This window comes from Lagenorhynchus albirostris, chromosome 6, assembly GCF_949774975.1.
Source record: "Lagenorhynchus albirostris chromosome 6, mLagAlb1.1, whole genome shotgun sequence".
In the NCBI taxonomy this organism is placed as follows: Eukaryota; Metazoa; Chordata; class Mammalia; order Artiodactyla; family Delphinidae; genus Lagenorhynchus; species Lagenorhynchus albirostris.
This window is the reverse complement of record NC_083100.1, coordinates 43786627-43930805: the sequence shown is the minus strand read 5'-3', so window position 1 is coordinate 43930805 and position 144179 is coordinate 43786627. Positions and strand designations below refer to the sequence as shown.

Sequence of the window (144179 nt, the reverse complement as noted above, 5' to 3'; positions counted from 1 at the left end):
TCTAAGCTTAAGGACCTTGAGACCCATTATGTTATATATTTTTCATATCATCAAGTTGGGAAGCCATATGAGCAATGAAAAACGAATGGGATAACCTACGGCCACAAACTGAATGTTGTCTTCCACAGGTGGAAAGGACAGTGCTACTGGGGCCTTTCTTACATGGGGACCAATATCCATTCATTTCTGCCTCCCGTCTCTACAAGAAACAGCAGTGAAACGCAGAGCCAAGTGACCCAAAACCCCAGCTCTGAGGCGGAATACTCCCACCCGTTCTCAGCTGTCATTAGTACCAGTGAAAAGGAGACCATCAAGGCCGCACTGTCACGTGTGTGTGGAGAGCGCATATTCCGGGCAGCTGGGGCTGGTTACAAGAGCCTCTGTGTTGTCCTCGGCCTTGTGGACATTTACATCTTCTCAGAAGATACCACGTTCAAGTGGGACTCTTGTGCTGCCCACGCCATCCTCAGGGCCATGGGTGGGGGAATGGTGGACTTAAAAGAGTGCTTGGAAAGAAACCCCAACTCGGGGCTTGACTTGCCACAGTTGGTGTACCACGTGGGAAACAGAGGCGCTGCTGGAGTGGACCAGTGGGCCAACAAGGGAGGACTGATCGCTTACAGATCAAAGAAGCAGATGGAGACATTCCTGAGCCTCCTCCTCCGACACCTTGCGCCTGTGGATGCACATACATAGACGAGCTCCATCCTCAGGGACTCGAAACCCAGCTGTGAACCTAGTTTCCACCTCTCTGTCTTTTGAAGACAGCTTTGTCCTGTCGACAGTCAAAGTTCACCTTCCTCTTTTGAGGAGCATTTTTCCATTATGTGTTCGTAATGTTAATGTCAATAAATGACTGATATTCATGCCGCAGTTAAATGTGCGAGATTCTTAATAGTGGATTTTGTGCTATTAATGTTGCTTGAAACACTTCAATAAGATATTGAAGACAGGAAAAATTCCTGCTCAATTAGTAAACCTCTTCTAAACATCTAAGGGTTAAGTTAATGCCACTGAAGTATTAGGGAGAGCCAAGAGGGGGTTGAGCTTAGCTTTGTTTCCCTTCTGGAGGAAAACTCTGCAGCTTTAGCCTTTGGCAAAACATTTAGAACTGTGAATTTAGCCATGTTCTGTACTTTCAACAGTATTATGTTTCTTAGAAGAATTAAAGCCTGGAGCACTGTGGGCTCCTTCCTACTCACATACCCTCTCATACTCACACACACATTCTAATATTCTCTCTCAAATTCATAATCTCATGTGCCCTCTCATTCAAGTTCTCTCTAATCCTGTCTCTAATAATTCTCTCTAATACTCTCACATACACACTCCATTTCTGTTGGTAAGACAGAAGGGGATAGGGTAAAGAGGTTTCTTTCATTTTTGCATATTTACTGCACTTCAAAAACCAGAGGTAGAGTTAAATACAGTCCTTGGACTACTAGAATCCCATGTTGAAAGTCGTCTGAGGTGGGTGGGACCACTTTTCCCATCCTGTTTAGCAGCCCTGGTGAGGAGGTAGCGCCACCATCTGGACGGATTAAACTCTCACCTCTGACTTCTTTCGGCCTTGCGCCCTCTGGGGGCCAAAGGATATGTTCTGGAGCAGCCTGTTTTTCTACAATTACAAACAAATGAAAGTAAATCAAACTCTTTTTAATCGTATTTCATTGCACACAGCAGATTCAGTGACTTATTTAGTGACAGGGTTATAGTTTTTAAAGTCCGCATGTGCTTTGTGATTGTGGGTCCTCAAGCCGTTTATTCTTAACCACTAACAGTCTAATTTTAAAGGTTGATTTTTAAGTCAAAGTGAGTTCATTCTTCACAAAACACATTAAAAACCAAAACCCAGAAACTCGTCCTGCTGCATGATAGTCATCAGAATGGAGAAATAGAATATGGTTCAAGAAAAAGCATTTGTTGTCCACATAAACATTTTTAGAATGTAACTGATCAATAACATGCAGTGAAAAGTCATCTTCAATGTGATCTGAACAAGAAGTTTGTCAATTTATTGGGGGGAAAATTGGATAGAACAGAGAATCCAATATATTCTGTGAACATCTATTATACACATCCATTGTCAATCTTGGCCGGAAAGCTAAGGCCCTTCCTTAAGCATGTGTGTGCTGATTGGTCTGCACTGTTTTTCTTGCATAAACCACACCCATGGGAGTATGAGCTCTGTTTCTGATTTCTTTAGAGGAAGAATTTTTAAATATTTGCCATGTAATCTGAGAACATAATCGTTCTGGATTTAAATTTTTTCTCTCCATTTTTACAATTGCCTCATACTTGGTAAATTTTTAAGACTCGTCGTTATTTTCTGAAGTCTTCAATTCTCTGTTTTAAAACTCATTTTACATTGTATTTAATCTATTATTAAAAGTACAATCGGAATATACAGTTTTAGAAAGAAGCCAACCACTCCAAGTAAACATACACCTCAGTTGATGGGAATGGGAGTTGGGGATTGTGATGGAGGGGTGTTCCAGAGAGTAGCCTGTTGGTCATGAAGATCAAGTGTCTTGTGCATCAGCCAGTGTGTTTTGCAGGAGACTGGCAGAGAGGTGAATCTGCCAGGTCGCTTAGATGGAAGGTGATAAAAAGAGAGCTCCCCGTGCACATCAATAAGAGCAGCCTCTGGGAAGCCAAGTCAACGTTGGTTCCTCTCTTGCTCCTCCAATCCACATCCAATCATTAAGGAAGCCCTCTTGGCTCCACCTTTGAAATATATCCAATATTCAACCATTCCTCATCACTCTGCTACCCTTACCCTGTGTCAAGCCCTCTTTATGTCTCACCTGGATTATTGCAATAAACTAACTTGCCTCCATACCGTCTATTCATAACAGAGAAGCCAGAGTGATCCATTTCCAACATCTATCAGATCATGTCTCTGTTCAAAACCCTCCAATGTGTAAAGCAATTATACTCCAATAAAGATGTTAAAAAAAAAACCTCCAATAGTTTTTCTTTTTGTTAACATTTTTATTGGAGTAAAACTGCTTTACAACGGTGTGTTAGTTTCTGCTGTGTAACAAAGTGAACCAGCTATACATAAACATATATCCCCATATCTCCCCCCTCTTGCGTCTCCCTCCCACCCTCCCTATCCCACCCCTCTAGGTGGACACAAAGCACCAAGCTGATCTCCCTTTGCTTTGTGGCTGCTTCCCACTAGCTATCTATTTTACATTTGGTAGTGTATGTATGTCCATGACACTCTCTCACTTCATCCCAGCTTACCCTTACCCTTGCCCGTGTCCTCAGGTCCATTCTCTATGTCTGTGTCTTTATTCCTGTCCTGCCCCTAGGTTCTTCAGAAGCATTTTCTTTTTTTTTAGATTCCATATATACGTGTTAGCATATGGTGTTTGTTTTTCTCTTTCTGACTTACTTCACTGTGTATGACGGTCTCTAGGTCCATCCACCTCACTACAAATAACTCAATTTCATTTTTTATGGCTGAGTAATATTCCATTGTATATATGTGCCACATCTTCTTTACCAATTCATCTGTCGATGGACACTTAGGTTGCTTCTGTGTCCTAGCTATTGTAAATAGCGCTGCAGTGAACATTGTGGTACATGACTCTTTTTGAGTTATGGTTTTCTCAGGGTATATGACCAGTAGTGGGATTGCTGGGTCATATGGTAGCTCTATTTTTAGTTTTTAAAGGAACCTCCTCCAATGGTTTTTCAACTCTCTCAGGGTAAAAGCCAAAGTCCTTGCACAGCCTATGTGAGATAATAGAAAATATATATATATATAAATATATATATATATATATGGGTCTGGTGCAGAGCTCCTAAAGCCCTTGTAATCTCCTAAGTGATAAGAGCGCTAGGAGCATATTTTGTTCTAGTAGGTAGCCTCCTGGATGGCTCCTGGGTGGGGACGTCACCAGAAAGACCAAGCCGTAATCAGGAGCTTGGAATTTTCAGCCCTGATTCCCCCACCTCCCTGCCCCCAACTTTTCTAGAGAGGCTAGAGGGACTGGAAATGCAGTTAATAATTGATCATGCCTACGTGAGGAAGCCTCCATAAAATCCCAATAGTGGGAGGTTTGGAGAGCTTCCAGGTGGGTGAACACATCCACCCACTAGAAGGGTGATGCACCACAACTCCACAGGAACAGATCCTGAGCTCAGTACCCTCCCAGACCTTGCCCTATGTATCGCTTCATCTGGCTATTCTCTTGTATCCTTTATCATATCCTTTAATAAACTGGTAAACTATGATCTTCCCTGACTTCTGTGAGCCACTCTAGCAAATTAATCAAACCTGAAAAGGGGTGGTGGGAACCTCTGATTTATAGTCGATTGGTCAGAGCACTGGTGACAACCTGACGTGTGACTGACATCTGCAGCGGGGCAGCAGTCTTGTGGGGCTGAGCCACTAACTCAGGTAGACAGTGTCAGAATTGAGTTTCTAGGTCCTATCTATGTTACTAATTTACATTTTGTTTTCTTTCTCATATTTCCCATGTTATAACTGCTGATTTATTCCTTCTCTCGTGCAATCGTATAGTACTGTATCTTCACTGATTTAAAATCTGTTAAAAATAACATGACTATGGAAAAATTCTGATCCACCATTTTGTTTCAATAGTCCAAAGTGAACCACAAATGAAACTTGACACATACCTTACTGCCAAGGAAAGAGTAAGAATTGGTATTAGGGAAAGAGCATGGGTTTTGGATTAACACACCTGGGTTCAATGCCACCTACAATATGATCTTAAGTTAGGTACTAAGCCATGTAACCTCTTTGAATCCCAGTTTCTTCATCTGGTAAATGACTTATGTCATCTCTCAGGACTACTGTAAGAAGGAAATGAAATAGTGTGTGTAAAATATCTCTTACATAGTAGATGCTCAATGAAACATAGCTACTAATACTTTTATTATTCATGTATAACGTAGTCAACCTACACATTATTGGGGAACAAAACCATGACAAAATAAGTTAAAAGAGAGACTTCACTTTATTCAATCAGTCATTCAGACAATTTGTTAATAGGCTTAATTCTTCTACTGTAATATAATAACATAATATCATGTAACAGCTAACATATACTGGGCACGGTACTCCAAGGTACTCCAAGCGCTGTGTTAGACACTTACTTGCATTAATTTATTTAACGAGCAAAATTTGTGTATTCCCAGCTGCCATGGCATAACACTGTCTTTTCCTCCTGACTACATGTTTTGCTTGCATTTAAAAAATCTAAATTAATTAATAAAATAATTTTTCAAGATCTGCTTTTTAAAACATTTTCTACAGATTCCTTTTACCTGATACTCTGTACGCCAGCCACGTGCTTCCACTTACCGTCACCTCAGTCTCAATCCAACTGTTCCTAAGGATTGGCACCCATGTTGAGTAGGGTCCTAACGATCATTGTCTTTTAATGCCCTTTGTTTGTTGCCAATCTTTTGCCCTGGCTTCTGACCCCCTAGTTATAGGCTCCCTGCATGAGATTTTGATGTGCCAAGGGATAAGTATTCTATAAAGGGCTTTCTGCTATGTTATAATGATGGGAGTATAAAAAAACAGAACTTTGCACCTGTGTGTAAATTCCATAAGATAGCCCTTCTGTCTGGAAGAAGTGCAGCCAGGGTAACTTTGCAGTAATACTTTGTATCAGTAACATTAGGTTTAACCGTGAGTGGCAAAATGCCAAAATAACAATGGCTTAAATAAGATAAAAGCTGTTTGGTGTGCAGTCCAGAGCTGAAAGGAGGCTTGACCCCTAAGTCCCCAAGGAGTCACACTCCCTCCATCTCGCTGCTCCCCCAGCTCCAGACCACGGCCCTTCTTCTCAGGTCTAAGACGACAGGATCTGCATTTTAGGCAGCAAGATAGAGGAGAAGACGAAGAAGAAGGGAAGGGTAGGTGATTTTTCACATCATTGACTAGAACCTAGTCACATGACTACATGTATAGTTTCCATCTTGGGCAACCGTGTACGCAGCTGAAGAACAGGCATTTTATCACCCTGGAAGATGGGAAACAGGTATTAGAGGGTATCTAGCAATCTCTATCGCCCAGTCCAAATGAGCTGTCCAGGCTTCTGCCTTCATCCGACCTCTGATCACACATCTCTCGTTCTATTTACTAAGGTCTCATGACATTTATAGCCAGATTTTTCCAACCCTTAGCTACACTCACTTACCTACTTAGGATGTACTTATCCACTTCATCCTCCAAAGAATGAAAAGTGCCATAAATACATACATCCATCAAGATGATAAAGAAAGGGAACTTCCTGCCAGTAAAAGCACGGATGAAAATATAAGACAAACATAAACACAGTTACCTTGTCTTAAGACCTGTGAGAAATCTCTGGGATTCTTGATCCTGGCACTTTGCCTAGAAGCCTACTGCCCCCTCTTATCAGACCACACCTTCTGCCTCTGTTGAGTGCTCAGCACGCAGACAAGCTTTGTCAGGTCTCTGCTTTCAACTTTCAATATGTTGCTTAGCCATCCACTGAAAGAGTCTGCTCAGCCCAGTACACAGCAGCTGCTCGTAACCCCTCGTCCTGCATCCACAGCCCAGAGCATGTTACTGTCATCAGCCTTAAACACAGCTACCGGACAAAAACAGCCCTGCCCACTCCACACATTTGCACACATCTGCTGTTTTCCCAAAAGGGAGAGAAAGTAAACAAAATTTTCCAACAGTTTCCTTCTTGTCCCCCAGTTTTGTTTTTGTTCTTATTTTTTCTGTAAGTGCTAAATGCAAAGACAGAGTAGAAACAGTAAGTTATAACCTTTCACATCCATAGTTAACACTTTAATTGTACCTGGCTTGGTGCTTAGGCTGTAACACACGTTCATAAAGCAAGCCTAAAGAACTGTGAATGTCCCCTCCGTGGCAGGGGACTCAATTAAAGCCTGGTATGTATGCAAAAAGATCTTTGAAACTCGACCAGGGGAAGTAGCTGTTTTTAGCATTGACATCTTTCTTAAAATGTTTTATATTCTGACTCTGTACAAAATGCCTGCAATTCTAAATATGATCTTTCTTTTCTAAGCTGTATTTTCAATGCTCCTGATCCTGAAGGAGCCACAATCATGTAGGATTAAGAGCTTCCTCTCCTCACCTATTAAAAAGAAAAAGAGGAAAGAACCATTCTTAGGCTGGCTTCATGGGCTTGTGACTGCTGCAGGTGCGGAAGGCTTCTCACTCAGAAGGGCACCATGCTGGGTTCTGCTATTGCCATCTTGAAATTCTCAAAAATTTTATCTTTGAACTTGTAAGTTAAGTTGAAAGGAGAGTGAAGCACACGTGTGAACAGAGGTGCGATGTCCAACATGTATTCACCCTCTTTCCCTGCAGCACCATTCCATTCACATAGTGTTCACAGTGCCCGGTGAGCACAGAATTCCTGTGGACTCATGATGTGTGGGGGTTCAATGAGACTTAAAGCAAGCACAAGGTAAGTGTATTGCATTTATGACTAATTGGGAGGGGAGATGACAGCCCCCAAGAACCAGGATTTCCTTGGAATGCCAAAAGATGACAATGGCATTCTAAGAAACATAAAGGTCCAACGAAACCTATCATACCCTTTCTTATTTGTGTTTGTTTGGTTTTTTTCCTGTATAATTACAGCAAATCACATAGGCTGAAAATGATGGCATGGAAAGAAAGGGAAAGATAGGGCCACCCATAATTCCTTCTCTTCCTGTCCTTCCTTGCCAGACAGCTGAAGGTAGAGAGGATTGGCACGATGTGTGCATGTCGAGAAGTGAAATATATAAGTGTTAGCAATACCGTATGCTAACACTTATATATGGAATCTTAAAAAAAAAATTGTTCTGATGAACCTAGGAGCAGGATAGGAATAAAGACGCAGACGTAGAGAATGGACTTGAGGATACGGGGAGGGGGAAGGGTAAGCTGGGACGAAGTGAGAGAGTAGCATTGACATATATACACTGCCAAATGTAAAGTAGGTAGCTAGTGGGAAGCAGCTGCATAGCACAGGGAGATCAGCTCGGTGCTTTGCGACCACCTTGAGGGGTGGGATAGGGAGGGTGGGAGGGAGGCTTAAGAGGGAGGTGATATGAAGATATATGTATACACATAGCTGATTCACTTTGTTATACAGCAGAAATTAACACACCATTGTAAAGCAATTATACTCCAATAAGGATGTTAAAAAGAAAACACCTGTGACTAACCTGTAAGAAATCCTACACTTAAAATCCTGTTTGACTATTTCATAAACAGTTATTTTAATATTTCATTTATGTATCTAGAATTATAGGGGCAAAAAGGCATTCCACGTTCATTTTCCTTAGAACTGAAGGAGAGAATGTGTTTAGCAGAGAACCATGGCAAAAGTTGTAAACCATGGCGAACACTGTAAAGCAATTATACTCCAATAAAGATGTTGAAAAAAAAACCCAGTTGAGTTACTTTTGTGCACTCTTAACACTTTAATTGTACCTGGCTTGGTGCTTAGGCTGTAACTTCCACTCTTCTGGTAAGAATAAGATATATATCTGTGTACGAACTCTTCTGGTAAGAATAAGATATATATCTGTGTACGAACTATAAAAAATGAATTGTGTAATTTGGTGATTCCACATATGAGTTAAATACTCTTATACTTACACTGAAACCTGGCATTGTACAATATAAATATGAATGGTAAAATTCACAGTAATAATTTAAATTAAAATTTTTTCTTTACCCAGAATGACATTAAATAGCAAATAAACAATATTACAACAGGTCGAGAGAGAGAGATGGTAGAAGGAAGGAACCTCTTTTTACTTTAGTATCTATAATGGAAGCCTTTCTCCTGTTTTCTGTACAGGGAGCTATATATTTTCATCTTGCCCAGGTGCTACCAGCTATGTAGCCAGCCCTGAACTGGTCCCATTTCTACTCCTAACCTCACTGTCTTTCGTTCTCTCTGGATTTTTGTCATGTTTGCTGGTCAAGGTCAAACCCAGCCCACTGGTGAACTAGGTCTACCCCCATCTGGGAGTTGAAGGGTCTTTCCAGTTCTTTGGAAACTGAGGTGATAAGAGAACCAGAGTGTGTTTTACGTACATTTCTCACCTGCTACGTAAGCTGGCCTTTTATGCTATAACATTCTAAGCACATTTCAGCATCTTCGAACATTTGCTGTAAACTTCTCAACACTCTCCACCAGGTGGCTCTAGCAGATTTGCGTAGGCACGTAGGTAACAGTGAAGGAAAATTGTAGCAAAGTTCTTGTCTTTGCTAACCATTTCCAATGGGTCGCCTTTAAACTACATCATCATGTTTTAAATATGCCATTTTTCTTAGACAACTCATTCCTTTTACTGTGTTTTAAGTTATCTCCTCATTACATGCTTCTTAAAGAACTAGAAAATATGAAAAAGTAAAAAGAAGGAAAAAACAACGTCCAGACAAGACTACTGTTGACATCTTAGTCAACTTTCCTAGAGCTGTTTTCCTTCTGTGCATAAAAGAATGAAAACATGAGCCACAGAGTGGGAAAGATATTTGTAATATATATCAAGCAAAGGACCTGTATCCCAAGGACATAAAGGACTCCTATAAATCAGCAAGAAAAAGACAGAAAGCCCAATTAAAAAAATGGCCACAAGACCCTTTACAAAAGAGAGTACTTAAATGGCCAATAAGCATGTGAAAAATTGTAAACATAACTAATCATCAGGAAAATGCATTACAACACCATAGAGCCACTACACGCACCAGAATAACTAAAACTTAATAATCACTGTTAAGTATTAGTGAGAATTTGGAACAACTAAATCTCTTACATATACTCATTGGTGGGAGTATAATTTGTATGACTACTTTAGAAAATATTTGGCAATATTGAATAAAGCTAAACGTATACTTATTCTATGACCCTTTTCTAGGTATATACCCAACAGAACTGCATGCAAATATACATCAAAAGACATGTGCAAGAATATCTATATCAACAGTATTCATAATAGCCAAGACCTGAAAACTAAACAAATGTTCAACTACAGTAGAATGAGTAACTATTTTATGGTACAAAGAAATGGAATGAAACAACATGTATTACTCTCACATACATAATGTTGAATGAAAGAAGCAACACCCAAAAAGTATATACTATATGATAACATTTATATAATATTCAAAACCAAGCAGAACTCATGGAATGTGCCACCAAGCTGCCCCTTCAGGAATGGTCTTAGGAAGTGCCTCAGCTGAAGAGGGCTGCCTGGCCTGAGAGTATATCTCTGACTATTGGGCTGGGTATAAAGGCCCTCACCCCAATTTGGAAGAACACTGAAGAGCTATGCCAGCTTCAGAGCTCTCTGTAGAGTTAGCTGAAGACTTTGTTGAGATTGCAATTTAGCCCAACTTCTACCTCTGCCCAATCATGTTTCTTTCCCTCGCCTCCTTTTCCTCTCTACCCCCCCCACCCCTTTTCTTCTCTTCCCTCCCACAAGTATTGGTCCCAACTTATGGATATCTCAGAGTCTGCTTCCCTGGGAACCTAATCTTTGAAAAGAGCGTAATAGCTACCTTTGGGAATGTCCTGCATTAGCATAATCCTGCATAAACAGTCCAAACTTATGCTGTTCAAGGGTCAACTGTGACATACACTCTTGAAATATGCTGTAAATATATTTTGTTCTCTGTTGAGACTGACAGATTCTTAATATCATGGCCTGTTCTTTCTATGATCTGTATCATTCCATTTCAATAAGGACTTTACCAGAACTTTGAGTGCCTAGTAAATATTATTTGAATAATTGCTAAATTATTGATCTTTAATTACTTACATATCATCAATGATAAAAATAATAACCTGGTATTTAAGAATGTAAACATCATCCCTATTTTATTTTGGCAATATTAATTTACTAGAAACTCGACTTTGAATCTAGTTGAGTGAAGATAGATAGAATTATGGTTCTTTTTACATTCTCTGTGTGCTGTGTAATAACATTATAAAAAATAGGTTACATAGAAGAATATTGATATTACAAACAAATTTTCAACAATACCAACACACAGAAAAAGCACAGGGCTTTTGGCTTTAAAGGGAAACGTTTACTGCATACTATTTTAAAAGCAAGAAGAAGATGAAAACACTTGAGATGTATAGATTACATGCAATTACAAAAATTTTTAGCTAAAGAGGCCTTAAAGGTAACCAATTCTCAGTTAATTAATCTTATAAAAGAGACTCTCATATCTAGAAAGTTTCAGTAATCTACACACGGTGAGGGAACTCAGTGCCCTCAGGAGTCAGGGTCCCACAGTAAACAGTTGTGATGTTTATAATAATAAACAGAATTTGGTTTTAGATAATCAAAAATATTTTAATTGTTTCATACTTTTGAGATATATTTAAAAATACCATACAGCAAAAGTTTAAAATTCTATTTGTACAAGTTGCTGAGTACACAAATATTTGCTTTCTTGTTTGACTTAAATCTATAATTACAAATGTTGTTTTACCTACACAGCTCTCCTGAATTAAATGTCTATCATCATATAGAAAAATATCCAGTATAAAAAATATCCAGTATTTGCATTTTGTGTAAATCAACTCATTAGAAAATTCCCAGACAACAAAATGGTAAGATGGATCCTGCCATGGCTTCTGGAGGGCAGAACACTGAATGAAGTGGAAACCAAGGCATTACACTGAGTCAAGGGGAAATGATGACACTTTGGATACCACAGTGATAGCTACTCCAGAAAGGCGTAATGACCATAAATACATTTTAGTTGATTCCCAAGATAACACTTTAAAAAGGATACAGAAGAATTAGAAAATATTCAGAGGAAGTGACCAGGATAGTGAAGACTCTCTTGTCTGAATAGAGTCATTTTTTTCCGCATCCTACATTGCTGGTATTTTAAGTGGTATTTGGGAAATACTGAATTCTGTATATTAATTTTGTACCTTGTCATATTACATAAACCTATTGTTAATTCTAATAGTTCTTCAGTTTGATTCTCCCAAATTTTCCAGGTATACAATCAAATGGTATAAACATTATGATTTTATTTCTTCCTTTCTAACATGTGTAACCAACCTTTTATTTTCTTATTTCATTGATGAGAAGTTCTGGAAGGGTGCTTCAGCAAGCATGTGGAAGATGGGTGTAAGTGGGTGTACTTTTCCGGCTCCTTAACATGCATGGCTTATCCTTAGAAATGAGAGTTTATTATAAAAATAAACAGTAACTTTACATAGCAAGGGAGGGAAATTTACTAATTTGCTATACAATATCTTGCGTCCTTTGGTAGCATCCAATATGGGGCACTCCTACTAGGCAGAGTTTTAAGGCAAGAATACTCTGAGTTACTGACTGCCTTTCAGTCCAGTACTGCAGAGTTGTGTTTGGCTTATGAATAAGATGTGGTCCAGGAGGGAAGGGGTGATTTTACTCACTGACACAGAACATGAGCTGCAACCTCCGTGCCTCCCCAGCTTTGCTGAGTGGTAATTGACATACAATAAGAGGCACATATTTAAAGTGTATAATTTGATAAGTTTTTATAAACTACTCTTGAAACCATCACGACAATCAAGGTAATAAACATTATCCATCATACACCAAAATTTCCTTATACTCCTTTATAATTATCCCATCTCTCCTCTTCCTTCCCCAGCCACCTCCATTCCCACGCAGCCAGCCATCTGCTTTCAGTTCCTATGAATCTGTTTGCATTTTTAAGAGTTTTGTAAATGGAATTATACTGGACTCTTTTTTTGCAGGGGGGTGTCTGGCTTCTTTCACTCAAGATAATTATTTTTGATATTCATCCATGTGTGTTTATATATTCGTTAATGTATGTATTAGTAGTTTGTTTCTTTTAATTACTGAGTAGTATTGCATTGGATGCAAAAACCACAATTTGTTCATCCATTTACAAATCGATGGACATTTAGGTTGTTTCCAGTTCTTGGCTATTACAAATAAAGCTGCTGTGTATATTCATGTATAAGACTTTATGTGAACATGCACCTTAATTTCTCTTGGTGAAATACCTAGGAGTGGAATAGCTGGGGGTAAGTTTATGATTGACTTTTTAAAAAACTGCCAAATTATTTTCCAAAGTATTACAATGATTTTATAATTCCACCAGCTTTGTATGAGGTTCCAGTTGCTCCACATTCTCTACAACAGTTGGTATGCTCATTTTTGTTTTTGTTTGTTGTTGTTGTTACTTACTTATTTACCTACTCCACTACATGTGTACTGGTGTTTTTGATTTGCATTTCTCTAATGCAGGATTTTTCAACCTTATTACTAATGACATTTTGGACCAAATAATTCTTTATGTGTGGGGCTGTTCTGTTCTTTGTAGGAAGTTTATGTGCATCCCTGGCCTCTACTCACTACATGCCAGTGGTACTCTCCACCGCAGTTGTGGCAATCAAAAATGTCTCCAGATATTACCAAATGTTTCTGGGGTATAGGAGCAAAATTGCACCCAGTTGAAAACATTGCTATAATGACTAATGATACTGGCCATCTTTTCATGGGCTTATTTGCCATTGATACACTTTCTTTGGTAAAGTGTCTTTTGAAATCTTTTGTCCATTTTTTTAAAATAAATTTATTTATGTTATTTATTTATTATTTGGCTGAGTTGGATCTTCGTTGCTGAGCGCGGGCTTTCTCTAGTTGCGGCAAGCAGGGCTACTCTTCGTTGCGGTGTGTGGGCTTCTCATTGCAGTGGCTTCTCTTGTTGCGGAGTATGCGTTCTAGGCACGTGGGCTTCAGTAGTTGTGTCGTGTGGGCTCAGCAGTTGTGGTGTGTGGGCTCAGTAGTCGTGGTGCAGGGCTTAGTTGCTCCACGGCATGGGAGATATTCCCGGACCAGGGCTCAAACCTGTGTCCCCTGCATTGGCAGGCGGATTCTTAACCACTGAGCCACCAGGGAATTCCATTTTGTCCATTTTTAAATTGGGTTGTTTGTCTTGTTATTTTGGAAGGGTTCTTATATATTCTAGATACAAGTCATTTATTGGATATATGTTTGAAAATAATTTCTCTCATTCTATGCCTTGCCTTTACATTTGTATAGCATTGTGTTCTGAAGAGCAAAAGTTCCTAATTTTGATGAAGTCCAATTTATTGATTATTTTCTTTTATAGTTTGGATTTTTTATATTCTGTTTAAGAAAACTTGCCTAATTAAATGTAACTAAAGTTTTCTCCCATTTTCTTCTGGAAGTTTTATAGTTTTATCTATTATATTTAGGTCTATGACTAACTTTGAGTTAATTTTTGTGTGTGGTATGAGGTAAGGTCAAGGTTCACTTTTTATTTATTTAATAAATTTATTTATTTATTTATTTTTGGCTGCGTTGGGTCTTCGTTGCTGCACGTGGGCTTTCTCTAGTCGCGGCAAGTGGGGGCTGATCTTCCGTGTGGAGCAAGGGCTCTAGGCACGTGGGCTTCAGTAGTTGTGGCATGTGGGCTCATTAGTTGTGGCTCACGGCCTCTAGAACGCAGGCTCAGTAGTTGTGGCGCACAGGCTTAGTTGCTCCATGGCATGTGGGATCTTCCCAGACCAGGGTTCAAACCCGTGTCCCCTGCATTGGCAAGCAGATTCTCAACCACTGTGCCACCAGGGAAGCCCCAAGATTCACTTTTAAAATATGGAGATCCAGTTGTTCCAGCACTTACGTTGAAAAGATTATTCTTTCTCTACTGATTTGCCTTGGTAGCTTTGTTGAAAATCAGTTGTATAGGTGTGTGAGTTTATTTCTGGACTCTCCATTCTGTTCAGTTGGTCTCTATATCTGTCTTTATACCAATACCACAGTGTCTTGATTACCATAGGCTTATATAAGTGTTGCAATTGGATGGTGTACGTCCTTTTGTTCTTTTTCAACGTTGGTCTGCATGCTAGATCCTTTGCATTTCTATGTAAGTTTTAGAATCTGTTTGTCAATTCCTACAAAAAAGCCTCTGAGATTTTTTGACTGGGATTGTGTTTAATCTGTAGAATAGGGGAGAATTGACATTTTAACAATACTGAGCCTTGTAGTCCAGTATTATGGTGGATCACTTCCATTTATTTAGGCTTTCTTTATATCTCAGCAATGTTTTATAATTTTTTTTTTTTTCGGTACGCGGGCCTCTCATTGTTGTGGCCTCTCCCGTTGTGGAGCACAGGCTCCAGACGCGCAGGCTCAGCGGCCATGGCTCACGGGCCCAGCCGCTCCGCGGCATGTGGGATCTTCCCGGACCGGGGCACGAACCCGTGTCGCCTGCATTGGCAGGCGGACTCTCAACCACTGCGCCACCAGGGAAGCCCTGTTTTATAATTTTTAACAGGAGTTTTTTAACTAAAAGTTTTTAATAGGTCAAAAATAAGTATTTTATATTTTTGATGTCATGTAAATTGTAATGTCTTATAAATTTGAATTGCTTGCTATTCACTGCTTGTTCAGAGAAATACAATTGATTTTTAAATTGATTTCTGTATCCTGCAAACTTGATAGTTCACTTATTAGTTCTATTTTTTTCTAGCAGCTTTTATCATAAATTGTTTGGAATTTTCCACATAGACAACCATGTAATCTGTGAATAAAGGCAGTTTTACTTTTTTCCTTTTCCAATCTGGATGCTTTTTATTTATTTATTTATTTGCCTTACTGCATTAAATAGAACTTCTAGTACAATGTTGAATAGACATTGGATTTTGTCAAATATTTGTTCTGTAGCTATTGAGATAATCATGTTTCCTTTTTATTATGTTGGTATAATGAATTATATTGATTAAATTTTAAGTATTGAACCAACCTTACCTTTCTCACATAAATTCCAGTGGGTCATGGTGTACTACAGTTTTTAATATATTGCTGGGTTCAGTTTGCTAAAATTTCATTAAGAATTTTTGTACCAATGTTAGGGATATTAGTCTGTAGTTTTCTTTTCTTTTAATATCTTTGTCTGGTTTTGGGATCAGAGTAATGCTGGCCTCATAAATTGAGCTGGGAAGAGTTGCCTCCTCTTCAGTCTCTGGAAGTGTTTGTATAGAAGTGGTGTTATTAAATGTTTGGTAGAACTTACCAATGAAGACACCTAGGTCTAGAGTTTTCACTGTGGAAAAGTCTTAAACTACAAATTCAGCTTCTTTAATAGATACTTGGCTATTCATGTTGTCTATTTCTATTGAAGTAGCTTCCATAGTTTATGTTCAAAGGAATTTGTGCATTTCATCAAAGTTGACATATTATTAGCATATAATTATTCATAACATTTTCTTCTTATCCTTTTAATAGGATTGGTAGTTATTCTCTCTCTCTCTCTCTCTCTCTCTTTCCCTCCTTCCCTCCTGCCCTCTCTCTCTCTCTCTTTGTACTGGTAATTTGTATATTCTCTCTTTCTCTCTCTCTTTTTTGTTTCCGGCTGGGCCACCCGCCTTGTGGGGTCTTAGTTCCCCGACCAGGGATTGAACCCAGGCCACAGCAGTGAAAGCGCCAAGTCCTAACCACTGGACTGCCAGGGAACTCCTATATTCTCTCTTTATAACCTGCTCAATCTGGCTAGAAGTTTAACAATTTTCTTGATCTTTTCAAAGAACCAACCTTTAATTTTATTCATTTGGCAAAGGTTTTTAGATATGACATCAAAAATATAACCTATAAAATAAAAAAGTTGATAAGTTTGATTTTATGAAAATGAAACATCTTTGCCCTACAAAAACGCATTGTTAAGAGAATGAAAGATAAGTCATGAACCTGGAGTAACATTTGCAATCCACATATCTTGTAGGCAACTTGTATCCAGAATATATAAGGAACCCTCAAAAGCCAACACTAAGAATATAAACAACCCAGTAAAAATGGGCAAAGGATCTAAACAGACACTTTACCAAAGAAGAGATACATGTCAAATAAGCATATATAAAGATGCTAAATATTTTTAGTTATTAGGGAAAGGCAAATGAAAACCACAATGATCTACCACTGAATACAGTACCTTTAGAGGGGCTGAAATTAAAACACAGTAAATAGCAAGTGTTGACAAAGTGTTGCCATATATTGCTGGTGGGAATGCAAAATGTTATAGCTACATTGAAAACAGTTTGGCTGTTTCTTATAAAGTTAAACATACATTTACCATGTGCCCCAGCAATCCCATGGTATTTACACAAGTAAATTAAAAATTTTGCCACTCGAAACCTGTATACAAATGTTTATAGAAGCTTTATTAATAATAACCAATAACCGGAAATAACCCAAACACCTTTCAATCAGTGAATGGGTAAAAAATTATGCTATGTCCCTACAATGGAATATTGTTCAGCAATAAAAAGGAATGAACTATTGATTCATACAATGTCAGTGGACCTTACATAGATATTGCTAAGTGAAGGAAGTCAGATCTAAGAGGCTATATTTTTTATGATTCCATTTTTACGACATTCTGGAAAAGGAATACTATAGGCACAGATAACTGACAAGTAGTTGCCAGGAGTTGGGGATGGTGGGAGTTAACTACAAAGGGGCATAGCACAAGAGAATTTTTTAGGTGATAGAACAGGTCTTCATGTTACTGTGATGGTAGAAACATGACTATGAATTTTTTAAAACCCACAGAACAATATACGAAATCCAGTGTTTTTTATTGTATGCAAATTAAAAAGTCAGACAGGATATAGGAGGGGGACGCAAGATAAAATGCAGAGTTTTGGCAACTGACTCTAATTGCATTACAAATTACTGCATTACACATCAGTGACCACATTAAAGGGTTGGGTAAGAAAGGAGCTTGACCTAAGTAGCTTTGGAAAACAGTGTTTTCACTGGATAGAGTAAGGCTAAAAAATAAATTTCCAAAACACTGCAGTCTAGTTGGTGAATTTATTTCTCGTAGGGGCATTAGTGAGCAACTCTGAAACTACTTTAAGTTGTATACTGAGTTTGAACAAATAAGTAAATATATTGTAGACAATGCAAATCAGATTTCTCACTGGTAGAAAAAAGTTATAAATAAGTAAAGGGGGAATGCTAGAATGAATCCCATGATGCTGGATTGGAGTTGGAGGTATCAGTATGAATTCACATTTTATTTTTAAGTATATATACAGTTAGATAGGTACAGAAATATAGATATGTATGTTTATTTTATTTTATTATTTTATTTTTGGGGGCTGTGCCACTCAGCTTGTGGGATCCTAGTTTCCTGACCAGGGATTGAACCCCGGGCCCATGGCAGTGAAAGCACCAAGTCCTAACCACTGACTGCCAGGGAATTCCTTAGATATGTATGTTTAAATGGGTTAGTATACATACATACATTTCCTACTCTGTCCACTGATAGGAAGCAGTGATATCCTAATTATAATGAATGCAGTCACATGGTTTCTCAATACCATCATCCAATGAAAAGAACCAGAGCTCCTTGGAGAAGTTGATCCTAGTGTTGGGGCAGGCAATATATAAGATGCACCTGGAGCAACCTGTGACACCAAAGCTCCTAAGTAAATAAATAAATAAAACATGTCAAAGAGACACTGAAATTTTTTAAAATGTGGTATATACATACAATGAAATGTATTTTCATTGTATGTATGAATATTCATTGTATGAAATGAATATTGAAATGAAATGAAATGTTATTCAGCCTTAAAAAAATTCTGACACATGCTACAACATGGATGAACCTTGAAGACATCATGCTAAGTGAACTAAGCCAGACACAAAAGGACAAATACTGTATGATTCCACTTATACGAGGTATATAGAGTTGTTACATTCATGGAGAAAGTAGAATGATGGTTCCCAGGGGCTGCGGGGAGGGGAAAGATGGGAGTTATTGTTTAATGTGTACATAGTTTGGGAAGATAAAATTGTTCTAGAGGTGGATGGTGGTGCTGGTTGTACAAAAAGTGTGAACGTACTCAATGCTATGGAATTATACAATTAAAACAGCTAAAATCGTAAATTTTATATTTTTTACCACAATTAAAAAAATGAGTTTATGAAGCAACTAATGAGAGCATTGATTTTAGCAGATATGTTGGCAAAGTTCATGGCAAAATTATCCTGTTTATACATTTTAAATTCTGCTGAAATTAATAAATTATACACAAATTCCACCCTGAAAGAAAAAAAACACAGAAGTCAACCTGAAAGAACACTCAAAATATAGAACAAATATAGAACAATTTGAGAAAGAAAATAAATAATAATATTGATTTTTAAGTGAAAGAAAAGAATTAGTATCTGTGAGTCAATACTGATATAAATGAATGATCGAATAAGTAAATAAGTGGGGAAGAAGGGAGAACTTTTCTGTACAAAAGAATTCCAATTAATAAATGTAGAAGTGATAAGGAAAATAAAAAATCTCCATTAGAACATCACAGTAATAACAGCTGCTGGCAAGAACAACCAACGAATGCTAAAGTGAATGAATCAAGGTTTAAGGGAAAATGGCATATTTGCATAGCATAAAAGTGTCTCTTCCCAAATATTGTTGCTTATAAAGGGAAAGACAGTGACTTTACAGTGGAGAAACCTAGTAGACACCATCTTTCTCAGGGGATCAAGATTAACATCGCAGGTAATGGGATATATGATGTGTGTGCTTCCTGATATGATCTGAGAAGGGCACATAAACTCAGTGACATTCTTCCCCCAATATATGACCTCATTCTAACCGTGAGAAAGTATAAGTTAAACTATATTAAGAGTCATTCTACAAACTACCTGACCAGTATTAAGGGCATGAAAAACAGAGGAATTGTCACAGATTGGATGAGATAAAGGAGACATAACTGTTATATGGAATCCTGGATTAGATCCTGGAACAGAAAAAGGATGTTGGTAGAAAGCCTGGTGAGGTCCAAATAGGACGTGTATTGGGGTTTAGTTAGGGTATTGGCAGCAATGTCAATTTCTCCATTTTGATCATTGTACTCTAGTTACGTAGGATCTCTCCTCTATCTTTGCAACGTCTCTGTAAGTATTAAATTATTTCAAAATAAAAGACTAAAAGGAGACAGAGAGAAAAGACTGAAAATACCAAATGAAGGTAAGGAGATGAAATCATAAAACTGCCAGTAGGAGTATAAATTCTCGCAACCACCTTGAGGAACTGTTTGCTATTAACTAATTAGAGTGAGAACCTGCATATCCTATGATTTAGCAGTTACACTCCTATGTATATACCATAAATATTCGTATATATATGCATCAAAAAACAAGTACAAGAATGTTCATAATGGCATTATTTATAATTGCCAAAGAATGTAAATAATCCAAATGTCCATCAACAGAATGGAAAAAAATAATGTGGTATCTTTGTATATTGGAAATAAAATAGCTACACACAGCAATGTCGTTTTGAGCAAAATAAATCAAACACAAAAGATTACATGCTGAACCAGATCTTTTCAGTGCCTAAGATTTTTAGTTAGGCATGTTTAAAGTGGCATTGATTTTCCACAGTCATCAGAAATATTATTAATGAATAATATTATAGTTGTTTTGTCTGACTTCCTAGTGGAATATGGCAGGTACAAGAGGGAACAGTGAGGGAGAGGAGTTAGGCCTATTATTAACCATTGGTCAGTCAAGAATATAGCTCAGCAACAATGTTTAACTATTTTTATTAGAAGGGCTTTGAATATAATAAGTAGAATTGGCGTCAATTTAAAAAAAAACAGATCTTCATTTAAGACCTTAAAAAAAAAGATTACATGCTGTTTGATTCCGTTTATACAAAGTTGAAAAACTGGCAAAACTTATCTGTGGGGTTAGAAATTAGAATGATGGTTCCCTTTGGGGAGGAGGGAGAGGTAGTAATTTGTAAGGGTCACAAAGGGACCTTTTGGGGTGCTGGTAGTATTCAATTTCTTGCTATTAGTGGTGATTACACAAGTTTCAATCATATTTATTATAACTCATTGAATTTTACCCTTGTGACTTATGCACTTTTATGTACATATGTCATACTGTAAGAAAAAGTTTTGAAAATTAAAAAGTATATATATATATATATATATATATATATATATATATATATATAGGCCATGCTGCACAGCTTGCGGGATCTCAGTTCCCTGACCAGGGAGTGAAGCCGGGCCATGGCAGTGAAAGCCCGGAATCCTAACCACTAGGCCACCAGGGAACTCCCCAAAATAAGTGTATTTTAAAAAATCACATAACTGAGATCCATTTTAGGTACCTTGATTTGTATTGGATAGATGTGCAAGTCTGGAAACAGGAAGGTCATTATGGAGATTGTTGTGTTAGAGCCTTAGAGTACTGTGTGTAGAGATGGATAAGATGAAACGTATTAATGAAATACCAAGGAGATAAAGTTGGCAAGACTTAGCATTTGACTGAAGGTAGTTAAAGATTGGAACTTTATGCAATAGGCCAGAAATTATGAAAGTGATATTTTTGAAAACTTAACCTGTGTACCACTCATAGCATATGCTATCTTCTATTATAATTGATCTATTTATAGCCAGGTCTTTGCTAGTAAATCACAGGCCTCTTGATGGAAGGGACTGGATTTTATACTTCCTTTTATCTCCAGGAACTCTCTGCTCCACTACAGTAGATTTATTATCATTTAAATTATCATAATTAGAACACCAAAAAACAATGTATGATGTGTAACTGGATTGGAATGGACAAGAAAATATCTTAGAAAATACATGAAGGAAATTATATTAAAACATCTATTGTTAATTTTTAAAACTCTTATCAAATCATATACAAAAGGCTACTTTAGTAACCTAATGAAGAATTATCTATCTCAAAGCAATAGCCAGCCTCATACTCAGTGGTAAAGCATGAAAGACACTCATAGTAAAGAAGGTAGTAAGAGAAGGGGACAACTACTGATCATCATGAATATTTATCATTGTTTTGTCAGTGTAATAAAATTTTAAAAGTAGGTATAAATATTAGAAAGGAGACCACAGTATCATTATTTGTAGGTTGATATGATCATCCATCTCTGGAAAACTCAAGAGAATTAAGCAAAAAGATATCAGAGTAAAAGATTTCTGGACTTCCCTGGTGGCACAGTGGTTAAGAATCCGCCTGCCAATGCAAGGGACATGGGTTCGAGCCCTGGTCCGGGAAGATCCCTCATGCCGCAGAGCAGCTAAGCCCGTGCGCCACAACTACTGAAGCCTGTGCACCTAGAGCCTGTTCTGTGCGACGAAGAGTAGTCCCCGCTCTCCGCAACTAGAGAAAGCCCGCATGCAGCAACAAAGACCCAACACAACCAAAAATAAATAAATTTAAAAAAAAATTTCTGTAAGTTAACCTTCTTTCTTCCTATTTACACTTTAAGTCATTTTTTAAGTCCAGTATCAGTCCCACTTTCTCCATGAAGCCAGTGCCAAGGAAAGAAAGGGGATGGTAGGGGGAACTAAAGAGAACCAACCTCATTAATGTTGTCACCACTGAGTTTATCCACTTACTATCATCGATTTATTCAACAAATATTTATCACCTCTTCCTCCCTTCCATTTCCTCCCATGTGAGTAATCACTGTCAAGAGCTTGATGTTTATTCTTCTCCACCTTTCTCTATGCTCATTCAAGCATATTCCCACAGTCATTCTGTGACACAGTTACAATGGCCTGTCAGGGCTGCTAGCTGCATCTATTATCTGTTCTCTCCTTCTTTCATAATAATAGAATTTTTATCTGTGCACATGGCTACCAGTGAAAGACTATATTTGTCAGCCTTCCTTTCAGCTGGATGTGACCATGCAACCAAGTTCTGCCACTGGAATTGAAATATGTGTTAATATGTACAACTTATTAATCTGAACATCTGGTGATGTCTTAAAAGGAAGGAACATGCCTTCCCCTTTACTTTTTCTCTTTCCTAATGACTGGAATGTGAACACAATGGGAAGAGTTGGAGCAGCCATGCTGGACCTTGAGATGGAAGCTTTATGTTGAAAACGACAGAAAAATAAGATCAAAAGAACATAAATCCCCTGGTCCCCAACACCATTGAGACACCTATTTACCTAAACTTTTATATGAGGGAGAAACATTTATCTTGTTTAAACCACTGTATGTGGACTATTACATGCTAACTGATACAAATAATACAAAATAATACAAGTAATACAAATCTTGAATAAGACAAGTTGTTCCTTTTTTTTCAATTTAATTTTTATTTTATATTGGAGTATAGTTGATTTACAATGTTGTGTTACTTTCAGGTGTACATCAAAGTGATTCAGTTATACATATACATATATCCATTCTTTTTCAGATTCTTTTCCCATGTAAGTTATTACAGAATATTGGGTAGAGTTCACTGTGCTATACAGTAAGTTCTTGTTGATATCTATTTTGTGTATAGTAGTGTGTATATGTTAATCCCAAACTCCTAATGTATCCCTCCCCCTAACGTTTCCCCTTTGGTAACTGTATGCCCTTTGGTAACCGTATGTTTGTTTTCGAAGCCTGTGAGGCTGTTTCTGTTTTGTAAATAAGTTCATTTGTATCATCTTTTTAGATTCCACATATAAGCAGTATCATATGATATTTGTATTTCTCTGTCTGATTTACTTCACTTAGTATGATAATCTCTAGGTCCATCCATACTGCTGCAAATGGCACTTTTCCATTCTTTTTTATGGCTGAGAAATATTCCATTGTATAAATGTACCACACCTTCTTTATCCATTCCTCTGTCGATGGACATCTAAGTTGCTTCCATGTCTTGGCTATTGTAAATAGTGCTGCAATGAACACTGGGGTGCATATATCTTTTTTTTTTTTTTTTTGCGGTACGCGGGCTTCTCACTGTTGTGGCCTCTCCCATTGCGGAGCACAGGCTCCGGACACGCAGGCTCAGCGGCCATGGCTCACGGGCCCAGCCACTCCGCGGCATGTGGGATCCCCCCGGACCGGGGCACGAACCTGTGTCCCCTGCATCTGCAGGCGGACTCTCAACCACTGCGCCACCAGGGAAGCCCCATATATCGTTTTGAATTATGGCTTTCTCCAGATATATGCCCAGGAGTGGAATTGCTGGACCATATGGTAGTTCTGCTTTTAGTTTTTTAAGGAACCACCATACTGTTCTCCATAGTGGCTGTATGTTCCTTTCTTTAAGGAGCTCACAGTCCAGCATGGAAGACAAATCATTGTAACAGTATTTGATACGTGCCATGATAGAGGAGGCACCAGGTACGTGAGGCCATTGAGGGGTAGCAAGCCTAGTCTGTGGAGGACATATGTTTTATCTGGGATCTGAAGGAGGGGTAGAGTGTTATCCATTCACTCCTGCTTGAAAAATCACTTCGTAGGCTTCAGTGACAACACCCTCCTGAGTTTCCTCCTACGTCTATGGCTGATCCTTCTTGGTTCCTCTTCCTATACCAGCTGGTAAATGTTGGCCTTTCTCAGGGTTCTCTCAGTATATTCTGTCTTGTGGTGACCCCTTCATTCCCATGATTGTAAATAGCACCTCAGTGTTGATGACTGCCAAGTCCAGCCCTCTCTTCTGAGTTTTGGACTCATAGACTTAATTGACTACTTCACAGCTCCACCGGCAAGTCTCACAGGCACCTCCAACTTATTATGCCAGAATGTGAGCTCTTCCTTTCTTCCCTCCAACCTACTCCTCCCACAGTCTTCTCCCTCTCACTGAAGGTTGTCACAATCCACCCAGTTGCTCGAGCCAAAAACTTGTGATTCATTCTTACACCTGCTTTCCCTTGCCTCCCACACACAATACATCACCGAATGTGCCGATACACTTCCAAAAACTCTCTCTCAAATCCATCCACTTCTTCTATCCCCACTGCTCACCACTCTAGTCCAAGCCACTGCTGGTCTCTCTCGTCACCACTGGTTACTTTCCAGCTGAGCCTCACTTCCACTTCTGCCCTCTCCATACCATTCTCCACACAGCAGCCACAGTGACCTTTTAAAGGCACAAGTCAGATCTCCTAAACATTCTTCAATGGATCTCACTGAATGTAAGTTAAAATTCAAAATGCTTGACATGATACCCAGGTTGCTGCCTGACCTGACTTTTGCCTATTTCTCCCACCTCGTCTCTTGACATTTCCCCTTAGGCCACTACTCTGCTCCAGTCACCAAAGCTTAGCTCTTTGCTGACTCAAGGCAGCTCCTCCTGTGGGGAAAGGTCTTTCCAGAACTCTTTTCTTGGTCATCTCCTACTTATGCCTCAGGTCCAGTTTACTGTGACTTCCTCAAACAGGCCTTCCCTGTCTTCCAATGTAAAGTACATTCTTCATTTTTCTCTTGCATAACACTTTGTCTTCTTTCCTGTGGAAGACTGCTAGTCGACTCCCGGAATCCATTCTCCCTTTCTTTTGTAGCAATGGAATTTAGCTGGGTCTCTAGCCACTTGGCTAAAGACTACGTTTTCCTCCTTTGCACTCAGATGTGGGCACGTGACTGTTTCAGCCAAGGCGATATGTATGGACATGATGTGTACAAACGTGAGGCCTTCCATTTAAGGGACAGGGCTTATACTCTCCCCGGCCCATGTGCTGGAAACAGTGAGAACTGAAGTAGTCACCCTGGACCAGACATGGAATCCATGTGTTGTGCAGATGGTGAGGTCGCACCATCAGCCTTGGACTGCCTACCTGTGGACTGTTATATGAGAAACAAAATTCTAATTCTATTTGACTACTGGACTTTTGAATCTCTTTGTTATGGTAAAGGGGGCCTTGGTTTTTGGTTTTTTGTTTTGTTTTGGTGGTACCACACAGCTTGCAGGATCTTTAGTTCCATGACCAGGGTTCCTGGGCCCTGGCAGTGAAAGTGCCAAGTCCTAACCAATGGATCACCAGGGAATTCCTTTGGATGGGTTTTAAGTAGAGAATTAAGGTCTGCTGGTAGCACATCCAGGAGGCACAACACAACGTGAAAGGTGCCCCAGGATGTTGTGCAACCCTGTGGGACTGCAAAGAAATCACCCTGTCAGATGTTCTTAAAGATTACTTTGGTTGCAATAGGGAAAATTGATTGGATGAGAAAACACATGGAGGCAGAGAGGCCAGAGAAGTGATCATCATAAGGCAGAGGAGAGAGAACCTCTTGGATTAGCATAGCACAGGAATACAGAGACGAGGACAAATTCCAGGAATATTTTGAAAGGAGGACTCCGCAGGGCTTGGTGTTTACTGGGTATGGTAGGCAAAATCATCGCCTTCTAGAGATGTCCATGTCCTAATCCTAGGAACCTGTGACTATATTACCTTACGTGGCAAAATGACTGTGCAGAGGGTTTCCCTGGTGGCGCAGCGGTTGAGAGTTTGCCTGCTGATGCAGGGGACACGGGTTCGTGCCTCAGTGCGGGAGGATCCCATATGCCGCGGAGCGGCTGGGCCCGTGAGCCATGGCCACTGAGCCAGCACGTCCAGAGCCTGTGCTCTGCAATGGGAGAGGCCACAGCGGTGAGAGGCCCGCGTACCGCAAAAAAACAAAAACAAAAACAAAAGACTTTGCAGATATGATTAAGTTACGGTTCTTGAGAGAAGATTAACCTGGACCATCAAGGTGAGCCCAGTGTAATCACAAGGGATCTTATAAGAGGGAGGCAGAAGGGTCAGAGTCAGAAAAGGCAACATGGCTGCTGAAGCAGAGGTTAGAGTGAGGTGCTATGAAGATGGAGAAAGGGGCCATGAGCCAAGCAGCCTCTAGAAGCTGGAAAAGTCCAAAACGTGGATTCTCCTCCAAAGCCTACAGATGGAATGCAGCCCTGCAGACATGTTGATTTTAGCCTGGTAAAACCCATTTCGGACTTCCGACTTACAGACATGTAAGATAGTAAATTTGTCATGTTTTAATTCACTACATTTGTGGTAACTTATTATAGCAGCATAGAAAACTAATATGCTGGGTATGGGCGTAAGGGTGGAGGGAGCGGTGAGTACAGGACCTTGTACAACTAGGAGGATGACGTTTGGGAACCCAGACGTAAAAGCCGGGGGAAGGGGCGGAAGATGGGTGCCTGTGAAACAACCTACTGGAATTAGCCATACAGATGTGGTACTCAGGGGAGAAGCTGTCCCAGAGAGAGGGGTTTGGGGACATCCTCAAATATTCCATGATTAAAGCCAAGGGAGGGGGTAAGAGCAATCACAGAAGAAAGAGAAGAAAGGCCTAGAACAAAACCAAAATGCAGTATACAAAGGGGAGTGGCTTGAGAGGAAGAGCAAAACCCAAGGTTGTGGGTCACAGAAGTCTGAGGAAGGGAGAGTTTCAAGGTGGGGGACACTCAGTAGTGTCTAGTGTTGCTGAGAAAAGTAGATGATACCATTTGCCTAAAATAAAATCCCCAACCTGCCATATGTGAATATACGTGTTTGTAAGAGTTTGCATGAGCTAGGAAGAGGGATTGGTTAAGAGCCAGGGCCTTGAAGCTAGACTACCTAGGTTCAAACGCAGATTCTATCACTTGCAAGTGGTGTGAGCTTGGTAAAGTTACTTCACGTTTATATGCACCAATTTCCTCATTTGTAAAATGGGGTGATAGTACCTATGTGTATGTGACTGTTGTGAGGCTTAAATTAATAAATACATAAAAAGGGCTTTGAACAGTACCTGGCACAGGTAAGTCCTGTGTAAGTGTTAGCTGTTTGTTCTCATTATTACCTACTGTCATGCATTTGCTTTGTTATTTAGGAATAATCAATTCTGGGGGCTTCCCTGGTGGCGCAGTGGTTGAGAGTCCGCCTGCAGATGCAGGGGACACGGGTTCGTGCCCCGGTCCGGGAATATCCCACATGCCACGGAGCGGCTGGGCCCGTGAGCCATGGCCGCTGAGCCTGCGCGTCCGGAGCCTGTGCTCCGCAACGGGAGAGGCCACAACAGTGAGAGGCCCGTGTACAGCAAAAAAAAAAAAAAAAAAAAAAAAAAAAAAAAAAAAAAAAAATCAATTCTGCCAAAGGAAATAAGAGAAACAAACATTATAAGAGAAGAAATGAAATTAAATGAAAGCAAGTAGTTTGTGAGACAAAGTAAGTAGTGCATATATGAGCTGAACGTAGAGAGGAAGGGTTGGAAGGTCCAAATAGGCACCAAATATTCTTGATACAGTAAATATTCATGAGGCATATTAGCACTCAATATTTAGGCAGGCTTCAAATGACCACCCACTGGTGACAGCTACACAGCCTCCATTTGTTCTCTGCCTGAGAAATGCAGATAAAATCCACAGCTGCTCATCGGGCTAATTGGTGAGCTGGAACTGGCCAGCCATCCTCGCTCCTGTGTCTCTCAACAGACAGAGAAAGTGTGTGCTGGCTCTGGCCCCAGGTACCCTCTGACTGCCAGTATCAACCTCAGCTCTGGTCCTTGTAATCACACCATCAGCACCAGAAGCCTGACTCAGGAGAGGGAGGCACAGATTCTACACGTTTCATAAAATATACCCCCTGCTTGTGCCCTAGCCTAAGTGTGTTAATCTACTCTATCTCCTGACTTCTTACTCTGCATTTTAAATTGATTCAATTAGCCACGTGATTTCAACACCCTAATTTTGTCTTTGAGCCTTTCTGTACAATGACCTCTGGGATAGCTTGCCTCCTGGTATACTTGGAAGCTAACTTCCCACACCACACCCACTAGTTACCTCACAGCGGGTAGGGAGATGTGGGAGGAGTGGTAGTCACTTTTTCTTCATGCATATTTGCATCTTCTCCTTAGTTATACTGAAAAGGGAAGGGGCTACCAGGAAAAAAAAATCCTGCCCTAATAAGGCCAATTAAAACAACATTTTCTGCTGTGATGACCCTGGAGGCTACCCTGTCCTATTTGAAACCAGCTTTAACCTCTAGTTTGATTTGGCTTCACTTTTCAACATGGAGCCATTTCTGAGCAGCTGTAGGTTAAGAACAACCCCCCCCCACCCCTTCCTGCCCTCCTTCTGTATACAGGAGAGAACCTGAATCATATTAGACCTGGAGTCTGTTCACTTTTCTTTTTCCTTCTTTTTCAAAAGGTTGCTTCTTTAATATCTGGACAGATAAGAAGGATGATAATTCTATTATGACAGCTACCAACTGGGTACTTTATGAGCCGTTCAGTTCCAAATACTGCAGGGGAAGATGTCTCCAGGCCACACCAGACCAAAATCTGTCAATCTCAGAGTCCAACAACCACTTTAATCTCTTTCATATGAAACTTGAGCACTCACTGCTTTTCATCGGTTTGCTTTTATCAGTATTGCAAGTGGATTTATCATGAGGCTAATGGAGCATAAACTTCAGGGACCCTTTGTAGGTTCCAGGAGGGGCCACAGTGACTTTGTAATTTTGTTTTATTCTTCCTAAAGAGGGACCTCAAATCCTAAAGCTTCAGGGCCTATAAAATTCTCATCGGTATGATTTCGTGGTTAAGAGCTTAAACACTGGAGATAAAGGACTTCTCACCCTTTTACTATTTAGTCATTTTAGGTTAGTCACATTAAATTTCAGCCTTGGTTTCCTCAGTTGTAAAATGGGAATAACAGTACTTATACTTTTAGGATTACGGTAAAGCTTAAGTAGTACTTATACAGTGTTTCATGTATGAGAAATGTTCGTCGATGCTAGCTGCCATTATTATTGTTGTTATTCCCAGAACAAGACGATAAGCTCCCTGAGGACAGGATCTGGCACCCCAAAGGCCCATTACAGGCACCAAAAAAAATACTTGCTGAAGGAATGATACCTTTTACAGCCAACTCCACTCTCCCCACCCTCTCTGCGTGTCTAACCAGAAATACAACTATAATTGCGTTACAGATGCGACACACATGGTTACCTCTTCAGCAAGCTGCCAGATACTCCGTAGCACTTTCTCAGTTTGAAAGAGTGCTTTAGTCTCAGCCCTTCCCCGGTGAGTCCTGAAACCCTGGTTGTTTGCCTCCTGTCTCTTGCCAAGCTCCTCTCTCCCAGGTCAACTGAGGACAGTCGGCCACAGCCACCGCTGGCCGAGAGACGCTGAGGCAACGCATTAATAGTGTTAGCATTCTGCTTGGCACTGAATAAATGCCCTACAAACGATGGCTATTATTGTTGTTGCTACTGTTGTTATTATTATTATTACAATTCCCAACCAGCCGGCCATCTACTCTCCGCCCCCTCCCCCCGGAGCTAGGCCTGCATCTTTTGCCTGGGGTCGGGGTGGGGGGGCTCTTAGCCGGGAGCCGGGGTGCGGGGACCTGGGGATAGACCCTCGCGTCTGCTCTCCCCCTTCGCGGCGCGCCTCCCCGGCAGGGCTGGGGCGGTGGGTCCCCCGGGGCCGCCAGGGCTGGCGGGAGGCCGGGAGGAGCAGCCGCCGACGCATCCGCCGCCGCCGCAGGAGGCGGAGCGCTGCACCTGGCGGCGGGTCCTCGGCGCTCAGCCCTGAAACGGGTCCAGCCGGTAGCGAGCGGCGGAGGCCGGGCCAGAGGAAGAGGAGGAGGAGGAGGAGAGAAGGTCGCGCCGACCGGTACGCTTGGCTCGCCGCTCCCGGTCCCCCCACCGGCCCGCATCCCTCCGCCGCGCCCCGCCCCGCCGCAGCTCCCGAGGAACCAGTGACCCGCCCGAGATGGCGAGCGCCGTCTCGACAGCCGCCGCCCCGGCGCCCGGAGCCGCCGCCCCGTGCCCGGGGGAGATGGCTCCCCGCGCCCCGCGCAGCTGAGCTCTCGCCGCCGTCGCCGCCCGCCGCAGGTGAGTCGGAGCCCGGCGCGAGGGGGAAGGGGGCGCGCTCGGCGGGGCGGCGGGGTAGCCCCACCCTGGGCTCCCCTGCAGGGGCCGGGCCCGGCCGGAGGGCGAGGAGCCCCCTGCGGCGCGCACACCTGCAGTCGCTGAAAGGCTTCCGAGGAGGGGCCTGGCCCCAGGGCGTGGGGGGGTGTCTCCGCTCCCAGCCCCGCTCGCCCGCTACTGTCTCCCTCCCCTTGGATCCCGAGTCGGTTGTCATCTTTTGGGGCGCTGAGGGCAGCTACAGCCTGCACCCCCGGTGCGCCCGGCGCGAGCAGCACTTCCGCAAACGTAACTGCAGTCGGGAAAACAAAGGCGCTGCCCGAGGAAGCCGTCGCCGGGCGCCGGCAGCAGCCAGGGAGCCGGGTGAGGGCTGCGCCCCAGTGCCCAGGCCCTTGTCGGCCCGGCCGCACTCGCGCCCTTGCCATAACCGTCCTCGGGAGAAAGTGGGAGGCGAGAACACCAGACAATCCGAGTGCAGGGACGTAGCTCCTTGGGTGGCAAGAGGAGGAAATTGACAGCGTCTGCTTACCCAGGTGAATAAATACGCAAAATACCTCTTTCCCTTGCCTGCTATCATCCTGGGAGAAATTCCCCGCCTCCGTGCTGCTTTACTTCAGCCTGGCCTAACATGTCCCTAGAGCCATTATGAGATAACAGTCGGGGTTTCTAGTCCTTTGGGGTCCTTTGTGTCCCCTACACGGCTCCCTGTAAATTTAAGTAGGAGGGTGAAAAATTCCAAATGCGACTTTCCCCTTCATTTATCCCATCTGCACGTGGACAGGCAGGTGGATTCGTTACCCTTGAGGCCAGCACACGGTGCATTTCGCCTCTCCCACATATATTCGCAACCACAAACATTTCCTTTTATTCGAAAATCTTTAATAATTAAACATTTTACAGAGCTACTGGAACAGATAAAATCTTGCCTATTAGTAGTAGAAAAGAACCTTGAAGAGTTGAGGTTTTAATCCCAACTGGTGTCTAAATATTTTTATGCTGTTGGGCATGTCACATCTTCCTGAGCCTCAGTTTTCTCACCTGTAAAAGGAGTTGGTTGGATAGTACAGTGGTCAAGCTTCCCCCTAATTGTTCTAGAAGTTTAGGATTTTCTGGAAATCTAACCTTTTCAAAATAAATGAATGTAAAGGGTGGGTGGACGTACAGTTGACCAACGACATGTGATAAAAGCAGATGTGTTTTTGGTAGGCCTCTGGTGTCTGCAGAGCATCTCTTCCCCAAGATGTGGCCACTAGTCTGCTAAAGGTGTATGCATCGTTGATGGCCTTGTTAAGTAAAAGGAGAGGATAGGAAGTCGCCTCACTGGGAAGGTCGGCTTTTGACACTTTAAGCTGATGGTCATCAGCAGACACGGAAGATATTTTCAGTTATTTTGTGGTAGTCAGATCGCTTGAGTTTACCACCAGTTGTAAGTAAAACTTAAGATTGCTTTTAGGAGGAAGCTGGGACATTGCTGCTGAGCCCAGGGGTGGGGGAGTAGGAGGAGAAAGGATCATATTTCAATAATGCATTAAAGCTACTAAGCATGTTTATAGTAATTTATTTATAAGGCACTTTCTGTATCTGTATGAATAAGGTAAATGTAAAAACATGAAGGCAAACCAAAACACAAAGATAAACGGAACAGCAAGGTTTGCAGGTATTTGGTGATATGAGGTATTGGATCACCAAGTCTAGCATATATAGTTTCTGGATTATTAACAGTAATAAGGCACTTTTTGAGCACTTAGTATGTTCAGGACACCATCTTAAACACTGAATTTCTGTATCTCTGTAAGATAAGTCTTGTCGCATTTTATGGATGATGAAAAGGAAGCTCGAATGGTTAGGGAACTTACACAAACCACATAATCAGTAAGAGGTGGAGTTAGGTTTGACTCCGTGTCTCTGGCTCCAAAGCCCAGGAAATTTCCACACGGTGTCCCTCCCTATTCAGGACCCATTAAGTCTCACCACCTACACAGGTGCCTTCCTTTGCTTCTTGCCTTTGAAAATTAATTTCATTGCAACATACATACATTACATATGTTAACATTTATCTGTGTAAGATAATCTATATAGTGCATATATATTTACGCATGTATGTTTACCCATTTGTTCTCACCATTTTTAGGTTGAAGGCAAGTGTAAAAATGAATATAACCAGATATATTTAGTGTTAGGCTGACAGGTTTTTTGTTTGACTTCTTTTGATATTCAGTACATCTTGATTTAGCAGTCTCATTGTAGGGAAAGGGAGAAATGCAATAGATGTAAATGTATTTGTTAGCTGCTTTGGCACATTGTCTTGGGAAAAAATCATGATATGGTAAGTGAAAAAAGGAAGAGATTTATATACAAACCATCATACAAGCACACGTATACCTTGTTGTCTCCAAACTGTTGACAGTGGCTTCCTGAAGGAAGTGGGTTCAGATGGTGAAGAAAAGAGGATACTTTTACTTTTTACCTTATAAAGTTATGTTTGGGCTTAAAAAGCTTTTTTTTTTTTTTTTTTTTTTTGCAACAAGCATTTGTTATTTTATTATAGGAACTAAAAAGAGAAACAAAAGGAATAGAACTGATTCACTTAATAAAAATCAAAAATAAGAAAAAAATTGAATGTGCCTAAACTCTGTAATGTTAGAGAAGTGAAATATGAGACTCAGGAGATCAAAGAGGAAGGTGGTATTCTGGGAATCGCATGTGTAGGAGCAAAGGGTGACCAGTCTTGGATGACTAAGTTTTACCTTTTCTAACAGTATCTATAGGGTGTTCTACAGCACCCCCAATTTTCCTCCCCAATAAGAATGCTTTGGTGCACACACCCCAATTTACCTGCTGGATAGGGTGATAAGAATTTCTTCCTGCTCTTGCTAGTGGTGGCTGTCTTTGGAAGCATAATTGTTCTTTATGTAGAAGGTAGGAGTAGGAGAAATAAATTTATCTGCTGTGTCATTTCCTGAAATTACGGCATTCTGGATGACTTCAGGTGTAATTATTTTTAGTAACATAATTTCAGGAGCAGGAAGTTGTCAAGTTAATCTAGTCTGATGCATATCTAAACATATATATGTATAGATACATATACATGTGCATATATGTACATAATCTTGTCTGATGTGTATATATACATACAGATGTATATATACAAATCCCACAATTCTGTTTTATGTAATACTAATAAAAATCATTGCTTAGAATCCTTAAAAATTAATACATTTCCCTGCTCAGACTTAGAAATCCAGAATCAAATACATTCAGACTTTTCAGAATCAAGAAAACACATTCTTCCTTGTGTTTTGTACCCAAAGGAAAAGTGAATAAGGTTGGTTCATTATAAACGTAATAGGCAATAACGAGAAAAACATAATTGTAAAATTATTTTGCAGAAGAGATATTCTGACAATTTTAGGTGTCATCCAACGTTTCATTTAAGGTTCTAATTATGTTTTGGGCTGAGGGAAATCTCAGGCTTTTGATTTAGGAAACTTTGTTGCTCAGTAGGTTCTCTTTAAACCCAGAAATCAAGTGCAAAATCCTACCCTAGTTCAAAGCCAGTTTTGGTAAAACCTTTTCCTCCAAGCAAAATGAATGTGTCATTTCCCAGTGCACAGCATTTTGAATTCCTGGGAAATGCAGACGTACCCATCTGCTGTGAATTCTGTGTGGGGCAAAGAAAACACCCTTAATGTCTCCATCAGGAACATTCCATTTGGATATGATTCCTCCATGTTTAGTTACCCAACATTAGCTGTCTTTGGCCATTTATTCTACTTTACTGGCATTTTGGAGGGTGAGAATGCCTGTGTCAGCCTGATTTGTTGTCCTAAATCCTGAATGACATGTTATCCAGTACTTGGCCCTGTTGTTGGGTTTCAGTAACTTTGCTTTGTAGCTGGTTTTCCTTCTCTGTATTTATAAGACACTTATTTACTGCTTTGTAAAATGGCATTGTTTAAATTAAGTTACTTGGCTGGGTAGCTTTTGGAAACTATCAGAGCCATTTGCTAAGATATTGATTTATTGGCGCGGAGCCCAATAGAAAACTAAACCAAACCCAAACAAATAAAAAATGTGGAACACCTAAACTTTGAACCTGTATATTAATATGTGTCTGCTATAGCTATTGCAACTCAGGTTGCTAGTTTGTGGCTCTAAATAGCATGCACACACACACACACACACACACACACACACACACACCCCGCTACCTCAGCACCAACAAAAAATACCCCAAATGTTGTGTATTAAAAGTAGCTTTCATCTGCTTTTGTCCACTGTAATGTGAATATGGCTGAGCCATAGATGTGCTGATGATTGTGTTGAAGAGATGTTAAGGTTTGGAAATGTGAATGACTGGACTGTATTACCTTGTGACCTGGTGGTCCTGCTGTATTTAGGAATGGGAGAGAATGGGGCAAAGATGGGAAGAAATCTAGGCTCTTACAAAAACCGTATTCCAGAGATATAAGAGAGGATTGAGTAAAGGATGGCCGAGACATCTTTTTTGACATTTGTTCTGGCTGTGTTTGAGTAGGGGAGACAAATTCAGGGAATGATGTGCAAGTAGAAAACAGGGAAGTCCAACTTTGAATGACTCTGAGGAAATGTTTTGATGTGAGACCAAGAGTGGAACTTGGGGGAGAGGGAGATGGGACGTTATGAGTCAGCAGTGGCCGAGGGAGCTCTGGCGTGGATTTGTTGGGGATAAAAGGGGAATTGGAAAGAGGAACTGGTGTTGTCTCAACAAACTTGATTTGTGGTTAATTGTGCCTGGTGAAAGTGCGCGAGAAGCCTAGGCTAGTAGTAACTCCCCACGTGGTTCTGTAGAGAGACCTGGGTGCCCCCCACCCCACTTTCCCCACGTGGCCACTGTGGGGTGAAGAGCGGAAATGGAGCAGTAGAGTCCAGGACTCCGAGAGGAACTCTGAGCCCCAGAACAGAGGAGGAGTGAGCCCCTGTAAGCCATGTGGCGAATTCTTCTCTTATAACTGCTCTGGGCTTTTTTAGGCCCAAGGTTAAGGTAGAACACACTTGGCCCAAAGTAAATAAGGCCTTTCTCAACACAGCCAAGCCCCAAAGCCCCACACTAAACACTTAAAGCAGAACCATACAGAGCGACGTGGACACTACCTGTGACTTTTTAAAGAAGTGCACTGATGTGATGCACCATAGCCAAGCTTCTGTAGCTGTTGTGGGGTGCCTTCTTTCTTCTATTTCAAAATGCTTTCTGTGGAATTGTGTTTAACTAATGAACAGGTAGACCCCACAGTCACCTTTATGAGGGAGTTTGAATAAAAGAGTATCAAAGGGGTAAAATGACACACTTTTAAATTTTATTTCCCATTAATGAGGTTCCCTGTGTTTTGAAGGTGTAATATCTCTAAGAGTATCTCAGGGCTGCCCTGGTGGCGCAGTGGTTGAGAGTCTGCCTGCCGATGCAGGGGACACAGGATCGTGCCCCGGTCCGGGAGGATCCCGCATGCCGTGGAGCGGCTGGGCCCGTGAGCCATGGCTGCTGAGCCTGCGCGTCCGGAGCTTGTGCTCCACAATGGGAGAGGCCACAACAGTGAGAGGCCCGCGTACCGCAAAAAAAACCAAAAAACAAAAAAAACGTATCTCAGAGCTCTTGTAACTGGCCCTTTCACTTGTTCCTGCTGGTGAGCAGGAACAGCACAAGGATAGGCGGACTTCAGCTGAGCAACTCCAGGTGACCTTTCAGGAACTACAGGGTCAAGGGTGTCCCAGTTATCACTCAGATACCTTATATTTCAAATAATGCCTTTACAATATGTATTTTATTTATTTTATTTTTTCAAAAACTTATTTTTTGGCTGCATTGGGTCTTCGTGGCTGCGCATGGGCTTCTCTAGTTGCGGCGAGCAGGGCCTACTCTTCATTGTGGTGTGCGGGCTTCTCATTGCGGTGGCTTTTCTTCGTTGTGGCACGTGGGCTCTAGGTGCGCGGCTCAGTAGTTGTGGCACGCGGGCATCAGTAGTTGTGGCTCACGGGCTCTAGAGCACAGGCTCAGTAGTTGTGGCACACGGGCTTAGTTGCTCCACAGCGTGTGGGATCTTCCTGGACCAGGGCTCGAACCTGTGTTCCCTGCATTGGCAGGCAGATTCTTAACCACTGTGCCACCAAGGAAGTCCCAAACATATATTTTAAAAGTGATATATGCTCATTGGAGAAAAATCCAGTCAAGTCTAAGAAAAAATTAAAGTAACTCCTAATTTTACTTCTGAGAGATAACCTCTAGTAATATTTTGGTATTATTTTCATATTTTTTTCTAAAGTATATTTTGTATGAAGTACATAGATTTACAAATATAAACTCTTACAATACATACAGGTTTGTGTCTTGCTTTTTTTCACTTAATGCAGTGCACAGATTATGAGCATTTTCCCATATGCTATTAATTCTATTTAAGTTCTATTAATTAACTTCAGTTTTTCCATCCTGTGGATGTAAGTTTCTGTTTTTCTCTCATGTGGACATACCATAATTTATTTAACTGTTTCTATTACTGATTGCTCACTTTGTTTCAGTTTTGATCATTATGGTAAACATCCATACACTTAAATCCTTGCCTTCTAGAAAGACTATTCTTCTACTCTCAGTTAATGAGAGTGACTATCGATCTTCATCTTTACCAGCATTGAATATTTTCATTTTCAAAAATATTAGTATGGCATGTTTATTGAAGTATCTCGTTTCTTTAATGGGCGAGGTAATAAGTCTTTTTCTGAAAGAAACTGATAGCACTTGGTACCTCTCAATTTATCAGAGTCCTAACAGCATAAGAAACAAGATAATTTTAGATTACATATGCTGGAATGTGCTTAGGATATAAATGATTATTTTAGACTATAGTGTGCTTAAGGGATATAAAGAAAAGTCATTGACAGTAGCTACATGTCTATAGAAGAATGTATCCTAAACTTTGAGGTCTGTATTTTCATCTAGATTGTAAACTCGTAAAAGATATGTCTGAGAAAGAAACACCTATAAATTTCTGTTTAGAATGCCTTGTCTTATAGATAGACTGTATACTCTTTAAGCCTCTTAAGTTTCTCAGTGTCTTAATAGTGCCAGAATAGCTACATAATAATGCCAGTCTTTTGTTGAATAAGCATTTATCAAGCACCCATTATAAATATAGCATTATTTTACATATATAATATGTGTACTGGTGCTCTAACCCAGTGTTACAGTACCAATACCTGGAGTTGTATTTTTATTTCTCATTATAATTCTTATTTTTCCACAGTCTACTTTTCCTGTGTTCCTAGTATTTTTAGATTTTGGACCCATTAGTCCAAATACTAATTGTATTTGCCCAAGTCCTTTTCTGAAAAGATTTGAAAAAAAAATTGAATGTGTGTCTGTGTGTATAGAACAAATATTCACATAACTAGGTTTAAAAATAAACCAAAAAACATTTTAATAGAATTTTAATTTTTTTTTTACTCATATATATTCTGTATAAATTGCTCCTCAAGTATAGCACGCAATAATTTATAGAGGAAAATCTGAAACTTTAAGTAAGTAACGTAGCTTTCAATATCAATCTTTAAAAAAGTCTTTGTTTTATACTTCGAAAAGATAAGAAACGAAAAAGAAAAGCTGAGATTTTTCTGTGTTAACTTCTTGGCAAAGAAACAAAAATTGTGTCTATAATCATTAAAATCGTAAATAATTTGATAATAGAGACAGTTTTCAAATGACAAGAGGTGACTTGCTGTGGCTTCTGCTTTCACTGTGGCCTGTGCCCGTGCTGACCAGGTTCCAGCCTTCCCTCTTTCTCTCCTCTTCTAACCCGGTACCTGTTCTATTACCTAGAAGGTGTTTGAAGACACCGTTGCAATGCTGGCATAGTTCTCAGGCTCCCACATGAAAATAATTGCACTTGTAGGGTTCTCAATCTGAGAAACTGCGTAATGTTGGAAAGCTAATAGGAACTGCATAAACATTTATTAGAGAAATAGATGTAGGATGGTAGCATCAATATACATTGGAAAATGAGTGGAACATGTATGTATGACACATTTATTCAGTGCTTTCAAAGACCACTGGCAGTAACTCCACAGCTCCCACAGGCTAGAACTGTTGCCCTGGAGGAAGCCAGTGGCCGGTGAGTCCATGCCCACTTCTGTGGCTCATGGCTGGAGGGGAGTGGGTAGGGAAGCTCTGGGTGGGCTTGTCTTTCGAGACCTGTTGCCGGCATTCCCCATTGAAAAGTAGAAAGAATTTTCCCCAATTTAAAAGTTATGCGCTTTGTAACACTGAGGTTGGCACTCTTGGTTCAGTAATCTGAGTACCACCCCTATTTGTAAGATTATTTCAGTGGGGAAATGGTTTCTAAGCTTCAGCAATTGAAGTACAATGAATATTGGAAACCCGGCCGTTCAGGAGTTCGGTTATTTTAAACAAACAATTTCATTGTCGTGTCTGGCTATTGATTTTGGTTTAGAGAGAGATGACTATGCACTGGTTCTATTTTTACAAAGTTTCTGTGGCCCCCTTAAATCCTTACATTGTTTTCCTTCTTGACAAATGAATGCAGAGTGTCAGCAGCGGCATATTCAATTAATTTTACTTCCTATTTTCAACACCTATTGGATTTTTTTTTTTAGTTGCAGAAACAAGATATAAATATATTTTTAAAAACCTTTTTCTTCCATGCTGTACTATGAACTGTTACTTGTTCCTCACACTGGGCTTGTTTTATTTATTTATTTTTTAACATCTTTATTGGAGTATAATTGCTTTACAATGGTGTGTTAGTTTCTGCTTTATAACAAAGTGAATCAGCTATACATATACATATATCCCCTTATCTCCTCCTTCTTGCGTCTCCCTCCCACCCTCCCTATCCCACCCCTCTAGGTGGTCACAGAGCACCGAGCTGATCTCCCTGTGCTATGCGGCTGCTTCCCACTAGCTATCTATTTGACATTTGGTAGTATTAGGAAGTTTATTTGAGAGGTAGAAGGAAACGAGGTTCGGGGGCCTGCTTCAAATTTATAAGCTCTTGGCACAATATTTAATCAAAAACCTAAAACGAATAGATAGAAATCTGCTTCCATGATGGTTGATAAGGTCTAAGGACCTACATTACAAATTTTTTATTGACATTTAAATGTGTCTGCCACAAAGTGAAAGTGAAAACCCCCTTGGCTTTTATTACTAAAACCACATTTAGGGTTAAAGTCTGTGCCACGCCCCTGCACTCCCACCCCACCCCCCATGGAAATAATTTGTTCTTTTTACCATCTTAGTAGGTGAAGGGAAATATATTAGAGTCAGCTTCGTCTCCTTTCTTTCACATTTATTATGTTACAGATATAATTAAACTGTTCCTAAGGGGGCTATATTTTTAAAATTTTTTAATATTTATTTACTTGGTGGTGCCAGGTCTTAGTTGCGGCACAAGCACGCGGAATCTTCGTTGCAGCCTGTGGCATCTTTTTAGTTGCAGCACACGAGCTCTTGGTTGGGACATGCGGGATCTAGTTCCCTGACCAGGGATGGAACCCGGGCCCCCTGCATTGGGAGCGCAGAGCCTTAACCACTGGACCACCAGGGAAGTCCCAGGGGGCTATATTTTATTTTTTTATTTTTTTCTTAAAGTTACCATTTATTAAGAGCTTACCATGTACCAGCCCTATTAACCTGTCACATCCATTGTTTTCATCTATTCCTTGCAGCAATCCTAAGAGTTTAGTGAGAATGAGATTTACAGATTTATAAATGTAAAACCTAAGAGGTGAAGAGGTTAGAAACCTGGCCAAAGCCATGTGGCTAGTAATTGCTTCAAAACTGATCTTTCAGCCTCTAGTGCTCACCCTCTTAGTTATGACATGACACCCTTTCTAAGCACAATCAGTCCTCTTAATTGCCCAGTGAAATAGGCTGGGCTTGTGCCCCTGTTCCCAGGTGCGGACAGTGACCTGAGTGGTAACATAACTTGCCCAAAGACACCTGGTTATTTTTTTATTTTTATTTTTTCACACACACACACACACACACACACTGTATTTTATTTTTACAAGAGATAAATAGACTGACACCAAGCATTGTAAATGGATGACCACAACAAAAGCAACAATGATTGCAATTACCAAACAGGAAACACACTCATACTATGTCATAATATTGACATTCAGTCCAGTAATCCTCCACTGTAACAGCTCCTTTACTTTGCAGTGAAAATTGATTTGTATATTTTTTTCCTCTGAGTCCTTGTGGGATTTTTTTTTTTTATTATTCAAACAGTCACAAAAATTATAATCATCCTCATCAGTTCACTCAGTCCCAGGGGGCTCTATTTTAAATGAATAGTTATTTCTTGCCGTGGATACTTAATTATCATTCTAGTCCATAATCCAACAATGTGTTCTCTAATAAGCCTGTGCACCCATCCCACCTCCCAGCTAGGCTGTGGTCGTGGAAATGGATATGGATGTAAATTCATGAGCCGTGATGGATAAAATGCTAGCTGGGTTCCGGGGTTCAAGGGTGGTGCCAGGGATTACAAAAACACTTGGGAAGAATGCTTTTGGAGTGATTGCAAAATAAGGCCCAGCATTGTAATGAAATATCATACCCTGGAATGAGATCACAGCCACCACCACCACCAAATGTTGCTATGTTGCTTTTGAGTTAGAAAAATGCTTTTTCATACATTATTTCATTTAAGCCCTAGAACCCCTCTGAGAGTTAATTGACTCTGGTTTGTGTTTTTAATCTCCATTTTACAATGAGGAAAGGGAGGCTCAAAGAGGCGGTGCTTTGTCAAAGCCAGGAGAGCAACTGAGACTTCTCTCTGCACTTCCTAAAATTAATGTCTGTCACCTTAAGCTTTAGTAAAATCTTATGTGTATTTTGCCATCAGGTATTTGTCAAAAATAGCCAATATTTATTGAGAGCTTACAAGAGTAAAGGGCAGTATGCTAAGTACTGGATTCCTCCCTCAACGAGTTTATAATCTAGTTGGGCAAACAGGAAATATCTATAAAAAGAGCAATAAAATTACCCCTACGTCATGCAACAGCTCAGGTGTGGGAGTAATCTTCAGAGGTAGAGGAAGGAGTTAGGAAAATACTGCAAGTTTATTCTATTTCCAGATGTTATAAAAAATTGCCTTAGATTCAGTTCATAAAGTACTGTCTAAAATGATTCCATCACAGGATATCAGTATTTGCAATTAGTGTTACACTAAAATAGAAGGTCAGATGTTAGGGAATCCTTAGTAGAGGTTGCAGTGGCAGAACCCTGCCAGTCTGTTTTCCACACTGAAGCTATAATGATCTTTGTAAAATACAAATGTGGCCCTTCTACTCTCCCGTTCAGTTCTCTTTGGAGGCTCCCCTTTATGCTCAAAACACTTAATACGCACAAGTTCTTACGTATCAGGCACTGTGCTAAGAGCTCAACACACATTATCCTTTTTCATCCTCACGGCTACCCTAACGGAAAAATATTATGATGTTCCTTATTTTGTATATGAGGAAGAGTAAGACTTAGAGAAATTAAAAGCTTTCCCAAGGCCACAGAACTCGACAGTGGCCGAGCTAGGATCCCAATCTCGGCCAGTCTCTCACTCCCGACTCAGGAACCCCTTGGCATTGTGCAGAAGGCCTTTCTTGATCAGCACCTTCCATGGTCCTCCTTTGTGGGTTACGCTTACTCATCTGCTAAGGCTCCCCTTAAGGCCCCACCCCAGAGACTCCTGTGTCACCCGTGCTTGCACCTATTTTAACATTTGGCACAGCAGGTTATGGTTGTGGAGAGACCCCTGCCTCTCTCTCTCCACTGGATTTGATAGCAGGGACTACGTCTTTACGCCATTTGAATTATTGATCACCAAGCATGCATCCCATCTAATGGTTGGTGTTAAATTCATGCTTGTGGGATTAAAAAAGAAAGCATGTCTTTATCTTCACTATAACTCTCTGATGTAGTATTTTGTATTCTACCCAGTCATCCCTCAGCTTGATACTTGAGGGCATCTGTAATCTATTGCTGTTTGCTAGCCTCGTTTGCCCTTCAGCCCCAGTATTAACCTTGTAAGGATCTCCTGCTGTCTTTTCTTTCCTGCATCCTGGAGTAGTTTTTCCATCCTTTGTCTAAGGCAAATCGTACACATCTTTCAAGGTTCAAGTTGAGTCCCTCATTCTCTTGACAACTCCCATCTGGAGTTTGGACTCTCTACTCTGAACTCCAGAAGCACCCCTGTCATCAGTAACATTTTTGGTTAATTATGCAGTGTTCTGTGACTTCTCTTGTATTATTCCTCTGACTTGTCATTTAAATCTTCCTTGTGTTTTGGGCTCACCTTGTCAACTATAAAGTCTTCGAGGCCCAAGACCTCTTTGTCTAGTAAGTGGCACAGTGGGTTGACAGGCAGTACCTGCTAAGAGCACAGACTGTCTGGATTTGAATCCCAGCTCTGCTGCATATTCCCTGTGTGACATTGGGATAATTATTTACCTTCTTTGTGCCTCAGTTTCCTCATCTGTAAAGTGAGGAAAGTAATCATGTTTACCCCAGAGAACTGTTGTGAGGAATAATGAGTTAGTACATTTTAAGCCCATAGCAAGTGTTATTTAAGTGTTGTGGTGGTGTAGTTAGTAATAATAGTGAAAATAATATAGCCCACTGAAAACTTATTAAAATACAAAAATGTTGTCCAAGGGGGACAACCACAGGCTGTGAATTAACCACTGTATGGATCAGTTTGTCACCTAGCAGACAGGTTTTGCTGTGAGCCTGGGAAAGGTCCATCAGGAATGACAAGGACAGCAGGTTCTGGGTTCTGGGAAGAGTTTCAGTCCAAGTGGAATGCTGTCGCTAGCAGCTGTGGGGAGCCTGTGGGTGTAGCACTGAGTGCCTGCAGGGCTCAAACTAGACTCCGGAGAATCGGGGCTGACAAAACTAGAGCTAGTTTGATTCTTTCACAATCTGATGTAGCCATAAAGGAGCCACGTCAAAATGCTGCAAAAGGAAGAGGAAGGTTCCAAAATAGTCATTCACCTTTGCACACCTTAATGCCCTTGTAGCATGTGTAACTGTTGTAAAATCAACCTTATATTTCTTTTTCATGACATTGGCTAAATGTGTAGCAGATGCTAAAGCAATCCTTATTGAGAAAAGATGTGTTGGAATTGAAATTGAGTGCTGTGCTTCTGAGGAAAGCTCTATTCTGGAAAATGCTGGGGGTTGAACTGAATGTTCACAGTACAGTATGTAAATACCAGGATGCGAAGGCTCATTTAGAGGAGCTTCTGTATGTCTATGTTGGGAATACACTGCAGCAGTGATTAGAGTTCTGCTCTGGGATTCACATTGCTCAGAAGCATAGAGAGTGGTCAGTAAGAGTTGACAGGGTAGAGCTATAGCTCTGAGGGTTCAGGAAGTGGATTTCCCCATTTTGCACCTTCAGTCCTGGTCTCTGGGCAACATCGTGTTGATAGCTGTGGTGCCAGGAGGAATGTCCCAGTAATCCAGGGATTGTTTCCTCTCCATCACTGGTAGTTATGTCACTGATACATTAGAGCACACATTATCATAGCGTTGGCAGATCTGACCTTTGGCAATTATTATTCCAAGGAATATATTCAGGTTTAAGATTTTCTTTCTTCAAAAGTTGAATCCATCTCCATACTCATGTATTTGTGGATAACTCAATGTAATTTTGAGCAGCTTTAATTTAAATATTTAATGAAGAAAGCTATCAATTTTAACAAGAATGATTTCATCACCTCTCATCAATAATTCAGAAATAGCTGCTGTTTTTTAATGACTCAGTGTAGGTACCAGTAGAATGAATGCCCTTCCAGGTTTTAAAAGGCTGTGTTATGTATGTTCACAGTAATGATGTTGATTGCTATCATTAGAGAGTGCCAAGTGAGAAAGCTTTTCTAAAAAACAAACAAAAGCCCTTCTTATCCAAGTAGGATTAACTGCAAATCTGTAATATAGATTTTTCTAGAGAAATTCATAGATTTATTTCTGTTTATAATTTGAAATGTCTTCTCTCTTTTTTAAAGTTTCTTTAAAAAAATCTTTAAGGTTCAGAAGTTTAAAACAAAATATTAGCTTAATGGGTTCATGTTGGTGGACTATTAAATAAAAAAAGTCTCCCCTAGATTTGTAAACAGGTTAAGTACTTCATACAGCATGTAAATATTCTAACTTCTCCTTATACTTACTCTATCAATCCTTATGGCAAATTAAATGTAATCTAAGTCATCCAAAGCATGCCCTGCTTTGGGACATATTTTAATTTTATTAAAATGCAGAGGTTTTTGGGGGGTTCATTTGTTTCTTTTTTGTCCCTGATACTTTGATTACGTAGATGACTGTAGTTATACTTTTTTTTGTTTCTCTGTTCACAATGTGATTATTTCAGTTCCTTTTCATCAGTATCTAAATATGACCTGAAAATATTGAGTCTAAACACTAATGTCCAGAGTTGAAACTAAAAGTTTTTGTTTGTTTGTATTTTTAGATTTGAAATTCATATAGAAGTTATTGAATGTGACATTCATATAAAAGGTACTGAATGCCATTTTACAGGAACATTTTCTTCACTACTTTGCATTTGTTGATATTTTGACAACTACTTAACATCTGGACTCATGTTAACAAGAAAAACTTTGCATAACCTATGATAATTAAAAATCATTTGAATCAGATGGAGAGGAATGAGTGGTTTAGGGGAAGTCACTCATCAAGGTTTAAATCAACCTCCTAATGTAATATATTTTGCAGCTTTGAATGAGCATTTGGGGGTTGATTCAGTTCTTCATCATCACTTGAACAATTTGGGAATTATGCTTTTTAAAGGTAACTTTGTGTCCTTCTCTGACCTACTTGTTATAGAAGCAGCAGTTGACTTATGGAGGATAATTAAATAAAAGCCACCTGACAAGAATTCATGCAGTCAGCATTCCTTCTGTACAATTCTGAAAACTATTTTTAGTCTGTGAGAGAAAGATACTAGCAGCTGCTTTTGATTATCTTGTACCAAGACAAAGCCCATGTGACTGCATATTTCTTTTTTAGCTTTGATTTTTATTTTTTAGGTGAGTTATGCATGTACAAAGCTTTTTTAAAAAAAATTAGCAAGTTTACAAGACTTGTTTCTTTTTTTTTTTTTAAATCAGACTTCTACGACATCCCTCCACATTTTCCCTCCCAGAGGCAACTGCATTCTCTGTCTTTAAGGTGATTATTTTGATATTCACCAGTGCATTTTGAAATAAAAAGCTTGTATTCTTAATTCATGATTTTTAAATGTAGGCATTATCTGTTGTCTTCCCACTATGGAAGATACAGAGTTACTCTCCATGCTGTCCCGGCTCTCTGTGCCCATTCAGCCTTCTCATTTCCCTATCTTCCCCATATAGTTACGTGGCAATTTTGGTTAGTTCAGTAGCCCTTCCTTACATTAGTATGACTATGTGATCGAAGCTGAGACATGTAGTGAACTATGATTATTTTTCTTTTCTTGTGCAACTTTTTGTTTTCTTGTAGTGTTTTGTTTACCTTTCTCTAAACTTACCAGTAATTCATCCCTAAACTCTTCACCAGTGGTCTAAATTTCCTCTTAGGACATTCAGATCTATTGGTATTCTGCCGGTGTCACTTTGCTGACAAAGCCTCTCCTGGAGCCTGCACACCTGACCCAGCTACACTGGCCGCCTTTTGTGTCATCCTGGGATCTCCAGTCACCAGCATGCCGTATTCCCTTTGCCTCTCTCCTATGTTAGTTCTCTTATTTTCTAAATTCCATGTCTTACTCTCTCTTGTTTTATTCCTTTGTTTTGGCAGTGCACAACCTGAGAAAGGGTATATGAGAGGTACATTTTTTTTTTGAGAAATTGCATATGTGAAATGTCTTTCTTTTACCTATAAACTTGAATGATAATTGGGTTGAGTACAGCTTCCAGTGTTGTTGTTGAGATATCTGAAGCCATTCTGGTCCCTGATCCTTAGTATGTGACACATTTTATTCTCTGAAAGTTTGTAGGGTCGTCTCTTTGTCCTAATGTTCTGAAAGCTTGATGATGTACTTTGGCTTGGATGTATTTTATCCACTGTGTTAAGTACTCCGTGGTCATTTCAGACAACTCATATATCTTTCAGTTCTGAGAAATTTTCTTGAATTAAAAAGATTCCTATCTCTCAATTTTCTCTATTTTTCTCTTGGAGTTCCTGTTTTTTGGGTACTTGACTTTCTGGGTGATCCTATATTTGTCTTGTCTTTTCTCTGCTAGTTTCATCTCTTTTCTTTTTCGCTTCATATTTTAAGTTCTTTTTTTGTTGTTGAAAAATAATATAGTTCACTGACTTTATAACGTGAATACTTCCATTTAATAAAGATCCAGATAAAAACAAAAACAAAAAACCCCAAAACCCCCAAATTATCAGGACCCCAGAACTCCTTCTAGCTACTACCTTACCCAAGGGTAATTACTATCTTGAATTTTTTAAATTAATCTTTTTTATTCTGAGATAATTATAGAGTCACATACAGTTATAAGAAATAATACAGATATAGACCATTTATCCAGTACCCACTTTCCCCCAGTGGTAACATCTTGCAAAACTTTAGTATAATAGCACAACTAGGATACTGACGTTGATACAGTCAAGATACAGAACATTTTTATCACCACCAGATCCCTCACGTTGCCCTTTTGTAGCCGCCTCCTCTTTCCTCCCACCTCTACTCGCTACTGAACCCCTGACAATCACTTATATGTTCTCCATTTCAATAATTTTGTCAGTCTGAGAATGATATATGAATGGAATCATACAGTGGATAATCTTTTGAGATTGGCTTTTTTCACTCTTCATAATTCTCTGGAGATTCAATCAGGTTATTGTATGTGTCAATCATTTATTCCTTTTTATTTTATTGTTTTATTTTATTTTTTTTTTTGGCGGTACGCGGGCCTGTCTCACTGCTGTGGCCTCTCCCGTTGCGGAGCACAGGCTCCGGACGCGCAGGCTCAGTGGCCATGGCTCACGGGCCCAGCCACTCCGCGGCCCGTGGGATCCTCCCAGACCGGGGCACGAACCCGTGTCCCCTGCATCGGCAGGCGGACTCTCAACCACTGCGCCACCAGGGAAGCCCTATTCTTTTTTATTGCTGAACAATTTCCCATGGTATGGAGGTACCAGTTTGTTTAACCATTCATCCATGAAGGACATCTGAGTTACTTCCAGTTTTGGGCTATTATTGATAAAGATGCTGTAAACATTTGTGTACAGGTTTTTGTGTGAAAATAAGTTTTCAGTTCTCTGTGATAACTGCCCAGAAGTGCAGTTGCTGGGTCACGTGGTAGTCACGTTGTTTGGATTTATAAGAAACTGCCGAACTGCTTTGCAGAGTTGCTGTACCATTTTACATCCCCAGCAGCAGTGTATGAGGGATTTAGTTTCTCTTTATCCTTGTCAGAAGTCGGTGGTGTTCCTATTTTTATTTTAGCTAGTCTTATAGGTGTATAGTGATGTATCATGTTTTTAATTTACATTTTCCTAACGGTTAATGACAATGAACATCTTTTCGTGTGTTTATTTGCATCTGTATATCCTGTATGTTCTCTTTGGTGAAATGTCTCTTCATGTCTTGTCTGTTTTCTAATTGGATTGTTTGGTATATTTTCTGTTGAGTTTTGAGAATTCTTTACATATTCTAGATACTAGCCCTTTGTTGAATATGTGGCTTGCAAATATTTTCTCCCAGTTCATAGCTTGTTTTTCATTCTTTTAATAGAGCCTTTCACAGAGCAAAAGTTTTAAATTTTGATAAAGTCTAATTTTCATTTTTTCCTTTTTTGAGTCATGCTTTTGGTGTTAAGTCTAAGAATCGTTTGCCTAGCACTAGAACCCGAAGATTTTCTCCTAGGTTTTTTTTTCCTAAAAGTTTTACAGTTTTACATTTAAATCCATGAATCCATTTTGAGTGAGTATTCATATAAGGTATGAGACTTAGGTTGACATTCATTTTTTGCCTATTGATGACTAATTGCACCAGCCCTATTTGTTGAAAAGTTTTTTCTCTTTCTCCCATCAAATTGTTTTTGCATCTTTGTCAAATATCACTTGGACATATTTTTGTGGATTTATTCCTGGGCTCTCTGTTCTGTCCCATTGATCTATGTGTCTGTTCTTCCACCAGTACCACATAGTGGTGATTAGTATGTGGCTAAGTAATAAATCTTCGTTTTCAAAATTGCTTTAGCTATTCTAGTTCCCTTTCCTTTTCAGATAAATTTTAGAGTAATCTCACCTATATCCACAAAAAAATCTTGTTGGGATTTTGATAGGGACTGTGTTAAAACTGTATATAAATTTGAGGATAATTGAAGTCTTTACTGTGTTGAGTGTTCCACCCCATGAACATGGTATGGTTCTCCATTTATTTAAATTTTTAGTTTCTTTTATCAGCATTTTGTAGTTTTCAGCATACAGTCCTGTACATATTTTGTTAATTTATACTGAAATATTCTTTCTAGAAGCTTTTGTAGCTTTTTTGGGATTTCCTACATAGACAGTCATGCCAACTGCAAATAGAGACAGTTTCTTCCTTTTTGATCTGTATGCCTTTTGTTTCCTTTTCTTTTCTTATTGCACTGGCTAGAACTTCCAACACAAAGTTGCATAAGAATGATGAAACCAGACAGTCTTCCCTTCTTCCCTATCTTAGAGAGAAAGCATTCAGTCTTTCACCATTAAGTGTAATGTTACCTGTGGGTTTTTCTTTTTTTTTTTTGCGGTATGCGGGCCTCTCACTGTTGTGGCCTCCCCCATTGCGGAGCACAGGCTCTGGACGCGCAGGCTCAGCGGCTATGGCCCACGGGCCCAGCCGCTCCGTGCCATGTGGGATCTTCCCGGACTGGGGCACGAACCCATATCCCCTGCATTGGCAGGCGGACTCTCAACCACTGCGCCACCAGGGAAGCCCCTCTGTGGGTTTTTATAGGCGATCTTTATCAAGTTAAGGAGGATCCCCTTTATTCCTATTTTTCTGAGACTTTTCCTGAATGAGTGTTTAATTTTGTCAAATGCTTTTTTCTGCATCAATTAATAGGATCGTGATACTTTTTTTTCTTTACCTTGTTTATATGGTGGATTACATTGAATGATTTTCAAATATTGCACCAGCCTTGCATCCTTGGAATAACTCCCACATGGTCATATGCACAATTCTTTCTACATATTGCTAAATTTTCTTTTCTAACATTTAGTTAAGGATTTTTGTGTCTGTGTTTATAGGGATATTGGTCCATAGTTTTCTGGGTTTTGGACTTTTTTTTTGGATACAGGAGTCTCATTTGATAATTCTTTTCTTTCGGCATTTAAAAAATATTGTATTCCTTCTGGTGTCCATGGTTTCTGATAAAAAATCTGCTATCATTTGAATAGCTTTTCCCCTGTTGGTAAGTTGTGATTCCTGTCTCTGCCGTCAAGATTTTTTCTTTGTCTTTGGTTTTAATAGTTTGACTATGATGTGTCTTGGTGTGGGTTTCTCTTGTTTAGAATTCATTCAGCTTCTTGAATCTGTATGTTTATGTCTTCTGCCAATTTGAGAAGTTTTCAGCCTTTATTCCTTTGAGTAATTCAGTACTGCCCTTTTTTTTCCTCTTCTCCTTCAATGACTCTGATGACATTAATGTTCAATCTTTTGTTATAGTCCCACAGGTGAGGCTCTGTTAATTTTTTTCAGTCTATTTTCTTTCTGTTGTTCAGATTGTATGACTTCTATTATTCTTTCAGCTCACTGATTCTTCCCTCTCTCTCCTCCATTCTGCTGTTGAGTGCATGCATTGAGTTTTTCATATTTTGGTTATTGTATTTTACAGTTCTAAAACTTCCATTTTGTTTTTCTTTATATATTATATTTCTTTGTTGAGACTTTCTATTTCTGTGCCTCAACTTTCTATTTTTTTCATTTGTTTCAAGCATGTTTGTAATTGCTTGTTGAAGCATTTTTGATAGCCGTTTAAAAATCCTTGTTACCTTATTCTAACGTTTGTCTCATTTTGGTGTTGGCATCTTCCGTCTTTCTTCACTCAGTTTGAGGTCTTCCTGATTCTTGGTATGATGGTTTTTTAAATTGAAACCTGGACACTTTGGGTTTTATGTTGTGAGACTCTGGATCTTACTTAAGCCTTCTGTTTTAGCTGGATTTTTTCTGACACTGCTCTGGCAAGGGAATGGGAGACGCTGCCTCATGACTTCCAGATGGAGGTAGAAGTCCAGGTTCCCCACTCAGTCTGTGCTGACGCCTGCAGTAGAGATGGGTGTTCTGGCTCATGATTAGGTGTCCACTGATACCTCCCTGGCAGGGAGGGATAGGAGTGTCTTTTTACTGCTCCCCACATGGCCTCCCGTGGATACCACAGTGGAGGTAGGGGGAGTAATCTTGTTACTGCTGGATGGTGGTGAAAGTTCTGACTCTTCACCGGGCCTCCTCTGACACCACCTCAGTGGGGAAAGGGTGCCTTGTTAATCTGACAGGTGGGGTGGAAGTCCAGATTCCCCATTTGGCCTCCACTGACACAGATTCCCCATTTGGCCTCCGCTGTGGGGATGTGGCCTCATTACCACCTAGCAGTGATGAAAGTCTCAGCTCCATACTTGACCTTCTCTGACACCAACTCGGCTGCGGGGTTGGGGTGCTCTGTTATAGCTGGTGAAGGTGGAAGTCTAGGTTCCCCATTTGGCCTTTGCTAGTAGAGTTGGGAGTGGGACACGCTTTTCTTTCTCTGTGTTACTTAACTGGAATAGAGCAATTATCTATAGCTTTCTGGTTTTCTAGGCTGCCCTTTCCTGGTTCTTTGGCTGGAGAGGCCCAGTTTTTTTTTTTTTTTTGGTCCATCCTCATTAATGTTTCTGAGTTCTTTAGCCCCACTCATCGTTGTGTTGTTCTTTGGGTGTCAAGGCCCCCAGCAGGTCTGCCTTTTTCTGCCTACGTTTTAGAGTCTTCTATGTTTGTTTTATATATAATGTCCAAGATTTTTAGTTGTACTTAGCAGGAGCAGTAAGGAAAAGTATGTCTACTTCATCTTCTCAGAAGCAGAAGTCTACCTGGCTTATAATAGCATAAATTAGTTTTGCCAACTTTTGAACTCTGTATCAGTGGAATCATGTAGTATATGTTCTTTTGGTTTTTGCTTCTCTCATTCCACATTATGTTTGTGAGATTTATCCTTGTCATTGCACAGGTTTGTAGTTTTTTCATTTTTATTGCTATATGGCATTTCATTGTATGGATATAACACAACTCATGTATTCTGCTGTGGACAGGTTGCTCCCAGTTTGGGGCTATTAAAATTGTCCTGAACATTTCTGTAGAGATCATTTGGTGACTATGTTACTATTTAATATACATACCTTAGACTTGTCATGGGCTATACATTCAGGTTTAATAGCTATTCCCAAACAGTTATTAGTGTATCACTTTACACTCCCACCAGCAATATATGAGAGTTCCAGTTGCTCCACATCCTCACCAACACTTGGTATTATTTGTCTTATTTATTTTTCCCATTTTGGAGGTATGTTACATTATTGCATTCTGGTTTTAATTTGCTTTCACTGCTCACTTTAGTCAAGTTGAGCATCTTTTTATATATTTATTCACCATTTGCATAAGCTCTTTTGTGAAGTGCCTGTTCAAGTCTTCTGCTCATTTTTCTTATTGGGCTACTTGATATTTACCTATAAATTTTAAGAAGGATTCTTTATATATCAGATACATTCTTGTGTCAAATATATATAACATTCACCCTCACCAGAATACCTTCTCCTACTCTTTGCCTTGCCATTTCAGATTTAATGTTGCCTTTTGATGAACAGAAGCTCTTGATTTTAATGTACTCCAATTTATTTTTTTCTTCCTTAATGCTTAGCACTTTTTATGTCCTATTTAATAAATCTTCTTTCTATCCTAAGATCTTCAAGATGTTTTTCTGTGTTTTCTTCTAAAAATTATGTTATTTTATCTTTTACTTTTAGATATACAATTCATCTGGAATTGATTTTTATATGACATGAGGTTGAGGTATCTGTTTATTGTTGTTTTTGTTTTTTGTAAGTCACCTCAAATTTTCCTTTCACATCATCTGTTAATTTTTCATTTGTGCTCTTTTTTCTTTTTCTTTCTTTAAAAATAAATTTATAAATTTATTTGGCTGTGTTGGGTCTTCATTGTTGCATGTGGGCTTTCTCTAGTTGCAGCGAGTGGGTCTACTCTTCGTTGCAGTGCATGGGCTTCTCATTGTAGTGGCTTCTCTTGTTGTGTAGCACGGGCTCTAGGTGCGTGGGCTTCAGTAGTTGTGGCTCACGGGCTCTAGAGTGCAGGCTCAGTAGTTGTGGCGCACAGGCTTAGTTGCTCTGCGGCATGTGGCATCTTCCCGGACCAGGGCTCGAACCCATGTCCCCTGCTTTGGCAGGCGGATTCTTAACCACTGCGCCACCAGGGAAGTCCGTGTGCTCTTTTTTCTATAACACATTTTTATACCTTTTTTTTTTCATTCAAGCATTCCTTTTATTCCTTCCTCCTCCTCCTTAAAAAATATGTATTATCTTTTGTTTCATAGTTGCATTTCTTTTCCTATTTCTAAAGATATTAATAATATCTTTTTAAAAATATTTTCCTCCTCACAGAGCTTCTATTTTCTCCATATTGATTTTTTCCCCTTTTTGTTTCGGTTCTATCTTTCCTGGAAGAGACTTTCCTCAAATACCTTGTAATTCTCGGTGACTGCTCATATTTAGTGGCAGGGCTAGATAAGACTCTGAACTCCTGTGTGGAGTGATTTGGTTGGGTTCTTTAGTTGGGGAGGCTTCAATATCAGGATTGAGAGGTCATTTCCCTCGGGCTAGTCAGATTCTCCCCGGAGAACCTTCCAGTTCTTGCCAGCATCTGGGAGGATGAAAGCCTTGGAGGATAAAAGCCTTGCCAGCCTCTGGGAACCTAGTGAGGTAAGTGGGATGGAGGCTGGAGTCGGGGCCAGGACTTGAATCTAGGATGTGTATGTTCACTTAATGCCCCCTATTTTCAATATGGCACTCCTAGTCTCCACTGTTCCTGTTGCTCTATGGCTCAAGAACCTCTGTTTCATCCTCTCCAGAGGGAAAAACCTCTAGTTGTTTGGCTAGCTATGTGGAGTGGAGAAGGGAATTGGGCATTTGGAGTTGGGGGTCCAGACTTTCGATTAACTCTGTTAATCAAGCCCCCCTCAAACACAAGTCCCCCTCAAACACACACATTCTTACTTGCAGATAAACCTAATATGGCCAACCCATGAGCCTTTGAGGGATTCCGAGAAACAAATTGTATTAGTTCTTGCTTTTCCCATTGTCAACCAGGGTTTCAGCTTTCTCAGATTTACCGTGATTTACCGATTGTCTATGTTCTGGCTTCCAGAATTTTACTTTATTGCTATTATGTACCCTTTAATTTTCCCAGCTTGGATTATGACTTTAAAAGTGTGTGTGTGTGTGTGTGTGTGTGTGTGTGTGTGTGTGGTTATTTTAGTTGGATTTAGGGATGGAGTAAAACCAGATGCACTCAATCTGCCATTTTTATCTAGAAGTGTCATATAATTTTATACGTTTTAAAAACAAATATTTCTTTCAAGTTTGAGCTCAAAATGAAATTAATTTAGAAAATGAGTCCAAAGGAGAATTGCCGTTCTTTTCAGGTAATGAAAGAGAATTGGAGCTGCTGACTTGGGTAGGTAGAGGCAATAATGAAGAAAGAAAAAGAAGTAGAGAACATTGAGCAAAACCTTTTAGTGTGATTTGGGAACTAGAGAGAGGTGGTGGTTGCACAACACTGTGAATCTACTAATTCTACTAAATCATTTACTTTAAAATGGTTAATTTTATGTTATATTAATTTTACCTCAAATAAAAAAGTTTTGACATAAGAAAAAGAAATACATGAATGTTTTCAAAGCTTATAGCTACGTTAACACCTGGCCTTGGGGGTAAAAGATAAACTGACTTATTACACAGGCCTCAGTAAATTATGTTTCTATTGTCTGCCTAGGAGCTATATAGAGATTTTAAAATGTTTACAAGCATGATTCTGGAAGATCTTCAGAAATTTATTCTTCATTTGGGGAAAAGGGAGAGCAAGATGTGTTCCAAGGGGTGGCAAGTGGAGTTATTTCTCTCTAGTAAAGAAGATGAAATGAATTAATAACTATTTAATATGTATACCTCCTACATCCAATTATATTCATTGCAACTTGACAAATCTTGATGCAAGCAAGACCTTTTGACTCTTTAATCATTTGTATAATAGAAGAAAGGGAAATTCTGGTGGAATGTGGCACAGTTCCTATAAATTTATGCCTTTGATATATTGCTTATCGTTCATATGAAGCACCCTGTCTCATAAAAAGGTTTAATAGCACTTTATTATCCAGATATGGTATTTGGCAGTTCAGTGTGGTGTAATAGAGCATGTGTCATAAAGCCATAATATTAGGGTTCACATCCTTGCTCTGCCACATGTGAGTTATTTAAACTCACCATGCCTCATTTTTCTCATCTGTAAAATGGAGAAGATAATAGGGTTATTTTAATGAATATGAATTAATACATTTAAAGATTTTTCAGTGTTGCCTGGCACAGAGTACATGCTCAATAAATGCTATCTGCTATTTTTTTTCTGACATTTTCTTAAACTGTAATCTATAAAAGCACATCTGGAAAATGTATGTGATATAAGCAGCGTAAAGACTACTTCCTTACCAGGATATCATTGGCATGGCTGTAGTGACCAACTACAGATGCAAACGTGCAATTGGCTCCGTCTTTCTCATCACATTGGCAGTTGTGGTTAAGAGCTTATTTCTGTTTTTCTCTAAAAACTGAACGGTTTTAGCTACCTTTATTCTGGACTTCATAGTGCAGTGGATTTATTTGAAAAGTAAAACCAAGAAACTATAAATACTGTTTACTTTCAATTCCCTCTATTTGGTTTGGACATAAACCCTGTCATTTGTACATTTTCCCTAAGAATCAATGAAAAGATTGAGAATGAACGTGAGCTATACACCTGTCATTAGAAGATGTCATTAGTCAGTCAGTGGCCACAAAGCGAGTACTTGATTTTTTGAAAGCCATTTTTCTTTATCAGTACTATATGGCTGCAAGTGATAAGTGGTGATGGTTCTCTCTCACAATTACTATTTTTAGATGTAGTTTGAAACTCCTCAGTTTCCGGCAAGATGAAGCTCTATGTTTAAATGTTGTTATTTTCATACTAAGCCTTCTTTTAAATTTTACTTTACAGATCAACAACCAAAATTTTGAAGGTCATCAACTTTCTGATGGTGGTGATAAGCCATGGCGACAGATGATAAAGTTGCCATCTTAACCGATGATGAAGAGGAACAGAAGAGAAAATATGTGCTTGCCGATCCTTTTAATGGTATTTCCAGGGAACCAGAACCACCTTCAAATGAAACACCCTCCCCCTCTGAAACAGCTGCTATTCCTGAGGAGGAGATAGACTGGATAGAGAAACATTGTGTTAAAATAAACAATGATCTTCTAATTTCCAAGGTCTTTTATTTTTTCTTTTACTCTGCATATGGCTCTCTTTACCCCCTTTTGCCTGTGTATTATAAGCAGCTGGGAATGTCACCAAGCCAGAGTGGGCTGCTGGTAGGTATCCGATACTTCATTGAATTCTGCAGTGCCCCCTTTTGGGGTGTAGTTGCAGATCGCTTTAAAAAAGGCAAAATTGTCCTCCTCTTTTCTCTTTTGTGTTGGGTTTTATTCAACCTGGGCATCGGATTTGTCAAACCTGCTACCTTGCGGTGTGTACCAAAGATTCCTCCGACAGCTCATCCCACCAGTTCAAGTCACCTGTTCACTCTCCTGCCAACGAATTCCTCCATTGTCTCTTCCATTGCTACATCACCAGGAATTCGTGAGAAAAGGAACCCGCCTCCTTACAATGGGTCAGAGATGTTAGAAGCAGGGCACAGTGTCACGGAAACTGTCATCTTCTCGACAGCTCCAAACAAGACCAGTGCGCCCACCCTGCAGCCTCACACTGATGAAATTACTGACCATGTTATGAACTTGACCATGAACCCAAGCACTGCAACCTCTGCTCCCCCAGGAAATGCAACCTGGGAGACAACCACTTCTATTGTCACTACCACCAAATCTTTACCTTCTGACCAAGTCACTCTTGTTTATGATCAACAAGAAGTAGAAGCTATATTCTTGGTGATCTTGGTAGTTGTCATAATAGGAGAATTTTTCAGTGCCTCCTCTGTCACGATTGTGGACACGGTAACACTCCAGTATCTGGGAAAGCACAGAGACCGCTATGGACTGCAACGCATGTGGGGCTCCCTGGGCTGGGGCCTGGCGATGCTGTCCGTGGGCATTGGCATTGACTACACCCACGTGGACGTGCTTATCAATGGGAAGGGGTGTAAGCCCCCTGAATACCGGAACTACCAGATTGTCTTCATCGTCTTTGGGGTTCTCATGACCATGGCCTTGATCGTCGCTACTCAGTTCCGGTTCCGCTACAGCCACTTCAAAAACAGTGAAAATAAAGGGAAAGAGGTGGAGATCCCTCAAGTAGAGAGGAACAGCTCCACAGAATCCTCTGAGGAGACACCAACCACCACCAGCCACGTGCAGGCCTTCAACTTCTGGGACTTAATCAGGCTGCTTTGCAGTGTGCAGTATGGCTCCGTGTTGTTCGTGGCTTGGTTTATGGGTTTCGGATACGGCTTCGTGTTCACCTTTCTCTACTGGCATTTGGAGGACCTGAATGGAACGACGACCCTCTTTGGGGTCTGTTCAGTCCTGAGCCATGTGTCTGAGCTGACAGCTTATTTTTTTAGTCACAAGCTTATTGAATTGATTGGCCACATCAGGTAAGAACATGTGTACTGTTGCTGCCCCTCAGCAATTGAACTTTATCTTTTCGTAGTTTATGGCTCCTCTGAGCACATTTAAGGATATTATCATTTGTGTTGGGTTGGGGTGGGAATGGGGATTTCTGTTTCTCTTTCTCTTTAAAATAGAAACAAAAGGAAGCAGGTGATGAACCTAGTTGGATTATCTCAAATACACAAAATATGCTGTTTCTGCTCTGTATGCTAAGAGAATCTTACAGTAAATGTTTTCAGGTACAGGAACACCAATTTAGTCAACTGTATTATTCCATGGACCTTGAAGGGTCCGACCACCTGTCTCAGGCATTTATGAAGAGGGGCTTAAGTGGATAAAGAGGATTATGTTTTTTCAGCTTTCAGTTACTCTCAGCCACTTGCTGACACAGAAAGACCTTGAATATATGGTATATGAAGATGTCCATTATATTTAATAAAGCTGTGGTGTGACCCACCATCATCCCTAATCCATGATATTATGTGGAAGAGAATCTTACATAATTTTTTCTGATTATTACATAAGCCTCTGTGTTTTTATCTGCCACGAAGACATGGGCTATTTAAAAATCTTGCTTCTACCTAAAATTTCCCGTGTAATCCTTTTAAGCAAAAAAATCTATAAATGCCCAGTGTTTCTTGTGTAATGTTTCTCACCGTTAATGTTTGTCTGAAGTTGTTTGAATAGTACCTTGCTCTTTATAAGTCTTTCTGCTTTGCTGTTGGCTCTAAAAGGTAGAGCCAGGTACACTTAAGCATTCTTACCTCATAGAAAAGTATGGCATGTCTGTCCCTAAAATTTGAAGTTGCCATAACTAAAAGAAAGCAACTGTGTGTGTTTGTGTGTATGTGGTAATCTTTAAATCTGCTGTTTCCATGAGAAATTACAAAGGAGAAATAGATACAAGCTTTGAGAAACATGGATCTTTTTTCCTTTAATTTCCCTTTGACTAACTGAAGAAAGTATTTTCTAATGTGAAGTTTCAACCTAGAATCATTCTTTTCCCCATACAGTTGTGAGTGTTTTTCCTTGTTTGGTTTGGTTTTGCTTTGGGAGGCTGTGTGCTGTTCCTTCTGTTTCTCAAATCTTTGACCCCTTTGTTGTCACAAACAAAGTCAGGCACTGTATGGGCAGTTCCCAGAGACACAGAGTCCCCGAGGCACACTCATTGGGACCAATCAGAAAAAAGCCTTGTAATATTAAGGGCTGGGGATGTCCTTTAACCTTGTGCAGGTCATGTTTACATTCTCTGAGCTGTGTGGATTGACCGTGATGAATCCGACTCACGGTGATGAATTTCTTCAGCTTGGTTATTGCCATGAGCAGGATCTCGCCTCGGCTAATAGTGTGTTTAAAAACCACAGCCATTTATTCCCAGAAAGGTACCCTGTCAGGTCTTACCCATGAGTGGAGTTCCTAGACATCATGATTTAATCACTAAATAGTGTTAATTGAATGTTGACTCAGTACAGAGTACGTATATAGGTTTTATTTTCAAAGAAATTGTTAGGTTCTTCTTACATGCTAAGAAAAGTAGTTTCTTTTTTGTCTTTGCTTTTTGTCTGAGGGATATACCGAACGTGATAAAATCCTAGTGGGTTTACTATTAATTTTGGTAATTACATGAACTTACACTTGTGTTTTCTTTCCTAAGTATTACAAGTTACTCATTACGTAAAAACCAATGGCTCACTTAACCTTAATTTTCTAGTTTTACGTACAAAAGCATCTTTTTTTTTTCTTCTTTAATGATGTGATGGAAGAAGAAAGCTCTTGTCACATTGTTGGTCCCAAAAGCCTACTGGGGTTCCATCAGTTTGTGGTCATTTACCTCTTTTGGATTTTTATTCTGTCCATTAAAATGTATTAACTGCGTTTAGAAGATTCTGATAGTTGTAGTGAGATTATGCCCATGTATTCAGGTAGAATGGATATGTTTCTTTTGCTGAGAGTTTTTGGAGCCCAGTTAGTGGTGGTTGAGATTTGGGGGTTTGAAAATGTAGTGATGGAAGTGTGAACTTTTCACTGGAAGAATATTATGCATTAGTTGATGAAGAGAAATCATCTTTGTACGAATTCAGTCTTTATGTTTTCCTTGTAGGATCATAAGGAGATACCTGTCTGGCCCTTATGTATGCACGCATGTTTTTCAGTATTCTGTGACTGTCTTATGGGAGTTTGTTTCTAGGAGTCAGCACTACCACAAAGATTGTAACTATTCTAAGAGAGTCAGAGTGGATCGTCACAAATTTTTATATAGATTCATAATGAGGAAACAGTTTTTAAAACAGCATGTCCAATTTTGAACCATTTACTATTAGAACATTTCTGCAGTTTGGGCTCAGTTTTTCAGGGAAAAACCTGTCTATCAGTCTAAACACACATGCACGCACACACACACACACACACACACACACACACACACAGTAAATGATTTCTGATTTTGACCTTGGGTTCTGTCCTCTTTGGAAAGTGGCTTTCTCAGGCAAATAAGATAATGTTTACTATTTCCACTAAAAAAAGTAAATGTCTTTTGATTTGAAACCTCAAGACTTTGGAATTTACAAGCATATTTCTAGGCTAATTTATGTAATGATGATGACTAGATTTCTTTAACTAGAGATATAAATGTATTTTTAGGCTATATGCCCCTTGCTGAATGTTTCAGCAGCCATGAGTAGGGTTGTGATCAAAATACATTGCAATTAATCATTTGTAGATTTGTAAATCATTACTATTCAATATTAGGCCATCACCTGTGTTATGTGATTCAAATTTATTTACATTTTAAGGGACACACAAAAATCTACTCAAGCAACTCTGACTGCCCTGAAATTCTTAAAGTCAGTTTTGTCATGCACATGCTATCTGGAAGGGGTAATAGATTAACCATTATTAGCCATTAATTACTACTTAATAGTAGCTAAGAATCCAAATGAGCTAGCCAGTCAGTCAGGGAAAGAAGGAAGTGCATGATGCAATTAGCAAGAGGAGGAACATACAGACTTTCCTGGTGGGCACTGCAGGAAGACCCAGAGCAGACAGCAAGACGCCGGCTACCAACTGAGAACACTTGGGAGGTAGTACCTGTTAACATTTTGTCATTGGAGGGATAGCAATCAGCGTTATAAGAGGGAGGAAACTGCAGCTGGGGTGATGAGGGAAGCTGAATTTGAGCCAGCCAGTGAAGGATTTAGGATCGTGTTTATGTTTGTTTTGCTTCCTATCCTCTTCCTTGTTTCTGCCCACCTCTTTGTGCCATATTTGTTGATCCTGGATCCCCTGGCTCTCAGGTCCTCTCCTTACCTTGCATGGCATGGTGCAGATTTCCACAGGCTGCTTTTTCTAGGACCCGGTCTGCTGGGTTCACCTCCTGCAGTGGTACTCAACCATTAGACTTCCTGGGAGAGCTTTTAAAACTCCTAATGCTCGTCCTGCACTTAGACCAATTACATCAGACTCTCTTGGGGTTCCCAGTCATTCCAGCCAAAACTGCTAACCACCAGACTGGTGAGAGGCACAGGTGGAGGATGAGAGGGAGGGAGGAAGGGAAAAAACCCTAGCTCTCCGTAGGTTTTTTTTTTTTTAACATCTTTATTGGAGTATAATTGCTTTACAATGGTGTGTTAGTTTCTGCTTTGTAACAAAGTGAATCAGTTATACATATACATATGTTTCCATATCTCTTCCCTCTTGGGTCTCCCTCCCTCCCACCCTCCCTATCCCACCCCTCCAGGCGGTCACAAAGCACCGAGCTGATCTCCCTGTGCTATGCGGCTGCCTCCCACTAGCTGTCTATTTTACGTTTGGTAGTGTATATATGTCCATGCCACTCTCTCGCTTTGTCACAGCTTACCCTTTGTGTGAGCTTTGGAGATTGTGCCCTCTAATCCTTTCATGGGGTTCTTGCCCTGGCCTCAGGTGGTTTCTTCACAGGCAGGTGTTGATCAGTACTCAGCTGGAGACTGCAGGGGAACTGCAGGGAATCAGTATTGCAGGGGAACCCTCCGCAGATCTTTGTAGCCCTCTCTCGATGTAGTTCCCTCCACTATGGTACTCAGCCCTGCTCCCAGACTCTCAGCCCTGCCTCCTCAACTCAGGAGTCCTCTGTACCCTGTCAGACGGCATCTCTGATAGCTGCTGCCTCTCACCTATGGCTCTGCCCGCTGTGGGGGACCTTGAGCTCTGGTAACGTGGCCCTCACCCTTCATCCTTCGCACCTGGACCTCGTGGAGGCTGTCTGTGGCTTTCTCACCGTACTCTGGCTTCTTGGCTCTTCCGCCACCTATCTAACCAAGCCCCCGAATTAAGATCGGTGCCTGTTTCCCTGATTATATCCTAACTTATACACAATCCTTAACTGCTTAGAACTTCTGACGCCAATCGCCGCAGTGAAGGAATAGAATGGAAATAGAAAAACTCAATTCTTGATTTAAAAAAAAAACAAGATGGTGGACCTTAAACAACTTTTTTCCCTTCTCATGTCCTAATGGAGTGTTACTTCTTATTTAAAAATTGACTTTCACCACAATAGAAAAAAAATGTTAAGGCTTAATTTCTCATAGTAAATTTGAACTCATAGTAAATTTGAAATTATAATTTACACGTAATCTAAAGGAGTATTACTCTGTGTTGTTTAACAATCAACCCCCTGGATATTTGTTACGTTTAGTTAAACAAACAGTTTATTTAGGCCTGGGGAGCCCCAGATTAATAGGATGCAAGGATGAGCACTAAAAGGGTGGGAGTTGGAAAAGACAGGGAGATTGAAGGCCAGATGAGTGCTGGGATTAGGAAAAGGAGCTTTATTCTGGGTGCAGTAGGGAATTATAGCAAGGTTCAGAGCAGGGGAGGGCCACAGATTTTCATTTATTTGCAATGCAGTGGGTAACTTTGAAGCAGGGAGCCCACTGAGAAGGTTCTCAAAATAGTGAGAGGTGTTACAGCCCTGGTATGCAGCAGTAGCAACAGAAATTGAGGGAGGTAAAATCAGTGCAATGGTTTGATGTGGGAAGTGATGGTAGAGACCCCCATGTTTCAGCTTGGGTACAGTGGTTCCACTAAATCCTGTAGGAAATTCAAGAAGGAGATGCAGAATTGGGGAGAGGGTGGTAAGGCAATTAGAATCCAGTGTTGGGTGTGTTTAGCTTAAAAGTGGAACATCTAGACGGGAATGTCTAGATGACAGTTGACTATTATAAAACTTGAAGCTCAACAAAGAGGTTAGGATTGGGGATACAGATTTGGGACAGTTAAAACCAGAAATATGGATAAGATCAGCAAGGAAACCTTGTGGTGAAAGAAGAGACGTGGGCTAAGGAAAATCAATTATGATTGTCTCCAAGATTTTATTCTGAGTTTCTGATCTTATTGAAATGTTAGTTTATGTTTTATTGCTTAAAGTAAGTATCCTAATGCTTATGAGGAATTGTGTTGTATGATACTTGCTGTACCTGTTTCCACATCTTGCTTCAGGAGCAAATGACTTTCTGAGCACCCCTCCAATGCCATTACCTGATCCAGGCGCCCTCTAGGAGTGTTTTATAAATGGACATGAGACATAAGCAAGGGAGAGGGAAAAGTCAAGGGAGAGGAAATATAAGGAACAGAGATCAAAAGTAAGAAAATAGCGAGAGGAATCGCTGCTGTCTCCAGGGGAAGGTTTCTTCCTGTCCTTATTCATGAAAGGCAGTGTTACATAGTGGTTACAAGCATGGGCTGGGAGTCACGTTGCCTGGTTCAGAGCTTGGCTCTACCACTTGGAACCATGTGGTTTTGGACAAGTTATATTACTTCTTGTATCTCTGTTTTGTTACCTGTAAATAGGAGTATCATGAGTACTAACCTCTGATTTTTTTTATGAAGACTAAATGAGATAAAAACACAGCAATTGCTTAGAACAGTGACTTGCATATATTCGGAGTTCAGTTGGTTTTTTTATTGTTACTTTGCCGATCTTCTGATACATTATGTTGCTTATGAGTACAAGACCCACTGGATCTGATAAAAATACAGTGACTTGGTATATTATTGGTTGTGTACAGATCATTAAGGCTGCAAAGTTGTTTGTGGCTTTCAAAATAAGTAATTCCTCCTCAAAAACATTTTGGTCAAATTGAGATCTTCTCCCTCCAATTTGTGATGACTGTAGATTGTTTATATTCTCTGTGCTATTTTTTAGGGCTTGGTGACTAACTCTGTAATAGCTGGCATACAGAATGATTGTAATTGTAGCCATTATTATTTATATGTAGGTAGGTTTCTATTTTTTTCTATTCCTTTCCCACTTTACCTTCAAAGATGTTGGTATTCATTTTTATAGGAAAAGTCTTTCAGAGCTATTTCAAGTATAGATTCTCATTATTAATCTGTAAGATGTAGAGTCTCAAAAGTAGAAGAATTTATGATCAAGAGCTGAAAGGGCGTAATTTGGTTTTTATAGCCCCCTGGAAAGAACATCTTTGCTAAGAAGTATATTACTATATTACATCATAGCTACCAGGCTGACTTGTTAATAACAGCATTACTGATAATTGAGCTATTCATAGTTCAGAATAAAAGGCCATTGTTGCAAGGTAGTGTAAGTGAATCCAAGGCTTTTAGTTATTGGTGTCATATTTGGTTTGTTTTCTCTTCCACCTTTGGTGGCTGCATTGAATGAGATACTCACTGAGTTAAAGAGAGCAGGACTAACTCCAAACGAGCTGTAGCTTTTGTAGTTGCAGGTGGCCCCCCTCACCATCTCATGGGGCAAGGTGGGTAGTCCTTGAAGTGTGCCCCAGACAAGAGTAAAGACAACTCCTACAAATTTTCATGACCTAGATAACCACTGTGGAGACAAATTCAGTAGTCCATGGTAATGTGCAATTTGGACATTTCCTATGGCTTGAAAATTGCATATTAAGATATATATACCTGCCTAGAGAAACCTTTATACACACACAGAAGGACATGTACAAGGATGCTTATTACTTGCTTACTGCAGCTTTCTAACAGTGAGAAAGAGAATTAGTCTAAATATCCATCAATTGGGGAGTGGATACATTCAATATGGTATAGTCATAAGATGGAATATTATGGAGAAGTTCAAAGGAATGGACTAGATCAATATGTCAACATGGAAAGCTCTCAAAAATATGTTGAATGGGAAAACAAGTTTCAGAATGATACACACTTTGGTACACTTATGCAGATTTTAACAATGCATTTCAAAAGTTACACATATTTTTATGGATATACCTAATCATATAGAAAACCATTTACATTTATAGAGGGAAAATGCATTCTGAATTCATATTAGCCTTAGCTTTCTGGACAGGACATAAAAAGAAGGGACTGGGATGGGGAACAAAGAGGACAAGGAAAGCCCCCACTTTATCTGTAACATTTTGTTTCTTTAAGGAAATATAGCAAAATATTCATAATTTCCATTCTTGGTGCTACATGTATGTATTCCCTACCTTTTTTGGTATTTTATATTGGAAAATAGCTTGAAGCTTAGGTCTCCTTAACAGTGGATCAATATAATTAACCTCCCATAAAAATACCAACTGTGTGTGTGTGTGTGTGTGTGTGTGTGTGTGTATGTGTGTAGCTGTATATGTTTTAAAGAGACATACTGTATCCACATATATCAGGTAAACATTGAGATTTTGTGCCACTAATATGTATATTGCCCATATATTTTTCCCGAAGTAGCATAAATTTAAGTGATTAAAAGCCTACTTTACATAATTATCATGGCCTCAGGTCTTATTTCTTTCTCTTTAAAATGAAATCAGGTGCAACTTTTTACTATCTCATTAGGAATTAGTGTCAGAATGTATGCAACAACCCTGATTTGGGTCATAATCATAATATTGATATTTCTTTATATATAAAAAGAAATCAGGGTACCAAAAAGCCAAGTGATATCCCAAAGATCATGAAGTTTATTGCTGACAGTGAGTCCAGGTATGAGAGTTTGCACCAGCTGTTTAATTATCTCAAGTCATACAGTGTCAACTTACTGCCTTTTTTGTACATGTCAAAAACCTAAGCAGCTAACTATATTTCTACTTATCCTTGGAGTATTTGGCAGACTGTAATTATATAATTTCATCAGGATACTTTGAAGAGTAGATAAGAAAAGAAGTATTCTTAGAGCTTACTTCATAGCATACCCCTCCAAAGCCTTTCCAACTGGAAGGAAGAATACCACCCCATTCTTATTTCTCAAGTATTAGTCATCTTTTCTCTGCCTTTTCTCTGCTGACAACATCATCTTTGAATAGTAATCTGTAGGCTGACAAACAGTAACTTGTTAACTTTTTCTTTCCTTTAGAAAGATAACATGTAGATGGAAGCGCAGACATTTTTGGAAAGTATCAACGTTAGGTTACGTTTGTCTGGGGACTGTATCTTTGGGCCATGCTACTGTGTGTTGTGGACTGCTGAGTGCAGTGAGGACTCCTCAGCGATGGAGGGTTGGCATGGTTCTGGGTTACAACTGTGGATGTTGGCCAAGCATTTCACTCCTTTAAGGAGAATGAACAAGAGCAGGAAGCAAATTGGTCCAGTTTTGACTCCAGTCACCTTCCCAAGCCCTGGTAGGAGTGTTGAGCAGTCTAGTAGCTATCCTGTTTCCTTATATTCTTCTTTTTGCCAGTTCACCTGTAAAGAGTGCACACGTGTTTGTGTGTGCATGTCTGTGTGTGTATGTGTGCATTTGACCTAGGTTCAAATCCCACACTTAACTGTATGTCTGACCTTGGGTAAGTCAGCAATTTAGCTTTGTTAAGCCTCAGATTCCTCATTAGTAAAGTGGTGGTAATAATTGTATCTAACTTCATAGCATTAAGATGAATGAGGTAATGCATAGCACATAGTAAGTGCTCAACTGTAAACAACAGGTAGTATTATCAATATTATTGTTATTATTAATTCACTCCTTCAACAGGTATTTATTAAGCACACACTAGGCGACAGACACTTTTCTAGGCCCTGGGGATATATGGAGTGTGTAATAAGGTAGACAAAGGCTGGTCCTCATGGAACTAACCTATTGGGGTAGACAGTGAACACTAAACAGATTATTTCATGGCTGATAATGATGAGTGATACATGGCAAAATTAATGCAGGATGAGGGTTCCCAGAACGACTGAGGAGAGGCAACTGTTTCGGCTCGACTCAGCCGGGCGGCGGCTTTCTCCGAGGAAGAGACACTTGAGCAGAGAGACATTTGAATAGAAGCCACCCAGTGAAGATGAGGAAGCCACAGGTGTGAATGGCCTAAGGAGAGAGTGAAGAATAATAGAAGTCAGCGAGGTGGGCAGGGCTTGTGCGAGGCCTCCAGGTCACACTGAGAGAGAGAATGTTTTTCTAAGAGAAGTGGGAAGCCACTGGTGAATGTGAGCAAGAGGTGACGTGAACACATTTCTACTTTGGTATTTCTTTAAAACACTTACATGGGTGGAGCATTTATTATTGTTTATCCTGCCCTAGTTTAGAAAAGTCCCATTTTACTTCATCCTCTGAGTTTCAGAGAAATTATCAGTTGTTCTATGAGTCATAAGCTGGTGACTCACGCACGACCTTTGTTGATTTAATGCCTTCAATCCCAGATGAAGATTTTTTTTTTAGCAACTTCAAAATTTCAGAATAGCCCTAGACTCTAGAAGATAAACAGAAGATAAAAATTTTAAATTAAAAAACCTCCAACCTTAACAAAAAATATAATTACAGTATAATATTAATAATATAGGGGCTTCCCTGGTGGCGCAGTGGTTGAGAGGCCCTCAACGCGGGCCTCTCGCTGCTGTGGCCTCTCCCGTTGCGGAGCACAGGCTCGGGACGCCCAGGCTCAGCGGCCATGGCTCACGGGCCCAGCCACTCCGCGGCACGTGGGATCTTCCCGGACCGGGGCACAAACCCGTGTCCCCTGCATCGGCAGGCGGACTCTCAACCACTGCGCCACCAGGGAAGCCCGATGGCTGTATCTTCAATGTTCTCTTGATGTTATTCACTCATAACTCAAGACCTTCATCCTACAGTGAGACTCCACTCACCCTCAGAACTGTGGCCCCTGCGTTTCTGTGGGCCTGGAGAACCACAGTACCAGAGGGAATATGATGCCCAAAATAGCCTAATGGCTTAGGTGTGATTTTCTGTGCCTAGCGCTTATCTGTTAAGTACAGTGTAAACTGAGAAAGAAATCAAGCCAAGACTATAACAGCAAAGAAATCATTGTTATTGTATTTAACACAAATGCCCGAGTGTAGGATTGTTTTTGTTGCCTTACCTCAGGAATGCTACTAATAGGTGGACTATACTTTATTCCACAAAGAAGATTCTTGTATCTTTAATAGGGAACAATTTTATGCTCAGTTTCCTCATTAGGCTAAATCAGAAAATCATTGTTTCCATTTCCAATTTCTAGATCACCAATAAAAATAAATGGAAATAATATTATTGTAGGCTTTACAATTTATACAGTTTTCATAAATATTTTTATTGTTACAACCACCTTGCAAAACTGTTAAGTTTTCTTATATTCATTTTACAGTGGTTTGATGAGAGCCTGATATCCTCCATTGGTGGAAAGACCATGTTGACTCCCAGGGGGCCTGGGGTGGAGCCCCTGAGAACCTGCAGTCAGGGTTCATGGAGCCCCAGGGTCTGTTCCTAATTGTGTTAGAGAGTGTGGGTATTAGGGTAGAGAACTGTGTTGCTGTGGACTGAATTGTGTCCCCCCAAATTCATATGTTGAAGCCCCGAACCCCAATGTAATGGTATTTGGAGTTGGGACCTTTGGGAGATAATTAAGGTTAGATGAGGCCATGAGCATGGGGTCCTCATGATGGGATTAGTGCCCTTATAAGAAATCACACTGGAGAGCTTGCTCTAGCTCTTTCTTTGAGCCATGTGAAGACAGAGTGAGAAGGTAGCCATATGCAAGCTAGGAAGAGGGTCCTCACTGGAAACTGACAGTGCTGGCACCCTGGTCTCAGACCTCCAGCCCCCAGAACTGGGAGAAAATGAATTTCTGTTGTTTAAGCCACCCAGAGCAGGCTGTGGCAGCCTGAGCAGACTAAGACATGTGCCTAAACAGATAGCGCAAGGAGAGCCTGAGGAGGGTATAGATGGCTGGGATTCCCAAAGATTCTAAGAGTCAGAGGACACTAGAGTAGGAGGGACCTGTGGCCCAGCATGGGGATGACAGTTAGAGTGGGTCTGGCAGTGGCAAACTTATTCTTCTGCTTGTGTACACATTCCTGGTAGCAGGTATACTGGTTGGTTAGTCAGAGCTACCATGTAAGCCTAGGAAGGAACAGATTTGCTATGATTTGCCTAAGGTCCACCCTTCTGAGTGATGGAGTAGGGACTCAGCCCAGGGTCTCTGGCTTTTAATTCCCATGCTCTTTTCAGTTTATCAAGAGCAATGTTGGTATTCATCAAAGTAGATGAAGACCAGTATCATTACTATTTCATTACTCAATCAAGTTACTATTAATTACTCTTACTCTTTCATTACTATTAAGTTATTAATAATTGAGTTATTCTTAGTTCTGTTAATGAGACTTTGTTAGAAACCTAACAATTTGTTTCAAGTACAGAGAGAATATTACAGCAAATCTCTGTGAAACAAGATGTTTAAGGTAGGGTGGCCATTAATATTTTTGTGTGTGAAAAAGAGCACCTTTAAATTTCCCTGAGTTCCCGTCGAAGTCTTACACTCATGATGGAGGGGCTCTGCTGACCATGGAAAGGGCCTGGGATTTGACAGCAGAAGACCTAGAGTTGAGTCTTGGTTCTGCAATTTATTTAGACCTTGCAACTTGGTTATTAACCTTTCAGGGCCTTGATTTCTTCAGCTGTAAAATAGAATGAACGGTAACTCTTGCCTTTCCTATCTCAGAAGATTATTGGCAGGAATAAATGAGATACTAAGTGGGGAAAATGCGAAAGAACTGGAGAATATTACAAAAATGTTCGTATGGGGCGATGGGCATGGGGAGAGGCCTGCAGCAAACAGAAGCCTCAAGACCACTGATGTTGATGCTCTTTCTTCCCGAATGTCACAAAAAGAGGGGACAGAAGTGGCTTGAACAAAATCTACTCTTCAGTTAAGTTCCCTGTTTTCAAAAAGAATAGCACAGAATTCCTAGTCACAAAAATCTGTTAGTTGACAAGTTTGGGGCAGGAGTTTATTGTAATTGTATTTGCATTCTTTTTTCCATACTTGAAAGATCCAGAAGTTCATGGTCACTTCAGGGAAGATGTTTAGCATTATGAGTTGGGATCACATTGAATTAAGTCTGGAAGTGAAAGTTCAAGAAAGAGAGGGAGATGGCCCCAAACCCAGTGTTGCTGGAGCAGTTGAGACCCCTCCCAGTGGGTTCTGTGGAGCCACCTCAGGGGTCGAGGAATGGAGAAGATCGGGGCGCCGTTCAGCGCCCCTGGGGGGTGAGCCCATCTCGGAGACTTCCTGGGCTCATCTAGAGACCTGCGGGCGTGGTGAGCAGAGCCTGTGCCTGTGGTCGGATCTACCCAAGACGCAGCCTCCTGAACTTCCCCTGTCTTTGTTCTCCTCTCACAGTCCTGTTCTCTGTGTGGGGTTGGGGGTGGGGAGTGGGGATGTGCCCCTGCATAGTTTCTGATCCTTATGCAACCCACACCCTACAGTCAACTTCTGATTATTTGATTTCAAAGTCTGCTTGCTCGAGGCAGCCCTTGTCCAGCCCACAGGTGGAGGCAGAAATCCTGGCTCATCCTGTGTCCTGCCTCTGCCTTGATACCTGAGGGCTCTGGGGCTACATCAGTAGAAATGGTCTTTTGGTCCGTTTCATCTCAGAACACAAAATTTTGCTGGGTAAATTTTTCTTTTGTGATCCAGGATATTGGGCAGCCGTTGAGTGGCATTTGTTTTTCTACTTTTCTCTTACCTCATTCCTACTAATCATTCATCCAAGTTTAAAATATTAACCATCTTCTAAAGTCAACTCAAACATACACCCAACTTCCTTAATCCAAGTGCACAGCTGCTACCAGAAGCATAACTAGGCCAACACAACCAGTCGCTGTCTCCACTGGTCCAATCCAGAGGCGTTTCTTCAAGTCCGTGTCCAGGTTTGACTTCACGCAGGGGCCTTGGTGTAGGAACACAGCACATTGTTATTACCTGCCGAAAGAGCCCCAGGGCAAGGGGGCAGGGACCTTGACCTTCCACTGGCCCACTAACAGTGGCCCCATTCTACCTCTCTGGACCTCTATTTCCTTGTCTCTCTAAAATAAGAGGATTGGACTTGATGTTGTGTCTTTGTTTAGTTCTACCTCTAATGATCTAACTTTTTACTTTGCTTGGTTTCAGTGTGTGAAAAACCACACATCGGATCTCACCCCTCCCTGCCCACCCTGCCAAGGACTCAGGCTTTGAATGGTTTTTGCTGATAAGTCAGAAATGTACACACAGCCGTTCATGCCAACTCATCCAGGCCATGCCATGACAACAGACTGTCTAGCCAGTGGTTGGGGATGTGATTTATGATAGCAGTCGTTGGGATCGGTGTGTAGAGAATTTTGTTTCTCCGACACCAGCTGACTTGAATGGAAGTTAGAATCCTAAACCTTAGACATTTCTCCATGCGCTGGCTCAGACAGAATTTGTGAAAGACTCGGCTGCTCTTGGTGAAATATGTGCATCGTATTTAATGGTAGTTTACACATTTGCAAGATGTTTGCAGTTTTTCTTGACGTGCTTATTTGATCTTTTCAAAACCCCTGTAGTATAGCCCGGGCAGTTGGGACCATTTCTGAGAAAAGTCCACTTCCAGGATGCCCGTGCCCCGGATTCCACCACTTCAGCCCAGGTGCAGCATACGTCCCACTGTGCTGCTCCTTGTGAAAACACATTTATTAGCACTGTTTGTCAAAGCCTTTCATTTTACACCGACCTCTGGAAAAGTAAATAGCAATCCCCTAGATAACGTAAATGAATAAATATAGTCAGATTGGGTTGTACAAAATGCTAACAATCCTCTGCTAAGGGTGCAGACTCACTCTCTGGCTTTAGAGGCCAGAGAAGCTGCCACTGGTATCACAGGCTCTATTTCTGGTCCACAGAGTTAATGGCTCTTGAGTAAAACAACAACAACAAAAAAAAACACCTGGCACTCTTTACTAAATTTTGTTTCATGTTGGAGTTGTAAGTAGCCTTGGAAGTCATTTTTGTGAGCTGCCTTGTGTTCCCTGAAAATGCATATATGTTAAAGTCCGATTCCCCAGTACCTCAGAATGTGACTGCATTGGAGATAGGGTCTTTAAAGAGATAAATTAAAATGAGGCTGTTAGGGTAGATCCCAATCCAATATGACTGATGTCCTTATGAGGAGAAGAGATTGGGACACAGACACATGCAGAGGGAAGACCATGTGAGGACACAGGGGAAAGTTAGCCATCTACAAGCCAAAGAGAGAGGCCTCAGAAGAAACTAATCCTGCCAACACCTTGATCTCAGACTTAGAGCCTCCAGAATTATAAGAAAATGAATTCTGTTGTTGAAGCCACACACTCTGTGGTATTTGTTACAGTAGCCCTAGCAAAATAATACAGTCAGGTAGGCCTAGCTTCATCCCAGGTTGGTTCACTTCCCCCTAATCCTTGGCAGATTGTTACTAAGCCTTTGTTTGGCCCCTTCTGGTGATATGGAACTTGCTATCTCACAGGGTAGCTAAGATCTTGTGTCCCTTAGGACTCTTTCACTTGAGGTGGCAGAAAACCTTACCCAAAGTGGCTTAAGCAAAACAAGGAGTGTATTGTCTAACTTAAAAGTCTAGCAGATGGCCTTAGGTGTGGCTCTAATCGGGTCTCAAATGATGTGATCAGAGCCTGGTCTCTCCCTCTACTAGCTCTGCCTCCTGTTGGGTAGGCTTCATTTCTAGGCTTACACCGGAGGTCCCAGGCAGGTCCACATCTTCCCAGGATCAAGTCCAGTTGAAAAGAGAGAATGCCGCATTCCCTTAGTTTCTGCTTAGCAGCTAAAACAACAATATTGTACTGACTGCTCTCAGGTGTGGGCTAACACAGCCCACACCCTGTTCAGCAGTAAAGCCCTTCACATATTTGAATGTCCCTCCTGCCGCTTTGCTTTTCCAACTCCCTCAGGGATTTTCCCCAGAACATCTTATCCCAGACTCTCCTCTTTTTAATCTTCCCCCTCATTCAGACTCCTTTCTTTTTTTTTTTTTGTCAGCGATCTCCTAATTGTACCCACTTCCTGCTGTGGTCTGGCCAAAGTCAAGAACAGTAGGATTATTATGTCCTTTTGGTTTGGTCATGATATTCCTTAAGCCTGAATTTTGATGAACTTGTTTAGTTCCCTCAAATTTAGCTTAAGGTCAGCTAAAACTCTTGAGGCCTTTTTCAAATTAATTGCTATGACAAATGCCAATGATTCTTGTTTGGAAATTATAGAATTTGTATTTTATGTATACCTCAGACCATCGCATGGAAAATTTTTAAACAAAATCATGGTGTACGTGGGTGTGTGCTGTCTATGTATGTGTGTTTGGTCATTTGACTTTTACCCTAATGGAAGGTATAACAACAAAACAGCATATTGTATCTTTTAAGTGGTTGGGTTCCATTAATCAAGGTTCTATTTTGTTTTCAGCATCCTTATTTTTCTACCTAGAGATATACACAAGCTAAGAAAAAGTGGGCAGATAAACGAAAAGAGCAATGCAAAGATGTAAATATGGCCAGGAACCAGCACCGTGACCCGGCTGACGGCTACTAGTATTATACTCTTAGCTTAGCTTATCTGTCATTTGAAGAGGAAAGATTTGAAGGCAGCAAAATAAAGAATGACTTAAGACCAGCAGAGACTGAGACTTCACTTTTATCTTTTCTTTTCCTAGCAGGAAAAAATAGAAGGAAGTATTAGTAGCTGCAGAAAACATACATAGCTAGATGAATATTCTTTTTTGCCCATTTACTCTTCTGATATACAGTGTGGTTCTTATTCTCTGTTCTACAAAGATGGGTCATTGGCCAGCTACATACACCTGTTCGGCGATAGAAGCTTGGTGGCTTCCAGGGTCTCTATTGGTGGTCCCTTTGGCTATGCTGTGGTTGGTACGGCAATGCCACTGACTCTTTGAGCTTTGTGGCTTACATGCTAACTCTTATTCTGGTGAGATAGGCTTGTGGGTACCCAAGATCCTTGTTATCTGCTTGTGCACACGTGTTGAGGATCCATTGCATGGTGCTTCAGGATGCCCTGCAAAAGCAGACTGTAGTCAGCTATTCGTTGAGCTATTCCTTGTCCACATAAATGACTGAATACTTATCTTCGAGCGTAGCCTGTTAACATTAATCAAAAATATTGCCAAATGTGGGCATCCATTTTATTAATCATTCTATTTCTAGGCCTCTTTTATAAGTCAGTTCATTCTTTCACATACCCATCACTTATTCCTGTACCATGATCAAGTATCTTATTATACATATATATATAATTACAAGTATGCATATATAATTACCAATATAATAGGTGGCTACGTACACATATAATTACAGGCATAGTATATGCACAGTTTACATTTATATCGTGTTCACCACCGTATGCCTGGCACGTAACACAGAGTATGTTCATTCAGTAAATATTCGTTGTGTGATGTTCTGTTTAAAGTATTTATATTTTCCCTCTAGTTCATGACTATTTATTGAGTGCCTGCTAGGTGTCAAGCACACGAGATAAATCTGAGCCGACATAATATGAAGTAGACCTCACTCTGCATGGAGCATACAGTCACGTTGTCAATGGACAGTTACAACTGAGATAAGGGTTATGAGGAGAGGCACATGATGTGATCATGTAGAAGGAGCTGAGTGAGATCTGAAGGAGGAGTAGGAATCAGGCCACAGGTAGGGATGGGTGGGGACAGTGGCCCAGTGGGTCCGCTGGGAATTCATGTGGCTGGAGGACAGAAGCTAGGCAGCGCACTGTGCCAGATAGTCTACCAAAAAAGATGTTTTATAATAGAATCTTTTTTTTGGTGGTTCTTAGCGGTTTTGATTCAAAGGTTCCCATTGTATTACATGTAATACTTTCTGATGATCCAAGTGGCTCTTGAACCAAATGAATACTTTTCTTACGTTTATCTCTATAGACTGCCAAAGAGCACAATCATGGCAATGCTGAATAGTTCATGTGCCTTTCTTAACTAATTTGTATGAGTCTTTGACTTACACCCAATCTCATAACAGATTCAAAAGACAGAAATAATATTGAATATTAATTAAGCTAGAATGTTGTATTATTTTTAAACCAAAATAGGAACCCAGATAATGATCCCTTCAGGTTGGAAAACCATGGGTCAAGCATCATACATCATTTACTGTGCCTATTTATAGCTACATGAAGCACAGTGACTAATCTCTATTCTTTGAGAAAGTAGATACACACATGGGAAGAAATTCAAGAGTTCTAAAAGATATTCAGTAAAGTCTCTCTCCCACCTTTGGGACAGTCCCCCAGCTCCACCCCCCACCCAGAGCCCATCAGTGATATGAGGTTCTAGTGTCTTCTTCCAGAGATGGTCTCTTCACATGTAAGTGCATAATACATGTGTATGTAACTCTCCTTCCCCGACGTGAGGATTACAGTGCTGTACTTACTGTTCTGCAGTGACTTTTAGCTCGCTTTAGGTGACAGTATCAAATAGTTAGTGGTTGGTGGATTAATGATAAGATGTAACATATTCACAACTTAAACATTTTGAAACACAAAAATATAAAACCATTTGCTAATCTTTGGTTGTAGGGCCAAACATTTTCTTTGAAAATGATTCTGTTATTGGGGTTATGATTTCCATCAGTTTTGGTTTCTTTTGTGTGGAACACAGACATAAAGATACTTTAAAAACAATTTGGGTACAGAATTCTATTAGTTTTTAAATTATTATTATTATTATTATTATTATTTTTTTTTTTTTTTTGCGGTACACGGGCCTCTCACTGTTGTGGCCTCTCCCGCTGTGGAGCGCAGGCTCCGGACGCACAGGCTCAGCGGCCATGGCTCATGGGCCCAGCCGCTCCGTGGCATGTGGGATCTTCCCGGATCGGGGCACGAACCCGTGTCCCCTGCATCGGCAGACGGACTCTCAACTACCACCCCACCAGGGAAGCCCAAGTTTTTTTATTATTTTAACCTAAGTTTTTAATGGCTGCCTTCCCATGCCTAATTTGATAGTTTTTTCCCCATCTTTTAAATGTTATTTTTACGTGATTTTCAAAAAGTACATAACTCACTATGCAAACTCAAAAGCTACAGAAATACACTCCTTAGACAATGAATGGTCTGTAATCACAAATCTCCAAGGTAACCATTGATCATGGTTTGGTGTCTGTCTCCTTCTAGATTTGTTTAGGTACTAATATAACTTGAATATGGAGACACACACACACACACACACACACACACACACACGACATTTTATGATACAGTGACCAGGAAGCCTTTGTTTTAAGGGACTTATCTAGTGCTTCCCAATAGGAGGTGTTTAGAAATGTGTGAGGGGGCATTTTAGTTTTTTCAGAGACTGTCACTTAGCGCCCAAGGGCCAGGATCCTAAACATCCCCCGGTGAATGGGTGGGTCCCATGTGATAAAAAATTATAGCATCCAAAATGATGGTGGCCCATCGAGAAACGCTGTTTTCATGGAAATAGTGCTTCTTTTTGTCCTCATGTTTTATCCATAAGATTATATTAAATCACTTTACTATAATTCACTGAGCACTTGAGTAAGGCAGGCTCCTTTTGAGTACAAGATGAAAAAGACACAGTCCTTGCCTCCCAGGAACTCACGGTCTTCTGTGTATAGCACTTGTAGATTGTGACAAGTACTCTAATGGAAACAAAGAGTATAACAGAGGAAGGGTTATACCTGGGGACATTTGAGATGGTGAGATAGGATCAGTTATACCTGGGGACATTTGAGATGGTTTCTTAGAAGAGATGAGCACTTTCAAGTGTAGGACTCTCACAATCAGAGATACTAGTGCCCAAAGTCGTGTCTTGGAAGAAGGAACAGGTGTGTCATCAGCTCTGCCACTTCTAGGTGAGCACTGGGCATGGGGTGTGACAGCTCCTGCCACATGTTACTCAGGTCATTGACTCTCGGCCACGTCTTCACTCTGGTTGCTTTTGCTACCCCTGTGGCATGAGAAGTGTCCCGTGATGGTAGCTCGGGCCCTCTGCTTAGGGTGGGAGTTCCAAGGAATGCCAGCTAGGATCCGTTCAAGCCAGCCAGCCCTGGGTATGGGACACAGGGTAGAGAGGACAAGAAAGGGGAGGCAGGACAAGAGATTCCAGACAGTGACAGTAAAACCCTATTCTGCTACATAGAGGCAGAGAAATCCTGGGAGGACACCCACAGTGACATTACATCATGCAGGTTGGTTGGGAGGAGGGGGATGAATATGAAAAAACAGTAATTTTCGAGACTAAAATTTAACTCTTCAAGGCTTACACCTTCTAGTTTAGTTATCTTCTAAAGAGTGTGGATTTATATTTTCCTACTGATAAAGCTGACAGTCGGGAACATCATCTTACTCTAAGGTTGTCATTCCTGGGGAGGAGGGCACTGCTTCCACTGAATGCTTGCATTAAGCACCAGAATCCTGACCTTAATTAGCAGCTGGTGTCTGTCTGCTCTGGAAAGACACCTGTAGCAATATCTGAAAGAACTTTTTTTTTTTTTTTTTTACTGACAAGTTCATATAGACCATAAAAGGATGATCTGGGAATGATGGAACCCAGCCTAAGGGTGAGTCCGTATACTGTTTAACATACAGAAAACCTAAGCTGACTCATACATGAGGCACTTCTTTCCCATTAGGAACTGGTGTTCCTAGTGAAACTCTAGCTAGGTGACATTGTCCTCTAGCTGAGGACATTGTCCCAATGGCCTCTAACCTGTCAAAATATTACTTTCTGAATCAGGGTTCGTTGCTAGTCTGTCTTTTTTTTTTTAATGAATTTATTTATTTATTTATTGGCTGCATTGGGTCTTCGTTGCTGCAGGTGGGCTTTCTCTAGTTGCAGCGAGCGGGGGCTACTCTTTGTTGTGGTGCGCGGGCTTCTCATTGCGGTGGCTTCTCTTGCTGCGGAGCACAGGCTCTAGGCACGCGGGCTTCAGTAGTTGTGGCTCATGGGCTCTAGCGCAGGCTCAGTAGTTGCGGCGCACGGGCTTAGTTGCTCCGTGGCATGTAGGATCTTCCCAGGCCAGGGCTTGAACCCATGTCCCCTGCACTGGCAGGCGGATTCTTAATCACTGCGCCACCAGGGAAGTCCTGCTAGTCTGTCTTCATCTCCACCCAGCCCTGGAGCAACACTTCTGTGCGTTGGAACACTGTGTCTTTGTGCGAGGGCTTGTACCACAGGTTGAGCGCATGTTCAGACTCCATCTGCAAATGCTCCGTGTCTGGTTGATAAGAACCATCCTTATCCAGGGCATTTTGTTTTCATCCAGTGTTTTTTCTTTTTTGAGGAACTTTTCTGTTTCTCCATTAGAGGCTTTGCAACATGCTTGCTGCCAGTTACTCATTCGGCTGAGAATGGGTTCTCTTTGCGTGGTGTTGCTCTTTCATCTCATATATCTGAGAGCATTGTAGGATAATCCTACTTAAATCTTTCTCTGCTGCTCATAACCTGTATTGTCTCTGGAATAGAGAATAATTTCCAGATTGGATCTGGGCTGGAAAAGTTCACTTATCTCTTCATAAATCCTTAGACTTTGATCCACCTTACATCGTTCAAATACTCTCTCTGCCTGCAAATGCTTGAGGTTTTATGGTTAACCTTTCTATTGTTCCCTCTGCCTGTGATGCTTGTCCCTCCTCCTTTGTCCCTTTGCTTCTAACCCAAGTGTCCTGGGACCCCCAGGGGTAGCTAAGAACCTCTCCTTTGTGTAGCCATAGCACTTTGTGCAGACCTCTTAGGGTATTGTATTTAACTTATTTGTTTCTGTGCCTGTCTCCCCACTAGACTAAGTTCCTTGCAGGCAAGGAGGATTTCTCTTCATTTTTATTCCCTTTCATCCAGCACAGTGTATGTCACATAGTGGTATCTCAGTTAATGTTTATTGAGCAAAATTCATGTTCTTTGTAATTTAGAAATGTTCTCAGGGGTTATTCAGTCATGTTATATTATAGATGGTTTAAATTAGAAAAGTAGGACATCATAATTAACCCACACTCTGTTGGGAATTGCAGGATGACTCACAATTAATTGCTTCTATATCTTGAATACTGTCATTCTGAAAAACAAAATAAAACAAAAAAGCAAGTACCAGTTTCATTATAAGATAATCACCAATCAACTTATCCTGTCAACACTGTGGGTTGTGGTTTTGTAAGAAATTAGAAACTCATAAGTACTTTTCTCCTACAATTATATTTTGCTCAAATAAAGAATCAAGGAGTTTGACCAGTGATTTGGGTTTTCCATGGTGCAGTGTTTTCTGCTGAATCATCTGCTCCTTACCAATTGTGTTCTTTATAGATCAGTTATCTATAACACCTGTTCTAAAATTGTCTTTATTTCTTGTCTACTTTTATACTTACTGACTTCTTGTTGTGAAATAGGAAAGCAATGATGTTGTTTCTGAGCTATTTCACTGTAGGTGTTCAGTGGGTCTCTGTATGTCACTGAGAGGCATTTTTCAGACTATTTTTCTGTATTTCCAGACCTCTTAATGCTCAGGCAAATTCTAGGACTCCAAACATATGCTCTATATTCAGCATAAAGAATTTGTCCAGAAGATGATCTAGTAAAACATATTATAAATTCCTTTTTATTAGCAAATCCTTAATTTCATGAGTGTGCATGTATTCATTTCCTAGGGCTGCCGTAACAAAGCACCACAGACTGGCTTTAAAAAATAGAAATTTTATTTCCTTACAGTTCTGGAAGCTAAAAGTCCAAGATCAAGGTGTTGGCAGGATGTATGTCTTCTGAGGACTTCTCTCCTTGGCTTGTCTTCCAGTGTCTTCACCTGGTCTTCCCTCTGTGTCTGTCTCTGTCCTAATCTCTTCTTATCAGGACACTAGTCATGTTGGATTAGGGCCTACCCATATTACATCATTTCACCTTAATCACCTCTTTAAAGGCCCTATTGCCATATCTAGCCACACTCTGAGATACTGGGGGTTAGGACTTAGACCTTCAACATATGAATTTTGGAGGGGACACAGTTCAGCCCATAACAGTGAATACTACGGCAGTTTAAATATCCCATTCAGATATTAAAGAGATTCTTAGGTTGCTGCAATACTTTTCAGGGATTATTCAATAAATATGTTGTCTACTTCTTTCCCTTTTCATAGATCAAAATGTTGCCTTCCTTTCTGCTCATCATTTTACACTTGCCGATTTTTTTAAGCCACCGGCTTCGCCAGAAGGGTTGGTGAGGGAGGAATGCTAGTGTCCTCTCTTGGAATTCTGGGATAAAAGTTTTATCAGAAAAAAGAAGGATACTTGGACACTTTTCTTTAAAATAATAATAAGAATAGTAATAATAATACCTTTTATTGAGTGCTTATTATGGGCAACTCACTGTGTTGTAATTATCACAAGCCTGCAGAGTTGATGTTGTTGTCTACTTGATATATGAGGAAATTGAGGCTCTAGGAGATGAAGTAATTTGTGCTGGATACTTCTGATTTTGTGTTTTCACCTTTACAAAGAACTATCAGTTCTTTGGTCCCAAAGAACTATCAGTTGTGAGATTGCAAACATGGAAAAGAATTGAAAGGTATATCAAGCTCGTAGTCACTGGGCTGGTTGGTGGCAATCTGAGACCTAAGGGTCTGAGAAATTACAGACTCCAGAGGCTGAATTCCACGGGGGTAGAGAGAGGTTTGAAGGCATAGCGCAACCTACCTCTTATGTGTTACTTAGGGCCAGGCCCTGTGGACTGTGGCCTGGATTGAATAGCGGTTGTCATGGTAACCCTGATTCAGAAGTGGGCTCAAAAGAAAGGTATAGGATAGGCAATATGAACACAAGGAAGATGTAGTACCAAATCTTTTTATGATGGGATTATGGGCAAGAATTACTTGGAGCTGCTTAGAATGAGCTAGGTCAGTGGGTCTCCACCTTTGGTTCAGTATCTGAATAACCTGGGGAGCTTTCAAAAGCACGGAGCCTGAGTTCCAATCCTAAAGAGCCTTAACTGAGGGTGGCATGGGCCTCAACACTGTAGTTTTTAACAGTTGCCCGAGTAAATCTGATGTACAGGCAGAGTTAATAAGAACTAATGAGCTAGGTCAGAGGTTGGCAAGCTATGGCCAGGGGCCAAATCTGGCCTACTGCCTGTTTTGTAGGACCCAGGAACTAAGAAAAGTTTCTATACTTTCAAGTGGTTGAAAACAAAATCACAAGAAGCATACTATTTTGTGATACATGAAAATTACATGAAATTTAAATTTCAGTGTTCATAATTCGAATTTTATTGGAACACAGCCATCCATGCTTGTTCATTTACATACCGTCTGTGGTTGCTTTCATGCTACAGCAGCAGAGTTGAGAATGTGCAAAAGACCTACAAGACCTATTTACTCTATGGCCCTTTATAGAAAATGTTTGCTGACCATGAGTTAGGCTAAGTTGATGTCATCAGCGGGGCTGCTTTAGAACCTGGAAGGAAACATATTTGTGTAACTTGTGTGTTTGTATAGTGTATTTTGCATTTTAATCTCCTGTGGGCTTTTCGTTGCTGTTTCCTAGCATTGGGACCCTGGCTGACGGATTTATAGCAAGTTTGTTCAGCAAATTTTTTATCAAACAGGTTTGAAACATACCTTTTTCTTCAAAACATACAAGTAAAAAGAGCATAAAGTCCAAAGAATATGACAACCCAGACCTTTTCGTTATTGAAGAGCTCCTAAATCCATTCTAATATCCATTTCCTATCCCATCCCCACCCCGTCAACCCTTTTGTTGTCTTTCCCCATATTTCTTTCCGCTCCATATTTGCAGTTAATACCAGCTGGATGCCTCAGAGCATTTCGTTTCCTTGATCCAGTGTTGGAAAAAGAGGACACTGTTTATAAGAATGATTTTAATATAAAAATACAGTTGAGTAAGATTAGGAAAATACCACTGATTGTCAAATTGGTTTATTTCTTTTACCTTCTAGTTTTCATCCACTTGGATTTAGAACACAAGAAAAGCATTAAGGTTGGGGAAAATTAACAGAAAATGGAAAACAACCAAGAAAAAGAAATCCCCTGGGTTGTGTTTTTGTAAAGAGAAGTAGCCACCGTTTGCTTCCAAACCAGCCTGTCTAGTTCAGAATGAGAGAGATGGTAACCTTATGCTTGGATTCACCGTTTAAGGCCTTTGTTTATTTTGTTTTTACTCATAATTTTTGTGGTGGTGATTGTGAGAGTGAAAGCTAGAGGCTGATATATATTTATCAATTTTGTAAACGTGATATCATGGATTTTTTTTTTAAATAATGAACTTGTATCAATTGAACTGACAGGAAAAAGTGTTTGATTTCCAAATAGTTATTATTCATCATTGGATGACAGTTTTCAATGACCTTGAGAGTCTCTTTGTGAAACTGCTTGGTGTCTTGGGTATTGCAAGCGGGGCCACATATTCACATGTTCTCATTTTTAGCCTGTCCTTCCCCCATCATAGTGAAGTGGCTGCAATCCCAGGCATATTTACCCTACAGCCACCTGGAAGGAAGCCAGCAATGTCATTACAGATGGCAGTATGCCCAGACTATCTTAAAAAAGCATCATCTCTGCTACTAATTAAGTTTCAGGAAGGGTGATGTTTGCTTTTATATTAACAAGCATTTTGAAAAGGCTGAGAGCAGATATGTTAGAAGCAGTTTTCTTATTCCTAAGAGTTTATGGTTAAATTTAATTGTCCTTTAGCTTCCCCACTTCTGCATTTGGAACACTGCCTGCTGGACGATGGATGTTTTGGGCAGGGGAAAAACTAGGTGATATTTGCATGTTTTGTATCTCTACCAGAGCCTCAACTTATTTTCCTTTGCTTTTTTTAGGGTTCTGTACATTGGCCTGGCCTGCAATACGGCTCGCTATATTTATATTTCCTACCTGGAAAATGCCTGGACCGTTCTCCCCATGGAAGTTCTTCAAGGCAAGTTAACAGTTGGAATTAGAATTATTTTTCTACCTGAGTTATGACTACATGAAAGTTCAGTGGCCCTCAGCATCTGACTCTGCAAAGGAAGGGCAGAGGCACTGTTTTGTATGAGTTTGAAGTGGTTGTGAAGGAACAGGTTACGTCAGGGCGCTGGTTCTTCAGTTCCTCTGAGTGTTCTGTGTTTGTTGAGCTAAACAAAGCTGGATTATTTCCCACACCCTTCTGTTTAAACAAAGAAAGAGGAACTCTGCAATAAACTCTCATGTACAGCTGTTAGGTGTACACATCCAAAGGTGGTTTTAAATATAAAACGATTTATATTTTAAAGATTTTGGTATTTTTGTAGGTTAACTATACTTACTGAAAAAAAAAGTCATAATTATTATATTTCTTCAGTTACTTTGATCACACCTAGTGATTTGTAACACAAGCTTTATAGTCAGGCTGTTGTTTTCCCATGCACCTTTAAAATCTTTGCTCAAATATCCTGACCTGAGTTCTTCTCTTTGCTTCACTGGACCCTTCAACATGTAACTTTGAAAAAAATTTCTTGCCATGTGGCTTAAGAGCAGTGAAAACATTGATTTCTATTCATTAGCTCATATAATCCAGACTGTATCCTGAGAAGTTCTGTTAGCAGCTTGGCTAAACCATTTGGTGATTGGCATTATGATTAAAATAAAGGTTCAGGATAACATCATTGGAGTTGAGGTCTTCCAGGGCTGCCCAGGCTCCTAAATCATTAATTGTACCAAACAGTCTATGACTATATACAATTTTATTAGCTTTATAGATTGCCATTGTCATTTTCCCTGACCCTGAGGATGCAAATGCCATACAATCAACATAATTCTTTATCATAATATCTAAGATGAAAGACTCACAATTATATATCTAAACAAAATGTATAAAATGTGAAAGCTCATTCACCAAATCCCATCGTGGCAATGAAAAAAAAAACCTATCCTAATTGAAAGGAGACATAATTTATAGTCACATTAAAATTACAAAATTCAAATATGGACACACTTTAAAGGTGCTTTTCTCAGGTCTGATGCAGTGGTATAAATGATGAAAAGAGATTTTGTTTATAAATATATAGAAAATGGAAATTTGGTCTTATAATAAGAAATTATTGTTTGTAATAATTAGAACTCTTGAATAGTCTTGAGGTGGGGCATACATCTCAGTATTGTGTCATGTAAGAAAAACAAAGCACAAAATATGAACTGCAGGAAAGAAATGTACAACAACAAGGTATAAGCAACACAGCCTTAGGGGTTCCCACCTCTAATTCTGACTCTATTCTATGAGGCAGGGTGCTCGCCTGACTTAACTGCTTTATTTATTGGTATGACACCAGGTGCAGACTCTTACTTAAAAAAAAACAACAAAAAACAAAAAAACTGGTATACCTGTTATAAAAATACATGCATAGACCTTTTTCTCTCCTTTTAATTTAATATGAATTAGATAAAAAAGGATAGTTTGCATTAGTGACTTAAGAAAATAGAGCAGGGACTTCCCTGGTGGTCCAGTGGCTAAGACTCTGCGCTTCCCAGTGCAAGGGGCCTGGGTTCGATCCCCGGTCAGGGAACTAGATCCCACATGCCGCAACTGAAGATCCTGTGTGCCGCAACTAAGACCCGGTGCAGCCAAATAAATAAATAAATATATATATATATTAAAAAAAGAAAAGAGAGCAAAAGAGAGAAGCTTTTTTAAAACAGTGGTTAAAGAAGACATTTATAACAAGAGAAGAATTTTATAAGAGGGAAAAAACAAATGCTGTTGTGAATCGAAAACATCTTTTTTCCTGTTAATTTATTAAAGATATGTTAAATAGCCACCAAGAGTCACGCAGCCTGCTGAGTGCTGGGAATATAATTAAAAAACAATATATTAACTTAGGCCTCAAGGTCTCACTGTTCTGGAAGCCAGATGTATAAATACATAATTGCTACCCAGTGTGTTAGATGGAATCAGAAAAATGTGCCAGGTAACAGAGAAGGAGCTCCATGGAGGGAATGATTAGCTTTGTGAAGCAGAGAGTGGGAGGATGATATTATTAAAAGATTCCCCAAGGAAATCACAGATAAGCTGGATTTTGAAGGGTGACCAGGACCGCACCCGGGAGCCTAAAGAGAAGCAGACATTTTGGCACAGAGAAGAGCCACGTGCCAACGCACAGCCGTGGAGGGCGGAATGGCATCTCAGGGAACCTGAGTGGGAGGCTTTGGCTAGGGCTCGATGGTTTGTCATCCTAAGCTGCTGACCCAGTACATATTTTTATAATATGTATTTATGTGCACCTTAGGGCAGGTATCCCTGCTTCCCGTGGCAGGCTACAGTTTATACCTCTGTGTTTCATTTTATTTCCCCCGGGCCAGTAGAAACCTAGCTACTGATCTGAAGCAAGTAAAAAGGGGGAATCTGTAAATACGGGGAGTCTCCACATCTAACACGGGGCTCTGTGACCAGTTCCACAGAGCTCTTTGCGTCTAAAACTGGAGGAGACGGTTTCATTCCCTGGCCGAAGTGAGTGCTGAGTGTTTGGGCTGTACAACAAAAAATTCCTTGCCTTTGTTTGACCCATGCCCACCCTACGGAAAACAGTGGATTATCTATGTGGAATAAATCCTGTTTCATAGGCACACACTTGTGACTGAACGGGTTTGTTTTTCCAGTCTGAACTCTTCCAGATTTACAAGCTCATCCAAATGACTTTAAAGTCCCTGTGCTTAAGGCAGCTCTACTTAGGATGCAGTAAAACAAGAAATGATGACAAAACACGGAATGATTTAATTACAGGACCAGCCCGCTGTCATGATAGATGCCCCTTAATCCCTTGACTGGAACTGCTACCTGATGATTTCCAAAGACCCAGCCTTAGGAGGGGGGGGGGGGAAGCAGGACATTGGCTCTCATCACTGATGGTCGTGACACTGAACAGTCAGCACTTCCACTCTTTGATTCCGGCCCCAGCGCCACACAGAGGGTCTTCTTGAAAGATGGAGCTGAGGGCTTTCCTGGTGGCGCAGTGGTTGAGAGTCCACCTGCCGATGCAGGGGACACGGGTTCGTTCCCCGGTCTGGGAAGATCCCACATGCCGCGGAGTGGCTAGGCCCGTGAGCCATGGCCGCTGAGCCTGCGCGTCTGGAGCCTGTGCTCCGCAACGGGAGAGGCCACAACAGTGAGAGGCCTGCGTACCGCAAAAAAAAAAAATAGAGGTGAGGTCTAGCTCTTCAACCTTTCACCCCGTGCCTCATCCCTAAAACACCATGAGAACTAGTACCACCTAGTGGAGCAACGGAAGGGGAGGAGACAAGGGATGTGCTTTATTCCGTATCTCTGGCTACTCATCTCTTCCTCTTTGGAGTTACCTGTAACTGATGGAGGAAGATTCCTTGTTATCCTTCATTCCCTGAAGCTCTTGATCATCATCTCAGCATGTATCTCCTCAGGCTATGTTGGTAATAATTAGCTGATGGGATGGGGATAAAGCAAATTTCCTCCTCTGTAGACCCCTAGGAAGGAGGCTATGTGGGTATCTATTTTGGGGTCAAGGTAAGACTGTTGGGGATTATGAGGATGTTTCTTTCCTATGATCTTTCTCACATTTAGCAGCCAGTGTCTCTTGCAGCCTTTTAGCCGTTCACTTGTCTTTTGCAGCAAACATGTTATTCAGTAGGCAACGGGTGCCACCATGTAAAGAAGCAGAAGATGTATTTCCTACTCATAAGGAGCCTGTAATTTATTTTAAAAAGAGGCAGTGGGTCTAAGTGCCTAAAAGCATTGCTGGGTGCAGTGGAGGGATTAGGATAGTTTATATTTATTTATAGGATCTCATTTTAAGAACCCACATGTTTTTCTCCTTTACTTCTGTACGAGAAGCATTTAAACATATTCTTGATTGTGATCCGGAGTATACACTTCTGATAAAAATCACAGTCAAATTTTTTATGCTCATTTGTATGCCGGTGTTTGTTGTGAATCCTTGCAAGGCTTTGAGATGGATGTGATTCAAATTATTTTTGCTATTAAAATGTATTTAAGGAGAGTTAAGGCCAGACCAGGGCTGCTGGAACTAAAGAGGTCCTTTTGTGGTGCTCAAATTAATGGCTCAAGCACTGAAGGGTGAAAATGAGGTCTGTGTCGCGTCCTTCTCTGCAGATTGCTTGATCGGTAGGATCTGGGTTAAGATTATGATGAAAGATAGTTTTTTAATGTCACCAGTAGGAAAGCTTGAACTGACATTTATGAAGCTTTACTCCCTTATTTAGTATGCCTACTCAGCCGAGTGAGAATCATGTTTTCCTTCCTCTCAGGAAGAACATGGAGAAATTATGAAAGCATTACAATGTAGCCCTTATCTGACAGTGGAAATTCTAGCCGTGATTCCAGGCTGTTATCACCCATATTGGAAATTTTCTGTCTGACTTAACCCTTAAAACACAAGTAGCTTGTCACATGAATATATAAGATATACAAAATGCTCTAAGTTTAGTATTTCAGTGAATAAATTGGCATACGGATGTCATTGATGTTACTGCTAAAGTTAATTTTTCATCAGAATAGTCATAAATTGTAATAGAGCAGTTTTATTCTTTATCATTCCCATGCTTTACAGTTACTAGAAGTTCTTATACAATCTCTTAAAAATAGACATTATTTTGTCCCTTCAGAATTCATTTTAAATATCTTCTGCTGCAAGAATCCTTTTCTGGCAAACTGCATCTGACACTTAGCTCTTCCTTTTCTGAATTGTTCTCAGAGTTATGGACTATGTTACACAGTTTAGCACTTAATTGTTACCCAATTATTTTATTTAACAAGTACTAGTTTTACTTCCTGACTTAGTTTTAACCCTTAAGTGCAAAGACCACACCTTACAGTTTTTGAATTCTCCAAAGAAGCATGCACACAGGAAGATATACTGTAAATGCTTGTTGTTTGATTTCACAGTCCCCTGCAAAATGTACTATAGTTGATATTTTCTAATTATTAAAGCTTTTGAATAATAGAGGAAGTTCTATCTCAGAAGCTTATAAATATATGAAGGAAAGCTGAAAACTAAGTTTAAAAGTTGAATCTTTAATATGTTAGCTTTTTCCCTAGGATACCATCCTGCCATCCATTGCACATTTGTAAAAACAGCAGTGTGTTTTAATCATTTACTTATGTCCCCACCTCATTCTACAAATTATTTGAGACAGCTTACCAAAATATGCAGTAAGCTGGAAACCATAAAGTGCTCAGGCTTGAATTAGACTATCTTGTATTCCAGCTCCCCTCCCTATAAGCTCTGTGTCCTTTAGGCAAGCTGCTTAATCACTTTAAGCCTCTTAGACTTTTGTGCTACAGAATAGGCTAATGAGTGTTAAATAAACTATTCTATGCAAAGTATATAGCATGTTACCTGGCACATAGTTAGCCTTCAATAAATGTTAAATAACATGCAATAAAAGTAGAATAAAAAGTTATAATAAAAATCAGGACCGGGGAAATGTAACTTAGAAGATTCTACCTTAAGAGGTTACATTGCAGTTATGCATGAGAGCCCGGCCATAAATGACTAGTCAGTGTACAGTGTTTTTAAAGTTATCTTTGGGGAAGTGAAATTTTTACTGGCTTTGCTGTAAAAGCAGTTCTCACGTGTGGCTTGCTGTGAGGAGACATTGGGCATATAGTATATAGTGTTGTTAAGGCTTGACCTTAAACACAGGCAGTTTGGGGTGGCAGTCTCCTAAGACCTGTTTGAAGGTATGCCAAGGGTATAACGCCAGCATGTAAAATTCACAAAGGCCCCCAGAACATTGTTGTATTAGTTATAGACTTCTTTTTTTAAAGCAACTTACATGTCTTTCTTTTTTTAAACTTGCAAAGTGAAGCTTATAGAAACTTCATTTCTTCTTTCCGTTTTTACTCATATGTGGGAGTTGGAAGTTTTCTCCATTGTTACCCAGGGTACCTTTTATCCACAAGTGCTTTCTTCCTTATATCCCAGCCCGCAGGCCACACTGCCTGCTCAGTTTCGTTTCAGCTCTCTTTTGCTCAGCTGCTGTTACGTGTCAAGCCCAGTGCCAGGTCCTGGTATGAGCTCCTCAAGGAGCTCGGTCTGCTCCTCCTTCAGGTAAATCCTGCCCCCTTCCACCCGCCAGACTATAAGCTCTGTGGTGGTTAAACACGTGTTCTATATATTGTCACAGTCTCAGTGCAGAGCAGGGGCTCCGGCACGTGGTCTGGGTGCTCAGTAAGGACTGTTGAGTGAATGAACGCAGGAGATTCTTGCAGTGCTGCACATGGGTGGGCGTGGAAGTGCTGATTGTTGCGTGTCATATATAAAGTCTCTTTCATGCGACACAAGAAGGTTCATGAAGCTTCTGCTAGGTCCACTGCTCTTTGTGGGGTCCTCTACTCTTTCTGGAAGGTCCATTGCTGTTGGTGGCCCTGACTTTGGCAGAGATACTGGCTTGTTGTTCACCTGCTATTTCCTTTTCTTCATGGACACACACTGGACTCCACTTCCTAGCGTTCCTTGCAGTTAGGTATGAGCATATGACTGATTCTGCCCAGTGGAATGTAAGCAGGAATGACGTGTCACTTCTAAACCCAGCCCGTAAAATTTTCCATGTGCCATCCTCTCTTCCGTCCTTTGCTGGATATCGGTGCCCAGGGTAACCATGTGAGGAAGAAGACGGAGTCTCTGCAGCCTGGGTCCCTGAATGACTATGTGAAGCAGAGCTGCTACTCTTCCTGTGCCTTGACCATTGGACTTTATATGGGCAAGAAAAGAAAACATCTAATGGGTGAAACCACTAAGATTCTGAGGTTTCTCTCTTACAACAGGAGCATTACCTTAACCAATACTGCCTCCTTTTATCGCCTGCCCAGTGGAGGGTTTGTTTTTGCTTTGGTTTGGTTTTTGTTTTCTTGCGTTGTTGTTTGAAGAGTAGTCTCTTACTGGTTTTTACCAGGTTGATCTTTCAGAAACTTTTTTTAATCTCAGCATTTGAGAGGTACACTGAGCTAACTGAAATGTATGCTTTGGTCCATCAATGGAAAAGGTTTGTCACAACTGCTTTAGTGTGCCACTGCTAAAGGGATATGTGTGTTGTGTTCAGTAAGCACAAGTCAGTGGCAGAGCAAGAAAAACAAAACAAAACAATACTAGTTCCCCGATACCGCATCAGTTCTCACCCCTCCCATGCCATTATGATGTGATTTCCCCAAGCCAAGCAGCACTGTACAAAAAGCAGCTGTCTGCTTGGGAAGAAAGGATTTTTTTCTTGTTCATATCAGTACATGCCATGTATTGCAATAGAGCATTCTTGTGGGCCAAGACTGAACAACCTTGAAATTCGTGTTGCAGGATCAGGTAAGAATGTTGAATATTATAAGGTAAAGAGTTATTTGGGGCATATAAAAAACTTGATATTATGTGTGATATGAACTCTTTTAGGAGGGAGGGGAAGAAGGTAGTAAGAATGTACATTTTTAAAAAATTGATAGATTATTGGGCATGTTTGATATTATCAAGAAAACCTCTCAAATTAGATGATTACATTTATTATAGAATACTTTTAACAGTGGTTATGAGGATGTATAGTATAGTACTTAAGCACTGAAGTTCCGAGCTTAGACACCTTGGGTTCAAGTCCTGTTCCACTACCCTGTTGTCTGTGTCACTTTGAACAAGGCACTTTAATCTCTTCTGTGCCTTTTTGGAAAATGAAGAAAAAAATGGTACCTATTACTAGGAAGAATAAAGGAGATAATCTTTGTAAGATACGTAGCACAGCTCCTGGTAGAGTAAGCTGCTATAATAACATTATTAATGAGAGAAATTAAATGTTAATCATAATTATTTCTAATGGTTCTAGGTTATTCAAATGTAGTGTATTCACAAACAGTTAAGGTCTTGGCAGTAGGTGGTATGAAAATATCTCTGAGTTTCTGTTAGCCTTGAAGGTAATCCCAAGGGACCACAGTAAAGGTAAGAAAGGACTGAGAAGCTAAGTTTCCATGACCTATGTGGTCTTCGAGCGTTATTTGTTGTCAGTTAACATATGGTGTTGAATTGCCACTCAAAATTATCAGTAGTTTTGTAACAAGTAGCCAAGGAAGAGTTAATAACATTGCAAGGAGAGTCAATTCATGTGCCTTTGTTACTACTGTCAGTCACGGAGGTAACATCCTTTTATTCTTACTGTTTGATCCACCAACTTAGTTACCTCATACTAAAAGGTTTAAAAAGGTATAGCTCTAGGGTAAACACATTTACCAGTGACACAATACATTTGCTTATTTATTTCATCATGTAGAGAATAATCATCTACTCCTTTTTCACAGTTCTCTAATAAAAGGGAAAGAAGTAGAAACATTTTCTTTTTTCTGCTTATGATATCTTTTACCCTCTAAATTTTAAAGGAAAGTTGTTTTATACCTAAAATACCATTTTACAAATATGGAAAATGGTAGAATTTATTTTTTTAGATTTCTAGATTGCTTTATTGTAGAGGACCAGAACACAAGTGTAGTAAAAATATTGGCAAGAGTTTCAGATTATTAATATGATTACTAGGTTGCATATTCAAGTTTAAGAACAAGAACTCAAACTCCACAATTGTCATTTGTATACAAGGTATTGTTACCAACCCAGTCCCCTCTTGTGGATTTACATTTGCTGGTTCTTTTCTAGGAAGTAATATGGATTCTTCTATTTACATGATATTTTGAAATAAAGGTATTTCAGAGAAACCAATTTTAATTCTACATCTACCCTGGAAAATGTTGGAACATACAAGCCAAATGGCTTTCATTCTTCTGCTTTTAGTACCAGAGAAAAAATTTTTTACTAAATGCTTTACTATTTTTCCCTTCAGTTAATGCCCTGAGTTGCTTTAAAGAGTGTTCCAATGATCTAATCAGTCCCAAAAAAGCAGTGAGGAAACTCTGGAATTCTAACTACAGAGAATCTTTTATAACTGCCACTTAATACCAGCCAACAAATTTTAACAATAGTTTAAAAGTATCCTAATTTAAGTCATCCTGCTGGAAAATGCTTTAATTATCTTAGAAGACTCAAAGGTTTAGAAAACCCTTAGAATTAAAAAAAAAAGAAAAGAAACCCTATTATTGGAAGATTTTGTGTGTGTCCAAGCCTTCACATTTAAGAGAATAACTGCTAGAATTATATTTGATCTAGAATTATAGCAAAAATATATTTGTTACTGTTTTGGTCACATAAATACATAGACCCATCTTTGTCTACTTGTAAATCCTGTAATTGATTGGTCAAACATAGACATAACAACAGACTTGGCATCACCATTAAAGTTAACTGACAACCATTTGATGTGGTTTCAGGTCTTTGATGATTCATCTTTAAGAAATAATTTCCAAAATCTATGCTGGATGTTACTATTGAATCTAATTAATGTTGAATAAATTTCATTTTATTTCTCATAATATTTTTGAGTTTTTCCTTAGTGTTAATGAAAAACTATGCATATCTGAAAAGAAATGGAGTTAGCTGCATCTTTAATAATCTATTCTTTAAAACATATAATATTTTAATTGTGTATTACTGTGTCAACATTTACAGTTAAGACTCTATCCAGGCATTATTCAATTCTGAGAAGGCTGGCATTATCTAAGGTACTGCAGTTGTTTAGTCAGATAAAGCAAACACTTCATTTGAATTCTGTGGAAATTAATTAAGTGTGCATACTGCCTCTTCCATCTTTCTAGTTAAAAAACAGCCTACTTGAAATTATTACTGAAACATATAAGAAAAATTATTTTGCTATTTCTCAGTTTACTATAGGGCATATAATCTAACGTACCCAGTGAAAATAGTGTTTATTCTATTATGGATCTACTTAAGTAAAATCGTCCTGGTAATTTGATTATATGTCCGACATTGTGAATTTTACCTTGTTAGGTGCTGGATATTTTTGTATTCCTACAGATATTCTTGAGATTTGTTCTGGGACACAACTAGATTTGTTCTGGGACACAACTAGATTTGTTCTGGGATTACTTGGAACTAGTGTGATCCTTTTGCATCTTGCTTTTAAACATTACTTAGATGGTACCAGAGCAGTGTTTAAACTAGGGCTAACCCTTTCATAATACTAACACAAGACCCTTTTGAGTACTCTACCAATCCCAGGAATCATGAGTTTTTCCAGTGTAGCTGGTGGAAACAGGTATTATTCCCAGCCCTGTATGGGTTCTGAGGAATGCTTTCTGTAATGCTTTTGGGGCGGTTCTTTCCCTGGCTTTGGATAGTTTCTATACATGCTCTTGATAATCAGTACTCTGCTGAATACTTGAGGGAAACCATCTGCAGATCTCTGGAGTTGCTGTGAAAGTCTCTGCTCTCTGGTACTCTGACCTGGAGCTCCAGCTGCCTTGGTCTCCCCAGACTGTCGGCTCCATCTCTTCAACTCACTGGTTCCCCCTCTGTGCCCTGCAGCTTTCAAACTCTGACCAGGCAGTAAGCTGGAGCGCCTCATTGTTTCCCATCTCTCTGAGATCACTGTCCTTGTTGGTGATGTCCAGTGTCTTGGGAACTATTGTTTCATATATTTTGTCCAGTTGTTTGTTGTTTCAAGAAGGAAGTAAATCCAGTCCCTGTTATTTTATTTTGGGTAGAAGCAGACTGTCAGATTAAATCTTAAATGAATATTAATCTTTCAGTTTAATTTTCTAAAACATAGGTTGAGTTTCTGTTGATATTATCTCCAAATGAGATTATTTTTCAGGAAGCAAGTCCAAGACCTAATCTAGGCAGAACCAGATGATCTCTTAATCCTTTCCAGCTATCTATAAAACCTGTTGTGACAATATCTTCCTATTACATTTATTTTCCTTATTAGTTTTTTGGCTGCATTGGGTCTGAGTTGTGGCATACGGGATCTTTGTTGAGGCATGTGGGATCTTTTTCGTTATGGCATGCAGTCTGCTCGGGTTTCTCTCTAGCTGTGGCGTGCAGGTTTTCTCTCTCTAGTTGTGGCACGCGGGCTCCAGGGCATGTGGGCTCTGTAGTTTGTGGCACGAGGGCTCTCTCATTGGGGCGTGCGAGTTCAATAGTTGTGGCGCATGGGCTCAGCTGCCCCGCGGCATGTGGGATCTTAGTTCCCCGACCAGGGATCGAACCCACGTCCCCTGCATTGGAAGGTGGATTCTTTACCACTGGACCACCAAGGAAGTCCCTCTTCCTATTACACTTAAAGCCGTGCTCTAGTAAAGATTTAAATTTGTACAATGCACAGTTGCTGTACATCAAAATAATCAAATTTTCTTTCACCTGTTATCTTTACCCTCCCCTCCCTGCCAACAAATGGTGAGGATATAATGAAACTGGTAATGAGGCATTGTAAATAGTCTCTACACTCTTGGAAAACAAACTGGAGCTGTATATTAAGAGGCAAAAAAAAATTTATATTCTTTGAATCATTAACCCCACTTGTAGAATTATAGCCAATGTAAATAAGATATGTAAAAAGCTGTATCTCCAGGGCTTCCCTGGTGGCGCAGCGGTTGAGAGTCCGCCTGCCGATGCAGGGGACACGGCTTCGTGCCCCGGTCCGGGAAGATCCCACATGCCGCCGAACGGCTAGGCCTGTGTGCCATGGCCGCTGAGCCTGCGCGTCCGGAGCCTGTGCTCCGCAACGGGAGAGGCCACAACAGTGAGAGGTCCGCGTACCAAAAAGAAAAAAAAAAAAAAAGTTGTATCTCCAAAAATGTTAATCATAGTGCTAATTATAATGGAAAAAATTGGAAATAATCTTTTAAAAGTGAAGTACAGTTCATTTACAATACTGTGTTAGTTTCAGATTACAGCAAAGTGATTCAGTTATATTTTTTTCAGATTATATTCCATTATAAGTTGTTATAAGATACGGAATATAATTTCCTATGCTATAAGTAAATCCTTGTTGCTTATCTCCTTACGTATAGTAGTTAGTATCTGTTAATCCCATACTCCTAATTTGTCACCCCTCCTGCCCTCCCTCTCGCTTTTAGTAACCATGTTTGTTTTCTATGTGAGTCTGTTTCTGGTTTGTATATAGATTCATTTGTATAATTTTTTAGATTCCACATATAAGCGATACCGTATAGTATTTGTCTGATTTACTTCACTAAGTATAATATTTCTAGGTCCATACATGTTGCTGCAAATGGTAATATTTCATTCTTTTTTATGACTATTATTCCACTGTATGTGTGTGTATGTATGTATGTGTGTGTATATATATATATATATATATACCACATCTTCTTAAGCCAGTCATCTGTTGATGGGCATCTGGGTTGCTTTCGTGTCTTGGCTATTGTAAATAGTGCTGCTATGAACATTGGGGTGCACGTACCTTTTCAAATTAGAATTTTTTCCAGATATATACCCAGGAGTGGGATGGGTACCTCTATTTTTAGCTTTTATAGGAAACGCCATACTGTTTTCCATAGTGTTTGTACCAATTTACATTCCCACCAACAGTGTAGGAGGGTTCCTTTTACTCCACACCCTCTTCAGACTTTTTAACGATGGCCATTCTGACCCATGTGAGGTGATACTTCATTGTGGTTTTGATTTGCATTTCTCTGATAATTAGCAGTGATGAGCATCTTTTCATGTGTATGTTGGCCATCTGTATGTCTTCTTTGGAGAAATTTCTATTTAGGTCTTCTGCCTGTATTTTGATTGGCTTGTTTTTATGATATTGAGTTGTATGAGCTGTTTATATATTTTGGATATTAACTCCTTGTTGGCTGCATCATTTACAAATATTTTCTCCCATTTCTTAGATTGTCTTTTCATTTTGTTGATGGTTTCCTTTGCTGTGCAAAACCTTTTAAGTTTGATCAAGTCCCATTTGTTTATTTTTGCTTTATTTCTTTTGCCTTGGGAGACTGATCTAAGAAACTATTGCTATGATTTATGTCTGAGAATGTTTTGCCTATATTCTCTTATAGGAACTTTATGGTGTCATGTCTTACATTTAGGTCTTTAAACCATTTTGAGTTTATTTTTTGTATATGGCATGAGGCAGTGTTCTGGTTTCACTGATTTACACGTAGCTGTCCAGCTTTCCCAACACCACTTGTTGAAGAGACTGTCTTCTCTCCACTGTATATTCTTGCCTACTTTGTTGTAGATTGATTGACTTACATGCATGGGTTTATTTCTGGGGTCTATTCTGTTCCGTTGATCTATACGTCTGGTACCCAGTAAGAGGTCAATATCCAAAATATATAAGGAACTCTGACAACTCAACAGCAAAAAACCCAAACAACCCAATTTGAAAATGGACAAAACACTTTCTCTAAAGATTTACAAGTGGCCAAAAAACACATAAAAAGATGATCAATATCACTAGCCATTAGGGAACGCAAATCAAAAGCACAATGAGATACCACTTCATACCCATTAGGATTGCTATTATAAAAAAACAGAAAATAACATCTGGTGAGATGTGGAAAAATTGGAACTCTTGTGCATTTCTAGTAGCAATGTAAAATGGTGCAGCTACTGTGGAAAGCAGCCCCTCACAGTATTAAATATATTATTACCATATGACCTAGTAATTCCACTTTTAGGTATAGACCCAAAAGAACTGACAGCGGGGACTGAGATACTTGCACATCAGCGTTCACAGCAGCAGCATTCACAATAGCCAAAAGGGGGAAACCGCCCAAATGTCCATTAACAGATGAATGGATAAAAAAGTTACAAGGCTACATATCCTTTAGCCTTAAAAAGGAAATTCTGGCACATGCTACAACATGGATGAACTCTGAAGACATTGTGCTAAGTGAAATAAGCCAGACACCAAAGGACAAACACTGTATGATTCCACTTATATGAGGTACCCAGAGCAGTCATAGTCATATTCATAGAGACAGAAGGTAAGTGGTGTTTCTCAGGGCCTGGAGGTAGTATTGTTTAACGGGTGCTGAATTTCAGTTTGGGATGATAAAAAAATCCTGGAGATGGATGGTAGTGATGGTTGCACAACACTGTGAATGTACTTAAAGCCACTGAACCATACACTTAAAAATGTCTGAACGATAAATATTGTTACGTATATTTTACCACAAAATATTTATTAGGTATGTATATGTGTGTGTGTATATATATGTGTGTGTATATATATATATATATACACACACACACACACACACACACACACACATATATATATATTTAAGTAAATAACTCATGTTCCAAAAAAGAGTAATGTAAGGAGTGCTGATCCGTCACCCTGCCCGCTCCTCTTCCTCTCCAGGAGTGACACACGCGGCCATCTGGGCAGCCTGCATTTCTTATCTCAGTGCTGCGGTTCCCCCAGAGCTGAGGACATCTGCTCAGGGCATCCTGCAGGGCCTTCATCTGGGTTTGGGGAGAGGTTGTGGAGCCATGATTGGAGGCGTGTTAGTCAATTATTTTGGTAAGAATGGTTTTCTCTTTTTCTCTTTCTTCTTTGATGAAAACAAATTTTTTTAGCAACCCCTCAATGAACACTCAAATTATTACTGAAGATTGCCAGAAGCTAAACTCCATTGTTCATATATTCTCTTTCTAGCTTTCATGGTAGTCAAAATTGCAGAGCAGTATGCTTCAGTAGTTAAGACGATTAGAGCCAGCTTGTAACCGTGCACGCTTCTCTGACAGCTTAATGCAGCTTAATGCGATGCTACACAGATAGTTCAAAGGAGCCAAACAAATGAATAATCACATGTGCTTTTGGTTTGAAGTAAAGTACCCTACACCTGCTGATAATAATGCTAGAGGAAAGAGAGTTCATCATTGTTGTTCCATCAGGAGATTTTGAACCAAAAAAATCTAACTATATGCTGCCTTTGGTAACATCACTGCATCTGTGACAACACAGTCTGTCTGCCCTGTCAGATCTCCCTTATTGGAAATACAAGGGCGGGGCTGAGGTGGAGATGGCATTATTCTGCTCCAGGAATCTTGAGTATTCAGGTCCCTAGAAGGTGGGCTCAGAGATGTCTGAATATATAGCACTACTTGAGCTCGGCTGTTCTAATTACAGATTAATAAGGTTGTTTAATATATAGTTAGGTAAATTGTCTTTATGAAGAGAGCACCACTGAATTTTAAAATGGCACTTGGAGACAGTCCTTTATTTTATAAATGCAGTTTTAAAATTTGATCAATGACAGATATCCAACACCAGCACTTGGATCTCTTGACACCTGCCCAGACCTGTGCTTTTCCTACTATATGAAGCTAATGGCCATTTGCCATTCTTTGCTCTGCTGCCTTTGCCCTGAACTTTAGAACATTGACAGTTTTGGATGAGGGCTACCTGTCTTTCCGGGAATCACTCTACAGAGTGCTGTTTGTTTCCACAGGGGCTGCTGCAACATTCCGAGGAATTGGCATGGCCTGCCTGGTGATCCTCCTGTTCTTTGCCCTGATCCAGTGGCTGGCGGTGCCAGATGAGGAAGAAGGTAAGCATGTTCATTGTTCTTTAACGGTTCTAAAGGTTGAAGCCGTGGGGAGTTCTACACATACCCCTCAGAAACCCAGAGGTGGAAACAGAGTGTACCACAGACCTGCATGGCTAGATTTTCTCGGGGGTGTTATCAGTGAACTCGTGCACCATTGCTGGAGAGAAGCCACTTGCTATGTTGAAAAGAACTGGTTGTTTTAGGCAGCTTGCTTTTGTTTTGTTTTACGGTACAAGGTACTGGGGAAAGTATTGGTTTTAAATTTCTCTGGTGTTCTAAAGAGATTTAAAATTTAAATCAGATATGTATAGGATTATACAGTAATTTTACTGTTAGGGACAGGAAGTGGGATTAATCTCTGTGCTTTTACCTTCATTTGATAAAAATGTCTAAACCTTAAATTTGAAGTTTTCCCTTAATTAGGCATGGCCTTCTTAAACGTATCATACAGAAAGAAGGTTATATCCAATATAATGTGTTGATGAGAACAAGCTTTCAACTTTTTGGGGGAATCAACTTTTTTTTTTTTCAATGAGGAAGGCCAACCATTAAAACAAATATTCTTTCTCAGCTCTTGGGTCCTGGAACAGGGCTCATCTTCTATGGTGTCCTGTCCTTTGAGGAGCATTTGCCTCAAGTACCCGAAGTGCTTCTGTTAAGAGAAAAACTAACTTGTTACAGAAACCCCAGAGACCGATTTTAATTCCAACAAGTTACTCAGAAGGAAAGACCAGTACTGACTTTTCTTATTCTTGTTCTTTTATAATCCTAACTAGATCATCTCTCTTATGCAGCTTAGTCCATGCCTTCAGTAAAAGGCCAATAAAGGCAGCTACTGTGTGATTTTTTTCCTATTTTGATGCTTATCTTTAAAAATCTCAATCCTGTAAGTGGGCCTAAGGCAACATTCACTATAACCTATGCCCCACAGATGTTATATACGTTAACTGAACCAATACATTTCATAAATAAATATAAGTTAATGTCTGTTAAGCCCTGTAAGGAGACCCTGGAAGGTAAACATCACATTCATTTGCTCAGTACTTGCGCCAAGTAGAGAAGCCGCCCTTGTTACACGGCAACTTATCAACATTCCCAAGCATACTAGAACAGGCTTATCGAGGTTGTCCATTTGTTCAGTTTTTATTATTTATTTATACATACATACATACATCTGTTTAAATATGTAAAAACTCTGAGAAACGATTTAAACATGGCTTTCTCTCCAGACAAGACGATGCTGGCAGAAAGGATTCCTGTTCCTTCTAGTCCTGTTCCCATAGCAACCATCGACTTGGTCCAGCAACAGACAGAAGATGTTCTGCCACGCGTTGAGCCCAGACTTCCACCTAAGAAAACCAAGCACCAGGAAGAACAGGAGGATGTGAACAAGCCAGCCTGGGGTGTCAGCTCCTCTCCCTGGGTGACCTTTGTTTACGCACTCTACCAAATCAAAGAGATGATGCAGCTAACAAGAGACAACCGTGCTTCTGAGATACAGCCTTTACAGGTAAAAAGTTCCTCTGCTGCCTTGCCTTAAGCAGGCTCAGTTGTTTCAGTTATTCAGTTATTCATTCAACAAGATTTATGGGAGGTCTGGTGGGGGAAATAGACATGCAGACAAATAATTTCAGTGCTTTGTGACAGGTATATTATAGAGGTGTATACAAGGTTCCATAGAGGGAAAATTCTGCCTTATGCGGTTCAGGAAGGCCTCACAGAGAAGACAGTACCTCTTGAAAGAAAGAAAATAAATCCATTCTGATTTTATATTTCTTTGAAATGTCTGTTTTGGTGGACATTACAGTATGGATATATGGTTCTTGCCTTGGTGAATTATATATTAATCTCTGTAATTTAAAAATTCTAATGGGGACATTCTACATAATAGGACTTCAATAAATATCTGATAAATTAAGTAACACTCTGAGCCACTAAATGGGTCTGACAGGACACCTAACTCCGTGGAAATGTGGTTTTGCTAGCGGGCTCACCTGAAAGATAAAAAGTGTGGTTTTTCTTGTCCCTAGAGGTGTGGTCTCTCCTGAGTAGCGTCGAATCGCATGGATAAAAACACTGTAGGTAATTGTAACTGAAGCTATATAATACTTTTGGAAAATGTTTAAGCGTAACTTCTGTGAACAGTTTAGCCAAAGTAATGAGTCTACTTCCCCTGTGTTTTTATTAATCACTCCCTTTCACTTGATGAATCATGTCAGCTCTGTATCTAGAGTAGCTTCAGAGGACACAGGAGGAGAAAAATAAAGGGGAAAGACTTTAAGAGTAGTTTGAGTAATTTCCTTAATTTGAACTACCTCAATTAAATTTATCACAGTTTTGTAAACTGACCTGTAATATTTCTCTAATTTAAACCAAATCTGATTCTTTGCTGATAACCATATGCATTCTAGTCCATGTATGATCCTATTGGCTTATCGAGATGATAAACTCACACAAATCCTCTGCTCACAAGTCAAGGAAGCTATCAGGGTAGGAGGAGCATAGGAAGGATGTGAAGCAAGGAGGTGATGCAGAGGAAAGATGAGTTCTGCCTAAATGGCAATGTTTGCATTACTTTGGATACTCACCCTTGTTTTCACAGAAGCCTATTAGGCTTAAGTATCATTAACATTTTTTTATGATATATTAAGATTAATAAAAACTGGCTAGTATGGCTTAGCTACTCTTATGAAGAAGTCATTATACTAATATTTTTTCTTTTACAGTTTAGAACTACAGAAATAAAACTTTTGTTTTTCTTTTTTGGTGCTCAGCTCTTTGAAGTGATGGGTACTAATTCAGAGGAAAATCCATAAAAAAAGAAATGTTTCCTGATTTTTACAAACCAACTTTTAGTGTGTACTTTAAAATCCCAACTATACATCAGGACTCAATTTCAGGACCTTCTTTTCCTGGCCCTGTCTCCGAGGCTGAGGATGCCTTCCTCACTTCCTGTGGGACAAGGTGCTCTCCAGCCTTGAATTCTCTGGTCTTAGCAAGTGGACTGAGTTCCCGTTCCGTGCCGCTTGCCCAGTGACTTGCCACAGTGGCTGGTGGGGGCCCAGTAAATATGTGCTGATGTAAATTGTTCTCCTAGGAGTAACAGGCATGTTGGTAGTAACGTTCCTTTATCCACAAGATACGTCTGCTTACAGTGTCTGTGTTTTTCATGCGGCTTGGACAGTTGCACGTAGGAAAGGAGATGAAAGGTAAGACATTCTATCCTTATTCCTCTGTTACTTGTTTCCTGAAGTGGTTACTTCAGGATGATCTCCCCATGTTTCGTATATCTTAACTTGAAAGCATATAAAAAGTTTGCTAGCATTGACCATGGGGCACCTCCTATTTTTTCCTTCCAGGGGACCAGTGAGGATTGGGAAACTTCTCCAACTGGTGGAGCCCGGCCTGGACCACGTGAGGCTCCCTCTGACCCATCAAGAAGCCAGCCGTCCCCTCAAGCAGCAGCATCTCAGACGCAGAGCAGCCCCACTCACCCCAGTGTAGGCCCGCGCAGGGAGGAGACTGAGGACCAGCAGGCTCAGCCTGCCTCTGGGGGACACTGAGGGGTCCTGCTCATCTCACACCCTGCATGGAACTGGGCTCCTCTGCCAGCAGAGGGAGCACCTTGAGGAGCACAGCACCACACATGCTGCTGAACACCTGAATTCATCAACGCAGAAATACTCACACACACACACACACACACACACACGCTCACACATGTAGAAGCTACAGTACATATTGGCAGAAATAGGTCAACTTCCGTAGTCCCACTGGAGTCACAGAGGGAAAATGGATTTCAGTGAGGACTTTCAGTTCTTGGATTGGTAGGTTAAGGACTACAGGACTTCTCTGCCAGGGCAGTAAGAGTCGAAACCAGCAGTTACACTAAATGAGTGGAGGGAAAGAAAGTGTTTCAAGGTGAATGCTGATATAATTTCCCTCTTCTGATTATTTATCCTAATTATTTGGTTCTTAATGCAAACTGGGAAGAAACAGAATACATCTATAATTTTGTTTCTCTTAAAGAGAACAATTAAAAAAATTTTAAGACATATTTTAAAAGTAACCAGATAAAAGTTAGTGGCATCTATGCTTTTGTTTAAAAAAAAAAAGGAAAACGTTTCATCAGAAACTTGGCATATCTCTAGCAAATATATTTTTATATGGGTATGGCGTATAATGAAAATAGTCAATTCTTTGAGTGGCAAAAGCTGTTACTGACTACCGCAAGCTAAGCTGAGCTTTAAAATGCCTTTTGTTTTAAATGGGCTTTAAGACCAGAGGAGGGAATATTTGAAATCAACCAACCAACTTAGTATCCTGTGGCTTGATAGACAAGGGTTTACTAAATATATTGATACTGTAAATAGCCTCTATCACTATTTACAACTTTATAGTGATGTGGGCTCTAATTAGCTGATGGACTAAAACAAACACACAAAATCACTGAATTCCTAAGGGTTTCTTTAATTAAGCAGTACTACTTACAAATAACAGTATAAGATTTAAGTGCCTAGGGAAGGGATACAATTTTTAAAAATTACATACTGGTTCAGTTTTTTTGTTTTGTTTTTGGTGAGGGGAAAAGGTGGTGAATAGGAAACCAGGAATGGAAAAGACAGAAATAAGAAGTAAGTACACTTTCCAATGACTAAAGAAAAAAATCTCAGTATATTCTTTCCCACGAAGACATAGTCAGACACTGGACAGTTCAGATACAGGCATGCTACTGTAAATATTACAGCTACAGTCGACAATGGCCGGGTGACTCATGCATAAAGCTTGCTGCTAAAAATGAAAGCTGAGGTTATAGGAAGCCTTGGGGGAGGGCTGTGGACAAGGGAACATTGCTTTAGCTGAAGGAAGGTCAGTTATATAGTGTGTACAATACTGTGGATGAGTACAGGAGAGAGGAAAGAAGAGAACAGAGTTAAAAATGAGCAACTCACCTTACTCTCTGACTCTGATTAGGCAGGACCAATTATAAAGTGAGGACTTCCCCATGATACAGTACTTCTGCCCACAACTGCATCTGGAAGAAGAAAGTCTACACTCGGATATCTAGCTTCACCACAGAACACAGCTTAAAAACAAAATAACGGGAAGAAATAGAATTAAGCAAATAGTTATTTTTGCACTTGAACTGAAATGTACTGTACTGTAAATTATCATGACTCATTTTAAGTGACCTTTAAAAATCAGATGTATTTATTATGCTTATGTAATTATAGAAATAAAGAAATGGGTGACAGGCTGAACCTCACCTATGAATGTACAGTATGTGGATTTGTGAAACTGACTGTAGGAAGTCAAAAAACTTCTACTGTGTCTTGTGTTTACAGTTCTGATTTATTCCTCTGAAAAGCCTGCTGTTTTGGAAATGCACAGTTGACATGTTGAAATAAAAATAAATACCATTTTTAAGTATTTCTTAAATGATAACGATGTGACCAAACAAATAAAAGTCCTTCACTCTGTAATGAATGAGATCAAACTCTACAGGCCTTTGTTATGAGACGTTTACTGTGAGAGGTGATTAAACAGTGCAGTAATTTCCAGCCTTTGAGAGCAGACACCTTCATGGGTTTGTGGACTTTGTGACTTCCTCCTGTCCTCAAAGTGCCATTTAAAAAAGAAAAATTAAAGTGAATTCAAATTAAATTTTGATTTGAGAACTTTCTAATCCCTTTTGAGATCCCCTGGAAATACCCAGGGAGGTCACAAAGCCCAGGTTGGTAATCACAACCTTAATGACTTGTTTCATATGCTTTTCCCCATAATTGTAGAAAAAGTGAATTACACAAAGCGCTGAGCTCACGTGGATCCAAAGAGGTTAGTTACTGATTATTAAACTATTACTCAAGGCCTTAAGTAGAATAATAGATGACAATAACACACATACCTCCACCAGCCAATAAACCTCATGAAAAGCCTAAGGAATTCACAGGAAGAATATCGCTGCCTTACTGGCTTATTAGTCTTGTCACGGGCCACACGAAGCAGACAGTCAGAGGGGGCTAAGTGCTCCCCTCTGATTTGCCGTTCCTCCAGGACTGCTGGGCGTGGAGGCTACTGGTGGTGCTGAGACCATTATTTAAGTGGTATTCCTTGCAGCCAATCTGGAGATAAGCAATGATTCCAGGAAACAGGGAGCCACACCCACTGTTACTGGGTGCTTGGTGTGTGCTGATGACATCATGGTTTTGTCCTAACAACAACACACTGTAATACGTATCACTACCCCCTCTTTAAATATGAGGATTTTGGAGCTGAACTCGGCTTACGTTACGGGAACAAGGTCACAGTCCCAGAATTCAAACTCAGACCCGCCTGATGCCCAAGTGCAGGTCCACCCAGGACCTTCTCCAACCCCAGGAGGCGGGGAGGCCACCCTCTGCTTCTGTTGTGGTAGAACAAGCCTGAAAGCAGCCCCGGCCATTCTGAACCCTTACCTTGTGTGCCTGATACTCACCCTGTGTAGTTGCAGTTCCATTTAGGATCGCTAGCTATTCCCAGATACATAGAAATCCAGCGCCTTCAAACTCCTGCTGCTCTGTGAATCATGAGTGCCACTCTGGAGATAACTCGGAAGGTCTGGCAACCCTGCAGAGAAAACTTGGAGGTTGCAGGGACTCTGAAGACCAGTGCCAGGGGGGCTGGGAAGGGCCAGCAGACACACCCACCGCTCAGTAACCTGAGGCAACAGCTTCGTAAAGCAGCACTGTCAGGTGTGGTAGCCATTAGCCACAGGTGGCTATTAAGTGCTTACAGTGTGGCTAGTGCATCTGAGGAGTTAGATTTCTGTTATTTATTTTTTTAACTAATTAATTTTCGGCTGCATTGGCTCTTCGTTGCTGTGCGCTGGCTTTCTCTAGTTGTGGTGAGTGGGGACTACTTTTCGTTGCAGTGCACGGGCTTCTTGTTGCGGTGGCTTCTCTTGTTGCAGAGCATGGGCTTTAGGCATGCTGGCTCAGTAGTTGTGGCTCGTGGGCTCAGTAGTTGTGGTTCGCGGGCTCTAGAACACAGGCTCAGTAGTTCTGGTGCACGGGCTTAGTTGCTCTGCAGCATGTGGGATCTTCCCGGACAAGGGCTCGAACCCGTGTCCCCTGCATTGGCAGGTGGATTCTTAACCACTGCACCAACAGGGAAGTCTCTCATGTTATTTGAATTTAAACAGCCATCTGTGGCTCGTGGCTACCATACTAGACAATGCAGGAACAGAGGAAGAAAATTACCTTTGGGAGATATCTGGGTTAGTTTTCTCATCTTCATTGTGAAAGACTGGACCCTAAAATTAACGTTATTCTGCGAAGATGAGGGCATGCTGTGACAGAGCTGACTGTAGGCAAATAAAAGATGATTTTCCCTTCAGAAATTTTTCTCTCCTTGGGTGCAGTGGGACAAGACAAAGCTACTTCTGAAGCCCCAAACCACTCCTGTGTCATTTCAGCAAAGCTCTAAGAATTCCTGGCTCAAAAATTCCAAACCATCAGGCAGATGGGAGAAAGGTCAGTGCCTGGATGGGAACAGAATAAAGGGGTGAGAGAAAGGGGGAGTGGGTTCTCAAATCACTAAGTAATTTACCTTATGAGAGGACAAACTGCGGTTTAAGATAAGAGAGTAACTGGAAACTTGGTGATGTCCAGAATGGGGAAGAAATGAGCCAGTCCAGGTGAGCACCTTACTCTCACTCAACTCCCATCTGCTTCGGACGGCTAATACAGGACCACGTGCCCCACTGTGGCTCCAGGGAGGTCCCAGTTTTTAGATGGCAACCCAAGGACCTTACAGTGCTGGGGTTAGGACTGCCGGCTCTGGAGCCCCACTGTCTGGATTTGAGTCTTAGTTCTGCCAGTGAGAACTCACGATAAGTAACCTCTCTGGGTCTCACGGCCCTCCTCTGTAAAATTAAGATGATTACAGTACCTGCCTTACAGGTTCTTTTGATGGTTAAATGACATACCTGACACACAGTAAACACTCGATAAATGTTGCCATTATTTTTGTGTGACAAACAGCCCATGGCAAGGGGAGTGTTGTCTTATTTCCCATCCAGGCCCTAGCTCTTAGTACTTTGTTAACATGAATCTATAACCATATTGCATGCTCCCAAACTACAGTGCTATGTTAAACGTTTACCTATACCTAATAAGCTGTCTAGTAAGACATTCAGTTCCAACGTGCATTGTAAACATTAAGTGGTTGGAAATATGAATTAGTTAAGGGACAAAATTAATCAAAGCATAAGTTGAAGAGAAGGGGGAAAAATGACAAGTAATGTTATATGGCAACAAATTGGACAACCCAGAAGAAATGGACAAATTTCTAGAAATATTCAGCCTGCCAAGACTGAGTCACAAAGAAACAAACAATTTGAACAGACCAATCACTAGAAGTGAAATAGAATCTGTAATGATAAAAACTCCCTGCAAATAAAAGTCCAGGACCAGACGGCTTCACTGGGGAATTCCACCAAGCATATAAAGAAGAATTTATACCTATCCTTCTCAAACTATTCCAAAAAAATTGAAGAGAAAGGAACACTCCCAAATTCATTCTACAAGGCCACCATTACCCTGACACCAAAACCAGACAAAGACACTACAAAAAAAGAAAATCAGAAGCCAATATCTCTGATGAATACAGATGCAAAAATCCTCAGCAGAATATTAGCAAACTTCAGTGGAACAGGATGGAAAGCCCAGAGATAAACCCACACACATAAGGTCGGTCACCTTATCTTTGATAAAGGAGGCAAGAATATACAGTGAAGAAAAGACAGCCTCTTCAATAAGTGGTGCTGGGAAAACTGGACAGCTACATGGAAAAGAATGAAATTAGAACACTCCCTAACACCATACACAAAGATAAACTCAAAATGGATTAAAGACCTAAATGTAAGGGCAGACACTATCAAACTCCTAGAGGAAAAACATAGGTAGAACACTCTATGATATAAATCACAGCAAGATCCTTTGTGACCCACCTCCTAGAGAAATGGAAATAAAAACAAAAATAAACAAATGGGACCTAATGAAACTTCAAAGCTTTTGCACAGCAAAGGAAACCATAAACAAGACCAAAAGACAACCCTCAGAATGGGAGAAAATATTTGCAAATGAAGCAACTGACAAAGGATTAATCTCCAAAATTTACAAGCAGCTCATGCAGCTCAATATCAAAAAAACAAACAACCCAGTCCAAAACTGCACAGAAGACCTAAATAGACATTTCTCCAAAGAAGATGCACAGATTGCCAACAAACACATGAAAGAATGCTCAACATCATTAATCATTAAAGAAATGCAACTCAAAACTACAATGAGGTATCATCTCACACCGGTCAGAATGGCCATCATCAAAAAATCTACAAACAATACATGCTGGAGAGGGTGTGGAGAAAAGGAACCCTCTTGCACTGTTGGTGGGAATGTAAATTGATACAGCCACTACGGAGAACAGTATGGAGGTTCCTTAAAAAACTAAAAATAGATCATACAACCCAGCAATCCCACTACTGGGCAAATACCCTGAAAAAACCATAATTCAAAAAGAGTCATGTACCAAAATGTTCATTGCAGCTCTATTTACAATAGCCAGGACATGGAAGCAACCTAAGTGTCCATCGACAGATGAATGGATAAAGAAGATGTGGTACATATATACAGAGGAATATTACTCAGCCATAAAAAGGAACGAAACTGAGTTATTTGTAGTGAGGTGGATGGACCTAGAGACTGTCATACAGAGTGAAGTAAGTCAGAAAGAGAAAAACAAATACCATGTGCTAACACATATATATGGAATCTAAAAAAAAAGAAAAAAAAATTGGTCATGAAGAACCGAGGGGCAAGACAGGAATAAAGATGCAGACCTACTAGAGAATGAACTTGAGGATACGGGGAGGGGGAAGGGTAAGCTATGACAAAGTGAGAGAGTGGCATGGACACATATACACTACCAAACGTAAAACAGATAGCTAGTGGGAAGCAGCCGCATAGCACAGGGAGATCAGCTCAGTTCTCCGTGACCACATAGAGTGGTGGGATAGGGAGATGCAAGAGGGAAGAGATATGGGGAAATATGTATATGTATAACTGATTCACTTTTCTGTTATAAAGCAGAAACTAACACACCATTATAAAGCAATTATACTCCAATAAAGATGTTTAAAAAAAAAGAATATTAGCAAACTGAATCCAACTGAATGCATTGAAAGGATCATATAGCATGATCAAGTTGAATTTATTCCTGGGTCACAAGGATGGTTCAACACACACAAATCAATCAACGTGATACATCACATTAACAAAGGAAAGACAAAAACCACATGATCATCTCAATACATGCACAAAAACCATTTGACAAAATTCAACATCCATTCATGATAAAACTCTCATCAGAACAACAAAATGGACACAACAGCAAGAACAAGCAGACACACCAATGTTCCATGCAAATCAAGGGATTATTGAATCTCACGGGGAGAAGGGAGAAAGAACTAAATGGTAGATTTTCACACTCAGGATTCAGTAAAGGATCTTCTGTTGCTGAGGGGGAAAAAACCCCAAAAAACCAAAACTCTCATCAAAGTGGATAGAGAAGGGAACATATCTCAACATAATAAAGGCCATTTACTACAAACCCACAGCCAACACAATACCCAATGGTGAAAAGCTGAAAGCTTCCTACTAAATTCAGGAAAAAGACAAGGATGTGTACTCTCATAGTATTGGAAGTCCCAGACACAGCAATCAGACAAGAAAAATAAAAGATATCCAAATTAGAAGAGAAGAGGTGAAACTGTAACATTTGCCCATGACATGATATTCTATACAGGGAACCCTAGAGTCTCCACCCCAAAACTATTAAAACTAATAAATGAATTCAGCAAGCTTGCAGGATACAAGATTAATATACACAAAATGCAAAATATTTCTATACACTAATAATGAAATATCAGAAAAAGAAAGGGAGAAAACAATCCCATTTAAAATCACATCAAAAAGAATAAAATATCTAGGAATAAACTTAACCAAGGAGGTGAAAGACCTATATGCTGAAAACTGTAAAATACTGATGAAGGAAAATGAAGATTCAAAGAAATGGAAAGATATCCCATGCTTTTAGATTGGAAGAATCATTATTATTAAAATGGCCATACTACCCAAAGCAATCTACTGACTTAATGCAATCCCTATCAAAACACCAGGACATTTTCCACAGAACTAGAACAAATAATCCAAAAATTTATATGGAACCACAAAAGACCCCAAATTGCCAAAGCAATCCTGAGAACTAAGAACAATGCTGGAGGTGTAACCCTCCCAGACTTCAGACTACATTACAAAGCTACAGTAATCAAAACAGCATGGTATTGGCACAAAAACAAACACGTAGATCAACAGAACAGAGTAAAGAACCCAGAAATAAACCCACACACCTATGGTCAATTACTCTGTGACAAAGGAGGCAAGAATATACAGTGGAGAAAAGACAGTCTCTCCAACAAATAGTGCTGGGAAAGCTGGACAGCCACATGCAAAACAATTATATTAGAACACTGCCACACACCATATACAAAAATAAACTCAAAATGGCTAAAACACCTAAATGTAAGACATGAAACCATAAAACTCCAAGAACACAGGTGAAACACTCTTTTTCATAAATCATAGTAATATTTTCTTGGATCAGTCTCCCAAGGCAAAAAAAATAAAAGCAAAAGTAAACTAACGGACCTGATCAAACTTAAAAGGTTTTGCACAGCAAAGAAACCATCAACAAAATGAAAAGACAACCTATGGGGGAAAAAAAAAATGGAATGGGAGAAAATATTTGCAAATGATGCGACCAACAAAGGGTTAATATCCAAAATATACAGAAAACAGCTGGCTCCCCGGTCAGATAAAAATACCTGTCTCACTGTGGGGGATCTTCAGAATTCCACATCTATTATGTTATCTATGCATAGGATCCTTCTTTCCGTCGGACAAAAGAAAAAGGTGATTTAAATGTTGTACTTCTCTAACTCTGGGGAATAATCACATACAGAATAATATAAGATCCTTTTTCTTTTCTTGATATCATTCTGGAGGTCTTAATTCTTCCACATGTTTCGATGTCAGCTATTCCAAATCTCTTAATATCTAAAATCTCATAAATTTCTAGATTTAAAAAGTCATAAATTCAAGTATTGTCCTAAATGTCAGATGGACACTCCCCTGTAATTCAGCTCTAAGTATTATTGGCAAACTATACAACTAATTGACAAAACATTTTTTGTGATATGTAAAATGTGTTTTAAAACCTTCAAAAAATAGGGACTTCCCTGGTGGTCCACTGGTTAAGAATCTGCCTTCCAACGCAGGGGACGTGGGTTTGATCCCTGGTCGCGGAACTAAGATCCCACAATACGGGGCAACTAAGCCTGCACGCCACAACTACTGAGCATGTGCGCCACAACTAGAGAGAAGCCGGCGCGCTGCAATGAAAGATCCCGCGTGCCACAAGTAAGACCCGACGTGGTCAAAAATAATAAATATTATTTAAAAACCTTTAAAAAATAACATTGAATATGACTGTTTAAGCATGGCGACCTACACTACATCTCACTCATATGTTTTGGGGTCAAAGAGTCCAACTTGCTAACAACAGTGAGCTTCTGTGAGGCACCTCGTGGGCACACTAACACAACAAAGGTTCTGTTGTGCTCCACAACTGCACACCTAGGGTGGCATGAGGCACAGAACCAACTGTCAACAACCTGTGAAGGGCATAACCATTTTACTGAATGGTCATTTAAATTGTTTAAAGGCCTTTAAATAAATGAAGAGAAAGAGGAGAGAGGGAGTAGGGTGGTGGGGAGAGAGAGACAGACGGATAGACAGATAGGAGAAGGGAAGAAGGGAAGGAGAGAAAAAAGATCTCTTAGAGGAGCTGACAAACATACTGCTTGATGGGGACTAGACCTATGATCAGCACTATAACAAACCCCAATTCAAATAAGCACAACAGAAATACACCCAATGTATCGCAAGCAGTGCTTTTAATTATCTAGCTTCTCACAGTACTCACATAATAGAAACTGACAAATCCATGGTTTCCTCTAAAAGTAAAAATGAAAAACAGTATCCCCAAAGCCTCTTGCTCTTTTTCTCTTCCTTTAGCTATTTTTATTGCAATAAAGATCACAATAAAAACAGCTACACCTAGCTTGTTGGCTCACCAGGAGCTGCTTTCTTCTACTGTCGGCACCTGTTCACCCTGGCGCAGGTGAGGCCCAGTGGCTGTCTTGGCTGGGATGTCCCCTGGGAACTCCAGCAGACTGCACACGTTATGCACACACACATTATGTAGGACACACACCATCTCTTGGTGAGCACAACCACAAACACATCTGATACGTTTATAATATAGCACCAATAATTAGAATTACAAAACAATAAAAATCAGATTAAACTGTAACAAAAACGCTATTACAACTGTTTACACTTATAAAAGTCATGATCTTCATAAATCTGAATGGAAGATACTTTGATTTTTTATATCAAAGTCTATGTGAAAGCACAGATTAAATTTAGTGTATTTCACAAAAATAGCAAAGCTCCTGATATTAAAAGGTGTCTGGCAAAAATAGAGACCTGTAAAACACTGACACACTGCTTCAAAGAGGAAATATCATTTGGAAATCAATCTAAAGAATTCCAAACAGGCAGCCACACTCTTATTGAACAATTTAGAAAAACGCTATACTAAATTTGGTTCCAGAAAGCAGTGCCCAAATGATCTGTGTGTCCCTCCTCCATAACCCTTCTAGAAAAGGGAGATTCCTCATTCTTTATGCTGCTACTCTTTATGGCCCCACCACAGCAAAAGAGCCTGCGTTTGATTCTTAAAGAGAAGTTAGCAACATCTTAACCCTTGGATTGTTTTGCCATGTTCAGATCTTTTCCCAGACCTATGTTTTGGCCTCTTTTCCTCAGGGTCAAAGCTCATGGTTAGTCCCTCATTTCACTCTGGAGTCTAAAATCATGAAGCACAAGAAGAAAAATGATTTGTTCTCTATAAGAAAGATCACAAATCTGTTTTGTAGGAAATTGTTATAAACACGTATAACTAAACAATTTTTTAAAATAGGCCAGTCGAGGGGCTTCCCTGGTGGTGCAGTGGTTAAGAATCCGCCTGCCAATGTAGGGGACACGAGTTCGAGCCCTGATCCGGGAAGATCCCACATGCCGCGGAGCAACTAAGCCCGTGCGCCACAACTACTGAGCCTGTGCTCTAGAACCCGCGAGCCACAACTACTGAGCCTGCGTGCCACAACTACTGAAGTCCGCGAGCCTAGATCCCGTGCTCTGCAACAAGAGAAGCCACTGCGATGAGAAGCCCATGCACTGTAACGAAGAGTAGCCCTTGCTCGCCGCAACTAGAGAAAGCCCACGTGTAGCAATGAAAGACCCAATGCAGCCAAAAAAAAAAAACCAAACCAGAATTGTTGTAGAAATTCAGGTGTGAACACTATTGAGACCTGAATTTAGGGAGTAAAAATAAAATAAAATAAAATAAAATAGGCCAGTCGACTTGAGGTTAAATGCCTTCAATTTCAACATACAAAAAAATGTAAAAAGTAATTCTAAATTCTAATCTTTATATATGTCTATAAAAGTCTTATCAAAACTTTAAAATATAACCATAGGAAATGTTTCTCTTTATCACAGTTATCAAACAGTTAGTTGGCTATTATTAAAAAATAAAAAATAAGTCATGAATATTGTGAGACCCAAGGCTATGGAGAGATGGCCCCTCACACCAATACTGTGAGACCCAAGGCTGTGGCAAGATGGCGCCTCATTTCTAAAGGTCTCTTCTTCTACCTGAGTCACTGGAAACAGCAGGGATGGAGTTTTAGTCCCAGGGTTGCCTCTAAAAAGCCCTGTGGTCTTGGACAAGTTATTTAACCTTCTGAAACCTCCATTCCTCCACCATCAGCATTTTCCAAACATGTGTTCCAAGAAATATTAATCTCATGAAAAAGGGTTCTGTTGTCAAATTAAGCCGGAGAATGCTGCACACAATTTCTCCTCTTTAGGAAGTTCACAGTGTGCATTAGCATTATTAAAGGCTCTGAGAAGTCCTGCAGTACGTTTCATGCATCCATCTTAGTTGACCTCAGGATTCCTTTACCTACTAACACTTATTAGCATCCTGTGGACTACACTTTGGAAAATACTGGTCCAGTGTATCTCAGGTCTCTTCCAGCACTTACATTGATAACACGCAGGAAGAGCAATGCAGAGTCTTTTGACACAGGTTCTGGGGATTAAGAGAGGATTTAATGCCCTGCGGTTGACAAGGCACCTATTCAAATTAACTGGCCCCTTGAAGATCAACATGATCCCTTTGTTCCTAATGAGAGTCTTCATTCAAGGACAGTGGTAATGACTGTCACAGAATCTTGGTGGCCACCTACAGTACAATACACAGAACTGTCCAAGAAGGATCAGTTATCTTCAATACAGTTTAGTTTTCCTTTCCAGCGTGATTTGATTTTTCTCCATAGTGAATGCTTTTGCCACTGTTCCCCGGTACAGTTCTGCCCACCTTTAATAGGATCCCTGCCCTTCCCCACTTCCTTGTCCAGAATGAAGTCAGTGTGCAGGCAGACTGTCAGGAGTCCTCAGGTTAAAGAGCTGCTCTTCCAAGAAGGCACCCGCAAGGCCATATTGTTCTTCATGCAGCCTAATTTCTTCAGGCGACAAGTGGCTTCCTCCAAGAACGAAGTCTGCAAACCTAGTATTTGTTTTAAATAAAGTTAATGTTATCACAGAGAGGTTTATTGGGAAGATAACATGTTCCCTGGCTACTTATCCCCTTTAATTAAATTTGACTTTGCATCAATAGAAGATGGCATTTGCACAGTGGGTGTAAAAACAGGAATGGCTTATGTGATCCTTCTCTAGACGTTCAGGGAAAGGATTGAGAAGTAGGCAGACTTAGGAGCACCGAACGCTGCCAAATATACCCACTCCTGCTTTCTAATTCCTTCTTTCTCTCTTTCTTATTAAACGTACTATTTATTCATTATTTTAGTGTCACGACTTTCCCCCTTCAATCTTTAATTTGAGGGCACTGTCGTTTGGATAAAGCTAGGAAGAAGGGAAAGCAGTAGGGAAAAGATGCTGGGGCAGAGATGTCTTTCTTGGTGATCTTTACAAATGACTTTCCGTCCCCCGTCGGAAGAGAAGCAGGTGACACATCCCATTCCGTCTCCCTTCTCCTATGAGTTATCTTTATGGCCTTCCCTATGAAACACATCTGATCAACATTTATTCTGACACTGGCACGTCCACAGGGCGAGGCAGAGCACTGAAGCAAAAGCGACTCTGACAGCTTCCATGTCATCTGCTATCCAGGAAAGTCGTCTGTTTCTAGCCTGAAGTATCTGATCCAAACTATCCTGTTATTTTCATGGTAACTCCAACCCAAGCTATGTTGCGGGCAGTGGAGCGGGGCTTACGTTTTAGGCGCCCGGAGCCTGGACACGGCCAGCCAGGATGGGAAGCCGGGGCTGCGGCAGGCCTGGCGCAGGTCCTCCAGGGCGCGGGTCGTCGCAGCATCGGCTTGTTCCCTGTACTCGTCTTCAGTAAGAAACTTAACCACCGGCTTTTCTGATGTAAACCATTTCTTCATTTTCCTAAAACAGGCGGCATTTGGTTGCTAGATTCCTGGCCATATTTGGTTGCTCAGTTCAACCCTTAAGATTTATAAAAATACATTTCTTCAACAGTGATGGTAATAATTCTTAACTTCCTCTATATCATACTATACTTTATTATTGTTATCACGACGGAGGTTTACAGAACGTGTAGTTTGGGCCTATCAGTACATTTCCCCTCTTCCTGGACCATCTGAAATAATGTCCTACGGCGTTTGAGGATCGATTTCTGATAGAGATGTTGATTGCATTTTTCTTCCTCAGTGATTTCAAATCAGGCAGTTAAAAGTCTGGCTTCTTTATGCCTGCCCTGCTGATTTTCTTAGCAGCGAGCCTCTGAGATGTCCTTTTATGGAGACCTAGCAGAATCACTTGCCACTTAGTCTGAACAGAGAAGCCAGGAAGATTTGTGGAATATCGCCTCCACCTAGTGGTGGGGATTCTGACTCACCTTAGAGGAAGTAAACACTGTACAAGGGTCGTGTATACACAGTCATTTATAATAATTCTTCCTCTGCTACATGCTGAGGGGCTCACGATTGGAATTCTTTTCCAACCAAAAAAGTCCTAAAGTGAAGAATCTTATAAAAATGGTAATGATGAAAAGGTTTTAACATATATGTTATACTTACCAATGAGTTAAAAAAATGTTTTTAGGTGGTTTAAAATTTAATTTAACCAGAGATTCCCAAATATAAATGAGCATCAGAATCACCAGGAGGTGTTTTAAACATACATTTTCTTGAGGTTTGGGACCTGAAAAATCTTTAAACTTTTATTGATTATCTGGTGGTTGATAAGCTCAATTAGGGAAACACTGACATGATTTCCTTCTCCTTTTCTGAATACCTAGACTGTCTCCCTAGAGGAAAACTCCTGGGCTCTGAGGAGAAGCCTGGGACACAGTCCTAGCTTTGAGGTTTACCCACCGTGTGAACTGGGGCAATTCCTTCACAGTTCTGAGCCTCACCTTGCTCACATGGAAAAAAATGAAAGCAACAAGGAGGTCACTGTACAGATGAAATACATTATTTTGTGTCAAGTGCGTAGCACAGTGAGTGGTCTATAATAAGTGTTCAACAAAGATAATCAGAAGAACAGCTACCATATATTATTAAAATATATTCAAACAGCTCTTTGCAAACTAGAAAGTACTATACAAATCAAAGTATTTCCTCTGGTTTATTATTTAACCTATAAGTTCCTGTTTTATCCCCTAATGTTTCACATAATTGCTCACTAGCAAGATGAAAAGTTGAGGAAGTTACAATATCTTGATCATTACGTTTGTGTTAACAGAACGCACAGCAAATGCACTAAAGGATCACCATGACAGAACACACTTTGCTCTTGGCAGGGCGGTGGATGTTTAAAGGGAAAGTGGAAGGAATTCTCTCTTGGGCTCCTTGGGCCACAAGCCTGGCAAAGGACCAGAGGTCTGAAGGATGTGTAGTGCCCACTGTCCTCCTGACAGAGGGACCTCTGAGACCCCCAGTCACTGTCTACCTCTGAGACAGGGCAGGGGGAAGCAGTTAGCATCAGTCCCCCGACCCTGCTGCCTTTCAGTCTCCCCAGCATTCTCTGCAGAGGGGCCCTGTCCTGTCGCTGGTGCATTTTAACCCTGTGACGTCACCACACATGCAGTCATCAGATCCAGAAACTACCAGTTACCACAGAGTCTCCTTCCTCACAGCCAAGTTTACCCTGTAAATATTTATTAACTCCCTCTTCCTGCCTTGATCTCACTGCCCTACTCCAGGCCCTCATCGCCTCTCGCGTGGATTGCTGTGATGCCTGACGACTGGTCTCCTGCCCCGGAACCTCCCCTTAACCTCCACTCTCTGTGCCAGGAGACAGATGGGCCCCTCCTACTGCCCGAGGCATGTTCATGGTCTCTGCTTTGATTTTTGCTTGTTGAATGTATTTTTATTTTCAGATTAGTTGCCAACATTTAAACATTGTCTGAATTTACATTCTAATCCACGTTCCCAGCTTCTCTAGAAAACCAGAAGAGCTGGCAAGGCAAGGCCCATATTCCCACATGGCAACAGTCAGCTCAGGCTGAATGGCAACTGACCCCCTTTCAAGGAGGCAATGTTGTAGAATTTCACACAGTCCTCACCACTGCCTTCCCTCTGCTTGGACTCATTCCTTCACTACCTTCTGGGCCCCAGGCATTTGATTTCTAACCCTGTCGAGGCAGTAGTCAGAGAGCACTGACGAAGATACGTAACGGTCAGCTGCCTCCGCCACGTTACAGGATCAGATCAGATTCTTCAGCAGGGCCTGTGATGCCTCCATGACCTGGCCGACACCCACCTCGCTCGCTGGCCCTGTGATGGTACCAAACTGGGCTTTCTCCCCGTCAGGAAGGCCCTTCCTACATTTATTCATCTGGCTGTTTTGATTCATTAAAATTCAGCCCGGTGACCTCCTCCAGGAACTTTCCTGAACTTTTTCTACACGCCACAGTTCCTGTGCAGGCCTACTTTAACACTTCAGAGCTATAGAAACATATGCCTACGTGTCAACAAGTGCACCTCAAGGGTAGGGACCATCTCCTTCACCTGAGCACCTGACACAAAAACAGGTGCTCAGACTCCATGACTGAGGACATCATAAAGCCGTGACAACAGAAGTTGTCTCATCTTTCTTTCTGTACTTTCCAAAGGCTTAACCGAATTATCTAAATCATAACTTTCAATCATTTGTGATTCATTTCTGTTCCCTAACTCTTATCTCATATGCACAATTACCTCTAAAGCAGTCCTGGGCCCTAAAAAAAGGAAACGTAAAATGAAAGTAGAAATTATAGGCGACTCCGAGCCCAAGTAATTTTGCCACTGATTTTAGTGACTTCTTGGTGCGCTGTCGTTACCTAGTAATTGGTGGTGCACCTCTGAAAGATGAACGACGACTAGCAATGGGGATGGAATCAGATGCTTATTACGTTCTCTAACTGTCCCCCTCTCAGAGGGAAATATCCAGATGAAGTGGAGTTAATTGTGAGATTAACTATGATGTGTCCAAAAAATTCCCCCCCCCCAAAATAAATAAAACCAGAGCTCAAAATGTCAAATTTATGATGGAAAAAAAAAAAAGATACGCACCATCTCACGTAAGCGAGTGCTCTCAGTGGGTAGTGCAGGATCTTGGACGACAGGGTGAGGAGCATCACTGCATAGGCGAACTGAGGAATGGCCACGCCAGCATAGACCAGGAGCAGGGAGACGAGCTGCAGTGCCCACGCCAAGAGGGTCACGCTCCTCTCCTCCACGAGGGGCCCGTGCTTGTAACAAACAGTAAAGCTGAGACACCCAACTATCAAGACGTAGCCTGTAAAAGCAGAAGAATGTAAAACAACATAACACTGAACTGAAAAGTTATGGGGAAAAAACCAGCAGAGCCATGGCTTAGAGCTAAGAACATATCAGAAAACCTTCATTTTTGTTTTCTTTTTCCAATGAAGTTGAAAAATACATTTAGGGCTAGTTATTCCTTCCATGTGAGATATTAGGCTGACTTTTGTAATAATTAAGGATGTATAATAATAAATTATTATAATATTAATACATAAGTATCCCTATTTTCTGGTCCAGAGTCCTAGAGGGCAAATGTTATCACAGTTGCTTTGGTCAGGAATAAGCCTCAGTGTATGTCACAGTCTGCTACAAAAGCTATTCCTAGTTTTTATTTTCTAGTCACTAAATGAAAATATAATTTTACAGTGCAGGGATGGGGCTGTCACCCTCGTAATCCAGTGCTCAGTTTCTGTATTACCAAAAGAGGGACAGTGAGATATTCTGTGGTGTCTCCTGTTGTGATCCAATGTCACGTGCACATTGCCTCTTACGTATTTCGCCAAGTGTTTCATTTGTATGTACGCAAGCCTCAAGATCTAATTTCCAGCTTATAAAAAATACAGGGGAGAGAGAAAAAAATTAAATTATACTACAAAGGAATAATCAGAGAAATCCAGAAAGTGGGACATTCTATAGGACAACTTGGTCTCTTCAGCATATCATTGTGATGGGAAAAAAAACATCCCCAAACCTGTTATGGATTAAAAGAGACTTACAGGACACAATAGATGCAAAATGTGATTCTGGACTATATCCTACCTTATACAAAACAAGCATCAAGGATGTTTAGGAAATTTGAACATGGCCTAGATAATAGATGATTTTATGTAATTATTCATTTTTTTAGATTTAATAGTTATTTAACTATAGAGGAAAATGCTCTTGCCTTGTAGAGATGCTTAGTGAAGTATTTAAGGAAACACACCATAATAGCAATAATTAAGTTTGAAAATACTTTAGCGTAAAAAGAAAAATGGGCTAAAAACATAAAACCTTCAAGTGAAACAAAGAATTGATTGCTTTTGTTCTGGGTGGGTGGACTTATGGGAGAAATTTGGCACTAAGAGGTTAGGAGAAAATTGATTCTCCCATTCTCTATAATTTCCCAAATAAAACACTTTAAAAAGTTGGGTTTTTCTTTTTTGTTTGTTTTTTTAAATAACATCAAACAAGAAGAACAAGTGTCTCTGTTTCTGAAAAGTCAAGTTTTCATTAGTCATTTATATTTAGATTTCTCACCTTTCATACTGAATAAATTAAGAAAAAGAAATAAAGAGCCACATTTTACAGAAGTGTTTTCATTACAATTTAGATGTGGTTAGAGCTTAACCGCAACTCAAAAGCACATGCAGTCCAAAAGGGCAAATGCTTTTTTGCTCTTTTGATCATTAGTATAGAAAACTAAGAAGGATGTCATACAGAAATAGTCTAAAATGGGAACTAGTGAACTGAAATCACCAAGCATGGGAATAAAATAAAATATTATTCTTAACAGTTCTTCTCCTTAGTTCAAAATGAAAATTTGGATTCTGGAGAGAAACATATGTCAAAAGAAGGCCCCTGGCTGTACTTCTCAGCTTTACCAATAATAGACCACATTATTTAAAGTTTTACCTACCTAATATAAATATTCTGTTTTCACACCACAGCCACTTCAGCTCTTCCATCAGTTGCCACACAATATAAACTGAAGCAAACCAACAACCAACCATTAGAGCCCAAAACGTGCTATACTGTGTGTGGAAGAAAATAAATGACACAGTTTTTGGTTCATTCACTCTCATAAAAATAGAAATAAACAAATAAACCCTTTGTATTCAAAACTTCTATATCAAACTGCACTGAAGTCAACTCAAGATACTCTTCTTGTGTCTTGTTAAAGGTCTGATCCACGCACCACCAGCTTCGATGTCACCTGGGAGCTTGCTGGGATGCAGACTCTCAGGCCCACTGAGACTCCTGAATCAGAGTCTGCATTTCAACAGGACCCCCGGGTGACTTGCATGTACATTACAGTTGGAGAAGCACTGTTCTAAAGAATAAATTTATCTCAAAATAATGCTGGTGTTGCAAGCTTTCATCAGAGTAACTACAACATGAGCATCATGAACTAATATATATGTATCCTCAACTAAATGCAGGGCATTCTTTTATTGAAGGTGTTTTGGGGGAACTAATAATGATGAAGAAATCCCCAGATGTAGCAATGCTGTTATTCAAGGCCCCAGTGGTTCAGCATCATGACATTCCTCAGCTGAGCCAAGAGAAATCTGCACTCAGCATAGAATAAGCCCCCATCACTCATAAGAAAAACGTATTATCTAGAGAATAAAAGGGTCTCAAAAAAGTATCGCCAAAACTTAATACTTAAGCCTACACATAGTAATAAATAAAAATGGAATCTCTTGGAAAAGATACAATTTAAGCCAGTTTATACAATGTAGAAATACGGTTTGAATTAGGAACTTTCATAATAAACGTGAATTAATTTTAATCAATTTTTCATGTTTATGAGATCATGATTTCCATTTTTTTATTCATTTGTACATGGTATACCTACCTTAGGAATGAACTTTTTCACCAGCAACAGGACAAAGACTAATGTCATTAGAATACCTAGCACAGTCCCCGAAGAGTAAAAGAAAACAGGGCTCCTGTCAAGACAAGCAGATAAAAGTCATTTAAATGCCAAGTCGCTCTTTCAGTATTAGAAACATGTTTAACTTGACAGTAGTCATAAAGATTATTAAGAAGAAAAACTCAGATGGCAGCTTTAATTACATCCTATACTCTTAAAAAATGAAATCTCTACTTGAAATTTATGGTTGCTTGCCACTAACTCGAAACAGAATGTCTGAGTTATCTTCTATGTTTAGAATCTGGTCCAACAATAATTATTGGAGCACCTATCACATAGCAGGCACTTGTCTGAGAGCTTAACATGCTCTCACAACAGTCCTGTGAAAATTTTACATGGGAGGAAACTGAGGCGTCAAGAAATTAAAGGCTTTCCCAAGTCAGTACCTGCCAGTTGGAGGATTCAGGCCTGCAGCCCATCTCCTCTGAGTCCAAGCTTTACTCTTCAGGCTATGTAAGCAACATCCAATTTATTAAGACCATGGAGGACATGAAATACACTCTCTTAAGCCATAAGGAAAAACTTGGAAATAAATAATGTCCAGAATAGCAAGTTAAGAAGTAAAATATTATTGGAAAGATATTCCTTTTTCATGAGAGAAGTTATAAGAAAAAAAGTATCAGGATAATATGGTAAATTCAACCTTCTGTATCAGAGCCACAAATCTAGGAGGTGGTGCAAATGTAAGAGAGAGGAAGGCACCCAGCATCAGAAAACCTGAGTATAAATATCAGCCCTGGCAAGACTACTCATGTAATGACGGATGTCGGTTTTCTCATTTATAAATTGAGAACAATAATCCAGAGCTCACATAGTTGTTAAGAGAATCAAATCAATTAAAATAATGTATAGGGGCTTCCCTGGTGGTACAGTGGTTAAGAATCCGCCTGCCAATGCAGGGCACACAGGTTTGACCCCTGGTCTGGGAAGATCCCACATGCCACGGAGCAACTAAGCCCGTGCACCACAACTACTGAGCCTGCGCTCTAGAGCCCGTGAGCCATAACTACCGAAGCCTGTGTGTCTCAACTACTGAAGCCTGCACACCTGGAGCCTGTGCTCCGCAACAAGAGAAGCCACCGCAATAAGAAGCCCTAGCACCACAACGAAGAGTAGCCCCCCTCGCTGCAACTAGAGAAAGCCCGTGCGCAGCAACAAAAGACCCAACACAGCCAAAAAATAAATTAATTAAAATAAAATAAATCTATTTAAAAAATGTATATTGATACATAATACAAAGTAATGCATGTGAAAGTACTCTGTAACCAGTACATATCATACTATACAAACAAATGTTACTGGTTTTAAAACCTTTCAAACACTGTCTTCAGACCAATTGTTTGCAAAATCTAAAGCAAGACCTAAAAACTAGTGTGGAACTATTCAGCACAGGGTTAAAAATGTCCTACTCTTTTTGATTCACAAATTTAAGAAAGTAAAAATGAATACTTACTGACTCAAGGTCTTTGCATAAAAGAAGAGGAAAATGCCCGCCACAAACACAAGGAAGAGTTTGAAATCCACAACTGGAGCAAAAAAGACACAGACACACAACAAACAAAGATTCTGTGTCAATGTAGTGTAGTGAAAAAAAGTCAATTTACTGAAATGTCACTCCAGAAAAACTGATTCCAGAAATCAAGTATAATAAAAAGAGACTTACTGTTTCGATTCACTCTTACGGTATAGATAAATATCTTCCTGGCAGGCTTCACAGAGAAGCACACAGTCTCCCGATATGGATTGATGGTTATGGTTATATCATTAGACTCCTTTGGTGTCCAAAGGTTATGAATCACACATTTGATAATAGACAGAATGGTTTCTGGATACTGGCAATTATATCTTTCTGTGATATATACAATACTGAGCAGGCCTGAACTGGTAATTTTCACCTACAAAACAAGAACAAACGAATTCACAAACACAGAAGTTAAAACTTCTTACAAGCTTCTTAAAATCATGAGAAAAGGAGTAAAGAGAGCCCAAGACTGGTTGAGTAAAGAACACTCAGAGGTACCTGGCAACATTCTGATCCCAGGGACAGATCCAGAGATCTGTGTTTAGTCAACACACACTGGAGCACAGACACTTTTTAAAGTGGATGTTTCTTCCCCTGAGTTGTGGATGAAGGAATTCCCTCTTCCAGCAGGTTATTGTGGCCAAGAGACATGTGAAAATGGATGAGACAGAAAATAATAGGTAGCAAACTATTTGGTTATAAACCTAATGAGAATAGGGTTTATATATCTACCACTTCTACTGTGACTGAGAAAAAAGCATTTCTATCTTACAGATCAGCTGAGCATATGTGATTCAGGCTTCTCTCACCATGCCCGCTGAAGAAGGATCAGAACCCAACCCCAGGTCCTACTCAAGTCTCAGAGCAAAGAACCACCTACAATACTAAGCAGATGATGACAGCCCAGGGATCATTAAAGGACAACTCTGCTGCTGCCTTTGTCCCTCTCTATTTCTCTTCTTTGTCCAAGGATACAGCAAGCCTGAAAAGGGAAAAGAGAGCACCATCTCTGAATCTCAGGCCTCAGGTGAAATCACCCATTATCTGTCTACCAACGCCCCGATTCTCTTGGATTTTAGCTCCTGGCTCTCTGCTGCTCGCTCTCCAATACTACTTCCTGTCATGTCTCTGGGATTAAATATACACAAGATACACACAAAACTCCTTCCAATATCCTGTCCTCTTGGTTCCTTGAACTCCTCCCCTCTTATGCTCCACTCACCTCAGCTAATCATGCCTGCAGCCACACCCCAATCTTGTCAGTCCCACACTGCAGCCCCCAATACAGGCTGCATGAAATGCACCCCACTAGCTGACCACCACCTCCTACCTTTCCAGCGTGCCTCCCTTAACACCCCGACCCCAGCAAGCATTAACCCCAGCAGGGAGCAAGCACCTTTCCTCTGCTCCTCACCCTTGATGTCCTCAGCCCCTTCTTTTCCAGCTAAGTTCCATGATCAATCATTATAAAGCATTCCCTTATATGTACCCTTAACTTGTTTGTACCCCTTGTGCTTTGTCACACTCACTTACAAAATCCAACCCTCCACCTATTCCACTTTTGCATCTGCACCACCGATCATGTTGGAGAAACTCGTAGTGCTCTCACTGCAAACCCTTGACTGTGAACCTGAAGTAGGACCGGAAGGCTGTCGGCAATCATACCACACACTCCTATCCAGTGGCTCTTCCACTCTCTTCAACGATGACCTCAAGGCTTCTCCTTCCTCAATACCCCAATGACTTCTCCCTGCCTCACTTCTGGCTGGTGATCCTTCCTACTTCACTGAGAACGGAAGAAATCGGAAGAGAACCGGGAGGGCTCTTATCCCCATATCCCCCCGCCTGTCAGCATCTGCAGGCACATGCTCTGCTTCTGGCCTGTGCATTTCCAGAGGAAATTTCTGCCATGGAGATTTACATGCTCCATTCTAAAGGCAAGCCCCCAACCTGTGCACTGGATCCGACCCACCTTGGCTACTCAAGGACATCCCACCAGTACTTCTTCCCACTCTACTAGACCATTCCTATCAGCTTACAAACATGCTGGCATTTTTCCCACTTAAAGAAAAACACAAAAAACCCTTTTATTGACTCCATTTTCCCCTTCAGCTATCACCCCCTTTCCTCGCTTCCCACTACAATAAAATTCTTTTTAAAAGTTGCCAATACCTGCAGCCTCCGGTTCCTCTCCCCCATTTCTCTCTTTAGCCACTTCAGTCAGGCTTTCATTTCCAACAGGCTGCCCCTGACAAGGTCATCTGTGGCATGGTGTCGCTAAACCGAATGGTCAACTCATTCCCAGTCATTCTATCTGATCCATCAACAGAGTCTGGCGCTGCTGATCACTCCCTCCTCCCTGTCGCACTTCCTGGGGCTCCCTGGGCACCTCCTTCACTTGTTGCCCTTTCTCTCTCTCCTCTGCTGGCCCCTTCCTCCTCCCAGACCTCTTAATATCTGACTGACCCAGGCTCAGTCGCTGGTCCTCTCCTCTTCTCCGTCTAAACTCACTCCTTCGTCCCATGGCTTTAAGCACCATCTATAAATACGCATCACCACTTACTTTTGTAAAAAGAAACACAGGAAAGATATACCAGAAACTAACAAGATTGATTACCTACATGGGTTGGGTGGGAAGGGATGAGGGGGAGTGACGCTTCTCTGAGAATACCTTTGTGTAGTTTTGACTTTTGAGCCATATTAATATTGTACATACTAAAAAATAATAATAAAATCAACCAGGATGAGGAAAAACTCTGAAATGGAAACAAATAAAAACAAGTGTATTTCAAATGAATAATATAACCATATTGAAGGGGGATGGGTAGGAATGAATTAACCCAAGTAACTTTTGAGCACAATATTTAGACTGTGACCCCTCAAACTAAAGATAAAACACACTGTAAACAAATACTGAGCTCTTGTTACTAGGTTTGTTTTTCACAACAGTATGGCTTAACAACTCTGAAATTACTCTAGGATTAGGCAAATAAATCAATATATTGATGAGAATGGGAACCAGGTTTCTCACAATCAGAGAAGAGAGTTATAGATATGGAAAGGAGAAAGACTAGAGTGAACCCAGTGGTGTTGGAGAGATCAGAATTCATGGTTTTTGAAGACAGACAGACAGGAAGTAAGAAGAAAGAAAGGAAGGAAGAAACAGCCATGTGTATAGGAGTATGGGTGTGTATATACACATATGATAATGATATCCGGTAGTAATGAACACACCTGACACTGAATGCTCCTTGCAAAAATGTATGACTCCAGAGCTGCGTCTAAGAAATTACAGGATAAGCTTGGGAACATCTTGTTTGCCAGAAGGTAAAGAAGTGCTCAAATAATGATAGGCACAAGTTAAAGAACATAAGAGCTAGTTCGAAGGGGCTCCTACTGGCCAAATCTAGGACAATTTGAATAACAAAACAAATAATAAAAGTAAGGAATTGTAGTCCAGCAAATGAATTGGCAATCCATGAAACCATATGGATATAAATAAATGGGGGAGGTAAAACTCTTCCTTATAGAAGAATGCCAATGAATGTAGAAGGAATAATGGAATTAGAAAATCACCATTTGATAAACATCGTGATGATAACTGATTCAGGCAAGCATCATCAACAGATAATAAAACTAGGGGGTAAAAGTTTGATGAGGAATAAAATATATACACAGTCTCAAATTATCCCCTCAAAATAGTCATTCATTACAGAGGTGAAAATAGTTATCTTACAGTGGTAAAACTAAACTGACAGATAACACCTTAACCAAGTGACCAAAGTGGTGTATATTATCAGTAATAGTACAAAGCAACATCAAGTGCCTATTGATATGATGATGTCCTAGCTCTTCCCTCAGCCAGAACACTCTTCCCTCAGATACCCTGCTGGGTAACTCACATCACTGAGATCTTACTCATGTGTCACCTTTTCAATGAGAAAGACCCTGACCACTCTTTTTAATACTGCAACTTGCCTCCACCCCCCTCATTCCACTTATCTTACTCTACATTTTCTTTTTTTATAGCACTTACTAGTTTTATAATTTTCTCCTCTTTTACATTTATAGCTAACCCCACCCTACCCCCTACCCCCATTCCCAAGAGTGTAAACATCACAGGAGCGGGGATCTATTTTGTTCACTGATGGATCCTAAGAGCCTAGAAGAATTCCTGGCACTTAGTAGGTGCTTAATAAATATTCATTAAATGCTGAAGGAAGGAAAGTGCTAGGCTATTAAGAGTAATTACTATCTTGACCACACCTGGGATCAGAGGTAACTTCAGATTTCTATAGAGAAGGGTCTGAGATAGCAATTATTTTGGAAAGTAGGCAAGAGGGTATTGTCTTGAGCCATGTCCAAACAGCAAGCACACTGCACTCAGATAGTATATCTACTTGGAGTGGTTGGAGAGGGGCTGATGAAGAGTATGGAGGTTAACGTCCCCTCCCATAGCCCCCCCCAACCTGAACTGCTGTGTGTAATCCCCCAGGCAGCTTTCATACTGATACACAGCTCTATGTCATACAAAAGCTACTTCTACTCTTGAAATAGTATGTTTTAACTCCCTGTTCCTAAGACATAATTTGAAAGTAGGCTCTTACCTGCACAGTTGACCATATATACTTCCATTTCACTTGGGATTTTTGATTGTAGCAGTAACAGTCTGACTGAGACGTTTTAATTAAATCCATTTCCTTCAAAGCTTTACATCTTGCAACTGAGAAATGGAAAAAAGAATATATTTCCTAAATATGTAATTGCCCAGAATCTTATCTTCTTTTTTATTCACAGGGTTAATGACGGCTGTTTTTGTAGTCTATGGCCAGTAAATTCTTCTACATGGTAATTATAGTCCTTCAGTCTTTCCAATCTAGCAGGAGGCAGACAAAAAGATTACAGTCCAGTACCAATACTCTTATGACAGATGGAGGGACTGCAAGAGCATGGAGAATAGGCACTTCTTCAATCTTGAAGTAGAGGGCAAGGATTGAGGGAGGCTTCCCAGAAAGGAGGAAACGTGAGAGGAGCACTGAAGCACAGTCAGAGGCAACGAGACAGAAGTCAGGGGGTGGAGTGACAAATGTGTACAGAACCATGGAGATGAGGGAAATCATGGAAGTGCTTCGGCCATTCACGAGGACGGAGTGTAGGGAATACACAGGACATTTCAACACCTGCAGCTAGAGAGCTAGGTGGTTTCTGTTACACTGAGGAAGGTGGACTTCCCGCAGAAAGCAGAGCATTGAAGGATTTTAGGTAAGTGTCAAAGTCTCGGCAAGACACTGTTGACATTCCAAAGGGTTTCACTGAGAAGAGTTCAGTGAAGATGTAGGCAGGGTTCAGGCATTAACAACAAGGAACCGTGAAGTTCCCAGGCACCAACAAGAGCAGAAAGCCTTCAACATCCCTAGGCCTGAAATGGCAAAGGGAGGACCCGTTGTTACCAGAGCCAAGAGGACAGTAGTCTAAGGGGATGCAAGCCCTGCCACAGCTTCAGGGGGAGCTCTCTCCCGCCCTCCCGTCAGTGCCTCTCATCTGCCAAACCCAACTGGAAGCCAGAGGGCAAAGAAGCCCACAGAGGCCAGCTTCCAGGAACTGAGCAGGGGAGAGCAAGGCACAGAATGGACCTGTGGGAACAGAGAACACAGTCGTGTCTTAGAAAGAGCATTCTGTAGGCCACGCAAAATGTTAGAGGGGCAGAAGACTGAAAGCAGAAGAGCTGTGGAGGCTCCCGAAGCAGTCTAAACAAGAAACAAACTAAGGAGGCAGGAGAAAGAACAGATGTAAGAGCACCTAGGAAGTGGAATCAACAGACTCAGAGATTCAGAAATGACCTGATGGTTCCGGTGAGTGATATAAGGAATACTAGAGAAGAAGCAAAAAAAGGGGAAGAGTTCAATTTGAGAAGTACTGAGTCTTGGTTGGTGGGGCTAGGTGAAGATGGATAGGTCTGTAGCACAGGAGAAGTTTGGCTGGAGACAGATGTAGTACATACATACGTCTGTGTGTTCTGTGTAATACACAAAAAATATTTTATATATAGTATGTAATATATAATACAATATAACACAGTGTAACAGAGAGAGAGAGAAGACAGGTGCAGCGTTACAGATGGTAAATGTAGTAAATGCCACAAGAAAATTATGAAGTAATGGGGTTCATTTTTTTCTGAGGCTGCTGCTATATTTGAATTTAAAATGAAGTGAGATGAAAGTCACAGATGCTTCTGGACCCAGGATAGGGTATCACCACTACGTCTGTCATATATGAAACAGCAACAGGGAATGTTTACGTGCACATCAAGAAACAGGCTTTATGCCCCAATCCTCACTCCTCTAAGGAGAGTGTGATCAGCTGTTTCTCCAGAAAAACCTGAAATGAAGCTAGAACAACCTGCTACACCGAAGTTGGGGAAGGATCGGGTAACCAGTAATAACAACTCGACAATTATATCCATTTAGGGAATAACACTAAGTAAGTCCAGATAGGTCCCGGTCCTGCCTAGAAACACCTTAGCATTAAGCTGGAGAAAAGTGAAGAAACAGACACTGTGAATGCCCATCAGCTCTGAAAATACAACTGCATAAAAGTCAAGGTTCTCAGGTGGCTGCACAAAGCAGAGAAGTTACACGAGGATCCAGTACCCTCCACTGTGATGCTGTGAAACCATTTAATCTTTACTCTTAACACTGTGACGCATATGTTTTTAAATATACCAAGAAATTTGCAGAGTTTGAGAGTATGAGATGCAAATATAAGAATCCAGGTTAAGAGGCAGATCTCAAAAAGGCACGAGAAGGAAGCTCTAGAGGCTCTCTTTTAAATATAGGATACAAAAATTAAAAATGCATTCTTTCATGGTCTGTTTATACACAAGGGCACAAAGGAGAATGCAGAACAGTGTTAACAACACACACAAAGCAACAGATGCTGAGAGCCTTCTTGCATGTATCTGAGACACAAATGACTCCTGGCCACGGGCTGCACAGGGGACAGGGCCCTCCCGGGACCCCAAGGGGCTGCAGCTGGCCGTATGAAAGACGCGTGTCCAAGGAGGCAGTGCAGACCCTGGAAGAGCCTGAGCGACTGCGATGATAACACACCACGCACGTTAAAAGCCCTCAGCTAGTGACCACAGGGAGGGCTCCGGACTCGCCTTCTGGTATCCCATGTTCTGCCTTCCGCGGTCCCCTGTGGGCTCTCTAGGCAGGAACAGGGTGAAATCAGGCGGCTGGAGTTGAGAACCTTATGCTGGGAGTCCCCAGTGGAAGAGGGGATTCCTACCTATCGTTGGGAAGGGAGCACACTCTGGGGCTGGGGTCAGGTGAAGAGCGTGAGGTCTGTGGTCTGCAGACCCCAGCAGCCCAGACCACCATGAGAACGTTAACTGCAGCCCGTTCTTTCTTCAGGGTTACTCCTAACACCATACGCGTGCTCACTAGGGGCTTTTCTTGTGGTCTTTCCAGGGTCCCTCCGTGCATCCCGTCTCCTAGAGAGCGTTCCACCACTTCGAGGGCTGAGTCAATTCCCCTAAGTATACGAACTACCCTCTTGTTAGTGGTCTGAGGAAAAACCCTTTGGAGCCTGAGCTTTGCAAACAAACGCTGCCTTCCAGTGAGGTTTTGTTTTTTTTTTTTCCATTTTGGTCCTAAGACTGTCTCCTAAATCATTTGATATCTGTAACTCTTCAGATAAGAGCAAGATGACGCAATGTGGGTAGAGCGCAATAGCTTGAATTTAGGAATAAATGCTTCTCTGCTGTCCAGGCCGCAGCCTTCTTGCACTTGGGTTACTATAAGGGACTTCTAGCTGGTCTGCTTACAGAATCACCCCTACGATGCTCCCCTACAACCTATTCTCTAATCAGTACAGGGACCTTTTAGAAACATCAACCAGAGCACAGCATTTACCTGCTCAAAACCCTCCAATGACTTCTCGTCACACCCGTAAGAAAACCCATCCTCCTTTCCTAGGACCTGGGTACCTCTGACCTTTCCTCCTGCTTAGCCTCTCCGGCCACACCAAGCGTCCTGTCCTCAGGGTGCCAAGCCACCCCTGCCTCAACCTTTCCTACATGCTGTTTCCTCCATCTGCAACCGGCTTTCCCCAGATCTCGGCAGAGCTGGCTCCTTCTGATAGATAACGTATGTATTTGCTCAAAATTCACCTTCTCAGGAAGGCCTTCTCTGGCCCCACTGTCTAAAATGGCACACTCCTACCCCTTTCACCCACTTTCTGCTTACTCTGCTTTATTCTCTTCATAGTATATATGTATTTTTTAGTTTATACTCTCTTTCCATGAAGTTAGGGACATGGCATGTTCATTACCGTATATGTAGCATTTAAATATTTGTCTTTCACGTGTGTGCTGTAATTCGAGAGGACTGGTAGGTTATTTGGGCGTGCATAGCCGACCCCGTGAAAGCCTGGCCAATCTTTATTAAGAGGCTGGCCAGTGCCAGCACCGTAAAAGGGGGGGCCCTCTGCTCTTCCCCTTGAAGCAACCTAATGCTGGACACCTGTCCAGCCTGTGCCATTGCCATCCCACCCACAGAACCTGCAGGCTACACCTCCGCCTTACCCTACCCCATCATCAATGTACCCTTAACTAGAGGGAGGAGAGCTGTAACCCTTAATATCCCTTGGGCTGAGAACCCTCTTCTTTCTCCTCACCAGGTAGAAGAGGGCAGAGGGAGGCAGGAGGTGGTGATCAGCGTGTTTTTGTTGTACTCTATATGGTACATCAGTGTACTCTGTGTAAAGACCTCCCAGTTAGAAGAAAAGAACTTGCTTTGATTTCACCTTGGTCTTCAACCAGATTAAGGAAAGTACAGATAGGGGTACATTGCCCTGATTCTTGATATTTACAGAAACACTACTAAAAGCAAGCATGTTGCAAACCGCGTCTCCCCTGGAATTCTCCAGAGCGGCCTCTGGCTTTTGAGGTGAAACTGATGTTGAATTCACACAATACATGAGACATTATAGACAAGGTGTCAGCAATTCATGGTGCCCTCTGGCTGCCCTCATTGTTATCACCTGTCTCCTGAGGTGAATGCATCTCAATCCACCCACACAAGAATTCCTAATTATCTAAGGAACTTGAAACTCACAGCCACAAGAAACCACAACCCTAGCTCCAAGTGAGTTCATGTGAATCTTAAGCCATGGTCAACTAGCATAAGACAGTGACTTTGACAATCAAGATTCTTACCACAGCTGGCCCACTGCCTTCCTAGAGGGAACCAGATCTTTTAATCTTAGATTGTTTATAAACGTTGTCTTTCCTAGGCCCCTCCTCCCTTCAGTAAGCTTCTAGAGACATTTCATTATTCAGTTTCTACTTCCTCTATCTCTGCCTGCGGGTAGGAAACAGAAATTATAGCCAGCTTCACTGCCTGGCTGAACTCTACCACCTGTTCCAGCCCTGACACTGAGGGCTGTGAAGCTGCTGTTAGGTCTGCAGGTGTCATTTATTCATGCAGTCTCAGTCTTTGCTGGTTCATTCAGCTAGGATTGGAACCTCCTAGTGTCAGATCCGGGCAAATCCAAATATATCACAATATCAACAACATCCCCTCACGAGGCAATCCAGAAAACAAAAGGGAATTTCTAGGGATTCATAAAAATGTAATAATAATCATTCATTTGGTCAGACGAGAACACCACCTGCCTAGGGAGAGCCACTGCTTCCCCCTGGAGCTGAAATATTTCTCCTCCCCAGAGGGTGCTCCCATAACCTAGGCATTCACTTCCTCAAGCCTCAAGTCAGGAGAGGGGTCTGCAAGTGTGGGCTATCCCAGCTCTGCCTCATTTCCCAAAAACTTAGGAGTATAAGCAGGACCAACCCCGAATGCCATGCTTATTATGGCTACCCCAGCAAGGCCATGGACTGAGCACGGCCCTCCTTAACTACCTGTAGTCCTCGGCAGGCTCTCTTGAACCTTTCAATAAACCTGACTCCTGGAGAACAGTGTATTTCTGGACATTTGTGCCCAAACTGCTATGACAAAGTGCAATTCTTTACATTACCAAAGGATGTGAGTCAGGGTTACCTTTACCAGTGAAATCCCTTAGTTCACATAAAATACCATTCAATTTGAAAATATTCAATTAATCTAATGTTAGGACTACATATCATATATTAAAAAAAGAGACAACTGCACATCACTTGCTTTAACTGATAAATTTAGAATTATTCTTTTGTACTACTTTTGTCATTTATGTTTTCCTAAATGTATAAAGATACAATTAGGTTAAAGAGTTTAGTCATAAACTAAATTACCTTTTATTTTAAGGTAAAAATACTTAGTCAAAACTTCAGGCTTCCGGGAAGATGGCGGAAGAGTAAGACGCGGAGATCACCTTCCTCCCCACAGATACACCAGAAATACATCTACACGTGGAACAACTCCTACAGAACACCTACTGAACGCTGTCAGAAGACCTCAGACGTCCCAAAAGGCAAGAAACCCCCCACGTACCTGGAGGGGATTAAGAGCGCTGCTTAAAGGAGCTCCAGAGACGGGCGCGAGCCGCGGCTAAAAGCGCGGACCCCAGAGACGGGCATGAGACGCTAAGGCTGCTGCTGCTGCTGCCGCTACCAAGAAGCCTCTGTGCAAGCACAGGTCACTATCCACACCCCCCTTCCGGGGAGCCTGCCAGGGTCCCAGGATCCAGGGACACCTCCCCCGGGAGAACGCACGGCGCACCTCAGGCTGGTGCAACGTCATGCCGGCCTCTGCCGCCGCAGGCTTGCCCCGCACTCCATGCCCCTCCCTCCCCCCTGCCTGAGTGAGCCAGAGCCCCCGGATCAGCGGCTCCTTTAACCCCGTCCTTTCGGAGCGAAGAACAGACGCTCTCCAGCGACCTACACGCAGAGGCGGGGCCAAATCCAAAGCTGAGCCCCTGGGAGCTGTGAGAACAAAGAAGAGAAAGGGAAATCTCTCCCAGCAGCCTCAGGAGCAGTGGATTAAAGCTCCACAATCAACTTGATATACCCTGCATCTGTGGAATACCTGAATAGACAAGGAATGATCCCAAATTGAGGAGGTGGACTTTAGCAGCAAGATCTATGATTTTTTTCCCTTTTCCTCTTTTTGTGAATGTGTATGTGTATGCTTCTGTGTGAGACCATGTCTGTATTGTCTTGCTTCCACCATTTGTCCTAGGGTTCTATCCGTCCATGGTTTTTTAAAAAAATTTTTTTCTTAATAATTAATTTTAATAACTTTATTATACTTTACCTTCGTTCTTTCTTTCCTTCCTTCCTTCCCTCCTTTAGGCAACGAATCACCCCAAATTGAGGAGGTGGTCTCTGAGAGCAAGATTTATGATTTTTCCCCCTTTACCTCTTTTTGTGAGAGTGTATGTGTATGCTTCTGTGTAAGATTTTGTCTGTATAGCTTTACTTCCAACATTTATCCTAAGGTTCTATCCGTCCCCCTTTTTTTCCTAAATAAATATTTTTTAATTCAATAACTTTATTATACTTTATTTTATTTTTACTGTATCTTCTTTCTTTGTCTTTTTTCCTTCTTTCCCTCCTTCCTTCCTTCCTCCCTCCCTCCCTCCCTCCTTTCTTTCCTTCTTGCCTTCTTGCCTTCTTTCTTTCTTCTGTCCTTCTTTCCCTCCTTTCCTTCTTTCTTTCCTCATACTTCTACTAATTCTCTCTCCTTTTTCTCCCTTTTATTCTGAGCCGTGTGGATGAAAGGCTCTTGGTGCTCCAGCCAGGAGCCAGGGCTCTGCCTCTGAGGTAGGAGAGCCAACTTCAGGACACTGGTCAACAAGAGACCTCCCAGCTCCACATAATATCAAACGGTGAAAATCTCCCAGAGATCTCCATCTAAACACCAGCACCCAGCTTCACTCAACGACCAGCAAGCTACAGTGCTGGACATCCTATGCCAAAAAACTAGCAAGACAGGAACACAACCCCACCCATTAGCAGAGAGGCTGCCTAAAATCATGATAAGTCCACAGACACGCCAAAACACACCACCAGACGTGGACCTGCCCACCAGAAAGACAAGATCCAGCCTCATCCACCAGAACACAGGCACTAGTCCCCTCCACCAGGAAGCCTACACAACCCACTGAACCAACCTTAGCCACTGGGGACAGACACCAAAAACAACGGGAACTACGAACCTGCAGCCTGCAAAAAGGAGACCCCAAAAACAGTAAGATAAGCAAAATGAGAAGACAGAAAAACACACAGCAGATAAAGGAGCAAGATAAAAATGCACCAGACCTAACAAATGAAGAGGAAATAGCCAGTCTACCTGAAAAAGAATTCAGAATAATGATAGTAAGGATGATCCGAAATCTTGGAAATAGAATGGACAAAATGCAAGAAACATTTTAACAAGGACCTAGAAGAACTAAAGATGAAACAAACAATGATGAACAACACAATAAATGAAATTAAAAGTACTCTAGATGGGATCACTAGCAGAATAACTGAGGCAGAAGAACGGATAAGTGACCTGGAAGATAAAATAGTGGAAATAACTACTGCAGAACAGAATAAAGAAAAAAGAATGAAAAGAACTGAAGACAGTCTCAGAGACCTCTGGGACAACTTTAAATGCACCAACATTCGAATTATAGGGGTTCCAGAAGAAGAAGAGAAAAAGAAAGGGACTGAGAAAATATTTGAAGAGATTATAGTTGAAAACTTCCCCAATATGGGAAAGGAAATAGTTAATCAAGTCCAGGAAGCAGAGAGAGTCCCATACAGGATAAATCCAAGGAGAAATACGCCAAGACACATATTAATCAAACTGTCAAAAATTAAATACAAAGAAAACATATTAAAAGCAGCAAGGGAAAAACAACAAATAACACACAGGGGAATCCCCATAAGGTTAACAGCTGATCTTTCAGCAGAAACTCTGCAAGGCAGAAGGGACTGGCAGGACATATTTAAAGTGATGAAGGAGAAAAACTTGCAACCAAGATTACTCTACCCAGCAAGAATCTCATTCAGATTTGATGGAGAAATTAAAACCTTTACAGACAAGCAAAAGCTGAGAGTTCAGCACCACCAAACCAGCTTTACAACAACTGCTAAAGGAACTTCTCTAGGCAAGGAACACAAGAGAAGGAAAAGACCTACAATAACAAACCCAAAACAATTAAGAAAATGGGAATAGGAACATACATATCGATAATTACCTTAAATGTAAATGGACTAAATGCTCCCACCAAAAGACACAGATTGGCTGACTGGATACAAAAACGAGACCCATATATTTGCTGTCTACAGAGACCCACTTCAGACCTAGAGACACATACAGACTGAAAGTAAGGGGATGGAAAAAGATGTTTCATGCAAATGGAAACCAAAAGAAAGCTGGAGTAGCAATTCTCATATCAGACAAAATAGACTTTAAAATAAAGACTATTAAAAGAGACAAAGAAGGACACCATAATGATCAAGGGATTGATTCAAGAAGAAGATATAACAATTGTAAACATTTATGTACCCAACATAGGAGCACCTCAATACATAAGGTAAATAGTAACAGCCATAAAAGAGGAAATCGACAGTAACACATTCATAGGGGACTTTAACTCCCCACTTTCACCAATGGACAGATCATCCAAAGTGAAAATAAATAAGGAAACACAAGCTTTAAATGATACATTAAACAAGATGGACTTAATTGATATTTATAGGACATTCCATCCCAAAACAACAGAATACACATTTTTCTCAAGTGCTCATGGAACATTCTCCAGGATAGATCATATCTTGGGTCACAAGTCAAGCCTTGGTAAATTTAAGAAAATTGAAATTGTTTCAAGTATCTTTTCCGACCACAACGCTATGAGACTAGATATCAATTACAGGAAAAGATCTGTAAAAAATACAAACACATGGAGGCTAAACAATACACTACTTAATTACGAAGTGATCACTGAAGAAATCAAAAAGGAAATAAAAAAATACCTAGAAACAAATGACAATGGAGACACGACAACCCAAAATCTATGGGATGCAGCAAAAGCAGTTCTAAGAGGGAAGTTTATAGCAATACAATCCTACCTTAAGAAACAGGAAACATCTCGAATAAACAACCTAACCTTGCACCTAAAGCAGTTAGAGAAAGAAGAACAAAAAAACCCCAAAGTTAGCAGAAGGAAAGAAATCATAAAAATCAGATCAGAAATAAATGAAAAAGAAATGAAGGAAACGATAGCAAAGATCAATAAAACTAAAAGCTGGTTCTTTGAGAAGATAAACAAAATGGATAAACCATTAGCCAGACTCATCAAGAAAAAAAGGGAGAAAACTCAAATCAATAGAATTAGAAATGAAAAAGGAGAAGTAACAACTGACACTGCAGAAATACAAAAGATCATGAGAGATTACTACAAGCAACTCTATGCCAATAAAATGGACAACCTGGAAGAAATGGACAAATTCTTAGAAATGCACAACCTGCCAAGACTGAATCAGGAAGAAATAGAAAATATGAACAGACCAATCACAAGCACTGAAATTGAAACTGTGATTAAAAATCTTCCAACAAACAAAAGCCCAGGACCAGATGGCTTCACAGGCGAATTCTATCAAACATTTAGAGACAAGCTAACACCTATCCTTCTAAAACTCTTCCAAAATATAGCAGAGGGAGAAACACTCTCAAACTCATTCTACGAAGCCACCATCACCTTGATACCAAAACCAGACAAGGACGTCACAAAGAAAGAAAAACTACAGGCCAATATCACTGATGAACATAGATGCAAAAATCCTCAATAAAATACTAGCAAACAGAATCCAATAGCACATTAAAAGGATCATACACCATGATCAAGTGGGGTTTATTCCAGGAATGCAAGGATTCTTCAATATATGCAAATCTATCAATGTGATAAACCATATTAACAAACTGAAGGAGAAAAACCATATGATCATCTCAATAGATGCAGAGAAAGCTTTTGACAAAATTCAACACCCATTTATGATAAAACCCTGCAGAAGGAGGGCATAGAGGGAACTTTCCTCAACATAATAAAGGCCATATATGACAAACCCACAGCCAACATCGTCCTCAATGGTGAAAAACTGAAAGCATTTCCACTAAGATCAGGAACAAGACAAGGTTGCCCACTCTCACCACTCTTATTCAACATAGTTTTGGAAGTTCTAGCCACAGCAATCAGAGAAGAAAAGGAAATAAAAGGAATCCAAATCAGAAAAGAAGAAGTAAAGCTGTCACTGTTTGCAGATGACATGATACTATACATAGAGAATCCTAAAGATGCCACCAGAAAACTACTAGAGCTAATCAGTGAATTTGGTAAAGTTGCAGGATACAAAATTAATGCACAGAAATCTCTGGCATTCCTATACACTAATGATGAAAAATCTGAAAGTGAAATCAAGAAAAAACTCCCATTTACCATTACAACAAAAAGAATAAAATATCTAGGAATAAACCTACCTAAGGAGACAAAAGACCTGTATGCAGAAAATTATGACACTGATGAAAGAAATTAAAGATGATACAAATAGATGGAGAGATATACCATGTTCTTGGATTGGAAGAATCCACATTGTGAAAATGACACTACTACCCAAAGCAATCTACAGATTCAATGCAATCCCTATCAAACTACCACTGGTATTTTTCACAGAACTAGAACAAAAAATTTCACAATTTGTATGGAAACACAAAAGACCCCGAATAGCCAAAGCAATCTTGAGAACGAAAAACGGAGCTGGAGGAATCAGGCTCCCTGACTTCAGACTATACTACAAAGCTACAGTAATCAAGACAGTATGGTACTGGCACAAAAACAGAAAGATAGATCAATGGAACAGGATAGAAAGCCCAGAGATAAACCCATGCACATATGGTCACCTTATCTCTGATAAAGGAGGCAGGAATGTACAGTGGAGAAAGGACAGTCTCTTCAATAAGTGGTGCTGGCAAAACTGGACAGGTACATGTAAAAGTATGAGATTAGATCACTCCCTAACACCATACACAAAAATAAGCTCAAAATGGATTAAAGACCTAAATGTAAGGCCAGAAACTATCAAACTCTTAGAGGAAAACACAGGCAGAACACTCTATGACATAAATCACAGCAAGATCCTTTCTGACCCACCTCCTAGAGAAATGGAAATAAAAATAAACAAATGGGACCTAATGAAACTTCAAAGCTTTTGCACAGCAAAGGAAACCATAAACAAGACCAAAAGACAACCCTCAGAATGGGAGAAAATATTTGCAAATGAAGCAACCAACAAAGGATTAATCTCCAAAATTTATAAGCAGCTCATGCAGGTCAATAAAAAAACAAACAACCCAATCCAAAAATGGGCAGAAGACCTAAATAGACATTTCTCCAAAGAAGATATACAGACTGCCAACAAACACATGAAAGAATGCTCAACTTCATTAATCATTAGAGAAATGCAAATCAAAACTACAATGAGATATCACCTCACACCAGTCAGAACGGCCATTATCAAAAAATCTAGAAACAATAAATGCTGGAGAGGGTGTGGAGAAAAGGGAACACTCTTGCACTGCTGGTGGGAATGTGAATTGGTACAGCCACTATGGACAACATTATGGAGGTTCCTTAAAAAACTACAAATAGAACTACCATATGACCCAGCAATCCCACTACTGGGCATATACCCTGAGAAAACCATAATTCAAAAAGAGTCATGTACCAAAATGTTCATTGCAGCTCTATTTACAATAGCCCGGAGATGGAAACAACCTAAGTGTCCATCATCGGATGAATGGATAAAGAAGATGTGGCACATATATACAATGGAATATTACTCAGCCATAAAAAGAAATGAAATTGAGCTATTTGTAATGAGGTGGATAGACCCAGAGTCTGTCATACAGAGTGAAGTAAGTCAGAAAGAGAAAGACAAATACCGTATGCTAACACATATATATGGAATCTAAGAAAAAAAAATGTCATGAAGAACCTAGGAGTAAGACAGGAATAAAGACACAGACCTACTAGAGAATGGACTTGAGAATATGGGGAGGGGGAAGGGTAAGCTGTGACAAAGCGAGAGAGAGGCATGGACATATATACACTACCAAACGTAAGGTAGATAGCTAGTGGGAAGCAGCCGCATAGCACAGGGAGATCAGCTAGGAGCTTTGTGACAGCCTGGAGGGGTGGGATAGGAGGGTGGGAGGGAGGGAGACGCAAGAGGGAAGAGATAGGGGAACATATGTATATGTATAACTGATTCACTTTGTTATAAAGCAGAAACTAACACACCACTGTAAAGCAATTATATTCCAATAAAGATGTAAAAGAAAAAAAAAGTCTCAGTTGTGAAGCCCATCTGTAAGGGCAAGTGTTGCTATAAGGCTACAGAAGTTGCCATTTCTCTTAGCTGTGGACTAGAATTTTATCAACTCAGTGGGCATCCTGCATGTCTCAGGCAGAACAGAAGCATTTATGTATGATTTGATTAACAAAATAAATTAGTTGACATGTTAACACTAAATCTGGTAACAAAAACCTGAAAAACAGTGGGTTCATTGAGGCAAATAAAAGGTAAGGAAATTATTGGAGAACATTCAGTAATAGAACTTCTTCATCTTTACTGATGAGAAAACTATGGCCCATAAAGACAAGCCTGGACCAACGTAATTCTTCAAGTGGGTGGCTGAATGTAATGACCGAACTAGAGAAATCAACGTTCTGGATGCTGGTCCAAGGCTACTTACAATTTTCTGTTTGCAGCCATACTCAGAAATCCTCCCTCTTAGACAGATCTGTGATTTATTTTTTCATCAGTACATACTGGTTACCTCTCCTACTACCAAGTCTTTGTTCCCTCTTGTAAAATGGGTATATAAATGGTACCTACCCCATACAGCTACTATGAGTATTCAATAAGATAATGCAGTTAAAGCACTTTTAACACTGCCTAGCACATAGTAAATACTCAACAAATGTCCATTCAATGAAAACTGGTATAGAAGAGTCCCCCAAGGCGTACCTCACTGCAAGATACATAGGAGTTGGTAGCTCCAGCTCAATCTGATAAACTGCCTTTATCCTTAGACAAACAATCCTGATTTTATTGGAGGGTAGCAGCTATGCCCAGCTACACTTGGTTGCCTCCCTTGCAACCACAGGGGGGCAATAAGATGAAGTTAGTGGACAGTGATTCCAGGAAATCTTTTAAAAATAGTGAAAACAGTGAAAAAGAAACGTTAAGCTCATAGCAAATTAGTAGCAGTTGTGGAGTTAGAACTCCTGCCTTGCCCCACTCCAGACAGCCCATAACAACACTATGAACAGCTACCATTTCTTGTTTCCTTTGTACCAGGTACACGTTAAACATCACAGTAATCCTGTGAAATATTATCCGTGTTTTACATGTGACCGGTAGTAGCATGACTCACTCAAGGTCACAGAGCTAGTAAGGGCAGGGGAAGTTCAGTCCAATTCTAAAGCCAAACCTTCTCTAGTCTTGAGTCCAAAGTTTTACCTAGATAAATAATAATATTTTCAACCTAAGTTGATGTATACAAATGCCCTGTGTTGAAAGTCGGGAGACTAGGATCATCTGTACAATGACTATCTGTGTGTCCTTGGACTAATCAAAACTTCTCTGGGCTTCGGCTGCTTCTGCAAAACGAGGGAACTGGGCCAGAATGAACTCTGCAGTTGCTTCTAACCCTAAAATTATAATGTCCAAGTGCCAGCAGAGTCCAGGGACGCCCAAGCAGGCGGTAAGGGAGGCCGCGCCCGCGGAGGAAACCTTAAGCCGGGCAAGGAAACAGCTCCCCGCGCCCCGCCGCCCGGAGAAGGGAGAGCTTGGTCCATCTCCGGGGAGCCGGGCGAGACGGGGGGAGGGGGCGAGGAGGGCGGGGATAGGGAGCGGGGGAGCCGAGGAGCGTGCGCGCGCCCGCCGCCCGTGCCCGCGATTACCTGACAACGCCGCCTCGTCCTCCTCGCCGCGCACCGCGTCCGCCGGCAGCACGGCCAGCGGCGGCAGCCAGAAGAGCAGCCAGCACGTCCCCGGGGACGGCCGCATCCCGCCAGGCGGTCAGCTCCGCGCGGCCCAGCGGCGGGACGAGACCTGTGGGTCCCTCTCGGCCGAGAGTAGCGGAAATGCCGCGGGGCCCAGAAGGAGACCAGGAGCCGCTGCGGCCTGCGCGCGGGAACCCGGAGGTCCCGCCCCCCCCCGCCGCCACCGTCCCGCTCGCGCCCTGTCCCGCCCCTCCCGCCTCCGGGGCCCTCCGGGCTCCGCCCCGTCTCACCCTGGAGGGTGTGGGGAGGAGCCGACCCTTCGTCTGAGAATTGTGCTTACAACTGCCCTGACCCGTGACTGTGGGGCTTTAGGGCTCAGTTGTCAGAGCTTCTCAGAGTCATACCCCCGGAAGGCGAAGGCCCTTCAGCAACCCTTTATTTAGAAATAAAAATCAGTTTATTTTTCCTTTTTGTTTGTAACAGTAACAGATTGGCAATTTGGTTGCTTAAATAGCATTGACTTTTCACATTTAAGTATAAACGGCATGTAAAACGTTCCCTCACCAATATATCCCCTAAAATTAACGTGTGTGTGTGTGTGTGTGTGTGTGTGTGTGTGTGTGTGTGTGTGTGTGTGTGTTTAAAAAGATGTAGAGAACAGGCTAGTGGTTGCCAGGGTGGGGGGAGGTGGGGGAACTGGGTGAAGGTGGTCAAAAGGTGCAAACTTCTGCTAGTTATACGATAAGTAAGTTCTGGGGATGTAATGGTGACTAAAGTTAACAACACTGTAACGAATATTTGAAAATTGCTAAGAGTTGATCTTAAAAGTTCTCGTCATTAAAAAAAATGTGTAACTGTGATGAAACGGATGTTAAATAAATTATATGTGCAATATATACATATATCAAATCATTGTTGTACCCCTAAAACAAATACAGTGTTATATGTCGGTCATATCTCAATAAACCTGGAAAAATATCTTGTGTGGTTTTAATATTGATAATGAGTATAGAGCTTGTAGTCTTAAACATTATTATACTGTACTTTTTTTTTTTTTTAAGGTCCAAACCCTCCTCAGGCCTTGGAAACCCATTAATGTGATTCAATATTTCCTACTAAACACTCGGTAGAACAAAAGGTCATTTCCTCTTTTCTAATTTTGGACTTTTGCTAAGGTACTTCAGAGAAGCCAGTTGTAACAGAAATCAACCTCTAAAACTAGTTTAGCCTCATTTTCCCCAAAGATCTGAGTAGAACTCACTAGACTTTCCCTGGCTTCAAAGTTAGGTTTAACCAACTGCCTTCAACCCCCTGGTGCCATGTGCACACCCATATATGGCTTTTTGAAAGTTCAGAAATCTTGTAAAGGACTCCTGGGGAGGATGATTTTTACAGATAAACTGTTATTACTTGAACTCCTACCTTGTCTTACCCTGCAGACTATCTCCAGAGAAATAGCAGAGACCCTGACCCCACTTGCCTCTTGCCCAACATTTTTTTTCCCTAACCATATTCATTTTGATTTAGTTTAATTTTTTTATTTTATTTTATTTTATTTTTATTTTATTTTTTTTTTTGCGATACGCGGGCCTCTCACCGCTGCGGCCTCTCCCGTTGCGGAGCACAGGCTCCGGACGCGCAGGCTCAGCGGCCATGGCTCACGGGCCCAGCCGCTCCGCGGCATGTGGGATCTTCCCGGACCGGGCACGAACCCATGTCCCCTACATCGGCAGGCGGACTCGCAATCACTGCGCCACCAGGGAAGCCCGATTTAGTTTAATTTTGAATGGCACTACAAAACGTGGCTAAAAGAAACAGGTATATTCTTTTTCTTTTTTTTAACAGGTATATTCTTGAACGACAAGTGTGTTTTCCTACAGCTGTATCAGGTAGAGGAATAAAAGGACAGGAAGTAGTGTATTAAATTAATATTTAAAGTGCTATTCATGTAGCATACTCTTAATAAATATCTTTAGCTTCTTAGTAAAGAAGCTAACTCAAAACACCACATTCCTCTTTATAGGATAGCAATAAATTTTTTCCAGAGATAACAGACTCTTAGGAGGTGATAATTTTGTCATTGGGGGACCATGATGAAATCTGACCTAACCTCCCCAAACCTCTCTCTCATATGAAAACCTCTCATATGAAAATAGATAAGCTTTGTGGTGACAATGCAATGAGAAGAAGGGAAAAAAGACACCAAAGAACCGTGGAGAAAGAAATACAAGAAGACAGAATAAGGAGAGTGGTCAGATTTAGGAAGGCTCATAGGTCCTTTGACACATCATGGAACACTGCTTCCTTCTCATGAGGAGCAGATGGGATTAACAATCTGTGATTAGTGCAGTCTGTTGTTCTTAAATTACACCAGCATTTGTGTGCCTCTTTCTAGGAGATGAACTATACTGATTAAACAAACGAAACCAAAACCAAATCCCATATAAACAGGACACCTGCAGAATCTTCTGTTCAAAGCCTCCTGGGATTATTATGCAGGTTTGCTTTCTATCTTTGTTAGAAAATAGAGAATATTTTTGCCCATCACTGGGTCAGTGAGGTGAGAAAGTTGTAGTTGGGGGGTCACCATTAAATTTGCCTAGATGAT

General features: G+C 40.6%; 3 protein-coding genes across 13 annotated transcripts in view; 2 read left to right on the top strand and 1 right to left on the bottom strand.

Annotated features, from left to right (window-relative positions):
- The window catches only part of INPP1 (inositol polyphosphate-1-phosphatase), a 31266-nt gene extending 30393 nt beyond the window's left edge, over window positions 1–873 (top strand). For all 3 annotated transcript variants that reach the window (XM_060152449.1, XM_060152446.1, XM_060152447.1), the window contains one exon: window positions 129–873. In XM_060152449.1, coding sequence (XP_060008432.1) covers window positions 129–696 — 568 coding nt within the window. In that variant the 3' untranslated portion in view covers window positions 697–873. The remainder of the gene's footprint in view (window positions 1–128) is intronic.
- Window positions 874–30389: 29516 nt separating this feature from the next.
- Window positions 30390–103826, top strand: MFSD6 (major facilitator superfamily domain containing 6). 2 transcript variants are annotated; one of them, XM_060152436.1, is made up of 7 exons: window positions 30390–30676; window positions 56044–57655; window positions 82741–82838; window positions 97145–97306; window positions 98238–98336; window positions 99566–99846; window positions 101696–103826. In XM_060152436.1, exons 2-7 carry the CDS (start codon window positions 56097–56099, stop codon window positions 101897–101899), a joined length of 2403 nt encoding a protein of 800 aa, XP_060008419.1. In that variant the 5' UTR covers window positions 30390–30676; window positions 56044–56096; the 3' UTR covers window positions 101900–103826. The 2 variants fall into 2 exon arrangements, with proteins under 2 accessions (XP_060008419.1, XP_060008420.1); XM_060152437.1 differs by lacking the exon at window positions 30390–30676 and adding an exon at window positions 30920–31242.
- Window positions 99461–141771, bottom strand: NEMP2 (nuclear envelope integral membrane protein 2). Of its 8 annotated transcripts, none has more exons than XM_060152438.1 (13): window positions 141530–141771; window positions 127186–127301; window positions 122720–122951; window positions 122510–122582; window positions 121443–121505; window positions 120979–121072; window positions 120037–120151; window positions 118167–118392; window positions 114859–115035; window positions 113608–114131; window positions 104812–105855; window positions 103289–103371; window positions 99461–99685 (listed from the first exon to the last, which is right to left on the bottom strand). In XM_060152438.1, exons 1-10 carry the CDS (start codon window positions 141633–141635, stop codon window positions 113990–113992), a joined length of 1344 nt encoding a protein of 447 aa, XP_060008421.1. In that variant the 5' UTR covers window positions 141636–141771; the 3' UTR covers window positions 99461–99685; window positions 103289–103371; window positions 104812–105855; window positions 113608–113989. The 8 variants fall into 8 exon arrangements, with proteins under 8 accessions (XP_060008421.1, XP_060008423.1, XP_060008424.1 ...); XM_060152440.1 differs by having other exon boundaries at window positions 104812–104942; XM_060152441.1 differs by having other exon boundaries at window positions 113943–114131.
- Window positions 141772–144179: the final 2408 nt, after the last annotated feature.

Coding starts and splice junctions, on each gene's coding strand:
- NEMP2 (XM_060152438.1), bottom strand. CDS start 141,635: ATGCGGCCGTCCCCGGGGACGTGCTGGCTGCTCTTCTGGCTGCCGCCG. Junction 127,302..141,529: donor GGACGAGGCGGCGTTGTCAG/GTAATCGCGGGC, acceptor TCCATTTCTCAG/TTGCAAGATGTAAAGCTTTG. Junction 114,132..114,858: donor AGGCTCCGGGCGCCTAAAAC/GTAAGCCCCGCT, acceptor AACAAATACTAG/GTTTGCAGACTTCGTTCTTG.
- MFSD6 (XM_060152436.1), top strand. CDS start 56,097: ATGGCGACAGATGATAAAGTTGCCATCTTAACCGATGATGAAGAGGAA. Junction 57,656..82,740: donor GAATTGATTGGCCACATCAG/GTAAGAACATGT, acceptor TGCTTTTTTTAG/GGTTCTGTACATTGGCCTGG. Junction 82,839..97,144: donor CCCCATGGAAGTTCTTCAAG/GCAAGTTAACAG, acceptor CTTCCTCTCCAG/GAGTGACACACGCGGCCATC.